The following is a 121,896-nucleotide window of genomic DNA, read 5'->3' on the forward strand; positions in this document are numbered from 1 at the left end:
GTCTGAGTCACCAGGGAAGCCCAAGGTAAATATTAGAGTTGAACTCATTTTATAATTGTAAACTGAGCTAAAAGAAGTAAGCAACTTGCTTATATGTACATAATTCCTTCAAAAAATGTTTTTGTTTAAAAACAGCAGTTTTCAAATACCTATTTTAATGAACTAAATGCTTCTCACTTTTAATTAATATTCTTTTGATCCCTTTCCCTCTCTTTTTCTTTCTCAAAGAGCCAGACCCAAATAAATGCTTTATAAGCATTATCCCACTTAATTCTCATAACAATTTTATAAAGCTTATGTAAGTTATGTAACTTGCCCAAATGATCAAATTGATAGTAAGCTACTAGGATGGATTTGAACTTAAGCCGTCTGAACACAGAGCTTGCATGGATAACAGTCAAATCATGCCATTAAAATCCACCTGTGTGATAAAAACCATAAGCTGATCAGGCAAAGCTCAGGTGGTCTCTCATGAGCTATCATCTTCTCATTTGACTTTTTAGCCTTTCAACAGGTCAGATCTATGTATTTGGCTGGCACTAAAGTGTGAAGATCCATCTGATAAATTCAGTCACTGAACTCAGATAAGCCCCTGAAATCTACTTTTCTATGGCTTCACAGCAGAAATTAACTAAAGCCTGATTTTAGCCTTCAGTTTAATATTGTAAGCTAATCAAATTTACTGAATCTTTGCTTTGAGAACTGGTGAATTGTATATTTGTACTGAAATCTATGGGCTTCCCTGGTGCCTCAGTGGTAGAGAACCCACCTGCAATGCAAGAGAGGTGGGTTTGATCTCTGGGTCAGGAAGATCCCCTAGAGAAGGAAATGGCAACCCACTCCAATATTCTTGCCCGGAGAATTCCATGGACAGAGGAGCCTGGCGAGCTGCAATCCATGGGGTTGCAAAGAGTCAGACACGACTTAGGGAGTAAACAACAAACTCTCTAAGCCTGTTTTCTCTTCCCTTGTCAGTGGGATAATAATGCCTATATTATGGGATTTAGGAAATATTAATAAATATGCATTAAATATATGGTTGATAATCTGGTTAATGTTATGGTTAATAGTGTGGTTCACTTAGTGAACATAAGTGTTCAATTAATGTCAACTCACTATTTAACCTAAATTGTCAAGACAGTTATTTTGACTCTTCTCTTGCCTATGAATTGTACACTGCTAACATAAGCTTTGGAGAAGGCAATGGCACCCCATTCCAGTATTCTTGCCTGGAAAATCCCATGGACCGAGGAGCCTGGTGGGCTGCAGTCCATGGGGTCGCGAAGAGTCGGACACGACTGAGCGACTTCCCTTTCACTTTTCACTTTCATGCATTGGAGAAGGAAATGGCAACCCACTCCAGTGTTCTTGCCTGGAGAATCCCAGGGATGGAGGAGCCTGGTGGGCTGGCGTCTATGGGGTCACACAGAGTCGGACACAACTGAAGTGACTTAGCAGCAGCAGCAACATAAGCTTTGAATGTGAGGGTTCAGTAGGCAGACAAATCTGAAGAATTAAGCCTGCGTTTTTGATCTAGTACTTATTAGGTTTATTATTTATGATTCTTCATACTTTGCTCCATATTAATTCATGTAAAGTTTGAGTTGGCATTCATAACAAGTTCAGTTTGGAACAAAATGCGGCAGATACTTAACGACACACACACAAAACAGAAACTCTTACCTCTATTATTTGCAAATAAAAAGTAAGCAACTGGGACTTCCATGGTGGTCCAGTGGTTAAGAATCTCCCTTGCAATGCAGATAATGTGGGTTTGATCTCTGGACCAGGAACTAAGATCTTGCACATGCCTTGGAGCAGCTAAGCCGCACTCCAGAATTAGAGAGTCTGTGTGTTGCAACAAAAGAACCTGCATGATAGAGAACCCAGAGATAAACCTACACACATATGGGTACCTTATTTTTGACAAAGGAGGCAATAATATACAGTGGGGCAAAGACAGCCTCTTCAATAACTGGTGTTGGGAAAACTGGGCAGCTACGTGCAAAAGAATGAAATTAGAACACTTCCTAACATCATACACAAAGATAAACTCAAAATGGATTAAAGACCTAACTGCAAGACCAGAAACTATAAAACTCTTAGGGGAAAACATAGGCAGAACACTCAATGACCTAAATCAAAGCAAGATCCTCTATGACCCACCTCCTAGAGTAATGGAAATAAAAATGAAAGTAAACAAGTGGGACCTGACTAAACTTAGAAGCTTTTGCACAGCAAAGGAAACTATAAGCAAGGTGAAAAGACAACCCTCAGAATGGGAGAAAATAATAGCAAAGGAAACAACTGACAAAGAATTGCTTTCCAAAATACACAAGCAGCTCATACAACTCAATTACCAGAAAAGCAAACAACCCAATCAAAAAGTGGGAAAGGGACCCGAAGAGACATCTCTCCAAAGAAGACATACAGATGGCTAACAAGCACATGAAAAGATGCTCAACACCACTCATTTTTAGAGAAATGCAAATCAAAACTACAATGAGATACCACCTCACACCAGTGAGAATGGCCACCATCAAAAAGTCTACAAACAATAAACGCTGGAAAAGGTGTGGAGAAAAGGGAACACTCTTGCATTGCTGGTGGGAATGTAAACTGATACAGCCACTATGGAAGACAGTATAGAGATTCCTTAAAAAGCTAGGAATAAAACCCCCATATGACCCAGCAATCCCACTCCTAGGCATATACCCTGAGCAAACAAAAATTGAAAAGGACACATGAATCCCATTGCTCACTGCAGCACTGTTTACAATAGCAACCTAGATGTCCATCAACAGATGAATGGATAAAGAACTATGGTATATATATACAATGGAATACTACTCGGCCATAAAAGGAATGCATTTGAATCCATTCTAATGAGGTGGATGAACCTAGAGTATATTATACAGAGTGAAGTAAGTCAGAAAGAGAAAGATAAATACAGTATACTGACACATATATGTAGAATCTAAAAAGATGGCACTGATGAATTTATTTTCAGGGCCGCAGTGGAGAAAGAGACATAGAGAACAGACTTATGGACATGGAGGAGGAGAGAAGGGAGAAGGGGAGATGGATGGAGAAAGTAACAGAAATTTACAATAGTATATGTAAAATAGATAGCCAACAGGAACTCAAACAAGGGCTCTGTGACTGGGTGAAGGGCAGGTTGGGGAGGGAGATGAGAGGGAGGTCTGGGAGGAGGGGACATGGGTGTACCTATGGCTGATTCTTATTGATGTCTGACAGAAAACCACAAAATTCTGTAAAGCAATTATCCTTCGATTAAAAAAAAAAAAAGAACCCACATGATGCAACAAAGATCCTGTGTGCCGCAACTAAGGCCCAACATAGCCAAATAAATACATTTTTTAAAGTTACTGTTGTTTAGTTACTAAGTCATGTTCAACTCTTTTGCAATCCCCATAGACTATAGCTTAGCAGGCTCCTCTGTCCGGAATTTCCCAGGCAAATATACTGGAGTGGGTTGCCATTTCCTTCTCCAGAAAATCTTCCCAACCCAGGGATCAAACCTGAGTCTTCTGCATACGTAGGCAGATTCTTTACCACTGAGCCACCAGAGAAGCCCTTTTTTAAAAGTAAGCAACCATAAAAATTCTCAACTCCTACAGAGTCACTTAGATTTAGGAATAGTCAAGTTTATAGAATAAGAGTTTCTCTTTGAAATACAGATATGCCTCAACTGCCAACAGATATTCCTCGACTGACCATGGGGTTATATACTGACCATGGGGTAAGTTGAATATATTGCATGTTGAAAATGCATTGAATACACCTAATGTACTGGACATCAGAGCTTCGCCTCATTCACCTTAAACATGCTCAGAACAGTTACATTAGCCTACAGTTGGGAAAAACCATCTACACAAAGTTTAATTTATAATAAAGCACTGAATAGCTCATGTATATGAATATTGTACTGAAAGTCAAAAACAGAATGGCTGTGCGGAGACAGAACGGTTATTAACGTATGTTGGCTGTTTACTGTCATGATCGTGAAGGCGGCTGCTCCTACCGAGTATCATGAGATTGTACCATATAACGCTAGCCTGAAAAAAAGGTCAAGCTTCAAAATCTGAAGTATGATTTCTATTGAATGCATATTGTGCTGCCATTAAGTTAAAAATTCATTAAGTTGAACCTCTGTAAGTCAGGGACCATCTACAGCAGCATTGTTAATACCATATCTTTCTTCTCTAAATATAGCAATGTTGTTAATAACATTTCGTTTTCAACTTTATGACTTCCTGAAATATTGGATCCATTTACTTGTTTTTCCTGAACATAGTATATATTCATTTTTGCTGATTTATATAGAACAATTTCTTTTTCATTCAGTATCTTTCTTAAGATTGTTTAATATCCTGCAACTTCATGAGAACTGTGGTCTAGAGTGTGACATTTATGAAAACTGAAATCACAGCATTCTCCAGTAGTGTGGTTGTGTGAATTCCATGATTGATTTTGCACTTGTATGAGGGGCTTCCCTGGTTGCTCAGATGGTAAAGAATCTGCCTACAATGTGGGAGACCTAGGTTTGATCCCTGGGTTGGGAAGATCCCCTGGAGGAGGGCATGGCAACTGACTCCAGTATTCTTTCTTGGAGAATCCCCATGGACAGAGGAGCCTGGCAGGCTACAGTCCATGGAGTTGCAAAGATTCGGACACAACTGAGCCACTAAGCACATGATTTACTCTGACCACCAAAAACACTTAAAAAAATTGCCGTTGCTCCAAAGTCATCTCCAGATGCTTAAAAATTGTTTGGTCACAGTCCCTCTAGATTTGCTAATCCAATCTATCATCTAGGGGCATCTTTTTTAAAAGAAAATATAATGGGAAGATACATATTTGTAGCAAAATAAAATGTTCTAAATAAAGTCAGTTTCTTTGTTTTTATTAACAGTTTCCATAAAAATTCATTTAACTTGCAGGGAAAACACTTTGCATTTCACTGCCTTCTGTGCATTTAACTCCAGGCAACCATCTCACAAAGGTAAACAACTAACCATCAAGAGAACTAGATAAGAGACTAGAGTCAGTGAAAATATTTATTGAGAAGCTTATACTAAGTAATGAGGATCCAGAAATGGATAAGATCCAGTACCTCACTCAAGAGCTTATATAAGCCCAGCACAAATCCATCCAACCACTTGAGAAAAATTCATTATGAAAAAGACAATATATTTTTAAGTGCTTACTTGGATTCCACTAAATGTGCTCTTTGTGCTTCTTTGTAAATCTTTATCAAACATATTTTGAAAATAAAAGAATATAGAAAATTATGAAGTATAAAATCATAACTTTCAAACACTATTATGTATCACAATCAAGAACCAAAATTATGGCATTATCTATATTCTTAAAACTAATGTTATTGCTCAGATTTTTGTGTTGATTTCCAGTGTTCAAGGATTTTAAAACTCTTCAAGAGATCTATTTCTTAACAGATTTCTTCTTTCTGCCTTCATTATTATATGCCCTGTTGAGCTAGTTAAGTTCCAAAGGTTAATATTATTCAAAGTTATTGTTGAGTCTTTGAAATAATTTACCTAAAACATTTCTGAAGACAAACATTCCACAAGACATAAGCATTACATTAATAGCTGTTCTTTCACAGAACAAAACCTTGTTAGTTAACATTTCTTATTTCAGGTTCCTACATGGAACCCAGAAACATCCATGAAGTTGCCTTTGCTCAGGCTCAGAAGTGAGCTCCAACAGAACTGATACTGTGTGTCTAGTATTATTTTTCTTGTTAACGGACTGACCGTATTTCATTTTTCTAATGACCATGGGATAGCAAAGAACATTTAGTCATATGTAGAGACTTTTAACACTGGATAGAGGTTTTCTAAGCCTTCTAAAAATAAAGACTAGTCTAGAGTAGCATCATATTTTTAATGCCCCGAGTTTATTACACAACTCAGTTATAAATACTGCCAATGAATCTCTGTTTCAAGACTGTTATCTATCTTTCAGTCTCCAAATGAGGGCAAACTGTACTTCACAAGGTAACTGTTTTATGGAAGGGGAAAAAAGAAATTCTTTCTAATTTCAGTTCCACCAGCATATTTTATTTCTAGTTGTTATAGCAGTGTTATGCATGAGTGTGAGCCTTTTTAATGCTTTGGGGTTTTTGGTTTGAGGGTGTGTAGGAAAGCAACAGCAATGTATGAAGCTTAAATGCCTTAGACAAGAAACTTCACTGCATTACAAAATTCTGGGAGTTGTGGTGAATACAATTTAACTGAGAAGTTTTGTGATCTTCTCATCAAATTGTTATTGCTGTTGTTGATCAGTCACTAAGTTGTGTTTGCCTCTTTGCAACTTCATGGACTGTAGCCCACCGGGCCCCTCTGTCCATGGATTTCCCAGGCAAGAATACTGGAGTGGATTGCCATTTTCCTCTCCAGGGGATCTTCCCAACCCAGGGATCAAACCTGCTGTGGCTCCCTGTTTGGCAGGCATATTCTTCACCACTGAGGCAACTGAGAAGCGCTCTCATCAAATTAAACCAGGGCTACTTTTGTTTCATGTTTCTTTTTCTTTATCAGTATCCTACTAGGGACAATCTTACATGTGGTACAATTGCAGGAGGCTGCCTCCTTATCCAAATTCCTGCTCTCCTGGGACTCCGTTCAGGGGATGTGCTACAATTGCAGGAGGCTGCCTCCTTATCCAAATTCCTGCTCTCCTGGGACTCCGTTCAGGGGATGCCTGAAAGCCCATAATTCCTTTGTCCATTCCATGCATTCTTTTGTCCCTGTTACAATGTTAATATCTCCACACTGGTTGATACGTTAAGTCTTATCAGGCAGCTGGTACACTTTGGGAGTCTTTTACTAGGAGTTTGGAGACTTGAATTCATTGATAAAATCTTTTGGGTTTTTTTTTTCCTTGCAAACAGATAAAAAACAAGACTGAGTTAGCTTATAATGTAGAGTGGGAGATAATTCTAGGGATATTAAGACATCTTTGCTTACAGCTGACCCTATGTTTCACTGAAGTGATTGTTTAATTGACAACACACCTCCAAGATATTTAGCTTGGGGAAAATTCATGTAGTCACACTGCAAATAAGTATCTGTCTGTCTGGGACTTCTCTGGTGGTCCAGTGATTAGGAATATGCCTTGCAATGCAGGGTTTGAACCCTGCTTGGGTAACGAAGATCTTATATCCTGCCGGACAACCCGGCCTGTGTGCACAACTAGAGTCCAGGCTCTGCAACAATCTGGCTCAATGTAATAAAGATCCTGCGTGCTGCAACTAAGATCCCATGCAGCCAAATAAATAAATAAGTACTTTATAAATTCCTAATATATATACACATTTCCTTCATAGAACAGTTTTATAGAATGCAGCTATAGTAGCCAATCTCAAAGACAGCCCCCGCCCCGGCCGTCTCCACCCCCTGGAACTCACACCCCTCCTGCACTGTAGCACAGTTAGTTTACTCTAGTTTACTCTGTGAGCAATAGGATATGGCAGAAGTGACAGTATGTCAGTTGTAAGATTAGATCATAAGAATCTTCGTGATTTCTGTCTTGGTCACGCTCACGCTCTTTTGGATCACTGGCCCCGGTGGAAGCCAATGCCTTATTGGGAATGGCCTTATGAGAATTCCCTGTGCTGAGGAACGAAGGCCTCCAGCCAACAGCCTGTGAGTGATCTGGGAAGCAATTCCTCTAGCGCAGCCAGGCCTTCAGATAACTGCAGTCCCATCACCACTTGGACTGCAGCTTCATAAGACATCTTAAGCTGGAAACACCCAGTTCGGCAACTCGCAAATTCCTGACTCCCGGAAACTCTGTGAGATAATAAATGCTTATTGTTTTAAACCACTAAATTGTGGGACAAAACATTGTCATGTCACTGTAGACATTTATCATGTGTCTCCAGAATCCATAGGCTAAAATCTGTGAAATATCATAACTTAGCATGACACTGCTGCCAGATAAAAAAGTATAAACCGGGTGCAGTAAACTCAAATGCTTACAAAGTCCAGGCAGGTAGGACCCATGGTGAATAGAAGACTGTTCCCTAAGTCTAGGATGGAAACAGCCATAGATATTTGTCACTGTGTGGGAACTAGGGTTGTGATAGTGCCAGAGCTTCTCATTTTTTCAATTTGTAGTATACATCAGTTGATCTCTTTCCAAGTTCCTACAAAATTAGTCCAAGCTAATCACAGCTAAGTCTATTCTTTCAGTCAGTGATTGCTGCAGGAACAGGTGTGCACGCATGCTCAGTGGTGTCCGACTCTTTGTGACCCCACGGACTGCAGCCTTCCTGCCTCCTCTGTCCATGGAATTCTCCAGGCAAGAATATTGGAGTGGGTTGCCATTTCCTTCTCCAGGGGATCTTTCTGACCAAGGGATCACACTTGTGCCTCCTGCATCTCTTGCACTGGCAGGTGGATTATTTACCACTGAGCCACCAGGGAAACCATAGGTTCAGGCATGGGGCTCAGGAATGGCCTACAAAGCGCAAGGGGAAATATCCCTGGAAGCCTCTGGGAAAGATTATTTTGCTCCTCAAAAGGGGCACAGAAGGAACAAATCTCTTTTCTTCTTCCGGACATGAACTCTATCTAGATGTAATGTCTTGTTCTTTGTTGGCAGTCTGAAGATGAAGCCAACACTCGGATAGCCACACAGAGAGATAAAGAGCCTGCCACCTCAAAGGCATGGTTAGGCACTGAAGCAATCAACCTGGATTGCTTGGTACTTCCTACTGAATGAGATCATATAATCCTCGAAAATACCTGACTTTAAGCCAGTTTGAGTCGAAGCGTCTTTTACTTGCAGCCAAAAGCTTTCTAACATGCACACACACAAGGCTGGTAACCCATAATTTCATGGATGAGCTACTGGTTTTAAATAACACATACAGTTCAATTATTAAAATAATGCTTCACTAAACAAAATATATCTGGATGGCATGTCCATCTTGGTGGTGGCTAGTTTGTGATCTCTCTTGTAGACACTGTATGATCATATTAGAAAAAAGCATTAAAAGCTCATTTGCATTTTATTTGAGGATCTCATTTGTTCACTGTTCATTGGCTGACATTTTAAGAAACTTGACTTAAAATTTTTAGAGCAGTTTTAGGTTTACAGCAAAACTGAGGGGGAAGGTACACAGATTTCCATATATCCTCTTCATCACTCATGCATAGCTTCCTCCATTATCAACATCCCCCACCAGAGCGACATATTTGCTACAATTGATGAAGCTGCACTGATACATGATAATCACCCAAAGTCCATAGTTTATATTAGAGTTTACTCTTGGTAGTATACATTCCATGGGCTTGGAGAAATGTATAATGACATGCATGCATTATGATAGTATCATATGAAGTATTTTTACTGTCCTAAAAATTCTCCATGCTCTGTCTGTTCGTTCCTGCCCCAACACCTCAACCACTAGCAGCCACTGATCTTTCTACTGTCTCAACAGTTTTGTCTTTTCCAGAATGTCAAATAGTTGAACTCATATAGTATATAGTCTTTCCGGATTGGCTTCTTTCATGCAGTGATATGCTTTTAAGATCCCTCCACACCTTTTCATGCTGAGTAATTCTTTTCAGTGCCGAATAATACTTCATTGCCTATTGGCTTCATTTAAGGACCAATCACTATAGAATGCATAATTCTTTCCATTGGGGATTTTACAATGAAAGCAAGTCTGGAACAATGTGACTGTGACTGTAGCAATCCTGTGTGTATGGCATGCCAGGCTAACCCATATTCCAAGAGCAGAACTTGATTAGGGAAGATTTCATAGTTTGAACAGGGTTTTAATGGCTATGGGGAATTTTGTCAGACAGACAAAAGTTTAAGAGTGAACTCAAATACAAGAGTGACTGTGTTTATTGTATAACGACCACATATTATGCAGCTGTGGAAAAGTTAATGTAATCATAGTGTGGTATATGGAATAAGAGGGACTTTTTTCCCATTGAAATCTGCAATGGGGAAATAATATCTGAGGTACCATTTTTAATTCTGTGAGTTGCCATTTACTGCCGTATTTGTCCTGATAATTGTCTTCACATACTTAAATGATAGTCATGTGCTCACTGTCCAGCCCTTAATATACTGTTTCTAATTCTTATAGCTTTGTAAAATAGAGTTATCTCCATATTGCAGTCAGGGAAACTCTATTTTCAAAGAGGTTAGCAGTGGTTGATGGATGAGCAGGCAGCCAGGACCCCTAAATCCTATCTCTGCTCCCACTCTCTCCCATCCTCAGGCAATGAGTTCCCCAGAGGACGTTTATGCATAGTATACAAGCCGGGCAAATGCAGACTTTTATAATCAGCTGAGGCTTTGATCCCAAACCCCAAAGTAGTTTCCTAGTAGTCGTGGAAGTGTTGGTCGCTTAGTCATATCCAACTCTTTGTGACTTCACAGACTGTAGCCCATCAGGCTCCTCTGTCCATGGAATTCTCCAGGCAGGAATACTGGAGTGGGTTGCCACTGCCTTCTCCAGGAGATCTTCCCGACCCAGAGATCGAACCCAGGTACCCTGCATTGCAGGCAGATTCTTTACCATCTGAGCCACCAGGTAGGCAAACGACCAAACAGCTAAACTGCTTCTCTCCCTCTCTTCCAACCTCAGCCCAAATATCAACTTTATGGTCCCTAAGATTCCAGTGATGAAGTAGGAAAAACAGTAAGCAAAAGGAGGGAAAATAGGACATTGATCATTTATGCTTGTACAGACTTAGACCTCCCACAATAATACTATTAAGGGAGTCCAGTAATGCAAATCAATTGCTGTTCTTGGATCTGCACACTCTAAATCGGGACATCTCTTTCTTGAACGTGAAAGAAGCTGGGGAGAAAGGAGTTTTTAATACTACTCTACCCCTGGAGGCCAGGAAACTAATAAATAATTTAATAGGGATTTGAACCCAGGTCTGCTGGACTCTAAATCAGTAGGAGAGTATAACCAGCATCATAGCTGGGTAAAGTAGGTTTCCACTTGGAGGCAACTTGTGGCTTAGTAGATGGGAAGATTTTCCTAACAATTTGGATTTTCTAGAGATAGAGTGAGCTGGCTTCGAAGTAGAAATTTCCCCCACCCACAGTTTTAAAAAAATACCTGGAAGTCCACTTGTTAGGAAATTCTGGAAAGGTTTTCTGCATTTGACAGAGAGTTGGGGCTCTAAGTCATTTTCAGTGTGGAGATTCTGTGCTTCCCAGATCACAGGCCAACAGTTCTAGCCAGGTTTTTCCTCCTATCTGTTTATTCCTTTTACCAGTGACCACAGCTCGCTTGCAACAGAGAGATTTGAAAACTACTCATTATCCTTAGGCAGACTGCTCAGGAAGAGTTTTAACTCAAAATATCTAGTATTGGGTTGACCAGAAAGTTCATTCGGGTTTGTCTGCAACGACTTGGCTTTCAGGCACCAAACCTGTGGGAGGAGGAGAGAGAAAACCCATCGGACAGGACTAGTGCTCAGGAGAGTGCAGCGAGGGTGGCTTCATGCTTGTTGTCCATCTCAGGGGGGAGATGCTGGGGTGCAGCAAGGGACAGGGGCATGGTAGCGAGGGGATTTTCTGCTTTGTGGAGGCAGGTTTTCACAGAGTGACTTACTCTGAGGAGTTAAGAACTCAAAGGCAGTTACTGAGGCTAACCTACCACATTATAGTTGGCACTTTCTGAGTGCTCTGCTCATCCGTTTATAGGCATTATCTCAGTTACCTCCCCCCATCAGATCTATCTTGGAAACATGATTACTATCCCTTTTTCAAAGATGCTGAGCCTTTGACTTAGGAAACTAAGGGAACTCACTTAAGATATTTTGAGGCCAAATTAACCTTTTTTTCTTGTGGGGGGCTCAGGGGTAAAGAAACCTCCTGCCAATGCAGGAGATGCTGGTTTGACCCCTGGTTCAGGAAGATCTCCTGAAGAGAGAAATGGCAATCCATTCCAGTATTCTTGCCTGGGAAATCCCATGGACAGAGGAGCCCGGTGGGCTACAGTCCACAGGATCACAAAAGCGTCGGACATGACTTAGCAACAAAACAACAATGAAAATCTATATTCCTCATATATCCTATGTATAATTTGAGTAAGCCTGAAAATGAATCCATAGAATTAATTTCCATGTAGGGATTACACCAAGGTTAGATGAGTTTTTTAAAATAAATGGAAACAAGTATTCTGTTTTATAAAATTCTATTTGAAACAATAAGGAAAATAGAGATCAAATGCCTCTTAAAAGCATTATGAATACAATGAGTCAAGCAGAACTTTTCTTTGGCTCTCGGCCACCACATGTAAGGGCAACAGCCCTTACACATGGGTATATAGGGTTAAATATGGAACAGCTGTTGCAATTGTGGGTCCTCAGACATCTTCATGGCAGAGGGCTGGCAAAGAAGAGTGTGACCAATGCAAGCAAGAGGTACAAACCTGACCTCTACTGCCGGAGACTTCTTGCCAACAGAGGCCCTTTGCCCAAACCACTGTGCCATTCATTTCGCAATTCATTACTTGTTTTCTGGATCTTTCATTTCCTAGAACTTTAAACTAAATACTACATGTTCTTTTACTGTATCCACTCCCCTTGACCAAAGGCCTGATAATGTCTTATAACTTTAAATCTTCCACAGTCCCTAGACAGGGACTTATGTTATTGATATTATTTAATATATTTTTGCTTTTATGTGAAAGAACAACGCCCAGTGTTTCTTTTTTAACAATGTTTTTGCACTTGGAATTGTTCAAGTAAATACTGCTTTTAGCTTTTCCAAATATAGGCAGGACCCAAACTGTACACGGAAACTTATCCAAAAGTTATTTGGTGTATTGGTTTTAGAACCCTGTATATTCAGTCCATTAAGTAGGTAAAGCATAATGATCGCCTAAATGACCGTAAAACCAAATGTCCCTGTATAACAGTTGCCACAGTAAAGTGCAGGTATGCACATGGGTTCAGTACTCGCGCCCCGTTCCACCCCCGAGGCTGCAGCTCCTCTCTGCTGTGAGGTGGGCAGGGACACACCCCTCTTCACTTCCCTTGTTAGGTTTTTGGCTGGGAGGCTGGGGACAGTTGAGCTCTTGAGCCTTTGTAACCCAGGTTGCTCGATGGAGCTAGAGGCTGCAAAGGTGACAAGAGAGACTGGGGGACCCCACGGGGCTTTCAAGACTTCTGCTGGGAACGGCCTGCCGAGTGTCATCTGTTTCCTTCTGTTCCTTCTCCTTGCTCCTTTAGTGCTGCTGAAGGGACTGGAAGGCAAAGAAAGAATCCACAGTGGGCTTCTTGCAGCTGTAACCCTTTCCTTCGGCTTTGCTGTGTGTGACAGCGTGAGGAGCGTCTGAGGGGAGAGCAGTGGCTGGGTGGGGCCTCGCCTCTCCGGGGTGGAGGGAGACTTCTCCCCTAGCCCCCAACACAGGTACCGTAATGTGTCAGAGGCAGGAGTGAGAAACGCGTGCCAGGGAATGGGGAATCCACTCCATCGGATGGGGAACTGGAAATCCTAAACATCTGCATGTTGGCAGCAGCCAGGAGGAATGAAAGAAGGAAGGAAGAGATTAGCAGAGGAGGGGAGTAATACGTAAAGAGCAGGTCTGTTTAAGCCATACTTTCCCTGTAACATAGAGGACAAAACCCAAACCGAGGCCCTTGACTTCGCAGTCCAATTACAGACATGCTGGTTTATCAACTCAGAAAGGGTACGCTTTAAAATGGAAGCGATTACATCCAGATGGGGAGTTTTCTGTGGTTAACTCCACTTCGTCTGTGTCAGCTTCATAACCTGTTAAATGTTTAGCGCTAAGTCGCTTCAGTCGTGTCCGACTCTGTAGGACCCCATAGACAGCAGCCCACCGGGCTCCTCCGACCCTGGGATTCTCCAGGCAAAAATGCTAGAGTGGGTTGCCATTTCCTTCTCCAATGCATGAAAGTGAAAAGTGAAAGGGAAGTCGCTCAGTCATGTCTGACTCTTCACGACCCCATGGACTGCAGCCCACCAGGCTCCTCTGTCCATGGATTTTCCAGGCAAGAGTACTGGAGTGGGTTGCCATTGCCTTCTCCAAAATGTTAAGTAGACCTTGGAAAATCTTCAGCTCCTCTTAGGTGTAAAACGAGGTGGAGAATAGGCCACACCAGGGTCCCTCCTCTTTTGAGCTCAGTTCCAACCATCTTCTCTTCTACTCACTTCTTGTTATTTTCCTCTCTCCAAGGTGCATACGTGCTCTGGGACTGGGTCTGCCTTCAGGCTCCCAGGAAGTGTGAAAGCCTGGGTGTAGGAGCCACGCAGAGAAATGAAGGCAGCAGGGTTAAGCGGGCCACTCAGAATCCCCAGGTGAGCCTTTCGTGGACCATCATGTGAGTGGCAGAAGGTGGAGACTCAGTTTTGAAGAAAAAGGGTGATTCCTTTTAGAACTGTCGCCTATTATAGGCAAAGAATCTATGATTTGTCAGAATCTGTGATTCTTCCCTGATGGTCCAGTGGCTCAGACTCCATGCTCCCAATGTAGGGGCCTGGGTTCAATCCCTGGTCAGGGAACTAGATCCCACGTGCTACAACTAAGACCCAGCACAGACCAATAAAGAAAAATGAAGAAGTAATTAAAAAATACAGTGTACAAATCAATGGTTAAATAAAAAAAAGAAAAGAATCTGCGATTGATGAATTCTGCTGACCCCTTCTAAAATAAGTAAATCAACTTCCCCCAAATATGGATTTTAACTTTACTCTTTCTCACCAAGTACAGTTTTAACTATGCTTTTGGAGTCAGAAAAGTGTAAGTTTAAAAAAAATGAAACAGTGGGTAAAAGCATCTTGAGTAAAACATATCAAATAAAGATTTGATACACATTACTGGATGCCTAATATTGTTCATTTGTCCACTTCTCAAAAACGACAGAATGATCTCTGTTCGTTTCCAAGGCAAACCGTTCACTATCAGAGTAATCCAAGTCTATGCCCCAAACAGTAACGCTGGAGAAGCTGAAGTTGAACAGTTCTATGAAGACCTACAAGACCTTCTAGAACTAACACCCCAAAAAGATGTCTTTTTCATTATAGGGGACTGGAATGCAAAAGTAGGAAGTCAAGAAACACCTGGAAAAACAGGCAAATTTGGCCTTGGAATGTGGAATGAAGCAGGGCAAAGAATAATAGAGTTTTGCCAAGAAAACCCACTGGTCATAGCACACACCCTCCTCCAACAACACAAGAGAAGACTCTACACATGGACATCACCAGATGGTCAACACCGAAATCAGACTGACTATATTCTTTGCAGCCAAAGATGGAGAAGCTCTATACAGTCAACAAAAACAAGACCAGGAGCTGACTGTGGCTCAGATCACGAACTCCTTATTACCAAATTCAGACTCAAATTGAAGAAAATAGGGAAAACCACTAGACCATTCAGGTATGACCTAAATCAAATCCCTTATGATTATACAGTGGAAGTGAGAAATAGATTTAAGGGACTAGATCTGATAGATAGAGTGCCTGATGAACTATGGAATGAGGTTCATGACACTGTACAGAGGACAGGGATCCAGGCCATCCCCATGGAAAAGAAATGCAAAAAAGCAAGATGGCTGTCTGGGGAGGCCTTACAAATAGCTGTGAAAAGAAGAGAGGCTAAAAGCAAAGGAGAAAAGGAAAGATATAAGCATCTGAATGCAGAGTTCCAAAGAATAACAAGAAGAGATAAGAAAGCCTACTTCAGCGATCAATGCAAAGAAATAGAGGAAAACAACAGAATGGGAAAGACTAGAGATCTCCTTAAGAAAATTAGAGATACCAAGGGAACATTTCATGCAAAGATGGGCTTCATAAAGGACAGAAATGGTATGGACCTAATAGAAGCAGAAGATATTAAGAAGAGGTGGCAAGAATATACAGAAGAACTGTACAAAAAGATCTTCATGACCCACAGATAATCATGATGGTGTGATCACTCATCTAGAGCCAGACATCCTGGAATGTGAAGTCAAGTGGGCCTTAGAAAGCATCACTACGAACAAAGCTAGTAGAGGTGATGGAATTCCAGCTGAGCTATTTCAAATCCTGAAAGATGATGCTGTGAAAGTGCTGCACTCAATATGCCAGCACATTTGGAAAACTCGGCAGTGGCCACAGGACTGGAAAAAGTCGGTTTTCATTCTAATTCCAAAGAAAGGCAATGCCAAAGAATGCTTCAACTACCGCACAATTGCACTCATCCCACATGCTAGTAAAGTAATGCTCAATTCTCCAAGCCAGGCTTCAGTAATACGTGAACTGTGAACTTCCTGATGTTCAAGCTGGTTTTAGAAAAAGCAGAGGAACCAGAGATCAAATCGCCAACATCCACTGGATCATGGAAAAAGCAAGAGAGTTCCAGAAAAACATCTATTTCTGCTTTATTGACTCTGCCAAAGCCTTTGACTGTGTGGATCACAAGAAACTGTGGAAAATTCTGAAAGAGATGGGAATATCAGACCACCTGACCTGCCTCTTGAGCAATCTGTATGCAGGCCAGGAAGCAGCATTTAGAACTGGACATGGAACAACAGACTGGTTCCAAATAGGAAAAGGAGTACGTCAAGGCTGTATATTGTCACCCTGCTTATTTAACTTCTATGCAGAGTACATCATGAGAAACGCTGGACTGGAAGAAACACAAGCTGGAATCAAGATTGCCAGGAGAAATATCAATAACCTCAGATATGCAGATGACACCACCCTTATGGCAGAAAGTGAAGAGGAACTAAAAAGCCTCTTGATGAAAGTGAAAGTGGAGAGTGAAAAAGTTGGCTTAAAAGTTCATTGACTCAGAAAATGAAGATCATGGCATCTGGTCCCATCACTTCATGGGAAATAGATGGGGAAACAGTGGAAACAGTGTCAGACTTTATTTTTTGGGGCTCCAAAATCACTGCAGATGGTGATTGCAGCCATGAAATTAAAAGACGCTTACTCCTTGGAAGAAAAGTTATGACCAACCTAGATAGCATATTCAAAACCAGAGACGTTACTTTGCCGACTAAGGTCCATCTAGTCAAGGCTATGTTTTTTCCTGTGGTCATGTATGAATGTGAGAGTTGGACTGTGAAGAAGGCTGAGCACTGAAGAATTGATGCTTTTGAACTGTGGTGTTGGAGAAGACTCGAGAGTCCCTTGGACTGCAAAGAGATCCAACCAGTCCATTCTGAAGGAGATCAGCCCTGGGATTTCTTTGAAGGAATGATGCTAAAGCTGAAACTCCAGTACTTTGGCCACCTCATGCGGAGAGTTGACTCACTGGAAAAGACTCTGATGCTGGGAGGGATTGGGGGCAGGAGGAGAAGGGAACAACAGAGGATGAGATGGCTGGATGGCATCACTGATTCGATGGACGTGAGTCTGAGTGAACTCTGGGTGTTGGTGATGGACAGGGAGGCCTGGCGTGCTGTGATTCATGGGGTCGCAAAGAGTCGGACACGACTGCGTGACTGAACTGAACTGAACTAAGTAAAATTCTGATATTTCATTAACAGGAATGAAAAATTAAGAAAACAGTAAGATGATTCAGAATGGTTAAACTAAGATTATTTGAGTTGGGTGTAGGAAATAAACTCAGTTTCTAACTGAACTAGGTTTTAACAATAAACATTTAAGTCATGTTCAAGTTTTCTTCAGAGTACAGTGTACTATGGGATTCCCAGGTGGCTCAGCACTAAAGAAACTGCCTGCAATGCAGGAGACTTGGGTTGGATCCCCGGGTCAGGAAGATCCCCTGGAGAAGAAAAAGGCAACCCGCTCCAGGGTTCTAGCCTGAGAAAACCCATGGACAGAGCAGCCTGGTGGGCTACAAAAGAGTCATGGGGTCATAAAAGAGTCAGACACGACTGAGCGACTAAACAACAGTATACTGTGGGACAGCCGGGCTCCCCTACACTTCAACACGATTATGCCAGGCTGCAAAGCATTAGCTTCTTTATTGGCCTTCCTCTTTTCTTGTTTAACTTCAGTGGCATAGTCAGGAACAACTGAAAGGGGAAATCCCAGCTTCAGGGATTTTTAAAAAGATTCTAAACCAACTTTTTTTTTTTTTTCCTGGCTGCAGAGGTGGGGCGGTGCAAGTCGGGGGAGCTGTTGAAAAGGCTTTGCTAAGGTCGAGCCAACAGCTATAGGGTTGCCGGTGGACAAGGTCCACTGTGGAGAGGCAAAGGAGCAGGCTTAACTCAAGTCCCATGCTCGGCCAAAACGAGGCAGGTGTTAGAGGGATGGGCTTTTTGGATAGGATGGAGACCCGGACGGATGAGGTCTTCTCTGGTTAGAAAGGAAATTTGGTATTAAGAGGGCTTCACTGAATCCCAATAATAACCAAACAACTGGTGTTGTTCAGGGCTCCGGTGGAGAGTGGGTGGCAGGAAGTAAAAGGCTCGACCTGCTTTCCCTGGGTCGGTTCAGGAATTTAATTTCAGCAAATGTTTATTGGAGCCTAATAAGCGCTGCCCACGGTTTTAAGTTTTAAGCACTGCGATACAAAGGGAAACGAAACGTGGTCTTGTCCTTGAGGAGATCACAGCTCAGGAAAATGGCTTCGGCATTCCAAGTGGGCTTTGATAACTTTTACCCCGGGACTTATCAAGGGACTAAACCCATCCACACTTGTAAATATTTCAAAACATAGGAAATGAGGCGCGGCATGGGGGTGGAGGAGAGGTGGGCTGCAGGGGCTGGCGGCAGGTTTGGCAGCCGCCAGACGGAGGGGCTGTGGTGGTGTCGCCTGCTAGCAAGGAGCAGCCAAGACCGTCTCCCGCGTTGGCACCCTCGGATTTGGCTCGGGCACCCCGAGGCCGCCCGGGCGCGCGGACGGCGGGAGCCGGGCAAGGACAGGCGGAGCCCGGCCCCGGGGCGAGACCGCGCGCCTGTGCCCGCCGCCAGGGGGCACAGTGCCCGGGTCCGCGCCTTCTCTCGGCGGGTCCTCTCCACGAGCCAGGGCTCCGCGGAGCGCACCCCTTCCCCGCCCGGGACCGCTCCCGAGCGCGGCGAGCAGGGGCGCGGCCGCGGGCCCCGCGGCGGGAGGCGGTCCGCGCGCGGGAGGGCGGGCGGGGGCAGGCGCGGGGGTTCCGGGGACGCGCAGCGCCGCCCCCGCCTCCCCTTCAGAAGCGGCGGAGCCGGGGAGCATGGACCAGACGCCGCGGCTCCGGCACCATGACACTCCCCCACTTCGCGGTGGCTCTGATTCTCGGGGCGCTCCCCGGAGTGGTCAGCTTTGATTCGGCCCTCGGTTATCCCCTCCACCACCGCCATCACCATGCGCCGTCTCGGGGTCCCCGGGACCCTTATTACCTTACCACCCAGCGGCGGCCACGGAAGACACCGCCGCCCCCGCTCCCGCGCACCCTGCACCCCCCGCCGGCGCTCCGCGCCTCGCGCGCGCACGGCCTCCGCACGCCCCGGCCGCCTCCCGGGGACTGCCCCGCCGGCGCGCCCGGGGCCAACGTGACGGACTCCGGCGCCCCTTGTCTGCGCTGGGCAGACGTGCCGCCGTTCCTCGCGCGGTCGCCCCCGGCGGGCTGGGCGCAGCTGCGAGGGCAGCGCCACAACTTTTGCCGGAGTCCGGACGGCGCGGGCAGACCCTGGTGCTTCTACGGGGCCGCCGGCGGCAAGGCGGACTGGGGCTACTGCGACTGCAGACGCGGTGAGTGGCCGCGGGGCGGCGGCGACCGCGGACCGGTGGGGAGCCCGGCTGGGTGGCTTAGGTGCTCCTGGAGGAGAAAGTGGGAGCGGGTGGGGTTGGGTTTGCCTCGCTCTGTGTGAAGGTGGACGGCCACGGACTTGCCGTCCGAGTACCTTGGCACCGTAACTTTGAGCTAGCGAGGCGCGCTTTGTGTGCGGTTCCCTGGGGTGACGGTCCCTCCGGAAGGTGCTGCCCTCTCGGGCTCCTGGGTGAGGGCGTGGCTGCCGGCCGCGGGCTGGTCTCCGGCCGCTGAGATGTGGTGGGGGGAGGGGAAGGGGGTGTGTGTGCGCGCGCGCGCCCGTGGCGTGGATGTGCCTTTTCTGCATCCGCTTTGCCTTGAGAATGGTACCGTGTTTAAGTGGAAGTGGCAAAGCAAAAGAGAAGTAGTTTCTAATTACCTGTTTTGGCAAGGGAAATATTAAATCTAATATGACAATCAATTACCACCCCCCGCCCCCAATTTCTGCCCGCAGGTGACATGTATTTGAAAAAGTTTTTGCAAACTTTCTGGGCCAAAATGCGACTTGTCAAATGATGTTAATGTTCTGGGGCACAGCGTGGTAAATATCAGTGAGTGAAGAAGAAAGAAAGGGAAAAGATAGGAATAGTAACTATTCTAGGGAAAAAGCAACTTGATACAATAGTCAAGGGCTGTTTTCGAGAATGCCAGTATTCAACTGTATACGTTATTTGTAGAAAACCGAAATTAGTTGGTAGAGAGATAAAGTTGGTAAGATGTTTCACATTAATTAATGTGAAAGGTCACATTAATAGATTTAATGTAAGTGAATCATCTGCCTTTGAACAGTACTTTGTTTTGAATTGGTGGCATTTTGTTTACTGTTATCAGGGTTTTTTTTTCTTTAATATTTGTGGGGAAAAAACCCTAAAGTTCTTCAAAGTTTGGATTTTCCTTAAAAAAAATTTTTGTTTTTTGGCAACTCTCCATCCAAGCTCTGTGGCAGGGGCTTCGTTAATTGTGATTCTGAGATATATTGTACTTCGTACCTTTTGGTGATTTGGAGGTTAAACTTTCACCGGGCCATTCTTTCCCTTCAGAAATTGTTATTTATCTGTGCCTTCAGTTGCATTAATGCATTGAGTTAAAGGGAAGTGATAGGAAGGTTAAGATCCATTATCCTTCATCCTAGAGGATGAAGTCATCCCTATACTTCTTACACAGACAGAATGCCAATGTGGCTATAAAAAATTTGAGGTGATATCAAGCAGAGAGCTCTAGTGCTGTTTCACTCTTTGCTATGAAACTATTTGTAGTAAAAGCTCATGGTTAGCAAACACTGACACTTTGTTCATTTTTGTATTATTATATTTCATATTTCTTGTTGTATATACATATATATGTATAAACAAGTGGAATTCAAAGTTAAAACACTGTAGTGATCTATTGTTCTCTGTTTAACATACAATTTTTAAAATTTTACATTCGGAATAGCTTGGCGGTTCATTCTTCCCACCCTCTTGCGTTGAAAAGAAATTTAAACCTAACATCAGTACAGACTCTTTGGGATGCTTTTATATTGATAGCTAATTCTCACCAGACAAAACTCTGCTGCTGCTGCTGCTGCTGCTAAGTCGCTTCAGTCGTGTCCGACTCTGTGTGACCCCACAGACGGTAGCCCACCAGGCTCCCCTGTCCCTGGGATTCTCCAGACAAAACTCTAAGCACTGCGTAATAGTGTGTACTTCCTGAAATAAAGTGACTGAACACAAGAGAAACAAGAGAAGCACCCCCCCCCCCACAAATGGGAGATAAATACACTCCCCCGCACAAAAAAAGAGAAACAGGAAAACAATCTGTGGGCTATGCAATAACTTAATTACTCTCACAGGCTCAGTGTGCCCTTTACCCCTCACTTTCTGATTGAGCATAGTCATGCCTTAAAATGACTGACATGTTCTGAAACTATGGCTTTCTTGGTTCTACATTTCACTTCGGAGTGTAAACAAAGCTATCTTGGTGTGGTGAAAAGAATATGGAATTGTGCTCTGGAAAACACTGGTGTCCACTTTGGCTCAGCCAGTAGCTATACAGTGTTGAGTAGGACTCTTAACCCCCAGAGCTTTGGTTTCCTTATCTGGAGGAAGGCAGTTTTGGGATAAATCTATTCAAAGGACTTTCCTTGCACTGAGCACCTACCAGCACAGCCCAGCCTTATATATCAGTTTTCTCATTTAATTCTCATAGGAACATTATAAGATAGTGCACGTTTCACTCCACAGCTCATTTTCCTCTTTAATTATATAAACATGTAGAAAGTCTGTGTGCTCAGTTGCTCAATTGTGTCCCACTCTTTGACCTCATGGACTGTAGCCCGCCAGGCTCCTCTGTCCATGGGATTCTCCAGGCAAGAACACTGACTAGAGGGGGTTGCCATTTCCTTCTCCAGGGGATCTTCCCCACCCAGGGAATGAACTCAAATTTCCTGTGTCCCCTGCATTGCTGGTGTATTCTTTACCAGTGAGCCACCTGGGAAGCCTGTAGAAAAGTCTAATGATTCTATAAGCTTAAAGACCAGTTTAAAAGGAGAGAGAAAGGAAACTATGTTTGGCCTAATGCACATGATTTCCAGTCTCTTATGACTTGAAAATATTCAGGGTTTTCGTTCTCTCTTTTTTTTTTAAACAAAAAACAGCTTGAACAAAAGGAAAGATTAATTGTAACGGAATCCCTCCTTTGAAAAATACACTGGAGGCCAGATTTTCATGTCCCTGGTTGCGTGGAGAGAAATGAGGAAGTTGGTGCCTCCAAGGTGGAAGGTTGGTTGAAACCTAGTTGAAAGGGTGGCAGGGGGATCTCAGGTGAGCGGAGCAGGGCGTGGACACTCCAGTGGCTCAAATGTCTGAGAACAAGGAAGATGATGCCTGGGCCCTGGGTGTGTGAAACTTGCAAATTAGTGATAAAAGAATCGTTGGGGGATTGGAATACCCTGAATCAGCCCCGGGAGTTAGTTCTTATAATAAGCATTATAATTGTGGCACGGGAAGAGGGGGGATGGGCTTATTAAAATGCAGATACCTGGGCTCTAGCCTTGAGACCCTGTTTAAGTAATCTCAGGAATCTGGCTGAGGAATGTGCGTGTCTAATGAGCAGTCAAGGTCATTTGGAAACTGAAAACTCATTGCCATGGTCAGGGAAAACCAGGGGAGGGCGTCAGAACCCACCTAAGCTGTGTAGCGGTGGGTGGTCAGGTCAGCTGAATCTGCCATTTTGTGACTTAATCCTGCTAGATTTGGGTGGTACTAACGGTAAAGAACCCTCCTGCCAATGCAGGAGACGTAAGAGATGCAGGTTCGATCCCTGGGTCAAAATGTCCTTGGAGGAGGACATGGCAACCCACTCCTGTATTCTTGCCTGGAGAATCCCACGGACAGCAGAGCCTGGCTGGCTACAGACCGTAGGATCGCAAGGAGAAACAATTTAGCATACGTGCACATATGGCAGGCCTATGGTAACTTTTTGAGTGGTTTTAGAACATGGTATCACACTTTTTATTTGACCAGTATGGGATAGTATCAACTTAGTTCACCAGAATATGATATATTAACTGAATGTGAGCCAGATTAGTTTTTACATTTCTACAGGAAGAATTGACAGGCAACTGATGACCTCCAGTAATGCGTTCAGTTGTGTCTGTCTCTTGGCGGCCTCATGGACTGTAGCCCACCAGGCTACTCTGTCTATGGAATTTTTCAGGCACAAAAACTTGGAGCGGGTTGCCATTTCCTCCTCCAAGGAATCGTCTAGATCAAACCCCCATCTCTTGTGTCTCCTGCATTGGCAGTCAGAGTCTTTACCACTGTGCTACCTGGGAAGCCCCAGTAATTTATGACTTTCTGACTAGAAAGAGAAATCCCTTTTCTAGTCTTAGGTTGGCCCTGGCAGGTGGGGCAACTTGCTTGCACTGTGCTGGGAACTCCTCTTTGTTACAAGCAGCTGAGTGGAACTCAACCTTAAGTGACTGATGGGTAAAATAGATGTAAGAAACAATAGTGCCCTAATAACTGAGATTTTACCAGAAGGAATGATTCACAGATCTGACTTTTTGTCATGTCCTGCTAATCTGTTCGCCCAAATCTGATTTAAATAGAGATAGTGGACTTGTGGGATAAATGATGTTGTTTACAGGCTGTGCTCTTTGGAGTCCATCTGGTGTTTGAAGTGAAGGTTAATTAAAAAGTTGGCTGAAAGCTGTCCCTTTTAAAATTTTTTTAATGCTGCATCTTGATTCTATGTAGCAGGTGCTAAAATCATTTATTAGCAATAACAGATTTGATATATTTCGTAGCTGGATTTTAGATATTGAGCTCAATTTTCTTTACAGGCTAAGGCAGGTATAAAATACTTTGATTTGTAGGCATTATCAGACTCTACTAATGTGAAAAAAGACTTTAAGAAGAAAATTAGATGTTCAGTTACTATTGCCTTTTATGAGTGATTATCCTGGATACACACTGTACACAGATAGACATACACACACTCTCTTACTGCATATATATTTATGAAATATATATTTATTCATATATAAATATGAATATATTTATGAAGCATATATATTTATATTTATGCGGTGTGTGTGTGAAGGTAACCTTTGTAAAAGTAATTGGTTTTATAACTGTGAAGGCAAACCTAAATATGCAGTAATAATGTATTACTCAGAGATCCCTTCTTGGAAGAAAAGTTATGAGCAACCTAGATAGCATATTCAAAAGCAGAGACATTACTTTGCCGACTAAGGTCCGTCTAGTCAAGGCTATGGTTTTTCCTGTGGTCATGTATGGATGTGAGAGTTGGACTGTGAAGAAGGCTGAGCACCAACAATTGATGCTTTTGAACTGTGGTGTTGGAGGACTCTTGAGAGTCCCCTGGACTGCACGGAGATCCAACCAGTCCATTCTGAAGGAGATCAGCCCTGGGATTTCTTTGGAAGGAATGATGCTAAAGCTGAAACTCCAGTACTTTGGCCACCTCACACAGAGAGTTGACTCACTGGAAAAGACTCTGATGCTGGGAGGGATTGGGGGCAGGAGGAGAAGGGGACGACAGAGGATGAGATGGCTGGATGGCATCACGGACTTGATGGATGTGAGTCTGAGTGAACTCCGGGAGTTGGTGATGGACAGGGAGGCCTGGCGTGCTGTGATTCATGGGGTCGCAAAGAGTCGGACACGACTGAGCGACTGGACTGAACTGAACTGTGCAGGTCCTAAGGGCTTCCCAGGTGGCACTAGTGGTAAAGAACCCACCTGCCAATGCAGGGGATGTAGACATGGGTTCAATCCCTGGGTCAGGAAGATCCCCTGAGGAGGGCATGGCAACCCACTCCAGTATTCTTGCCTGGAGAATCCCACGAACAGAGGAGCCTGGTGGGCTGCAGTCCATAGGATCGCAAAGAGTCGGTGTGTGGTGCAGCTCCTAAGTGATAATTGCAAAGATTGTCTATAGAAGATGGAAAAATGCTCATGATAAGGTTGAAGGGAAAAAACTGACACAAAATGTATATACGTTTTTACTAACTGAAAATAAAGATGGCTGTGGAAAGTTTGGGAGAGGAAACAGATGATGATTATGAACTCAGATATGAGTGTGGCTTCAATCAGTTCATGTAATTTTGGTGGCAAAGAATAGAAAACCCAATTCAAAATGACTGAAGAAAAAAGGAGGTTTGTTGTTCATGTTGCAAGTAGTTGGGCTCCAACATAGTACATCTCTGTTTCTCTGCTACTCTCTTGATTCTATTATTTTCAAAGTGTGGCTTTTACCCTTAGACTAATGGTTAGTCCAGATATCATATTGGGATAGAACAACTTGAAGAAGCAAGGTAGGGTGTCCTCTTCATGTATGTCCTGTTGAAAGAGCGAGGAGACCTTCCCAGAACTCCTGCACAGATTTCCTCCTGTATTTCTCTGGTCAGACCTTCCTGGCACTCGCTGGGAAGGAAAATGCAGTTACCATGTGTTGCCGATATTAGTCAGGATTGACCTCTGAACACATGGGGAGGGAGAAGCGGGTAGTTATTCAAGAGAACCAACAGAGTCTGTCAAGAAGCGTGATTGAGGTTTGTCCTGTTGGGCTGCACACCACAAACTTGCAAGCCCTGGTACCTGCCCAGCCTCTTACAGCCATGGTTTGATGGATGCGGGGACCTTATGTCTGCAGCCAGCTCCTGAAGCAGCATGTCACCAGGTGTGGCAGGCGGTGGGTGGGACGTGGCAGTAGGCTTTGCTCTGTGTGTGTGTGTGTAGGGGGTGCGAGGTAGGAGGAATAGGGGAGAGAGTTGGGGCTGGGAGGTGGAGAGGGAGGTTACCAGTTCTAGAGGGAATTGACTTTTCAGGTTGGCTCCCTGGTTACCAGGGAAGCTAGCAGAGAAGCACACCTCTCACCACCCCTTTGACAAGCTGTCATGGTGGAGATGCTCTGCTCTAAGAGTTCACACAGTCCCTAGCTGGAGTTGGGGCAGGTATGTAGGTGTTTACTGATTAGGCTCTGTGATTTAAGAGGGAAGGTCAGTTACATGAGTAGGGTATAGGTAACGCAGGGACTGATGGAGCAGAGGGGTGTGCTGAGAGCAAGGGGACTCCATCTGGCATGGCCTGACCATAGAGTCCTTATACTGGTACCCCCACTTTTTGAAAGTTTGCTTTATGCTGCTTCACTTTTAAGAAAGACCTCCATCAGTACTTGTTTTCGCTAACCGAAAGAAATCCAGAGACAATTTTCACTTTTATGAAAAATGGTGAAAATTGAAAAGTGCTTTCAGCATTTGTTTTGCTGGGGGCCGTTATAAACTCAAGGAGATAGTGGAGGACAGAGGTGCCTGGCCTGCTGCAGTCCCTGGAGTCACAGAACTTAACAGACTTCGCAACTGAACATTATAGAGGCGGCGCACACCCTACTCAGCAGCGAGAGTGTTGCCCCCAAGCGCCTTCTACAGGAACTGCACTGAGTAAATCAGCATCCGGCCGCCGCCAGGCTTTGAGCTGTCTGGGAGCATCTGTGCTTTTTCTGTTTACTTTGTGCATTTCTTAGCAAGATGTTTCCTAAGATTAGTTGCTTCTTTTTTGTTTGTTGTTGTTATTGTAAGGTGTAGGTGTTGTTTTTTCGACAAGTTGTGTCTGACTTTTGCAGCCGCACGGACTGTAGCCCGCCAGGCTCCTCTGTCCATGGAATTTTCCAGGCAAGAATACTGGAGTAGATTGCCATTTCTTTCTCCAGGGGATCGTCCCGGCCCAGGGATCGAACCCACGGCTTCTGCATTGGCAGGGCGAATTCTTCACTGCTGAGCCACCAGAGAAGCCCAGGAACAGAACTTACAAAGATGAATAAGAAATCTCCTAAGTCCTCTGGTTAAGAAAGCCCACTCTCTGGTTGAAATGTCGAGATAATACTAGGCATTTTTTATTACCTTTCCTGTGATATGTACTCTGGGAGACAGATAGACTTACTATTAAGTGTAGTTTAATTTCATCACTTAGAGTTGTACAATAAAATGTTAATACCCACACCATGTGTTTAAGTGTGGACTGAGCTACTGAACTGAACAGTGGATAGTTCAGACACAATTTGTAAAATTTTCTGCTGAAGTTATTTAAATGCGTATATTGTCTTCTTTTGCATAATATTATATAATGTTTTAAACACATGAATAATTGGTAGTGGTGGTGTTCAGTAACTCAGTCGTGTCTGACTCTTTGGGACCGCATGGACTGCAGCACTCCAGGCTTCCTTCCCTGCCCTTCACCATCTCCCAGATGGGCTTATAAATTTATGTAAGCCCAATGTAAATGGGTAGAATTGCTTATTCAAAAGATAAGCTTTCATTTTGAACCTGACAAGTTCATATTTTTCTCAGTACGAAAGGTATCTGCATAAATAATAGATGAACAGTTAATATGAATAATAGATGTGGACTAATGGGGCGAGTATAGTTCAGTTGGATATTTAAGGGGATGCTGACAGGGAGGCCTGGTATGGTATGATTCATGGGGGTCGCAAAGAGTTGGACATGACTGAGCGACTGAACTGAACTGAACTTCCTATGTTAAAAGATGATTTCATTTTGACATGGCATGATTTGAATACAATCTATTATTTCACAGTGCTAAACTGATTTCGGAGAAGGCAATGGCACCCCACTCCAGTGCTCTAGCCGGGAAAATCCCATGGATGGAGGAGCCTGGTGGGCTGCAGTCCGTGGGGTCGCTAAGAGTCGGACACGACTGAGCGACTTCCCTTTCACTTTTCACTTTCATGCATTGGAGAAGGAAATGGCAACCCACTCCAGTGTTCTTGCCTGGAGAATCCCAGGGAATGGGGGAGCCTGGTGGGCTGCCGTCTATGGGGTCGCACAGAGTCGGACACGACTGAAGCGACTTAGCAGCAGCAAACTGATTTCAGTTATGAGTACGTGTAATCATTGATAAAATAGAATACCTGAATACTATCAAATAAGCGGTAGGAAAAAAAACAAAACATAAAAATTAATGTAGCCTCCCCAACTGTACTTGAAAAATTCAACTATTGCTCTATTCACTTGTTTTTAGGCATTGTGATTTTTTTGTGTGTATTTATAATTAAGACCGAAAATGATCATTTAGTATATTTTTCCAGTTTTGCCTTTGGTAGAAGGCATAAGATTATATTTAATTCATTGTCAAATATGTGTACTAAATTGTCCAATCTGTAATGGACTTTTGTTCTGTTTGTTTAATAGTTCATAAACTGAAATTTCTACGTCACTTTCAGCTTTAAGTCTACTCTTTGTCAAAGATCTGAATAATAGATTGATGTCACCAGCATGTATTTCGGATTCCACCAGAACAATAGAGCTGACTAAAATTAATTATTTTGTGCCTCTGTGAAGTTCAGTAATGGATGAGAAAGGATTTGGGTGATGACATTAAATTTCTATTACTCATTTATCAAACTGTGATTTTTACAATTTCAGAAATATTTATTTTTAATTCTGTTCAGAATACTACTGCTGTTTTTCTGTCACATGAGTGAGTGCTATTGTATAAGTATATCTTAAGGAGTTAACTAAACAGGCATAACTTTTCATTTGGCTAATTTTGGAATGAGCTGGATTTAGAGAACAAAGATAACTGACCAGTTTGGTTCCTTTCCTGATATTTCTTTTAGGTCTTGTTGAAGTATGGACGGTGAGAAGGGAGGTTTTGCCAGCTGTCCACGGAGGGATAATACCAGAAGGGGTCTATTAGTTCGCTAGAGCTGCTGTAATGAGTACCACAAACCGAGTGGCTTAAACAAAGAAACTTGTTATTTCACAGTTCTGGGGACTGGAAGTCCAAGATCAGTGTCAGCAGAGCCATACTTCCTCTCAAGACACTAGGGAAGGATCTGGTCCAGGGCTCTCTCCTAGCTTCTGATAGTTCCTTGGCTTGTGAAAATGTAACTGCAACCTCCGGATGGGGTTCTCCCTATGTGTGTCTATCCAAATCTCTCCTTTTTATAAGATCATAGCCATACTGGACTGGAGCCCACTCTAATGACCTCATTTATCTTGATCCTCTGCAAAGACCCTATTTCCAAATAAATTCACACAGTCACTGGAGGTCAGTGCTTCAGCATCTTTTGAGGGGAAAGAATTGAGCCCACTGCAATAGCCTTGAGAACCAATGAAACTTGTGAAGAGAAGTTTAATCCAGTTAGCTCTCTTTCTCTAGACTACCTTGTATTGAGTGAGACTGATAACATGGCAGAGGAGAACCCCTCTGGAATGTCTCTTTGTTTTAGGAATCCTTATTATTATTTTTTTTTAGCTAAGTTATCCATAAAGCCAATTTCTGTAACAAAAATCTTTTACGTTCCTTTTCTTTTATAAAACTGGAGATATGTTTACATAATAAAAGATAGTAGTAAACTAAAACGACAGTGATTTCAACATTTTTAAAAAGTGTATTCATTTTCAATTGGAGGATAATTGCTTTACAATATTGTGTTGGTTTCTGCCATACATCAGCACGAATCAGCCATAGGTATATGTATGTCCCTGCTCTGTTGAACCTCCCTCCCACCCCATCGTACCCCAAGTTCAACATTTTTGGCAGGGAGTTAAGGTAATAGAATTCTGACCATTGTTGTGTATTGGCACATTTTGCCTTTAGGTAGTTGTTAATACCAAGAGGCTGGTACAACTGACAGTTTTCTTTGTGTTTTGCAATAATTCTTTTCATGAACTCTAGGGGCTCCTCTCCATGACATGCCATCATGCATAGCTTTATAGTTCCAGACTTTTTTCTATTACTGGTTTAGTCTGTAAATTAGCAATGACTACTATAGTTGATCTAAAACCTCTGAGACTTCAAATTTTAGATTACGGTGGTTAACACTTTTTAAAATAGGAATATTTAGAATAGAATATTTTCCATCAAACTGGCACATGAGAGACTTTAAGACCATGCAACCCTGGATTCACCTTGGTGTTGCTGAGAGACATAAGCTGAGACTATGAGGAGCATCGCGAAGTGCTGGGCGGAAGTAGGAAAATATGGACCAAGGAAGACATCAATTTTTGGTAATAAGAGGCTGTGACAATGGAGCAATATTAAGCAAAGAATCTGGTTTAGAATTTGTCTGAAGAGTTTTATTGTTAGTAAGGTAGTGATAGAAATGAGTTTACCAGGCTCTGGCCTTTGTGGATTGCTTTATTGTTTTATCCTCTTCTCTCTCTGGTTTTTTTTTTTCATTGAGCTAAGGGTATTTCCTCTTGTAATTTTGTACCTATAAATTTGTGCAAATATATAGTCCTAGAAATTTGTACAGCCCATGGGACAAATCAGCCTCCGCTGGAGGATTAGCCTCAAATATAGAGCACCAGAAAGCCACTTCTCTCGTGTTGTGTAGTATAGAGAAACTCTTAAGACTGTCTTATGGATCTGCCTGGCTAGTTTATTCCCATGTAATGTTTGGTAGATTTGTAATATTTCACCATGCTGGTGAATGCCAACATGGCAGACTGCATAAAGTGGTACCTGAGCTGTTGAAAGGTGCTTATTGCATACCAAGTCTTTGCTCAGGTTCAGAGGCAAGGGACTGGTCGCAAGGGAAGGAATCTGGGAGGCAGTTTGTCATGGCTCTGCAACTGCTCAGTTGATTGGCTCCATAGCTTCCTCATCCATAAATTGCTGCTGCTGCTGCTAAGTTGCTTCAGTCATGTCCAACTCTGTGCAACCCCATAGATGGCAGCCCACCAGGCTCCCCTGTCCCTGGGATTCTCCAGGCAAGAACACTGGAGTGGGTTGCCATTTCCTTCTCCAATGCATGAAAGTGAAAAGTGAAAGTGAAGTCGCTCAGTCGTGTCCAACTCTTCGCGACCCCATGGACTGCAGCCCACCAGGCTCCTCCATCCATGGGATTTTCCCGGCAAGAGTGCTGGAGTGGGGTGCATCCATAAATTAAGGGAAACCAATTACAGTTCAACCGTGTTAAGCATTCTGAGAGAGCTAAGTGAAGCAAGAACGAAGTAAAACCAAAACCAAACAGAAACTACTGCCTGTCTTAAATGTATGTAGTATGAATTGTGTGGTCATGCTTTTATTATCTTAGGCATATTATCATGCTGATATATTTTTTAAAAGTTCTTTCAAAAAATTATTGGAAGTATAAACTTTATGGAATTGCATACCAGTAAGACATACTCACTGAGTTTGAGGTAGATGATTACTCAGATAATTTGGAAATTTTTATGGCGTAAGGAAAGGATAAACTATGTGGAGGGCCACTGCTAGGCAGGTGTGTGCTTTGGGGATGTTGGTGTTGAGAATGGATTCTGCCAGAGAATTTGTTAGTCATTGACATGCAAACTGCCTTTCCAGAATTGCAAGTATTTGTATCCATTTGTTAAAGGAAAATTGGATGAGCACTCCACATTTCTTGCCATATAGCGAATACAGATAAACAAACCCAGGTTTTCAGAGCGTGTTTGGCGCGTGTGAAGAATGATGGTAGACCTGATAGTTGACCTGGAAATTATTTCCAGTGCTATCACTCTTGTTATAGTGATGTTATGGTAACAATCACACATTATGCAGAGTTTTCTCCTCCTCATTTGTAGATGCCTTAATCATTTAGACAATATGCCTGCATCATTTTTTCTTTGAAAGCTTTTTAGTGATTTGGGCAACATTTTGCATTTTATTGTGATTATTTAACATGCATAAGTAGAGTTCCAGTTTGTTTTCATTACTAGAACTTTTGTCCAACCCTTTGACATGAATAATTTGATGGTGGTATTTGTGGCGGTGGTGAGTTAATAAACAGGTAATAGATTAAACGGTTTCCCTGGCAGCTCAGCTGGTAAAGAATATGCCTGCAATGTGGGAGACCTGGGTTCGATCCCTGGGTTGGGATGATCCCTGTGGAGAAGGAGACGGCTACCCACTCCAGTATTCTGGCCTGGAGAATTCCGTAGACTGTATAGTCATGGGGCCACAAAGAGTCAGATACGACTGAGCGACTTTCACTTTCAGATTAAATATCATTTCAAATAACATGTGTTTGAGGTGAACAAATGAATTCTTCGATTTGGAAAAAAATGAAAAGATGTTTTTACTGTGCATGACATTAGTATTATGTGGGTCTCTATGGAAGACATTTTGTGATTATAAAAAATCATTAAAGTTCAGTTAAACTCTTTGGACATATTTCTTTAAAAATATTCTATAGTTCACACTTTTTGTTGCCGGAAAGGGGACCTCTTAAGAGTGGGCTCTTGTCTGACACTGAGAAATGAATTGTCTGAGGAGGCACATGGGCTGACAAAGCAAGAGATTTTATTGGGAAGGGGTGCCTGGGTGGAGAGCAGTAATGTAAGGGAATCCAGGAGAACTGCTCTGCCCCATGGCTGACAGCCTTGGGATCTGTGGTGATGAGATTAGTTTCCCGGTTGTCTCTGGACAATCATTCTGACTCAGGTCCTTCCTGTTGGTACAGGCATTGCTCAGTCAAGATGGATTCCAGTGAGGAGGATTCTGGGAAGTTGGTAGGACATAGGGATTGGTGTCTCCTTTGGAGCTTTCCCAAATTCTTCTGGTTGGTGGTGGCTTGTTAGTTTCATGTTCTTTACCAGGAACTCCTGTCATAAAATAAATCATGCAGAAGGCTACTGTGGTGCCTGGCCAGGGCGAGTGGGTTCAGTTGGTGTTTCCCCCTAACATTTTCACTGAGCTAGACAGGGCTTCCTCTTGCTTGGTCTGAATTAAAGAAGGTTATGACTAACCTAAATAGCATATTAAAAAGCAGAGATGTTACTTTGCCAACAAAGGTCCGTCTAGTCAAGGCTGTGGTTTTTCCAGTGGTCATGTATGGATGTGAGAGTTGGACTATAAAGAAAGCTAAGCGCCAAAGAATTGATGCTTTTGAACTGTGGTGTTGGAGAAGACTCTTGAGAGTCCCTTGGACTGCAAGGAGATCCAACCAGTCCATCCTAAAGGAGATCAGTCCTGGGTGTTCTTTGGAAGGACTGATGCTAAAGCTGAAACTCCAATACTCTGGCCACCTCATGTGAAGAGTTGACTCATTGGAAAGGACCCTGATGCTGGGAGGGATTGGGGGCAGGAGGAGAAGGGGACGACAGAGGATGAGATGGCTGGATGGCATCATCGACTCGATGGACATGAGTTTGGGTAAACTCTGGGAGTTGGTGATGGAGAGGGAGGCCTGGTGTGGTGCGATTCATGGGGTCGCAAAGAGTTGGACACGACTGAGCGACTGAACTGAACTGAACTGAGAATATATATGAATGAGTTTTAGATTATCTGCTGTATGAATGATGCACTCCCACGTTCTCTCTTGAGTAATCGGGATTTGGCAGTGCAACTTTGCCTCCATTTGTTCTTGACTTTTGTTTGAATTAAATGACATGAGAGATAGGATATGTGAGAGATAGGATATGTGTTTCTTAGTTACATTTTTTAAGGATGTATTTATCGTGAGAGATGATATGTGTTTCTTAGTTACATTTTTTAAGGATGATTGTGTGGAAAATAATAGTGATAGATATCTAGGCTAGTGCAAATGAAATGAATGGATGATTTAGAATCTATTATTTTTGAAAAATAATTATAAAGCCATAGATTACGTTGAAATATGTAAAATGTGCCAGAAATTTTTAGTAAGATTTAATTTCTTCTTTACCTATGAAATAAAGGTCATCTTAAGTGACTTTTCACAGACTTTTATGAAATTTTTGAGTTGTCCGAGTTTGATTCTACGTCTGCATATCTCAACTGCAGCCTAAGGACTGACTCTAAAAAGTGCCGGTGAGAAGAGAAATGTAGTCCTTTGATGCACACTTAAAAAAACCTGAAATATATTTGATGTACGCTATTATGTTGGTTTCAGATGTACTGCATGGTGATTGGAATTTGCATATGTTATGAAATAATCACCACAGTAAGCCTAGTAACCACTTTGATCCACAGTTAAGGGATAAGACTTAAAATATTATCTTCCCAGGGATGCTCTAATTTAAATTTTTGACTCTTTTAAGACTGAGAAGAATGACTCAAATTATGGACTGTGGAGCAGCTGCGTGGGGATGCTATGTAAAGAGAAGTGAAGTTCAAGGGCCGTTCAGTTACACCACACCACTCTCCCTAGGGGCAGTTTCCCTAAGCCTAACATTAGACAATAATTCTGACACTTAACACCTTTCTGAAATTTTAGACATTATCTTTAGACTTCTCACAACGACTGGTAGAGGCTAAAAGGGGGAAAACATTTATTCTTCTTTAGTGGAAGAAGAGATAGAAGGAAGATACAACAGCCAATAGCAGGTAACTTATAAACAGCATTGTATTTGTTTCTGCTTTTCTCTTTTTAAAATCTATGACCTCTCATGAAGATGGAAAGTGATATATAAGTGCTAAGAACTTCATATGTGATGTAATCAAATATGTGGAATGCAATATCAGCCATTAGTCAAAGTCTTCCACTTTTTCCCTTGGGACTTCTGTTTGCCTGGGTTAAAAAAGAAAGTATCCTTAGCATTGACATCAGGATGTTAATTTAAAAAAAAAGAGCCTGCTAAATCCTCATTTAAAGAAAGAAGGACTTGCTGTGAACAGTGAAAGCCTGGCTCTCTCAGCATGTTACCCGAGGACTTGTTCAGTATGTTCAAAGGGTTATGTTCTATTCAAGGATGTGGGGATTCTTTTCCGTTTAGGGTCAGTCCGGCTTTGTGGTGGCAAAAGCGCCTTTGAAGGCACAGTAGAAGTCTATGAGAATGGAGTCTGGGGCGTCATTTGTAGCAGCCACTGGGATGACGCTGATGCTTCAGTCGTTTGTCACCAGCTGCAGCTGGGGTGAGTTTGTTCCACCTTGACCGAATCTGTCTGCTGATACCTGAAGGGGGTGCTGGCCCCCTGCCGTTACCTTGGAGAGGTCACCTCCTCCTTCTCCTTCTCTCGCATTCCTCACTGACTTCTTGCAGAAGACTTTTAAAGAAAGGGCCCCCAATGGGAGGAGTGAGTTCCTTTATACACAAATGCACTTCACTTGTTACTACCCCTACTGACTAGGAAATACCTGCCAGAGACGCTCAGAGGGCGCAAACAAACCTTGTGCACACCAGGACCCAGAGACCCCACAGAGACTGAGACAGGCTGTGTTTGACTGTCTCTTGCAGAGGTCCGGGTCAGCAGTGGCCTGCCGCAGGGGCGGGGGCTCTGGGTGCCGCAGCCCTGGATGTGGCATAAGCCCTTTGGGAGGAGGTCACCATTAACCCCACCATAGAGCCGCCAGAACTTCCACAGGACTGGGGAAACAGACTCTTGGAGGGCACAAACAGAACCTTGTGTGCACCAGGACCCAGGAGATAGGAGCAGTGACCCCACAAGACACTGACCCAGACTTGCCCGTGAGTGTCCAGGAGTCTTCAGCAGAGGCGTGGTTGCCAACAAAGGTCCGTCTAGTCAAGGCTATGGTTTTTCCAGTAGTCATGTATGGCTGTGAGAGTTGGACTGTGAAGAAAGCTAAGCACCAAAGAATTGATGCTTTTGAACTGTGGTGTTGGAGAAGACTCTTGAGAGTCCCTTGGACTGCAAGGAGGTCCAACCAGTCCATCCTAAAGGAGATCAGTCCTGGGTGTTCTTTGGAAGGACTGATGCTAAAGCTGAAACTCCAATACTTTGGCCACCTCATGTGCAGAGCTGACTCATTTGAAAGGACCCTGATGTTGGGAAAGATTGAAGGCAGGAGAAGGGGACGACAGAGGATGAGATGCTTAGTTGGCATCACCGACTCAATGGACGTGAGTTTGAGTAAACTCTGGAGGTTGTCAATGGACAGGGAGACCAGGCGCACTACAGTCCACGGGTTTGCGAAGAGTAACGACTAAGCAACTGAGCTGAACTGAATTGACTAGGAAATGGGCAGAAGCTAAGTGGTCCAAAAAGAAAAGCATCTTTTGGTCTTTGATTTAACAATCAGATTCTTCAGTGCCAGGAAACAAAGAATTGGGTCCTAAGATTTTCATTTTCCCAGTAGCCTGTGCAGCCTGTGGTTGCTGTCCTTTGCTTTTGTCTTTCTACCTTGAGCCACCCACAAATTCCACTATTGTGTGTGTGTGTAGGAGGTGAAGTTCATTTGCAGTTTCATCCCATGCTGGGTAAGGTGTGATATCCTGGGACATAGGTTTCTGCACCGAGAAGATTCTGTAAGAAATGGCAACTTCCTCGGCCCAGCAGCACCCGTCATCCTGGGAAGCTGCTGGCCCTTCCTCCCATCCTCAGTTCAGTTGAGTTCAGTCGCTCAGGCGTGTCCGACTCTTTGTCACCCCATGGACTGCTGCACACCAGGCTTCCCTGTCCATCACCAACTCCCGGGGTTTATCCAAACTCATGTCCATTGAGTCAGCGATGCCATCCAACCATCTCATCCTCTCTCACCCTCTCCTCCTCATGCCTTCAGGCTGACCCTAGGCACTCTCCTTAAAATGGACTGGTGTACACTGACTCCCACCATGCCCAGTACCTTTATGCTTTGTTTCAAGGGGTTTCGCAGGAGCAGAAGTTTCCATTTTGGAATGAATGGTTTTGGTTTTGTTGTTATCGTTCTGTTTTTGTGTATCATTTATTTTTTCCAAATATACATGCCCTATATTTTTCTTGACCTTTATCACCAAGGATCTTTAAAAAGCTTGGAAAATATCTTGCTATGAAAAAATAAAGGCCTGAAAGAAAAACTTTCCATTTGCAAATATTTTGGATTAATAATCAATGAGTGGTAATATCTAATGTGATGACACAAATGAAAAGATTAGTCCACTAAGTCAGATCAGTAAGAATTTTAATTTGCGCGTTTCCTGTCTTCTCACTTGGAAGGTGGGAAATTAGTATTTAGTACAGGCTAACCTTGAGGGCTTAAGGGTTAATGTAATACTTAATTGATGCTTTCCAACTGTGGTGTGGAGAATACTCTTGAGAGTCCCTTAGATTCAAGGAGATCATACCAGGCAATCCTAAAGGGAGTCAACCCTGAATATTTATTGGAAGGACTGATGGTGAAGCTGAAGCTCCAGTACTTTGGCTACCTGATGTGAAGAGCTGACTGATTGGAAAAGACCCTGATGCTGGGAAAGATGGAAGGCAGGAGGAGAAGGGGATGATGAGATGATTGGATGGCATCACTGACTCAACGGACATGAGTTTGAGCAAGCTCCTGGAGATGGTGAAGGAAAGGGAAGCCTGGTGTGCTGCAGTCCTTGGGGTCTCAAAGAGTCGGACATGTCTGAGCGACTGAACGACAGCAACAACAATACTTAATTAAGCGTCCCTGGTGTCTTATCAGTAAAGAATCCACCTGCCAGTGCAAGAGATTCAAGTTTTCTCTCTAGGTCAGGAAGAGCCTCTGGAGAAGGAAGTGGCAACCCACTCTGGTTTTCTTGATGGGAAATTCCATGGACAGAGGAACCTGGTGGGCTACAGTCCATGGGATTGCAAAGAGTCACGACTTAGCAACTAAACAACGATTAGTTAACTAAACGATTAGTTTTAAGCAACAACTTCACTAAGTTTTTACAGTGAGGGTTGGAATAAATCAGGGTAAAAGCAAGAGGAAGGGGAGAGCCTACAAAGAGTTATGCTGTTAGCATGTTAATTACTGATTTCATCTCCGGTATTTTGTCTGGCAAACAGTCCTTGGCTGGTGGGCAAGTCACAAAGAATGTTGGCTTGGTGCTTTTTCTTTGACAGCCTGACGGTGTAGCAAATTTGTCGGCTGGTGTCAGTGTCTTCCTTCATGTACCTTTCTCCCCGTGCTTTTATTATCCCTGAAAATCAGGGAAGAATGAAATTTTCTATGAGACTGACATAAGAAAAAACGAAAATGGTACAAATGAACTTATTTACAAAATACAGTTACAGATGTAGAAAACAATCTTATGATTACTAAGGGGGAACAGTAGGGAGGGATAAATTGGAGATTGGGATTCATATATACACACTACTGTTATAAAATAGATAATTAAGAAGTACCTGTTTCATAGCACAGGGAACTCTACTCAGTGCTCTGTGATGACCTATATGGGAAAATAATCTAAAAAGGAATGGATATATGTATATGCATAGCTGATTCACTTCTTTGTACAGCGGAAAGAATGCATATGTGTATATGCATAACTGATTCACTTTGTTGTACAGCAGACACAACATTGTAAATCAACTATGCGCCAATTAAAAACAAGCTCTGTAGCGGAGATGTGAATTACAGAGATTCTCTTGATTGATAAAAGAATGTAAACTACCTTTCTGCAAACATAAACTTCAAATAAGCTGATCTGATTCCTTCTGTCATCTCTTGGTAGTCCATTAATAAAAGAGAATTTCAAATAAGGGCAGAGCAACCTGGCTTTATTGCTGTCAAGAGAGATTCACGTTTTAGACACACCCCAAATATTTATTGTTGGCTTAATGGAAGCTGTCGCATGGAGACAGTTCTAGAGATCATCATGTTATTCAGATAAGCATTTAATCTTTTAAAAATTTAATTTCAGTATTGTACCTATCAGAGGTTAAAAGTATGTAGACTAGATGAGTTATCTTAATTGATTTCAAAGTCTTGCTAGCAAATACTATTATATATACATAAAATTTTTTTAAATGGGAATGGATTGTCTCTCTTGATATTACCTTGCCTAGGTGTGGTAATAATAATTGTTTCAGAAATGACAGCGTAAAATATTGCAGTAGGAAAGACTCTTCAAGCATCCAGACTTCTTTCATGTATCAGAAGGAAGGACTTAGAGACATGTTAGAGTAATTTGCAGCTGACTGGAATCCAAGTCCCCCCTAGATCACAGGACAGACACACTTCTTCCACATAACCATCCAGACTCCTGTTTTATGTCTGTAGTATTTGCCCATTTTCTTGTAAAATCAGCGGTAGATAAAGGCACATGCCTAGCATTAGTTATTCAAGGTTAATTAGAAAGATTGCCATAGGTAATCTTTCTGATCTAATGTTTTGATTTCCTTGAAATTTACATAATCCATTATGTTTGTCTTTTTCTTCCACATCCACCTTTATTGATTTCTTCCATTTTATAAAACCCTAGCGCTTTGATAAAAGTTAGCCTACATTTGATCAACCTAACCTTGAGCATTGTACTTCCAGAGGAAAAGGAGTCGCAAAACAAACCCCATTTTCTGAACTGGGCCTTATTCCCGTTTATTGGAGCAATGTCCGTTGCCGAGGAGATGAAGAAAATATACTGCTTTGTGAAAGAGACATCTGGCAGGGTGGGGCATGTTCTGAGAAGATGGCAGCTGCTGTCCTGTGTAGCTTTTCCCATGGTAAAAAAAAAAAAAAAATTATTCTCTTGCTTTACTTTTATTCTGTTTTCAGCATTCCAGATGAAAAACGTGTCTTACTTAAATGTTTTCCTAAGCTTTTAAATACAGACTTGAGTCTAAATCATCATGGTCTATCAACAATCTAATTAGTCTTCAAAGGAATTCATCTAACAGTTCAATTAACATTTGAAATCAATTTTTTTAAATTTAAATTTATTTATTTTAATTGGAGGCTAATTGCACATTGTATTGGTTTTGTTATACATCAACATGAATCCACCACGGGTGTACACGTGTTCCCAATCCTGAACCACCCTCCCTCCTCCCTCCCTGTACCATCCGTCTGGGTCATCCCAGTGCACCAGCCCCAAGCATCCTGTATCCTGCATTGAACCTGGACTGGCAGTTCGTTTCATATATGATATTATACATGTTTCAATGCCATTCTCCCAAATCATCCCACCCTCTCCCTCCCCCACAGAGTCCAAAAGACTGTTCTATACATCTGTGTCTCTTTTGCTGTCTTGCATACAGGGTTATCGTTACCATCTTTCTAAATTCCATATATATGCATTAGTATACTGTATTGGTGTTTCTCTTTCTGACTTACTTCACTCTGTATAATAGGTTCCAGTTTCATCCACTTCATTAGAACTGATTCAAATGTATTCTTTTTAATGGCTGAGTAATACTCCATTGTGTATATGTATCACAGCTTTCTTATATGTTCATCTGCTGATGGACATCTAGGTTGCTTCCATGTCCTGGCTATTATACACAGTGCTGTGATGAACATTGGGGTACACGTGTCTCTTTCAATTCTGGTTTCTTCAGTGTGTATGCCCAGCAGTGGGATTTCTGGATCATAAGGCAGTTCTATTTCCAGTTTTTAAAGGAATCTCCACACTGTTCTCCATAGTGGCTGTACTAGTTTGCATTCCCACCAACAGTGTAAGAGGGTTCCCTTTTCTCCTCACCCTCTCCAGCATTTATTGCTTATAGACTATTGGATAGCAGCCATTCTGATTGACGTGAAATGGTACCTCATTGTGGTTTTGATTTGCATTTCTCTGATAATGAGTGATGTTGAGCATGTTTTTATGTGTTTGTTAGCCATCTGTATGTCTTCTTTGGAGAAATGTCTATTTAGTTCTTTGGCCCATTTTTTGATTGGGTCTTTTATTTTTCTGGAATTGAGCTGCAGGAGTTGCTTGTATATTTTTGAGATTAGTTGTTTGTCAGTTGCTTAATTTGCTATTATTTTCTCCCATTCCAAAGGCTGTCTTTTCACCTTGCTTATAGTTTCCTTTGTTGTGCAGAAGCTTTTAATTTTAATTAGGTCCCATTTGTTTATTTTTGCTTTTATTTCCAATATTCTGGGAGGTGGATCATAGAGGATCCTGCTATGATGTATGTCGGAGAGTGTTTTGCCTATGTTCTCCTCTAGGAGTTTTATAGTTTCTGGTCTTACGTTCAGATCTTTAATTCATTTTGAGTTTACTTTTGTGTATGGTGTTAGCAAGTTTTCTAGTTTCATTCTTTTACAAGTGGTTGACCAGTTTTCCCAGCACCACTTGTTAAAGAGATTGTCTTTTCTCCATTGTATATTCTTGCCTCCTTTGTCAAAGATAAGGTGTCCATAGGTGTGTGGATTTATCTCTGGGCTTTCTATTTTGTTCCATTGATCTATATTTATGTCTTTGTGCCAGTGCCAGTACCATACTGTCTTGATGACTGTGGCTTTGTAGTAGAGCCTGAAGTTAGGCAGGTTGATTCCTCCAGTTCCATTCTTCTTTCTCAAGATTGCTTCAGCTATTCGAGTTTTTTTGTATTTCCATACAAATTGTGAAATTATTTGTTCTAGTTCTGTGAAAAATACTGTTGGTAGCTTGATAGGGATCACATTGAATCTGTAGATTGCTTTGGGTAGTATACTCATTTTCACTGTATTGATTAAAATTTTTTTGGTTGCACCGAGTCTTTACTGCTGGGCACGGGCTCTCTCTCATTGCAGTCAGTAGGGGCTACTGTCTAGTTGCAGTGCACGGGCTTCTCATTGAGGTGGCTTTTCTTGCTGTGGAGCACAGGCTCTAGAGCATGCAGGCTTTAGTTATTTGTGAAGCTTGGGCCTAACTGTCCCCTAGCATGTGGGATCGTCCCAGACCAGGGATTGAACTGGTGTCCCCTGCATTGCAAGGCAAACTCTTAATCACTGGACTACCTGGGAAGCCCTGACCTCACTTCACATATTTTCTGTTTTAATCTAATTTGTTTATAGAATTGTTCTATACTGTATATGAAACACTTATTTGGGTAATGAAAAATTGTGATGGAATCAAGTTAAAAATCATCTTGAAACCAAAAATAAAATACAGCAACTACAACAAAAGATTTTCACTTTATAGAATAGAATAGAATCATAGTTATTAGTGTTCTAATAACTTTGTTCATAAAACAAATAGGTACCTTGGATAAGGGCTCCTTCTATGCATGATGTCCTAGGCATTCAGTTCAGTTCAGTCGCTCAGTCGTGTTTGACTGTTTGCAACACAATGGACCGTGGCATACCAGGCCTCTCTGTCCATCACCAATTCCCGGAATTTACTCAAACTCATCTCCATTGAGTCAGTGATGCCGTCGAACCATCTCATCTTGTGTCGTCCCCTTCTCCTCTTGCCTTCAGTCTTTCCCAGCATCAGGGTCTTTTCAAATGAGTCAGCACTTCACATCAGGTAGCCAAAGTATTGGACCTTCAGCTTCCACATCAGTCCTTCCAGTGAACACTCAGGACTGATCTCCTTTAGGATGGACTGGTCTAACCTCCTTTCAGTCCAGGGGACTCTCAAGAGTCTTCTCCAACACCACAGTTCTAAAGCATCAATTCTTTGGCACTCAGCTTTCTTTATAGTCCAACTCTCACATCCGTACATGACCAGTGGAAAAACCATAGCCTTGACTAGACAGACCTTTGTTGGCAAAGTAATGTCCCTGGTTTTTAATATGCTATCTAGGTTGGTCATAACTTTCCTTCCAAGGAGGAAACGTCTTTTAATTTCATGGCTGCAGTCACCATCTGCAGCATTGGTGATGAGTATATGGTTTCAGTGTACAGGTATGTGTATGATCATGTGAACAGAAGCAGCGGGAGAAGCTCCCTTTGCTAGTTATTTTTCCTTGTTTGGTATATTCTTTCTAGGCTGTTAGTTTCACAATGGTGGGTGGGTTTTCTGGAGTCCATGGTTGTTTTAACATGTGACCACAACCTGTGGCTATCACACCTTTTTGGATTTTCTTGGAGATAGCAGCGTGATCAGATGTCCCAGGTCTTAGAATGCCAGCACACAGCCGAGGGCAATGGTTTCTGATTGAGTACAAGTATCAGGGAAGGAATTGACATGCTCCCTCTGCAAAACATAGGAAGATCCAAGCTAGGGTGGTTCCTGTGAACTGACTGGAAGACCCAATGGAAATGGCGCAAGATCTCATACAAGGGCGTGCTTGGAGAGCTGCAGTCCTTTTGTGGGTGCAAGGTGCATTCTAAATCTTTTATGTCTTGTAAGTTTTTCCTTTTCTTCCTTTGCCTCTCCACCCCTTGGTAATCCTGCTGCTGCTGCTAAGTTGCTTCAGTCGTGTCTGACTCTTTGCGACCCCATAGACGGCAGCCTGCCAGGCTCCCCCGTCCCTGGGATTCTCCAGGCAAGAACACTGGAGTGGGTTGCCGTTTCCTTCTCTAATGCATGAAAGTGAAAAGTGAAAGGGAAGTCGCAGAGTCCTGTCCAACTCTTTGCGACCCCATGGACTGCAGCCCACCAGGCTCCTCCGTCCATGGGATTTTCCAGGCAAGAGTACTGGAGTGGGGTGCCATTGCTTTCTCCACTTGGTAATCCTACCTTTGGCAAGTACATGTTTACATTTTGCTACATCAGGGATGCTCTGAATCGGGCTCAACGGTACACTGCTTTTTGTAGATATTGCTTGTATTCTGTGTTCAACCTAACTGGTAAAATATGTTAACATTTTTCAAGTAGTGAAAGTAAGTAAAATTTTGAAAACAATCTTTTTTTTCAGGATCTCTGTCTACTCTTTTTTTTAAAAAAAGCTCTCCATTCTCTATAATCTATCCACTTGTTTATACTCTGGCTGCAAAGATAAATTTAAGGTTGGTGTAAGCATATATATATCAAAGGTTGAGATAAAATTAGAAGTGGGAATGAAAAAATATGCTTTTATGGTAAATTAAATGAGAATATGAAAACAAATAGCTCAGAGCAGCAAACACTGAGTCTATCTTAAGGCACAGCAGCAGACCTTTAATATTAACACTTTCTTTTAGTTTCAAATTTACATTTAGCATCTGGGCATGTGGCACTTTTCCAACACTTACAAAGTAGAAGATCGTATCTGCATATTGGACATAGGAAATATCGATATAAATGAAAATGTCTGGGAGTTTTATTTATCCATAAGTTAAGTACAAGTCAACTACTTCACTGAAATGTCTTTCAAATGATTTTTTTTTGTGCATGTATTTGTTGGGAAGATGTGAGATGGTGACTAAATTTTGTCTTTGAGCTTCTTAATATTTTCACAAATGCTTATACAACCAGTGTAAAAACTCCATTTAAAAATAAAGCACAACATTTTAAAAAATGTAAGGTAATTATGCCATAATGTTTCTAGATTGAAGATAATTTTAAATGTCCTCTTAAATTTTTTTGTTTTTCTGTTTTCTCCAAGCTTACCATGGGGGTGGGGAGAGGAGAGGCAGAGAAGGATATAATAATTTAAGAAATTTATGTTGTTTCCATTGGTTTGTTTCTATATTTTCCAAGCTTCTTAAAAGAAAAATAAACATAATAACATGTAAATATAGGTTTCTTATCATAATTGAGCAATCATTAATTATAAGAAGCTGCTATATAATGTTGAGAACAGTTATGTTTATTAAACCTACCTTTATCCTTTTCCAAATTACAAGTGCTAGTTGACTTATATAAAAAAACTGTGTTACAAATATCAGAATATGAGTAGATGTACATGTTCACTAATCTAAATCTCTTCTCTGGTGTGATATTTGAATATAAATATGAATGTCCAAATACCGTTTATTGATAGCTGCTTGTACTGTGGAGGAATTAGAAGCATATTTCATGTGGATAAATGATGAGTATTTGGCAAAAGATAAAACTAAATTTCCTAATAGGGACCCAGCCTGTTCTGAACCTTTGACCATCTCACATTCTTTATTCCAGAAAAATTAGAGGGCCTGTTTCCCAAACACATACAGCTTTGTGCTTCTATGCTTTTGTTCATTCGGTTCATTTTGTCTGAACTGCACATCCCCCATGTCTAACTTATGAAGTCCCATCCATCATCTTGGCCTTATTAGCTACAGCTTCTTTAGAAGAGATGCCCTAATTTCCCCCAGTGGTGGGCAAGCACCTTTTGCACCTGAACCCCTGCAGGGTCTTCCCAGTGGTCTCCCGTCTGTGCTCATGTTGTCCGTATCCCAAGGCAATATACTTCTTAAGGGGAAGCATTTGTGCAGTGCCTCTCTGCCTAATAGCTGTTTAAGAAACAGAATTGAAGGGATGGATATCGATAGTTATTTTTCATTGTTTGGGATATTCTTTCTAGGCTTTTAGTCATTGCTTGCCAATCCAGTCAGTCAACAAATATTACATGCCTTCTACATAGCTGGGTATCTGAAGTACTTGAGTGAAAGGGAAAGGCATTCCCTGTGTCCTCAATTCTAGACTAAGAAAAAGAGAAAAATTAAAAAACTGATGAAACTAGATAAGGGTATTGTAGACTATAGTAGGGAATTTGCATGGGGAAGCCCCTGGTATTCTTCACAGAGAATGAATTGATTTCATACACAAATGAATCTTCAGTATTGTTTTTTTGAAGGTACTGGCTGCGATGTCCACCAGCTTCTTATAATGTAATAATGTAAACTTTGACTTGATCTCTACAAGTGTAAAAATATTTCTATTCTGAAAGCAAGTATGTCATAGATATAAGTGCCATTCTTAATAATTACATGTTGGTAATGCTCAAGTTACTGTAAACAAAAAAAATCAATGCTACCCCCCACAATACCATAAAAATCAAATGGATTTCCAATAACTGCAGTTTTTGAGTGTGTCTTTTCTGGTTTCTGAGGTCCTCGGGGTAAAGTGAATTTAGACTGCTTCCTCTTGACAGCTATTTGTATGAGTGTAATTCAAGTTGGAGGATTTTAATCAGTTGAGATTATCATAAAATATTATTAGACATGCGTGGATATGTCCATATTGCTGAAGTGGCTTATTAAATATAACTTTATGATTGAGAATGGCAAACAAATAGAGTATACCTGATCTTCTACACTGATCTTCTCAGTGTAAATGTGTAGGTTTAATTTGTTAATTTCATATTGCAGGCCCTGCGTTCCCCATCCTGCGCCTTGTTGGGGGGAGCAGTGTGCGTGAGGGCCGAGTGGAGGTCTACCATGCCGGTCAGTGGGGGACAGTCTGTGACGACCAGTGGGATGATGCGGATGCGGAAGTGGTCTGCAGGCAGCTGGGTCTGAGGTTGGTTGTTCTTGTTTTGTTTTGCTTACATTTCTAAGTTTATTACTTCCATACCCAAAGGTAGGTGTGTTTAAATTGCACATTTCTTTGAACAAATACAAAAAGCCACCTTTTTGATCATTGTATTTGGCTGTAGTCTCCTTGAAGAGAATATCTGTATACCTATAGATCTAACCTGTTTGTATCTGAATTCAACTGATTTTGTATCCTTAAGAATCTTAAGCCTTTTACCACTTTTTATCAGGAGCCGACTCCCAGGTAGTAACTAGCACGGTCAACCACAGTTACTTACCAAAGTCGTATGATGAAACTAGTTGTGAGGTTTTAACTGAAGTTCAACTTCTTTCCCCCAAATAGTGTCTAAACTTTTGACCATTGCTTCCTTATTTGTTAGGTTGTGCTTAGAACAAAGAATGTTTATTAATGTTCAAAGGAAATAATTCCTGTGCAGGATATGGCAATGAAGCTTGTGGAATAAAGACAGAAAACCAATATTATATGTTGCTTTAGTTATGGTTACTTTGGAATAAAATGTTATAATTTTGTATCCTCTGATCCTTGTCTTTAGTGATTTTGAACATTGGTATAGCAGGCCTAAAAGTTTCTCTCAAATTATACTGGCAGATCTTCTGTAAGTTGATATTTTACTTGAAATTTGAAAAAAAATTATTTAGCCATGTTGTGGCAGGTAGTGGTGGGTTGATGTGGAGACGTCTCAAAATGAAAACTTCTCAGTTCTTGTTTCACTTTGTCCAGTTAAGCATAGTCTTTGATGCTGGAGCATGAGTTTTGAACCTTGAACCGCAATTTTTTTGCAATTGTTTTTGCAACTGACTCCCCTCCCCCACTTTTTCAAAACTGTAGGTTAATATTAAAGTATTTTAAAACAAAATAATGTTTTTTCAACATTTTACCTCTAAATACTTAAGTGTGCTCCTTTTAAAAATAAGAACATTGTCCTACATAGCCAAATTATCATCACAACTAATGTAAGAGGTAATCATTCTTACATTGTCTGATATCCTGTCATATTCAAATTTCCATAGGTGTTCCCACCATGTCCTTGGCAGATGGTTTCTCTGTAGCAGAACTTAGCCCAGGGCCTTGTGGTGCATCTGAATGTTATATCCCCAGTCTTTTAATCCAGAACATTCTCTTGTTTGTCCTAACACTGACTTGTTGCAGAGACCAAAGAGAACACCAGTTGTTTTGTAGAATATCCTACCTTCTGGATTGGTCTCATTTCTTCCTCCTCGTGTCAGTTAGCTTACTCCTCTGGTTCTTGTAACTTCTGAAATGGGAGGCTAGATCCAAAAGTTTGATTAGATAAACATCACTCAAGTATTTGCTTCCCAGGTGGCGCTACTGGTAAAGAACCCACTTGCTAATGCAGGATACTCAAGAGACGTGGGTTCGATTCCTGGATTGGGAAGATCCCCTGGAGGAGGACATGGTTACCCACTCCAGTATTCTACCCTGGAGAATTCCATGGACAGTGGAGCCTGGCAGGCTATAGTCCATAGGGTCGCGAAGAGTTGAGTACCACTGAGCAACGAACAGTTTCACTTTCATAGCTGTAAAAGTGATTCTAAAAATTCATGTTGTAATGTAGAGTTCTTTCTTGAGAGCCAAGATTTTTTTTTTTCCACTTAGATAAACAGTTCTTAAACAAAGACTGTGTTGACAAACAATAGTCTACTACCTGGAAAGAATGTAGAGATAGAATCACAAGGAAGACTGTATTAATGTTGAACATATGTGTGGGTTGAGTAAAGTGTTTACATCTTTCTCAAGCATTTGCTCATTGCTATCTTTTGTACGAAGAGATTTGTGTTTAGAGAAATGGTGAAAAGGAAAACTATCTTCAAATATTCAAGACAGCAACGATCTTCCACAAGCCTGTGTAATAACCAACAATGTAGCTTGGTGGAGTTTTTTTTATTGTAAGTACCATAGGCTCTGAGCTGATGCTGTTCGTTTGCTTTGTTTTTCTTTCCTTTGATTTTATACTTCTCTCATAAGCTTGCAGTACTGCAGTATTCTGCAACTGCTCTTCCTCTAGAATTTGTTTTGCTCACTTAAAGGCACAGTACTTTCAGATGAAATAATTTTTAATGTTACATGTTTCATCTCAGTGGTACTTGCTTTGTTGAATTCCCAAAGGGAAACTATATTATGCCTCCCTGGAGTACTGGTTACAGTTTCTTTGTGAGATGCTGTCTTTGTGGACCCTCATCTTTTAATGGTGGCTGTAGATTTTGGTAGCTGGCAAGCTTCCTAAAACACAAAAGGAATAACTGTACTTAAGATATTTAAATTTGATTCACCCAGAACTTAGAGAAACATGAGGATCAGGAAAGGAAGCAGCCAAGTGTTAGAAAATTGAACTTGAGAATGCATACATATGCAGTGAAGTTTCAGGTAGAGACATTTTAATTGGGGTTCTTTTTGTGCACTTAACATTGAAGCATTTCCTATGTCTTTCAGAACTCTTAAAAGTGTAGCTGCTCATGGAACTGTGACATCATATTTTATTCTGTGGATATGCCATAATATACATAAGAATTTAAATTTTTGAACAATAGGGTTTTTTTGGCTATAAAATTATCTTACAGAACCATATTATTCAGTGGTCAAAATAAAAATTCTTCTCATACTCTTTTAAAATATTTATTTGTTCTCATTTTATTGCGTATTAATTTAAAAAATATTTTACAAACATTATTCAGTTCAGTTCAGTTCAGTTGCTCAGTTGTGTCCAACTCTTTGCGATCCCGTGAATAGCAGCACGCCAGGCCTCGCTGTCCATCACCAACTCCAGGAGTTCACTCAGACTCACGTCCATCGAGTCCGTGATGCCATCTAGCCATCTCATCCTCTGTCGTCCCCTTCTCCTCCTGCCCCCAATCCCTCCCAGCATCAGAGTCTTTTCCAATGAGTCAACTCTTCGCATGAGGTGGCCAAAGTACTGGAGTTTCAGCTTTAGCATCATTCCTTCCAAAGAAATCCCAGGGTTGATCTCCTCCAGAATGGACTGGTTGGATCTCCTTGCAGTCCAAGGGACTCTCAAGAGTCTTCCCCAACACCATAGTTCAAAAGCATCAATTCTTCAGCGCTCAGCCTTCTTCACAGTCCAGCTCTCACATCCATACATGACCACTGGAAAAACCATAGCCTTGACTAGACGGACCTTAGTCGGCAAAGTAATGTCTCTGCTTTTGAATATACTATCTAGATTGGTCATAACTTTCCTTCCAAGGAGTAAGCGTCTGTTAATTTCATGGCTGCAATCACCATCTGCAGTGATTTTGGAGCCCCAAAAATAAAGTCTGACAGTGTTTCCACTGTTTCCCCATCTATTTCCCGTGAAGTGATGGGACCAGATGCCATGATCTTTGTTTTCTGAATGTTGAGCTTTAAGCCAACTTTTTCACTTTCCTCTTTCACTTTCATCAAGAGGCTTTTGAGTTCCTCTTCACTTTCTGCCATAAGGGTGGTGTCATCTGCATATCTGAGGTTATTGATATTTCTCCCGGCAGTCTTGATTCCAGCTTGTATTTCTTCCAGTCCAGCGTTTCTCATGATGTCCTCTGCATAGAAGTTAAATAAGCAAGGTGACAATATACAGCCTTGACGTAACATTATTGGTGTGTCAAATTATTGAGCAGAAAAGAGGCCTTATTTAACAGATGAGAAAGTTAGGCTCTCTGAGATTGCTCTAAGTCCCCAAGTTATACTGTGAGTAACGACCAGAATCTTGAGATTTATGGCTCCCAGAGTAGGATTTTTCCTTTCATGTTACCCTGTTTGCAAAATAGGCAGGTATTAATAAGAATAAATATGAATTCAGGCTGAAAGAAATAGGGAAGTCAAGAGAGAAAGTTTATTGTAGAAGGAAATTGATGATGAGCATGTTTTAGACAGACTATATATTAATGTGCCATAGACACCTCACTGAAAATGCCCCACGAGACTGAAAGAAAGCACAGTGTTTCAGAGTCTGCTCTAAAGCCAGATACATTTTACCATCTGCTGCTGCTGCTAAGTCGCTTCAGTCGTGTCCGACTCTGTGCGACCCCATAGACAGCAGCCCACCAGGCTCCCCCATCCCTAAGATTCTCCAGGCAAGAACACTTGAGTGGGTTGCCATTTCCAATGCTGGGCAAATTGTTTAACTTCTGCACCTCAGTTTCCTTATCTGTAAACAGTGGATAATAACATCATGGGGTTGTAGGGAGGATTGAAAGAGTTAATACATTTGAAGCTCTTAGACCAGCGTCTGGCATACAGTAATCATTTAGTATACTTCAAAATGTCATTTTTGGAGATAGAGGGGATTGTTTTCCAGAAAGAAATATGGACTATTGACCAGTTAAAATGAGTTTTTCATCCAAATGTTATGTGTCACAAAATGATATTTGCGGTCAAAGAACCAATCTTTTATAACCTAACAAGTAATTCTTTTTATACAATAGAATTGCCTGACTCAATTCTTTGTCTATTCAAGTTCAATTCAGTTCAATCGCTCAGTCGTGTCTGACTCTTTGCGATCCCATGAATCGCAGCATGCCAGGCCTCCCTGTCCATCACCATCTCCCGGAGTTCACTCAGACTCACATCCATCGAGTCCGTGATGCCACCTAGCCATCTCATCCTCGGTCGTCCCCTTCTCCTCCTGCCTCCAATCCCTCCCAGCATCAGAGTCTTTTCCAGTGAGTCAACTCTTCGCATGAGGTGACCAAAGTACTGGAGTTTCAGTTTTAGCATCATTCCTTCCAAAGAAATCCCCAGGGTTGATCTCTAGTAGCTAAATCCAGGGATTGAGTTAGTCAGGTGGTACTTTTTATTTGCTATTTTTCTATGAAAAACAGACAAATTTTATATGAATACAATCAGATTAGCTAAATAGGTTTAGGAATGTTTGGATATGGATCAGACATAGGATCAATTCAGTGTTTATTGGGGATTGCTGCTATGTAGGTCAAACAACTTTGCATAAAATAACCTAATAAATTGATGTATTATATCAGAGAGCCCCTATTCCACAAATTTATTCTGTGGTCAGGTGGTAAGAAAGTAATAAAACTGGGACTCTTACTACAAATGAACTGCCAGGGCTGGTGTGGACATACTTTTCATAATGGAAGGGAAGGGAACACACAATTTTATCAAATTTACATAGCACTTATTCAGTTCAGTTCAGTTCAGTTGCTCAGTTGTGTCTGACTCTTTGCGACCCCATGAATCACAGCACGCCAGGCCTCCCTGTCCATCACCAACTCCAGGAGTTCACTCGGACTCACGTCCATCGAGTCAGTGATGCCATCTAGCCATCTCATCCTCTGTCGTCCCCTTCTCCTCCTGCCCCCAATCCCTCCCAGCATCAGAGTCTTTTCCAATGAGTCAACTCTTCGCATGAGGTGGCCAAAGTACTGGAGTTTCAGCTTTAGCATCATTCCTTCCAAAGAAATCCCAGGGCTGATCTCCTCCAGAATGGACTGGTTGGATCTCCTTGCAGTCCAAGGAACTCTCAAGAGTCTTCTCCAACACCACAGTTCAAAAGCATCAACTCTTCAGTGCTCAGCCTTCTTCACAGTCCAACTCTCACATCCATACATGACTACTGGAAAAACCATAGCCTTGACTAGATGGACCTTAGTCGGCCAAGTAATGTCTCTGCTTTTGAATATGCTATCTAGGTTGGTCATAACTTTTCTTCCAAGGAGCAAGCGTCTTTTAATTTCATGGCTGCAATCACCATCTGCAGTGATTTTGGAGCCCCCAAAAATAAAGTCTTACACTGTGTCCACTGTTTTCCCATCTATTTCCCATGAAGTGATGGGACTGGATGCCATGATTTTCGTTTTCTGAATGTTGAGCTTTAAGCCAACTTTTTCACTCTCCTCTTTCACTTTCATCAAGAGGCTTTTTAGTTCCTCTTCACTTTCTGCCATAAGGGTGATGTTATCTGCATATCTGAGATTATTGATATTTCTCCCGGCAATCATGATTCCAGCTTGTGTTTCTTCCAGTCCAGCGTTTCTCATGGTGTACTCTGCATATAAGTTAAATAATCAGGATGACGATATACAGCCTTGACGTCCTCCTTAGCCTTTAACAAACCATGAGTTTTACGTTGCTCTCCCTGGTATTAGACAGTCTCTTGAAGGGCAGAGTTATCCACTTCTTTGGTATTCCCCTGAAAGCCAGTACATTCCAGGGCACCAGGAAATAGGCTGAAGGACTGTGTGTATTTATAAATATCATGTTAATTTTTAATAAACTCAAAAATTAGCTGGGAAACCTAGTTTGTTTTACATCATGGTTTCCTAGTTAGTGTTTTTTTGTTTTGTTTTGGTTCTTGAATTTATTGCATTAATTTTTCTGATTAGTTTAATTAAAGATTTTTGTGATCATTAAAATATTGGTTGTAAACAATGGAAAATATGGAGGTACATAAGGAAGAAAATAAAACACTCAAATGATGTTTTAAGGCTGCATTGTAACATAGATAATTTTCTCCAGAGTCACTGTCCCGGGCTCCTGATCTCCCATCTATTGTCCTCCCTTAAGGAAGGAACACAGTTTAGAGGCTATTAACTGGGCCTTTTGCTTTTTCATAGAACCTCTACCACATCTTTGACATATTTGAAAGGCAGTGTATTTCATTTACTCTGTCCAGCCTGCCTCAAGTCACTCTCAAGTAATGAGTATTTTACCTTTGTTATTTTTTTCTTGGGAATAGAAAGCCTTTAGTTTTTAATCTTTTAGCCTAGATTTTTAGTGCAAAGGATTTTAAGGACATGTAAAAATGCATTCTTACTGTTTTAATTTCATTATTGTAAGTTGAGCATCTTAGCATATGCTCAGTGGCCATGGGTATTTCTTCTTCTGTAAATAGCTTGTTTCTCTCCATTACCCTATTTTTGATGTTGGTCGTTTTGTCTTTTATTATGATAATAATAAATTATGATTATTTACTTCTAAGAATTTTTTTCCTTTGATTGCTGTTATATTTTACAAATATATCTTTCACCTACTTTGCCTTTTGATCTGATTGTGGTGTATTTTGCTATACAATAGTTCAAATTTATGTGTTTGGTTTATTTATTACATAGTTCAAATTTATAAGTTTAACTTTTTTTTAGTCTTTGTTTTCTGATTTCTCGGTTTTTTATTTTGCTCAGGAAATTCCCTTATTACCAGGGTTACAAGAACTATGTTCTTATTATTTCATTGCATTGTATTAACTTTTTAGTCATCTTGTCTTCCTCTTTCCCTCCTTCCTCCCTTTTTTTTCCTTCTTTCTATTTAGATTTTTAAACCATCTGGAGTTTATTTTTTGTTTCTGAGTTTGGGATCAAATTTTGTTTTCTCTCATATTGGTCCCTGGTTTTATGTTAGCACCTAATCTTGCCTCAAGGAATTATGCTCACTGAAATTGTCTTTAACAGATCTGCTTCTTTTCTAGCAGTTGTCACAGGGCAGAGATCCAAGGAGACGGTTACTCTGCTTTTCTCCAAAGCTTTCCTCTCCGGCTTCCCCGTGACCTGCATTAGTCATCCTGTCTCCTCTGCTTCCATTCTCCAGCCTTCAGTGTTCTCTAAATCAGTTTCCATATTTGCTTTCATTAGTCTCTCCTCTAGAGCAAGGGTCAACAAACATTTTCCGTAAAGGGACACATAGTGAGTACTTTAGACTTTCCAATTACTCCACTGAGCTTTTGTGTAGTGCAAAAGCAGCCACAGACAATAATTTGGAAATGAGTGTGGCTTTGTTCCGATAAAACCTTGTTTCTGGATAGTAAAATTTGAATTACATATATCAAAACTGCATTCCTGTTTTGGTTTTAAATTCTCAAGATAGTTATAATGTAAGGAGAAAAAGGCAACTTAAATAATGGGGAATAGATGCAGTATCTTGGAAAGCAAACTAAAAGTATAAATACTCTAGTCTAAGAATTAAATGGCTGAAAAGGGCTGAAGATGCAATTTCTGAAGTCATTTATCATTTTGGCAGGCAAACATGATCTTCTTCATTGAAATCTGGGGTCTAGAGAATATGATATCACTTTGAATTGTGAGAGAAGTAAATTTAGTCAAATAAATTTGAGTGAAGAGATTTTTGCCCATGAGCAACAGAGAACTGAAAATAACCGTGGCTTAAACAAGACATGAGAAATGTCAGGCTGGATGAGTTACAAGCTGGAATCAAAATAGGCAGGAGAAACATCAACAACCTCAGATATGTGGATGATACCACTTTAATGGCAGAAAGCAAAGAGGAACTAAAGAGCCTCTTGATGAAGGCAAAGGAGGAGAGTGAAAGAGCTGGCTTAAAACTAAATATTAAAAAAGCTAAGATCATGGCATCCAGCCCCATTCTTTCATGGCAAATAGAGGGGGAAATAGTGGAAAGAGTGACAGGTTTCCTCTTCTTGGGCTCCAAAATCACTGTGGACAGTGACTGCAGCCATGAAATCAGTAGATGTTTGCTACTCGGCAGGAAAGCTGTGACAAACCTAGGCAGTGTGTTGAAAAGCAGAGACATTACTCTGCTGACAAAGGTCCATGTGGTCAAGGAGATGGTCTTCCCAGTGGTCATGTCTGGTTGTGAGAACTTGACCGTAAAGAAGGCGGAGCACCAAAGAATTGATGCTTTCAAATTGTGGTCCTGGAGAAAACTCCTGAAAGTCCCTTGGACAGCAAGGTCAAACCAGTCAATCTTAAGGGAAGTCAACCCTGAATACTTGTTGGAAGGACTGATGCTGAAGCTGAAACTCCAGTATTTTGGTCATCTGATGTGAACAGCTGACTCATTGGAAAAATCCCTGATGGTGGTAAAGATTGAGGGCAGAAGAAGAGGGCATCAGAGGATGAGATGGCTGGCCGGCATCATTGATGCAATGCACATGAACTTGGGCAAACTTCGGGAGATGGTGATGGACAGGGAGGCCTGGTGTGCTGCAGTCCATGGGGTCGCAAAGGGTCAGACATGACTGGGTGACTTACAACAACAACAAAGACAAGAGTCTATTTCTCCGGAGACCAGAGAGGACAAGGTTGGTACAGTGGTTCCACAGTCATCAGGGCCCCAGATTCTAGCTGTAGCTCTTTCATTCTTATTTGGTACTTTATGGACCAGGATAGCTACAATGGAGTGAATTGATAAGGAAAATTACAAATTAATTGTAAGTTTACCTTTGCCAGAGGCAAAAGAAGAAACAGGTCAGACTAACCTTTGATCTGACTTATGTTCTTATGTTTGTTCAGTGGCATTGCCAAAGCATGGAATCAGGCGTATTTTGGGGAAGGGTCTGGCCCGGTAATGTTGGATGAGGTACGCTGCACTGGGAATGAGCTTTCTATTGAGCAGTGTCCAAAGAGTTCCTGGGGAGAGCATAACTGTGACCATAAAGAAGATGCTGGAGTGTCCTGTACCGCTCTAACAGGTAGGAACTTCACCCTGTCAACCTAGCCACTCTTGCCTTCGCCCCTATTTGGGCTTAACTTCCCTCCTCAATTTAGCTAATATTACTGAATGAACTTACAAATAAATCCCCCAAATAAGACATAAAAAGAATATATACTGTATATTAAAATGCTATCTCTTTATTTATAGATATTTCTGAGTTTTTCAGTTGAAAGCTACACAATCCTATAAAGTAATTAAGAACATGTGATCTTGTTGCAATATATAGTACCCAGTAGTCAGAATCAGTGTGCAATGATAAATTTAGGATGTTAGCTATTATATATTTAGTCCATTCATTTATTAGCCTGTCTTGACTCTCAGAATGTGTTTATAGCTGGTAAACTATTTTGATGGGATTTTGATTAAAGCACGCTATTAAAGAACCAGGTTAACCTTTGCTGTGTTGAATGTTCAGACTGTTCCAAATCACAACATGCTTGTCAAACTATGTCTTGTGTTGCAAGAAGGACACGTCTGAGTGCAAATGAGTGTATGTGTATGTACTTAAATGTTTGGGGGAAGAAGAGAGAAATGGATGGGCAAGAGAAGTTGGGTCATCACAAATCTGTTGTTTCTACAGCAAAAAGAGCTTGAAGAAAAAAATTAGGGCTTTAATATTTCTTTAAAAAAGTCAAATGAAATACTTCTGAGAGACTGTGAAATGCTGAAGGTCTACTTTTTTAGTTACATAGTTCTGTATACACTGTTGTTTTATTAGAATAACACATTTATACACAAAATAAATAGAAAATTTATACCAGATTGTAAGCCAGAGCACTTCATCTTCTCGAGCCTCCATTTCCTCGTCTTTCAAATGAGAATAGTCTTGTAGCGTTGCTGGGGTGGTCAAATGAGGTAACAGGTGTAACAATGCTTTGCAAACAGTGAAATTTTACATTAATAATGATTCTATTGCTAGGAGACCTTAATTTACTTTGAATGATCCCAGAGATTCATGAAAAGGATGACTTTCCCCCAAGATTATTTATGTATTTCATTTGGGAGGAGGGACAGTGGATTATTTTGGATGGAAATGGCCTTTTATGCTTTTTGGGGAATGAATTTATTATATTGTGTATATGCTTAGAAGCTCTTTACAGGATTTTCTGGGAATTAAGTATTCATTTAATTTCAGAAGATTCAATTTAGATTTGTATTACTGACAGAACAAAGGCAAAACGTGCACCCCAGTTTTTATTCCGTTCTCCAGGAGATCTTCCTGACCCAGGAATCGAACCTGGGTCTCCTGCATTGCAGGTGGATTCTTTACCATCTGAGCCACCAGGGAATCCTTTATGAATGCCTAAGGAATAATAATAAATACTTTGACATGATTGATCACTCTTTAACCAGAATAGCTTATTCTGTCTTCATATTTCAGTAGTTTTTAATTCACAGTTAAATTTTTCAGCTATTTCAAAGTTACTGTGTTTTTATGCTTTTTAAATTTAAATGACAAATATTGCTCATACTTAAGGAGATTAAAGCTGTAAGAAATTTCCCAAGTATTATTTAATCTGGAGAAATCTAAATAATTACTTTGGAATTATATCAGGGTATATTTTTCGACTTAGACACAGGAGTACAAATAAAAGAGAAAGTATTTTGTTAGGACAGATATGTGTTATGACTTTGTTCAAAAACAATCCCATTAATGACCTCAGATCACTGAGCACAGTTCTCTTTGTCTGCTTAGTCGCTTCAGCTGTGAACAACTCTTTGCAACCCTATGGACCGTAATCCGCCAGGCTCCTCTGTCCATGGGATTCTCCAGGCAAGAGTCCTGGAGAGGGGTGCTGTTTCCTTCTCCAGGGGATCTTCCCGACCCAGGGATTGAACCCAGATCTCCAGCATTGGAGGCAGACTCTTTACTGTCCGAGCTACCAAGGACAATTCTAGTAGGAGTTTAAAAAAAGGCCCAGAGGGAGATCTGGGTAGGATGATATTTCTCATGCAATTAAAATGTTGCTCTGCCTTTTCTGGTCATTATTTGCTCAGTCTCCGTGTCTCCTTCTTGTCGCAGATGGCGTCATCAGACTTGCAGGTGGTGAAGGCGGCCACGAGGGTCGCCTGGAGGTGTATCACAGGGGACAGTGGGGAACTGTCTGTAATGACGGCTGGACTGATCTTAATACCTATGTGGTTTGCCGGCAGCTGGGATTTAAGTAAGATCTATTGATACAAGATAGCTAAATGCCAAGCTATATTTTTGAAAGTCTTGTTTTTTACGCTTACTTGTAATGTCTCTAATACTAACAGTATATATTCTCAATCATTATCTACCTGTCTATTCTACCTACCTTCCTACCTCTCTTATCTACCTATCTATATGTGGAAGTTCAGCAATTAAAAAACAATAACATTCTCTTTGATGATAAATAACCATATCTTGCTGTTTATCTCATTTGCCTTTCCTGCCACCACCCCTCTTCTTGAATAACTGGTTGGAGCCATGGATGATTTTTTTTTTTTCCCATGGATGATTTTTAAGTCCCGTTCTGTCTGTTTAAGTAAGACTGTATGCTGTGAATGATCAGTTTTATTCTGATGCATTGCTGCTATTGGATGTTGTTAGTAATAACATCACTGTGTTTAAAATTGCAGAGAAGTTCAGTGTCAAATTCTTTGGTATTACATTATTTCCTTTCTCATAATGTGATGATAATTATCACTTTTATTTGAGAAAAACAGCTTTCTTGTCATGAGATGACCTTTTGAACTCACCCTTGACCTCATTCTCCTAAAAACTGAGTATCACACTTTGAGCAATATATTTCATGTCACACACATAATGCATTCCAGAGTAAAGACCTAAGTTGCTTGAAGTAATTGCAAATGATGCCTTTGAGCTAATATCTGAATGAAGCCTATGAATGCCCATTCTTTCTTATTTTCCCTATTTTTATGTCATACTTGAAGTAATTGTCTGATGTTTAAAAGAAGTAAGCAAAATTATATTATTTCAGCTTTAGATAGAATTAATTGCAAATATTTATTAAAACTTAAAAATATGCTTTCATTCAAGCTAAACATTCAAGCTGTGTTTAAACATATTTTTAAAGTTGTAAAAGTAATATAAAATTTTAGAGATTTGGAAAAAAGAGAAAATAAAAAACTACCCCCAATTTTTCCATTATTAAAACTTGCGTATAACTTTGTAACAGCTCTAGTAGTAGATATATAATTTTACTATTCACTTTTTTCCTTTATATTACTGTAGTCATAATTTTTGATAACATAACTGATGATGTTCATATTATAATTTACTTAAATTAGTTTAAATTTTCCTGTTGTAAGTAATGACATCACAAAGGTATAGATGTATGTGATTGACAAATATTTTGAATTTTCATGAGCAGTGCAATTAATATAATTATGAGGTCAAGGGCTATGACATGCTAGCCAAATAAATATTGACATTTAATTAATAAGAATTACTTTAAAATGCCATTTCATCTGAGTAAATCTCTGTTAGTCTGAGAACTGTATCCCATTTTCGCAAGTTTAGAAAAATTCAAAAATATTATTGTTTACTGTTCTCATATTTTTCCTTATTAGTGAAAACAATTGAATAAATGCTGAGTTTTTTCTCTATTTTTTATTTATTGTGTTTCACAGATACATTCAGTTTTTCTTGCATATACAGAGTATCAGAACTTAATGGTTCTGAAAGTGTTCTCAATATTTGTTAAAATTCTAAATGATTGCATTAGAAGATAGAATAGGCGCCTGCTACATTTACATTTTAGTTTACAGAGGAATTTCTGAAAGAGAAAGCTCTTTTGGAATAAAAAAGATGGTGAACTTTGGGTGAATCCCAAAGTAAAATGGCCTCTTGCTGTCTCTTACATAATTGACATGAAAGGATATAATCAGATTGCTGCATTTTGTGGAAACCTGGTGTAAGTTGAAAGTGATAGCAGTATGGAATTTAGGATAATTACTTTTGTAGCTAAGAATCGATTAGTCAGCAAAATAGAAGTCTTAGAATGACATTGAAAGTTGCATTGTTTTAATTTATTGAAATGTTCATCATATTAAATTTAATAAATAAGTGCATGGGAAAAAATTAGGAAAATTCATCTTTCAGACTGAAAGATCTCTTTATGTTCTTCGTACAGAAATAATAAAATGAAATGGAAGTGACTAACATAAAATTTATGAGTTAGAGTTTAATTATTTATATAGACCAATTGAAAGACACTTCAGATATCTTTTAGCTCAGGGATTTCTGGAGGTTTGTTTGGATTTTACAGAACAAAAGAACCAAACTGGGGCGAAAATGAACGAAGGTAGAGATTGACTTATTTGCTAATTTTTAATTTTGTGGATCTTTCCTATTTCTACAATGTGTATATATATATATTATAATACACTTGGGGTTTTTCAGTAGGGCAGTGTGACGAAGTCAGTTGAAACACAAATATAATTCATGAAAGTTTAAAAAATCAGATTTATGTAACCTTATAAAAAGCACTGTTATTACTCTGATTTTGATGGGTTAAAATCCAGGTTTCATCATGGATTGGAATGATTCTTGAGAAACCACTGAACCAATACATACATTTTGTTTTTATTTTTTGTTTATTTGTTTCCTTTGACTGCGTCATGCAGCTTTCAGTATCTTAGTTCCACTACCAGGAATTGAACCTGCAACCCTTGGCAGGGAAAGTGTGGAGTCCTAACCACTGAACCACCAGGAAATTCCTCACACGGTTTATTTTGGAAGACAGGATAGGAAAGGGGCTCAGAGAGCTAATGAAATCAAATGCACTCAGAAGGCTTTCAGAGGCTGATACAAGAGTTCTCACTTTCTGGTGCACTGTGTTATTTCCACGGTCAGGAATTTGACATTTATCTGTTTGCATTCTCTCTGGATGGTGGGTTAAATTGTAGACAAAACACAAGAATGGTTGGGGGAATAGGATTAATTATCTGCTTGTTACCCATTCAATCAATCAAACATTGTTGCTGCTGCTGCTAAGTCGCTTCAGTCGTGTCCGACTGTGTGTGACCCTATAGACGGCAGCCCACCAGGCTCCCCCATCCCTGGATCATCAAAATATGTGATGTAGTGAACACTGCTGTTAGAACTGAGTTCTCAGGATAGGAGATAAAGCAAATAGTTACCCTCTGAAGTCATGACACTTAATGAGGTTGCTTGTTTTATGGTTTGTGGTTCCTTGAAACAAGAGACAGCAGTTGTGTGCATGTTTGTTTTATTGCCACAGATATGGCAAACAAGCCTCTGCAAACCACTTTGAAGAGAGCATGGGACCCATATGGCTGGAAGGCGTCAGTTGCTCAGGAAAGGAAGCCAGTTTCCTTCAGTGTTCGCGGGGACCCTGGGGAAGGCATGACTGCAGCCATCGGGAAGATGTTGGCATCTCCTGCTACCCCGGCGGGAATGGATTCAGAGTATCCCTGGGTGAGGTCCTGCCGCAGCTCTTGACTGTTCATATTCCAGTAGCCACTGCACGTCTAGCCACTGGTCTCTGGCTTTTCAAAAAGTCTATTTTCCCAGATGCTCTAATTTTTAGTAATTTTATTTCAGAGAAAAATAGTCTTTTGAGTCAATGTTACAAAATTTTACTCCTAATTTTCTCTACCCATGAGCCTACGTTTCTCATGTATCTGAAAGACAGAAGAAAGAAACTGCAATGTCCATTCCCCAACTGATTGTTACCTATTCTGCCTCTCATTTACCTTGAATTCTAATGAACTATTTGAGAAAGGATTGAAAATAAATCAGAACAAAACAGGAGGTCTCTTTCCCACCCTCCATGATTCATTTGTCTTTAGGCCTGAGGCCTTGTCAATCATTGCTTGCCAGGCAGCCGTTGCTGTGTCCCAACATAGATCTTTCATAGATCTTTCTCACTGGACCCCAAGATGGATTCATTGGAGTAAACAGCCCACCTATCTTTCTAAGATATCCTGTTACTAAAAACCCATCAGCATCACTTATTATCCCCTCATTCCAAATTTCTTCAGACTCATAGTCAGATAAAAGGTACTTAGCTCATCTAACAGTCTGAAATATTTGTGTGTAGTATTAATCACTCAGTGTCCAACTTGTTTGACCCCATGGACTGTAGCCTGTCAGGCTCCTCTGTCCCAGGCAAGAATACTGGAGTGGGTTGCCATTTCCTTTTCCAGGGGATCTTCCTGACCCAAGGGTCCGACCTGGGTCTCCTGCATTGCAGGCAGATTCTTTACCATTTGAGCTACAGAGAAGACCTTAAATATTCTTAGATGAAGGTCCTTTTGTGAGCGGAGAGCAACTACTATATACCTTTGACAGACTTAACATCTGATGAGGAGGCCAGAATAAATATGAATGAAAAGTGTAGAGGGAGATATTCAGAAGACTTGCCAGGACTCTACCATAGCTCTGTTTGTATGTATACATGCATTTTTGGGTACATAAATGTTGAAATAACCACTGGTGGTCCTTAAGTCTCACCTCAGGCTTGAGTCAGCCCCTTTTGTATCCTCCTGTTTTGAGAGTATTATAAAATAATGGGATGTATTGAATCCCACAGTATTAACTATTCCCTGGTGGCACAGTGGTAAAGAATCTGCCTGCCAGTGCAGGAGATGGGGGCTTCATCCCTGGGTTGGGAAGGAAATGGAGAAGGAAATGGCAACCCACTCCAGTAACCTTGCCTGGAAAATTCCACAGATAGAGGAGCCTGGCAGACTGCAGTCTATGGGGTCACAGAGTGCGACACGACTGAGCATGCAGTTAAGCACACATACTTTAATTTGTCAAAGTGTATGTTGATTCCCCATTGCACTCTGACCTGTGAGATCATAGTGACGTACTCCACTAATCTAGCACTAATGATACCAGGTAGAAATACAGCATTTTACCGTGTCCCTCATAGGTCATATTTTAAATTGTTTCTGTTTGGTCTCCTCCCTTGCTACTTTCTTCCTATAAAGGATTTATGACCCTGCTAGGATTATGTGATGGGTAATTACATGTGGTTGGGAGAGATAGAGCCTGTTTGCTAGAAATGGAACCTCTTAGCCCCCGATAGCAGGTATTTGGATCATGGAGTGATCTATTCAGGCATATTCCATCAGTACTCCATGTGATGAAGTATTATAAATACTATGCATGTGTTCTAAGCCACTTCAGTCATGTCTGACTTTTTGCAACCCTTTGGACTATAGCCTGCCAGGCTTCTCTGTCCATGGGGCTCTCCAAGCAAGAATACTGGAGTGGGGTGCCATGCCCTCCTCCAGGGGATCTTCCCAACCCAGGATCACCTGGGTCATCACCCCTCAACCCTCCGCCCTGTCTCTTTTCTCTCTTGCATTGGCAGGTGGGTTCTTTACTACTAGTACCACCTGGGAAGCATACCAAATACTACAGTCTCAGTTCTCTGAAGACCTGTGTGGTTAAATATACACATACAGTTAGGACAACTAATCCTCTCAATTTCCTTAAAATCTTTAACTTTCTGAGATTATATTGATAGATATATTTTTTAAAAATTTAAAAAGTTGAGGGTGATAATTATTAATAAAATATGAGATCATTATTATGAATCCTTTGGTCCTAATTTTGGTAATATATTAACCATTTGTGCAAAGAACATTATATCTGAACCAAATTATTCTATTGCAATAGAATCAGATTACCATTTATTCATCCAAAGAGATCATTACTTTCCCACTTATGAAAAAGGACTGCAAAGAGATCATGGAATGGTGCAGTTTAAAAACAATTTAGTTTTTTCACTTCTTTGGTGCTATGATAAGAGCTGTTAGACTATTAGAGTATTCAACTGTTTGAAGGCAACTCATTGACTGTAACTTTAATTGTGAATGAAACTTTTCTCAAAATTAGTGGTAGTTCAGTAGACACTTCCTAATTTTAGGTGTGTGGTAGATGGAATGCTCAAAAACAATATTCTAGGTCAGTAAAGGTGATTTAGTACAAATGTAGTTAGTTAATGCCTATGTTAGTTGGCGGAAATTTGTGGGATGGTAAATATGTAGATTTCTTATTTTAATACTGCATTCTTTTTAAAAAATTTAAATAAATAAATTAATTATCACATTTTCCACATCCTATCTCATCCTATCTCTTACTTGCCCTGATTGCCCTAAGACTACTCTCCACTAATACTGCATTAATTCTAAAGTTCAGAGTATTAACTCTTAACAGAGATATCTTTCACACTTCATTGTTTCTGAATTTTACAGTGTAAAGATTTTATCTTTCTTTTAGGAAAAATATTATTTTCTTAAAAATAATGTATTAAATCAGTTTTATAGGAAAATTGAAATAAAGAAAACTCTGTTGTAATCAGAGTTTGTGATATATAATGAAAGATACTATATACTCTGTTTAGTTTTCCCAAGCATTTTAAGATTTTAGAAATAAATCATGTATGTTATTATTGCTATAACAAAAAGAACTTAGTGAGGTGGTATTAATAGAATGGTTTCTGTCATTCAGTTTCCCTTCAAGCATCAACAATCCAGTGATTTAATAAATTGAATGGCTAAAATTAGGTTCAGAAATATTGTATATATTATTTTTACAAAGTATGCAACTTAGGCTTTAAAAGTACTTTATCATTTTTATTTTTATGGAATGTGAAAAACTGCCCATAAAACAACTAGGATGGAATGTGGAGATCTAATTCCATGTGTGTATGATTTCTTAATTTTGCACCAAAGATCTAAAAAGTGTAAAAATCGAAAACTTGGAGATTTTCATCTCTTTAAATTTTTTCTTTAAGAATCACTTTCCCCCTTGCTCCTCTTGCAAAGAATCCCTAAATTTCAGATACCAATAATAAGAAATGTAAAGTTTTAAATATATTGTGTTTTGTTAACACGCCTATTACAAAAGTTTTTTAGCTAATGTAAACAACGCATAGAGAAGGTTGTTATTTTGACTTTGCTGTATTGATTCCACTATGATGCCTGTTCCATGAAGTGGGTATGATCAGAGATTAGAGAGCCAGCAACTCTGGGGCAACAAAGAGTTCGAGGAATCAAAGTAGGATGTGTCTATCTTGCCAGTGTGTTTCCTTTCAGTTAAAAAATGTCATCTAGTTATTACAAACATGGGGTTGAACACAGATTGAATGATACTTGGTTTGTTAGCTGATTACATCACCTCCTTGCTGCTGCTGCTGCTAAGTCACTTCAGTCGTGTCCAACTCTGTGTGACTCCATAGACGGCAGCCCACCAGGCTCTCCCGTCCCTGGGATTCTCCAGGCAAGAACACTGGAGTGGGTTGCCATTTCCATCTCCAGTGCATGAAAGTGAAAGGTGAAAGTGAAGCCGTTCAGTTGTGTCCGACTCTTAGTGACCCCATGGACTGCAGCCTACCAGGCTCCTCCATCCATGGGATTTTCCAGGCAAGAGTACTGGAGTGGGGTGCCATTGCCTTCTCCAACATCACCTCCTTAGGTTCTGATAATTTCACCATGTTGGATGGTATTCTTTGAATCCTTATCAATCTTAGAGGTGCAAGCTGGAGACCCTTCAAGTAGATAAGGTAAAGAAAGTGTATTAGTTTGCTTGGACTACTGTAACAGATCACACACTGGGTGGCTTAAACAACAGGTATTTATTGTCTCACACTTCTGGAATCTGGAAGTCCAAAATCAAGGTGTACTCTATAATGCCAAGCACTGTGTCAAGTGCTGGGAATATAAAGTTGAGCAAGATAAGCACTCTGACCTCAAGGCTTCAAAAGATACTGCAAAAGTGGATACAGTTTTGTTTTTTTTTTCCTAAATCAGTATGTCCTCTCTCTCACTGTCCATCTAATATTTAGCTCATTTTAAAAGCAAATACTATTTTATAAAGTCTCTGATGCTTCAACATCAGTTTGGTTGTTTTGGCTCTTATAAAAGTAACAATGAGTATTACTTTTAACGCGTGACTTAGGTTTTCCAATCAGACTGATGGATGGAGAAAATAAGAAGGAAGGACGAGTGGAGGTTTTTATCAACGGCCAGTGGGGAACAGTTTGTGATGATGGGTGGACTGATAATGATGCCAGTGTGATCTGTCGACAGCTTGGCTACAAGTAAGAAAACCTAATTATATGGGATGGTTCCTTGACAGAATGTATGCTTTATTTACTCTTGTTCTTGTATAAAATTAGTATTTATGATTCCATTGAAAATACTGGCAGCATGCTGCCTTGATTCAGAATGGTAAAGAAATACGAAGTAGAGTCTGTTTAAATTTTTCTATACTGTTATAAGACATATACGTTATGTTACTTAAGAAATGTAGCTTTTATCTAATAACAAATAGTCCAATAACTCTTGATTATTCATAACACTGGAGAAGGAAATGGCAACCCACTCCAGTATTCTTACCTGGGAAATCTCATGGACAGAGGAGCCTGGCCCGCTACAGTCCATGGGATCGCAAAAGGGTCGGACAGAACTTAGCGACTAAACAAAAACAACAACATTCATAACAATGCTTCTGTCAGCCAAACGTATTAACCTTTTCTCTGTGATTTATGTCGCAACACAGTAGCCTTATAAGGGATTCTGCTGTTACTGAAATTACAGTTGGTTCTTGTTATTTGTAAAGTCACTGTGAACTTTAAGTTAGGAAGTACTGAGCCATTGCTTCTAGAGCTGAGGTCAAACCAAGTGATGGTCTGCCTTCTTGTTTTAACTCTCATGCTTGCAAGCAGTTGCCCTTTCTGTAGTCTACTAATGCCTTCCCCTCCCCCGCATTTCTGCACCTTTCTGTTGATGATCTCTGTTTAAAATGCCCCTAAGCATTTTGCTGCAGTGCTGTCTAGCATTCCTGAATGAAGAAGGCTGTGATGTGCCTCATGAAGGAAATGGTGTTAGGCGTCATTCAGGCATGAGTTATAGCATGAAAAACGTGGCACTAAGTGAGATGGGAAACAGACACTTATTTCCAGTTTGAGGTGAACTAAAATAAGGTAGTTTATCTCCTGTGAGACCTCAACTGGGAAACTTAAAATTGTTGGAGACTTTAGGCATGTCCCCAAATGACGGTGAAGAGTCTGATTGATTTTGGAGTTGCAAATATATGTGGAATATGTTACAATTTAGAGGGCTATGAAATTTAAGCTAATAAACATAATTTGCCTGGCTTATTTTGGATTGCTAATAGTGGTGTGAATTTTAAAATATATCCTTAATTACACATCTATGTGTATCTTAAATATTGATAAACTTAACTGGTTATTCCCATGCAGAATATACTTTTATTTTTAAAACTATTTCTATTTTGATAAAAATTCAATTTTTTCCCTGAAGCTTTAACCCAAAGTTTATTTTCAACTACTTAGATCCTACTTCAATGTACTGCTCAGTTTTGGTCCTAGTTGCCATTCCAATTGCTCTGTAGTCAGTGGGTTCATTATTTTTAATATAGATTTTTCAGTATTCAAAATCGGTGGTATGTGATATTTTTGACTTTCAAAATATAGGGTAATAGAATAAGGGAGGAAGAATCTACATTAGATGAATTTAGTCAACAATTTAAGTTTCCTTTGCTCACTACATTTCTAACATTTGTTTTTCCCTTAAAAAATATATATATATATATATATACACACATATTGTTCTTAGATTACATTCTCAATGAATTTATCTAAAATCAGCCATTAAAGTGTATTGCTGCTTGAGACTAATTTTTTGGCTTACTTTTATTTTTTTGGTAGAGATAATCCAGGAAACCTAGTGTTACCTTTGGAAGTATGAAGGAAAATGTGAAAGAAAAGGTCAAATATGATCCTTGAATTGTGTGTCTAAGTCACATTTAAGGAGCAAAAAAATTGTACAGATATCCATCAATGCATTTTCACTTTGCTTTCCTGCTACATCTTTCCTTGCTTTTTGCTTATCATTCAGTCCATTTTGCATTCGACTCAAATGGTGAATGTAGGTGAGAACAATCTAGATTAAGTGAACAAAGTTTGTAGAAATCTTGAACAATATTTCTGTAGCAATTATCAAGAAACGCATTAAAAGAAGATCCTACTTTATGCTGGGTTTTATTTTTAAAAGTATTTATTTATGTATTTTTGGCTGTGCTGGGTCTTTGTGGTGCAGACTTTCCCTAGCTGCGGCGAGCTGGGTTGCTCTCCAGGAGTGGTATGCGGGCTTCTCGTGGTGGTGGCTTCTCCTGTCGCAGAGCACGGGCTCTAGAGTGCATCGACTTCCGTAGCTGCAGCATGTGGCCTCAGTCGTGTGGCTCCTGGGTTCCAGAACGCAGGCTCCGTAGTTGTGGCTCAGGGGCTTATTTGCTCCTTGGCATGTAGAATCTTCCGGGATCAGGGATCGAACCCGTGTCTCCTGCATTGTCAGGCAGACTCTTTACCACTAAACCACCAGGGAAGCCCCTTAGTTCATAATTGTTTCTAAAATAAATCTTAATACATAAATCAGTAATTTAATGTTACTATGACAAAGTGGATGGTCATCTTCTAGTGTACAAGCTACAATTTGCCATCAAATTGTATTTAGAAGAGAAACATTTAGCTTTTGATCAGTCTACATGTATTTGAACATATACTTGTTTTTATAATTTCCTACTGAGAGGAGATAGAATTTCATATAAGTACTTATAAGTAAGTATGTGATTAGAATAGGGGATTTTTTCCCCATGTCTGTTTTGAATTATTAAAAATCTTTAATACAGCATTTATTTGTAGAAATCAATCCAGAAAGCTTTGAAGATGTCAGAAGACTTGAGGTTTCTTAATAAGAATACCAGAGAACTGTCCCCCACCACCTATATTGCACTTGAGGTTAGTACTTGGAAACACCGAGAATCAAAATAGCGTTAGCTTTTTCATAATGTAGGAAACAGAAATGAAGTAATAAAAATCAGGAACCTGAGTGGTAACTAATACAGGTGCACTTAGAATGAAGGTAAAAGACACCCTTTAATGGTGTGTTACATAATGTCTGACAGTCTAGCATATGAGCACATCGTTTTTAGAGGGTTGAGAGAGAATGTGTTGCTATCAGCTAACCTTGTTAGGACTGAATAACCATGATGGAGAGTCCATTCTTTTCGAACTCTGTGTGATTCCATTAGTGCATGCTTCGATATGACATTGTTCTTGCACTCTGTGTTTATTAGAGTTATATCCCTTAAAAGAGTTTTCAAAGGGTGTATCCTCATTGCTTTGCCTGTGTGCTCCGTCGTTTCAGTCGTGCCCAACTCTTTGCAACCCTATGGACTGTAGCCCACCATGTGCCTCAGTCCATGACAGCAATACCATGCCTCTCTCCAGACAGGAATGTTGGAGTGGGTTGCCGTGTCCTCCTCCAGGGGATCTTCTCCACCCAGGGATTGAACCTGCATCTCTTACGTTTCCTAGCACTGGCAGGTAGCTTCTTTACCACTAACATTACCTGGGAAGCCCATCCCTATTGCCTTAATAGAGACCTAAAACTAACTATATCTAATTTTTAATCTTATGTTTAAATAGCTGCAAAGTTTAATTTCTGCCATATTTGTATATGACATTTAAAAGTTGAAGTTACATTATTCTTTTAATTATATCCAGTAAAACATAAATATAGTGTTTTGATACTGTCATTTAAAAAATACATGAATATGTTCTTCTTTGACCTTCACAAATTTTACATAGTTCCTTTTTCTCCTTGAAATTTTAGTTTAAATTTTCTTTCCCCGTAGAATCCTAATGTTATTTTATTTTAAAAACTGTGTGTGTGTACACATGCAGAGAGTGAGATAGAGAAATTAAATTCTTCTAACATGTTGCTATCAGGATTTTATGATTTCTGGTACACAACTAATTAAAAACAACAAATTTGATAAATGGTTTTTCAACGTAAGAAAGAAAAGTTGACAAAAGCTCCCATTTCCTAGACCGATGGGTTGGGGTTTGGGTCCTTGGATAACAGGAGGCTTCATTGCTATCGTTTGTTTTGAACTGTTCTTTTGGCCACTTCAGAGGCTTTTAAATCTTGGAGCAATGAACTGTGGTTGGATTGGCTGAGTGAAAGGCATGCCTTTTTTTAGTGTAGTGGGAAAAGGGAAATTTTGAAGAGAAGTTGATCTTGACTTAGCAAGACCAGTTTGAGGAGAGAATACACATGGATTTTGATGATCTACATATCAGTTCCCATATCTCTTGGAAAATCATCATCTACTTCCAGGAGGACTTGATACTCAGTTGAAGTGAAGTGAAGTGAAGTGAAGTGAAAGTCGCTCAGTCGTGTCCAACTCTTTGTGACCCCATGGACTGTCTGTGGAATTCTCCAGGCCAGAATACTGAAGTGGGTAGCCTTTCCCTTCTCCAGGGGATCTTCCTAACCTAGGGACCAAACCCAGGTCTCAGTTTAAAGCGTTGTGTATTAGAGCCTATTGTCTCACTGAAATTATCAGCTATGAATTACTTCATGCTTGTAACCCAGAAGTCCCTATAGGTGACACAGTCTTTAATTATTTCTTTTAAAGTCAAAGAAAAATGTATTAGATTTCACTATATCTTTGAGAATGTCTTTAATTATGTACTTTTATTAGTTAAAATATTCTCTAATTCTACTTGCTGATATATCTAAAATGGTACATTCTCTTTAGTTTGTTCATTGATTGGTAAATTGCTAAGAAATTATCCTTTTGGTTTATTTAATGAGTCTAATTTTATTTTCAACATGTTTACTTCCATCTGTCATCTACTTTTATGCTATCTATCATGCTTTATTTTTGGTTCTTTTATGACCTTCTGGCTTTTGATTCACAGGCAATCTAATATTCTTTCTTTGCTATCTCTAGTTGTCTGAAATTTCAGCATTCTTGTTTTACTAAAAATTCTCTTTAAATTTTTAGCAAAGATTTTCAGATATTTTCTTACCAATTTCAGAAATTATCCGTAATTTCCCCTTCTTGAAAAATATCAAGACATTTAGCTTAGTGTTATTTGCTTTCTACCTTTGCTCATCCTCACACCCCAAACTGATGGGAATCATCTTGGATATTAGTTTCAGGATGTTATTAATTTTCAGTTTTCTTCAAATTATGGCTATTTGAATTTCAAATTGCTCTTCATTACACAGGCACTTATCAGCAATTATTTCCATTTTTTAAAAAAGATTAATGAGATAATAATTTCTGGCAATTCTGATTAAGAAAGAGAGAATATAAGTAAACATTCAGTTCAGTTCAGTTCAGTCGATCAGTCCTATCTGACTCTTTGCGACCCCATGAATTGCAGCATGGCAGGCCTCCCTGTCCATCACCAACTCCCGGGATTCACCCAGATTCATGTCCATCGAGTCAGTGATGCCATCCAGCCATCTCATCCTCTGCCGTCCCCTTCTCCTCCTGCCCCCAATCCCTCCCAGTATCAGAGTCTTTTCCAATGAGTCAGCTCTTCACATGAGGTGGCTAAAGTACTGGAGTTTCAGCTTTAGCATCATTCCTTCCAAAGAAATCCCAGGGCTGATCTCCTTCAGAATGGACTGGTTGGATCTCCTTGCAGTCCAAGGAACTCTCTAGAGTTTTCTCCAACACCACAGTTCAAAAGCATTAATTCTTTGGCGCTCAGCCTTCTTCTCAGTCCAACTCTCACATCCATACATGACTACTGGAAAAACCATAGCCTTGACTAGACAGACCTTAGTCGGCAAAGTAATGTCTCTAGTTTTGAATATGCTATCTAGGTTGGTCATAACTTTTCTTCCAAGGAGTAAGCATCTTTTAATTTCATGGCTGCAGTCACCATCTGATTTTGGAGCCCCAAAAATAAAGTCTGACACTGTTTCCACTGTTTCCCCATCTATTTCCCATGAAGTGATGGGACCAGATGCCATGATCTTTGTTTTCTGAATGTTGAGCTTTAAGCCAACTTTTTCACTCTCCTCTTTCACTTTCATCAAGAGGCTTTTGAGTTCCTCTTCACTTTCTGCCATAAGGGTGGTGTCATCTGCATATGTGAGGTTATTGATATTTCTCCTGGCAGTCTTGATTCCAGCTTGTGTTTCTTCCAGTCCAGCGTTTCTCATGATGTACTCTGCATGTAAGTTAAATAAGCAGAGTGACAATATACAGCCTTGACGTACACCTTTTCCTATTTGGAACCAGTCTGTTGTTCCATGTCCAGGTCTAACTGTTGCTTCCTGACCTGCATACAGATTTCTCAAGAGGCAGGTCAGATGGTCTGGTATTCCCATCTCTTTCAGAATTTTCCACAGTTTCTTGTGATCCACACAGTCAAAGGCTTTGGCATAGTCAATAAAGCAGAAATAGAGGTTTTTCTGGAACTCTCTTGCTTTTTCCATGATCCAGTGGATGTTGGCAATTCTCTGGTTCCTCTGCCTTTTCTGAAACCAGCTTGAACATCTGGAAGTTCACGGTTCATGTATTGCTGAAGCCTGGCTTGGAGAATTTTGAGCATTACTTTACTAGCATGTGAGATGAGTGCAATTGTGTGGTAGTTTGAGCATTCTTTGGCATTGCCTTTCTTTGGGATTGGAATGAAAACTGACCTTTTCAAGTCCTGTGGCCACTGCTGAGTTTTCCAAATTTGTTGGCATATTGAGTGCAGCACTTTCACAGCATCATCTTTCAGGATTTGAAATAGCTCAACTGGAATTCCATCACCTCCACTCAGCTTTGTTCGTAGTGATGATTTCTAAGGCCCACTTGACTTCACATTCCAGGATGTCTGGCTGTAGATGAGTGATCACACCATCGTGATTATATGGGTCATGCAGATCTTTTTTGTACAGTTCTTCTGTGTATTCTTGCCACCTCTTCTTAATATCTTCTGCTTATATAAGGTCCATACCATTTCTGTCCTTTATCGAGCCCATCTTTGCATGAAATGTTCCCTTGGTATCTCTAATTTTCTTGAAGAGATCTCTAGTGTTTCCCATTCTGTTCTTTTCCTCTATTTCTATGCACTGATTGCTAAAGAAGGCTTTCTTATCTCTTTTTCCTATTCTCTGGAACTCTGCATTCAGATGCTTATATCTTTCCTTTTCTCCTTTGCTTTTAGCTTCTCTTCTTTTCACAGCTATTTGTAAGGCCTCCCCAGATAGCCATTTTGCTTTTTTGCATTTCTTTTCCATGGGGATGGTCTGAATCCCTGTCTCCTGTACAATGTCATGAACTTCATTGCATAGTTCATCAGGCACTCTATCTATCAGATCTAGCCCCTTAAATCTATTTTCACTTCCACTGTATAATCATAGGAGATTTGATTTAGGTCATACCTGAATGGTCTAGCGGTTTTCCCTACTTTCTTCAATTTAGGTCTGAATTTGGTAATAAGGAGTTCATGATCTGAGCCACAGTCAGCTCCTGGTCTTGTTTTTGTTGACTGTATAGAGCTTCTCCATCTTTGGCTACAAAGAATATAATCAATCTGACTTCAGTGTTGGCCATCTGGTGATGTCCATGTGTAGAGTCTTCTCTTGTGTTCTTGGAAGAGGGTGTTTGTTATGACTAGTGCATTTTCTTGGCAAAACTCTATTAGTCTTTGCCCTGCTTCATTCCGCATTGCAAGGCCAAATTTGCCTGTTACTCCAGGTGTTTCTTGACTTCCTACTTTTGCATTCCAGTCCCCTCTAATGAAAAGGACATCTTTTTTAGGTGTTAGTTCTAGAAGGTCTTGTAGGTCTTCATAGAACCGTTCAACTTCAGCTTCTTCAGCGTTACTGGTTGGGGCATAGACTTGGATAAGTGTGATATTGAATGGTTTGCCTTGGAGACTAACAGAGATCATTTTGTTGTTTCTGAGATTGCATCCAGGTACTGCATTTTGGATTCTCTTGTTGATCATGATGGCTACTGCATTTCTTCTGAGGGATTCCTGCCGGCAGTAGTAGATATAATGGTCTCTGAGTTAAGTTCACCCATTCCAGTTCATTTTAGTTCGCTAATTCCTAGAATGTTGACATTCACTATTGCCATCTCTTGTTTGACCACTTCCAATTTGCCTTGATTCATGGACCTGACATTCTAGGTTCCTATGCAAAAAGTAAACATTAGTGAAAAGAAACATAAGCACAGATACAGAGGGTTAAAAATTGTAGAATACTATAAACTTACTTTTAGCCAATGAATTTGCACCTCTGGATGAAATGAACAATTATCTAGGAAAGTGTACATTTCAACAAAAAATATAATTATCAAGAGGATTCCCTGGCAGTCCAGTGGTTTGGCCTTGGTGTTTTCACTGTGGGGGCCCAGGTTCAAACCCTGTTTGGGTAACTAAGATACTGCAAGCCATGTAGCATAGCCAAAAAAAAAAAAAAAAAAAAGAAGAAGAAAAAAAAACCCTAAAAACTCAAACCAAAAAAAAATTTTTTACAGTTGATACAAAAGATAAAAAACCCAAATAAATTAAATAAATTACTAATGACAGGAGAACTGACTCTTGACTTTTGCTGAAGAGTTTTGACCAGTCTTTAAGACACAGATGGCTCCTGAGTTCTTAATATAAAAGTACAGCAAAAAAAAAGAAATCTTTCCATTCACTATGAAGTTAATATAACTTAATTTTAAGTCTAGACAAGGATTCATACCCAAAAGAAAACTCATTAATCTATATTAAAAATTCTAAACAAAATATTAATGAATTTATCGGCAGTATATTAAAAGAACAATATCACTCAAATTTTCTGTAAGAATATGAGAGTAGTTCAGCTGAAGCATTCAATTTAATGTATTTTGGTGTGTTGTCTATAAATGAAAACATATATGATTATCATAATAATGTTGATAAGTTACATGATAAAAATCAGTATTCCTGTCTCATATCTCTTAGGATGGTGAGAATAGAATAAAACTACCTTAACTCTATTATCACAAACAAGCATGAAATAGGAACAAATAAGTGTGCCTGTTTTTACTGCAATGACTCAGTTTTATCTGGAGTTTCCACTAATCATTAAGAGCTGAGGTATTGGAATTTTTAAGAAGCCAGAATTTTATATGAATAATGCAGTGTCCACCTAGAAAACCCAGGAGGATCATCTGAAAAGACACTAGACTAGTGTTTATTAATGTAACAATATGAAATATAAATTTTTTTAAAAAGCAATAATGTTCCTATATGCTAAGTAGAAAATTTTTTTAAATGTCATTTATAAAAGGTACAAAACTCAAAAAAATTCAAGGAATAAACTTCACAAATATTGAGGTCTGTGCGAAAAAAAAACTATTAGTAAATCTTTACAGAAGCTGTGAGACTTCATTATACTCCACAACTCTGAATGGGAAGACAAAATAGAAATTAATCTGTACCTTAAATGCTCTCCTCATCGAAGTCTTTGTTTTTCTTGGTGTGTATGATGGTTGGGGAGAAGGGCTTCACTTCCAGATTCATCTGAAATCAAGTCTATGTGAAATTGGCACAGGAATAGGCAAAGAGGTCAGTGATGGTTAACAGCCTTGGTTGTGCCTGGAAATCACTTTGGGACATAAAAATATTACCCAGGCCTGGCCCCACTCCCTCTTTACTTAACATCTTAGTTCTACTTTAATTGACATCCAGTGGGGTTCAGATTGTGCTGCATTTTACAGGTACCCAAAGGTAATTTTAATGTGTAGAATTATTGAACTTACAGACCGAGAAGTGGCTTGTGTACTCACAAGCATGATAAATAAGTAAATAAAAATGCCCTTTAGGTCAGCAGGAAGAGTTATTAGGACAGTTACTTTAGGGACTGAAATAAAGCTAGATCCCTCACTAATATTAACAAAAATAAATTCCAGACAGATTAGAACTGTGATGTACGAAGTAAATCAGAAAAATACCTTTCCTTTAAATAGTTATATTTTATTATACATATTTCAAATGCGTAATTTGCTTTCCAAAGACTTGTCCTATATGAAACAATGTATATATCCAGAATCTTAAGACATGTTTATATCTGTTGAATAAAAAATTTCACTTCTGGGAAGAAATTTAAGCTGCCCATAAAGATTAATATATCAGGATGTGTATACTTGTAAAACCTATAAAAATTTTAAAATAAACATGCAATAGTAAGGAAATAAATTCTTTTTTTTTTCCTACACTGAAATTTGATGCAGAACCACCTTCGTAAGAATCGTCCACTTAGTTTGAGATCCACTAGTTTGTACAATGAGTTTTTGTTTAACAATTAAAAATCAGTTAATATTTTCCCCATAAATGTGTGCGAAATGCTAGCAGTGTGTAGTTGTGCTTTTTAATATTTTTATTTTGCAAACTTGATACAATGAGCATTTTTTACTTATACAACTATTGAAAGTTTTATATGTAGAAAGAATTAAAGAGTAACTTTAAAGTTGCCTGTTTGATCTTCCATGACTATAGGTATTTCTAATGGGTTAAATCTTATTTTTATTTGTAATTTATGTCAGAGTAGCCATCACTAATACAGAAGAAATTTTAGGGTACATTTTTGAAATGAGTGTACTGCCAGCTACAAGCCTGTGAGGCCAGGTCTCATAGCTGAAAGGGGATTATTCAAGCAAATTCCTCAGATAATCCATATCAATAAACTACTTTGCCTGAGTTCCTTGCATAACTATAAGGAAAGTATAATAACCTTATGCTAACTAAGTAGAAAGTATTTTAATATTAGCAATCTGGTCTATATTGTCATTTTTAATAAGACAGTTTCTTTTGATTTAAAACTCTCCTGCTTTTCTACTGGTTGCTGGTTTTTTATTTTATAGATGAAATTTGAGTTATTTGTATATTGTATGCATTTCTCTCTGTTAGAGAATGCATTCATCAACACACACACACATATTTATAGTATACATACTCATCAACTTTAAAATTATCTTTTCACTTTCCTTTGGTGGTTTTTAGTGAAGTGGCATTTTAAAATTTTTGTTGAGCTTATCAGTCTTTTAATTTAAGGTATACCATGTATGCTTTTTTTTTTTTTTTAAATAAATCTTTCCCTAACTTGAAGTTACAAGGATAATTTTCCTATAATTCAAACATTAAAACTTGGCTATTCATAATCATGTCATTAATTTAACAGGAACTGAGTTTTGAATATGGTGTTAGTTTGAAATGCTTCACTGAAAATTTTGTATTTGGATATTTAATAAGAAATAATATATTATTAAAAAAAGAGGGAAACCAAAGAAAAGTGATATACCTAAAGTAATTTTGCCTTCTTAACTATGGTTCCTGGTTTTCTCTTTCCCAGTTGAAATTTGTGTGTTTTTGCTTCTAAAGCGGGCTTTAAAAATTCTTAGCTCCTTAGGTAATTATTTAATTCTCAAATTTTCTTGGAAGCTGATTTTAAGAGAGTATTATGCTCTGGAAGAGAGTAGATATTTTTGAGAAGATTTTTTTTTCCTCCTTAAACTAGAGTTTAAGACTATCATAAATTTTTGATATGCGACTTTCTTATTAGAAATTAAGATGTAATCAAGAAGGTGTGGAATATGATAACAAAGAATGTATAGTTATTATCTCTCAAGCTTTTTTTTTGATAGTCATAAAATAATTTTTAGCATGCTGCTAAGTCGCTTCAGTCGTGTCCGACTCCTCCGTCCCTGAGATTCTCCAGGCAAGAACACTGGAGTGGGTTGCCATTTCCGTCTCCAATGAATCAAAGTGAAAAGGGAAAGTGAAGTTGCTCAGTCGTGCCCGACTCTCAGCGACCCCATGGACTATAGCCCGCCAGGCTCCTCTGTCCATGGGATTTTCCAGGCAAGAGTACTGGAGTGGGGTGCCATTGCCTTCTCCGAATTTTTTTTTTTTTAGCATATATAGATGCTAATATTAATATATGAAAGTTAAGAAATATTCTTGGATGAGAGTATATGTTGTGATTTATTCAAATGTATGATTGACTGACTCTCCACATCCTCAAGAAGGCTCTGTTTCCAGGGGCCCAGCCAGAGCAAGGAGCATGGCGTATTTTGGGGAAGGGGAGGGACCCATCCATATGGATAACGTGAAGTGCACAGGAAACGAACGGTCCCTGGCCGACTGTGTCAGACAAGACATCGGAGACCACGACTGCCGCCACAGTGAAGACGCAGGAGTTATTTGTGATTATCTTGGGAAAAAAGCACCAGGAAACAGTAGTAAAGGTATGTCACCTTCTGGGACGTTTCTGTGAAGGTCAAAGAATACTCATCCCCTTGTTATTGTTTTGAGCAGTACTTGGGTAATGAACTCCCTTCCGTAAGAATATATTCAATCCCTTGTTCCTTCTGCTAGTATTTAGAGGCAGTGGTTCTTCACCAACTTTCCTGTGTGGGAGTCCCAGAGAGAGCAGAGTTCAGGGACAGGAGTGGGTTTAGAGGATTTTGTAATCTCTGAGATTGTCCCCCTTTGACATTCTTAGCCATTTATAACCATTCCTTCTTTCAATGTACTAAAACTGTCAAACTTGCTGGTATCCTTGAAGGTTTAAAAATGATATTTGCTTCATAAAAGCAGGAAAGAAATGAAAATTTAAAGGTGAATCAGAGAAGGGCACTTCCTCCACTCTTATTAATATCTTAACAGGGATAGCTTTTTAAATTAATTGCAAAAAGAAAATTATCTTTTGTAGATTCTACTTTCTGAAATTTAAGAATGTAAGGAGAAGGCAATGGCACCCCACTCCAGTACTCTTGCCTGGAAAATCCCATGGACAGAGGAGCCTGGTAGGCTGTAGTCCATGGGGTTGCTAGAGTTGGACACGACTCAGTGACTTCACTTTCCCTTTTCACTTTGATTCATTGGAGAAGGAAATGGCAACCCACTCCAGTGTTCTTGCCTGGAGAATCCCAGGGATGGTGGAGCCTGCCGTCTATGGGGTCACACAGAGTCGGACACGACTGAAGCAACTTAGCAGCAGCAAGGAAAATAAGAAGTAATCTTTCAGTATAATACAGTGATGGATAGTTCATACTTAGATAAATAGACGAGTTCATAGAAACTGAGTTTAATTTTTATGAAACAAATACTGCTTTAAGTGAAGAAGGGGAAAAACTAGCTCTTTTGGAGGAAACTATGGTTATGTTTTATGAAAAGAACAGTCATTTATTTATGTAGATTAAAAATTCATGGTTTTGATACTTAAGATTTTCTTAAAATCAGGTGTATCTATACTTGAGTATCCTCTTTTTCTAGCATCTTTTAATAACCATTAAAGAAATCCAATAAATTGGATATTGTTAATATGATTCTTCATTATCTGAGAGTCTTTTGAGTGTGAAGAATATTTGCAACCCTTTATGTTTTGTTTTATATATATGTATTACATGAAATAAACATCATTTGGTAAGCCAATTTTTCCTAACTATAGACTGTAACTTAATTAAATTCCCTTCAGTAATTTAAATACAGTTACAAAGTGAAATACCATATTTATTTCATCATTATTAATACATTTGCTTTAATGCCTTCCAAAGGTGTAGCAGTGCTCATTTTGATACCTTTCCATGGTCCCCATGCTACCATATCTGAAATAAAAAGATTTTATCTTAGACCAACTGGATTACTGAATCTGACTTATTAACTTGTTTATTTTGTGTTGAGGTTCAAGACCTATTAACTTCTATAAGGTGATTAAAACTCAAGCCATCAGTTTTTGATCATCTAATGGGATCCTTTCATAAATGGATTTCATTTTACTTTATAACTTTTTTATAATAGTGAATTTTATGGCTTTCAATAAATTCTACTTTTTTGCAGTCTGGTACTTTGCCCCAGAATGATGTAAACTTTCGGTTTTGCTTGCTTAATATCACATCATTCTTTGTGTTGGCATTATATGCATTGACCTGACTTGGAACATTATTGGAAACTTGTGTTTTTCTGGTATCTTCTACCTCACAGTGTCATGTAGAGGACTCATATCATAAGAGATGAGGATTAAGGTTTGACGGCATGTCTCTGAGCTCATTTGATAAATTAGTGGCCCTGGTACACATTGCTGAACCTCTTTCTCCATGAAGAAATATCTAGTGCTGATATCCTGTTTGGCTCCCTTTTACCTGGTTATTATGGGAGAATATTAATGCTGACTAGACTTCATGGTCTTGGCACAATTCCTACCCTTTCTTCCTACTCTGATAGAAAAACAGTATATACTGTATTTTACACTTACATACTTAACCATCCCTGGGTTGGGAAGACCCCTTGGAAGAAGAAACGGCAACCTACTCCAGTATTCTTGCCTGGGAAATCCCATGGACAGAGGAACCTGGCAGGCTCCGGTCCACAGGGTCACAAGGAGTTGGACGTGACTGAAGCAACTTAGCACACACACACACTTTCTAAAATTATTTTTAAAACTAGTCGCACCTTATTTACTCTTCTTTTATATACCACCTTTTCATATATTTTCAATTTAACTCTTTTTTTAATACTCTTGACAGAAATCTGTTATTTTGAGATGTTTGACTGCATAGCCTTAAATCCAATTTGCCACTTAAAGTGGCTTCGTAAATCCTTTGCATATATTAATATGCTATTTGAATAAATGTAAATTTGTGTCAGAATTTCTTCCTGGGAATGTGCTTTGCTTCTCTGAGTTACATGTGTATATGTGGCTTGGAAGAGTGTTGTCTGTGACAATTAAATAATTCAGATCATCATTATTTTTTGTAGTCCTCTTGTTTAGTATTTCTGAACTCCTGAATAGTCGCCACAGTCAGCAGAGAGTAGGTGTGGGTACCATAAGGATGATGCACTAGATAGGGCCAGACCATTCCACAGTCCATGAAACCTCAGCTGACTGTGGGAAACCTCATAAAGTTCCATGGCTGCTTGTGAATTATTGTTGCCTTTGTTAATTGAGAAAACAACGTTCAATTTTTATTATAAGAGAGTGAAATGAAGTGAAGTAGCTCAGTCGTGTCTGACTATTTGCTACCCCGTGGAGTATAGTCCACCAGGCTCCTCTGTCCATGGGATTTTCCAGGCAAGAATACTGGAGTGGGTTGCCATTTCCTTCTCCAGGGGATCTTCCCAACCCAGGGATCGAACCCAGGTCTCCCACATTGCAGGCAGATGCTTTAACCTCTGAGCCACCAGGGAAGCCCATTATAAGAAAAATAGCCTATAATTTGAAGAGAAAAGGCACTTTAAAATAGAGGAAGCAGCTGCAGGGAAATGTGTCACTTGTATCTCTTCCCCAGTATCAGCAATGTGGTAGTTTAATTAAAAACCTCATTCTGCTTCAGAGTCCCTCTCATCTGTTTGTGGTTTGAGATTATTGCCCCGTCGGCAGAAGCGGATCATTGGTGGGAAGAATTCTTTAAGGTAAAAGTTTCTTCAGAAGTGATTTTCCATATTACAGAATTATTTATACAGAGAGAGAGGGGATTACAAATTGGGACATTTTCTACTATTATATAGTGGATTTGTCTTATTTTCTAAACTAAATACAGATTACACCGATAATTTCACTGCCCTTTGACCTATATTTATTTATATAGACCATGTTCCTCAAATCAGTATCCCCTGATATATGAGATAGATGGGTTGCAGAAACAAACTGATTTACCAGGAAATCCGAAAAATTGTATAACTACACATTTATTTAATTTAGAATATATTTGTTTTGGACTTGACTCATTCTTAATATAATTTTGTTGCTTATTGAATTTACAAATGGAAAACCAGTGCTTTGCTTAGTAGATATTTCTTCAGGGGAATTCCCTGGACCTGGCGGGCTACAGCCCATGGGGTCACAAAGAGTCAGACATGACTGAAGCAACTTAGCATGCATGCCAATGGTTAGGACTCTGCGCTTTCCCTGCCATGGCTCAAGTTCAATCCCTCATTGGGCAACTGAGATCCCGCAAGCCATGTGGCATGACCAACAGAAAAAAAAAAAGAAAAGCCAGCTTCTTTAGGGTGTTTAGGTGAGGGAGAAAATACGCTTCAAATCATGAAATATAAAGAGGACACAAATTGTTTCCAAGGATGTCAGAGTTAGGGGCTATGCACACAGATGTTTTAGGCAAATCTTCAGGGTGTTCTGCTCAAAGATGTGGGAATATCATTCTCAAAGTAGGAAAGGAGTTCACATTCTCAAGTCTCTTTTATACTCCTTTTCTCCTACCTGCACGCCTAAGTCATTGTTTTACTGGATGATGTGCCTTGCTTTTCTGATGAGTGGCTTACTTTCTTCTTAGGGGTGGTTGGCCTTGGCAAGTATCCCTCCGGCTGAAGTCATCCCATGGAAACGGTAGGCTCCTTTGTGGGGCCACGCTCCTGAGTAGCTGCTGGGTCCTTACAGCAGCACACTGCTTCAAGAGGTATGTGTGTACCTTTCCAGATAATGCAGTTTGGCCCTTGCTTACCAGTTCTTCCAACCCCTTCCTGCTCTACAGCATACTGGACACTTGGAGTGTCAGAGACAGGTACAGGCATTCCTCGTCTCCTCCAGTGGTGTCGTGGAAGCAAGGGGGTAACATTAGGAGCAAAGAGAGCTCTCAGGAAGTCACTTGCTAACCCTGGTATTAAAGCAAACTCTAGGTTTAGGGAGAAGAGAAGATGGGTCTTTGGAGGGGAGGCAGCTGTATTATTGCTTCTCCAAGAACATGTCTGAGGATGAAATCATGTGCCCACAGAGCTGGAAGAGACCTCAAATTATTTGCTTCTGAGCTAAGGAATAGGGAGTCCACGTTTAGTGTTTTGATTTGAATTTTAGAACCTTCGAGTCTGCTTGGTGTTTTGTGTCTTCTAGAGAAAGACTTCTCTATGTCTGTGTGTACCTGTCAGTTTGCATCCTGGTTATTTCCTGTTGTCTCAGACATTTTGGGGTTCCCTGGTGGCTCAATCGGTAAAGGATCCGCTTGCAGCGCTGGAGACATGGGTTAAATCCCTGTGTTGGGAAGGTCTCCCAAAGAAAGAAAGGGCAAACCACTCCAGTATTCTTGCCTGGGAAATCCATGGGCAGAGGGGCCTGGCGGGCTGCAATCCATGAGGTTGCAAAGAGTTGGACCCGACGTAGCGACTAAACCACCACCAGGCATTTTATCAGCCCAATCTGAAGTCTTTCCAGTTCAGAATGGAAGCCCTGCAGAGGAATTCAGTGTGCCAGAGTCACACTGCTCATGGTGGCGGCACCTGCAGGACCTGGTGGTCCTTTCTCCATGTCCTGTGCTCTTTAGTGGCCCTGGATAATGGCCATTTCCTCAGCATGAATTTTAGTGTTTAAAAATGTGTACCATTGCTTGGCAAATATTAATGATGACTGAAGCAAGGTGATGAATACAGGGGGTTTCACTATTCTAATTTTGTATATTTAAAAATACTCAAAAAATGTTTTAAATAGAACGTTTCCATAGTGTTAAAGTATTCTTACAACCAAAAATTCGTTCTGTATTTTTTCATTTGAGAGATTATGTGGCTTCATTGTGTATTTACAATCCATCCATGTAGATTTTGTTTAACTGCCATATGAGTGTGTTAAGTCCTATTGTAAGATGCAGCCAACCACAGTGTATTTATTCTCCTACTGGTGGATAGTTAGGTGGCTTCCATTCTATCATTACTGAAAAAGAGTGCTGCGGTAGCTGTATGGGTCTCATTGGTCCATACCTGTGGGCGCATTGTTCTGGGTCCAGGAGTGTGGGTGTCACTCATACTTTCTAGGCACTACTGATTTATGTTCTGAGTAACTGCATCAGTTTATATCACAGCAGTTTGTAAGTTCCTGTTTCCTCACATCCCTGTCTCAATTTGCTACCAACAACATTTTCAGTTTTTGCCAGCCTTAAAGAGTTTTTGGGTTTCTTCTTAATTCTATTCTTCTGATTTTGTGTCTTCTTCTTTTGTGAATTATTTGTTTATATCCTTTGCTTATTTTTCTATTCAATTGTCTTTTATAATTGATTTTAACATTTTTTGGATATACTTTGTACAGAGTCTTTGTTATTATGTGTTACAAATACCTTTTACCAATCTGGGGCATGTCCTTTCACTAGCTTAAAGTCTTTTTCTTATGAAGATATTTCAATTTTAATATTTTTAAGTGTGTCAGTTTCTGAAGTCTTATAAAAGCTTTGTATATCTTATTTTTAAAATCCTTCTTTAGCCCCATAAGAAGATACTATCCTAGTTTTTTACAAAAAATTTTACAGTTTTGCTTTTCCTGTTTAGATGTTTAATCTGTTTACAGCTGTGTGTGTGTGTGTGTGTGTGTGTGTGTGTGGGTGTGGGTGTGGGTGTGGGTGTGGGTGTATGGTGTATGGTGTATGGTATATGGTATAAGGAAGGGAGCTAATGTTATATTTTTCCTTATGGATAGCTAGTTTATCCAGTACTTTTAAAAATTAAACATTCCATTCTTTACCCACTGATAACGTCAATTGTGTTGTTAAGTTCTCATATATCTTTGTTTCTAGAATCTCTATTCGTTTCCTCTTACCTATTTTGATAAATACTTATGGACTAATGTTCCATGTTCAAAGTGCTGCAAAAGACACAAATCTGTACTTTACATATTTTCTGTCATTCATGGCTAATAGTTGAGTTTGAGAGTTCACCTATATACTGGTAGGTTTATTATATTCATGTGTTACATGAGTGGTACAGGCAATAAAGATTCATTTATTAACTTAACAAAAAATTACTGAGCCTATAATATTCCCAGAAATGTGCCATGCACTAGAAATGTCTTGGAGAATAAGACAGATAGCACCCTTGTTAGCATGAGGTTTTATTGCAGTTATAGGAACCCAGAGGAGGGAGACATATAGGATGAAAAAAAGTAAAAAGTGTCATTTTTAAAATGAGGTCTTCTCTCCATAATATTATTTAGATACATTCAGCTTATTAAAAACCCCCATTCCTGAGCCACTATCCTAGATCTTCTGAATCTTTGGAGCTAAGACCCAGGAGTTTGCATTCTTGTCAAGCATCTTTGATGATTCTTATGGACATTAAAAGTTAAGACCCTCTTGCTCCTGGATAGAGTAGCATATGGTCTGGACATTTGAAGAAAGATGAGAAGGAATATAATGGAGCTAACAGGATACTTATCCTTGCCCTATTCAACATATTCATAGCTAAGCTGAAAAAGGACACTGATGGCAAGTTAATTATGTTTTTTGATGCCAGGAGATTGGTAGGGACACATAACAGGTTGGAAGATAGGATCCATGGTGGCAAAGGATCTTGATAAGCTGGTTCTAACAAGCGATGTGGAATAAAGAATAAAATGCTGCCTTCAGTTCGGGAACCATGACTTAAATGCAGCGCAAGTGAAAAAGACCTTATGGGTTTTAGCATCCTGCAGCCTCAGGGGTAAAGAATCTACCTGCCAAGGCAGGAGACATAAGAGAGGCAGTTTCCATCCCCGTGTTGGGAAGATTCCCTGGAGGAGACAGTGGCAACCCACTGCAGTATTGGGATAATCCCATGGACAGAGACGCCTGGTGAGCTTCCATGGGGTCGCAAAGAGTCGGACATGACTAAGAGTGACTGAGCACGCGTGAAACCTTAATAGGGTCAGTGAGGTAGCACGGTTGCCACAAAGTTAATCAGCCTTGGGCAGCCCTGCCAGAACAGCACCAACACAAAGCAGCGAAGCGCCTTGCTCTTCTGTCCTGCTGTGCTCAAGCCGTTGTCGGGGGCAAAAACGGAGAGAACTGTGCTCAGTTCTGAGTGACATCCTACGAGAAAGCGACATGGTGCACCAGGGAAGGCAAGCAGAAAGGGGCGATTGCCAGGAATCAGATTAAATTTACTATGTGTTGCTTACATACCACAGATGGTAATGGGAGGTAATTTTCATTTTAGCATAGGAAAGAGGTCTGTTGTTGGGACAGGTCCAAGCTGGAGTGGGATGTATGTGGGAGGAAGAGTGAGTTCTGTTATGGAGTCTGTTCAAGCAGAGACGCTGAATTCATGTAATCGTAGAGGCTGGAGGCAGAGAAGGTCTAATGTTGAGAACACAGTGGTGAGAAAGGATAAAGCATATTTGAAGGATGGCAGTTACTAGGATCACGGATCCAGAATGTGTATAGTGGAGTTACAGTAAAGAAGCAGGAATGGTCTGGGATGTCAGGGTAGTGAATCTCTGTTCCATTTACTTGGTAGTGCAAAATCACTAAAGGTTTTTGAGCCTTGAAATGTGATCAAAGAGGAGTTTTAGGAGATATGTCATTAGAGATATATGGGATAGATCTGAGGGGGAAAAGCAAAGTTATTACTCTAGGAGTCTGTGAACAAGCTTCATATTATATGAAAAATATTTGCATACGTGCTTCTATCCTTTTTTCTAGAGTGATTCAAATTGGCCCATGTTACCAAGTGATTAAACCCACTGTGGTAGGAACTTAAGGGAGACTGGTTGAAAGGCTACTATAATAAAGGTAGAAGGTTGCAAAGGAGAGGAGGGAGAGAAGGTAGAGACCCCGAGAGAAATCAATAGAACTTGGTACTGGGTAACCAGAGAATGAGATCTGGCCATTAAGACCAAGGTTAGTATGGCCCAGCAAGTGTTCATGACTGGGCCCCCAGGAGTTGGAAAAACAACACTGATCTAGAAAGCCACTGAAGTTTTAAAGTCCTCTGGTGTGCCTGTTGACGAGGGTTCGATGTTGTCACTTTGTCTGGCATCCGGGGACTTTTATCCAGGATTGGGTCAGAGCTGCCCCCTGGAAAGCGTGAGTAGGGCAGTACGCAGTGGGTCTCACGTCCTTTGAGGAGCGGCGCTCCCAGTCTTGAGAAATAGATCAAGCCCTGAGCCTTGGAGTGGGAGCACTGACTCCAAGACCCTAGACTACCAGAGAACTAACCCTGCTGCTGCTGCTGCTGCTAAGTCGCTTCAGTCGTGTCCGACTCTGTGCGACCCCATAGACGGCAGCCCACCAGGTTCCCCCATCCCTGGGATTCTCCAGGCAAGAACACTGGAGTGGGTTGCCATTTCCTTCTCCAGTGCATGAAAGGAAAAGTGAAAGTGAAGTCGCTCAGTCGTGTCCGACTCTTAGCGACCCCATGGACTGCAGCCTACCAGGCTCCTTCGTCCATGGGGTTTTCCAGGCAAGAGTACTGGAGTAGGTTGCCATTGCCTTCTCTGACCAGAGAACTAACCCTAGGGAGTATCAAATAGTGAAAACTCACACAAAGAAACCATTAGAATATAAGACCTGGCATTATCCAACCAGCACCCTGTGCAAGACATGTCATCTAAACAACAAAACAAAAATACAAATCCTATCATCAGCAGACAGGATTACCACCTCACTCAGCCTTGCCCATCAGAGGAAAAATAAAAAACAAACAAACAAAAACTCACCCTATAGGAACTTATACAAACAACTGGACCAACTTTAGGAAGGCAGAAACCAAAGGGAAGAAAGAATTCAACCTTTAAGCCTGGGAAAAGGAGAGCTTAAGGCTCAGACAGTCAAGCGTCTGTATACAATGCAGAAGACCTGGGTTTGATCCCTGGGTCGGGAAGATTCCTTGAAGAAGGAAACGGCAACCCACTCCAGTACTCTTGCCTAGAAAATCCCATGGATGGAGGAGCTTGGTGCAGGCATGGGGTCGCAAAGAGTCAGGCACGACTGAGCTACTTCACTTCACAAACACAATACTTAAAAAAAAAAAAAAAAAAGACAAGGCAGAGAAATACTACACAAATGAAGGAACAAACTAGAAACACAGACGTCCAAATAAATGAAGAGGAAACAGGCAAACTACCTGAAAAAGAATTCAGAATGATAGTAAAGATGATCAAAAACCTTGAAAAGAGAGTGGAGAAAATGCAAGAATCAATTAACAAAGACCTAGAAGAATTAAAGAATAAACATACAAAGACAAACAACACAATTACTGATATTAAAAATACTCTGGAAGGAATCAGTAGCAGAATATCTGAAGCAGAAGAACGATCAGTGAGCTGGAAGATAAAATGGTGGAAATAGCTTCTGAAGAGCAGAATAAAGTAAAAAGAAGGAAGAGAACAGGATAGTCTGAGAGACCTCTGGGACCTAAATGTAAGACCAGAAACTATAAAACTCTTAGAGGAAAACATAGGCAGAACACTCAATGACCTAAATCAAAGCAAGATCCTCTATGACCCACCTCCTAGAGTAATGGAAATAAAAACAAAGTAAACAAGTGGGACCTGATTAAACTTAAAAGCTTTTGCACAGCAAAGGAAACTATAAGCAAGGTGAAAAGACAACCCTCAGAATGGGAGAAAATAATAGCAAATGAAACACTGGAAAAGGATTAATTTCCAAAATATACAGGCAGCTCATACAACTCAATACCAGAAAAACAGCCAACCCAATCAAAAAGTGGGGAAAAGACCTTAACAGACATTTCTTCAAAGAAGACAGATGGCTAACAAACACATGAAAAGATGCAAATCAAAACTACAATGAGATATCACCTCACACTGGTCAGAATGACCATCATCAAAAAGTCTACAAAGAATAAATGCTGGAGAGGGTGTGGAGAAAGGGAACGCTCTTGCATTGTTGGTGGGAATGTAAATTGATACAGCTACTATGTAAGACAGTATTGAGATTCCTTAAAAAACTAGAAATAAAACCACCACATGACCCAGTAATCCCACTCCTAGGCATATACCTTGAGGAAACCGAAATTGAAAAAGACACATGTATCCCATTGCTCACTGCAGCACTTTTTACAGTGGCTGGAAAATGGAAGCAAGCTAGATGTTCATCAAGAGATGAATGGACAAAGAAGCTGTGGTACACAACGGAATACTCAGTCAGTTCAGTCGCTCAGTCATGTCTGACTCTTTGCGACCCCATGAATTGCTGCACGCCAGGCCTCCCTGTCCATCACCAACTCCCAGAATTCACTTAGACTCACGTCCATCGAGTCAGTGATGCTGTCCAGCCATCTCATCCTCTGTCGTCCCCTTCTCCTCCTGCCCCCAATCCCTCTCAGCATCAAAGTCTTTTCCAATTAGACAACTCGTCGCATGAGGTGGCCAAAGTACTGGAGTTTCAGATTTAGCATCATTCCTTCCAAAGAAATCCCAGGGCTGATCTCCTTCAGAATGGACTGGTTGGATCTCCTTGCAGTCCAAGGGACTCTCAAGAGTCTTCTCCAACACCACAGTTCAAAAGCATCAATTCTTCGGTGCTCAGCCTTCTTCACAGTCCAACTCTCACATCCATACATGACCTTTGGAAAAACCATAGCCTTGACTAGACGGACCTTAGTCGGCAAAGTAGTGTCTCTACTTTTGAATATGCTATCTAGGTTGATCATAACTTTTCTTCCAAGGAGTAAGTGTCTTTTAATTTCATGGCTGCAATCACCATCTGCAGTGATTTTGGAGCCTAAAAAAATAAAGTCTGACACTATTTCCACTGTTTCCCCATCTATTTCCCATGAAGTGATGGGACCAGGTGCCATGATCCTCGTTTTCTGAATGTTGAGCTTTAAGCCAACTTTTTCACTTTCCTCTTTCACTTTCATCAAGAGGCTTTTGAGTTCCTCTTCACTTTCTGCCATAAGGGTGGTGTCATCTGCGTATCTGAGGTTATTGATATTACTCCCGGCAATCTTGATTCCAGCTTGTGTTTCTTCCAGTCCAGCGTTTCTCATGATGTACTCTGCATGTAAGTTAAATAAGCAGGGTGACAATATACAGCCTTGACGTACTCCTTTTCCTATTTGGAACCAGTCTGTTGTTCCATGTCCAGTTCTAACTGTTGCTTCCTGACCTGCATACAGATTTCTCAAGAGGCAGGTTAGGTGGTCTGGTATTCCCATCTCTTTCAGAATTTTCCAGTTTATTGTGATCCACACAGTCAAAGGCTTTGGCATAGTCAATGAAGCAGAAATAGATGTTTTTCTGGAACTCTCTTGCTTTTTCCATGATCCAGTGGATGTTGGCGATTTGATCTCTGGTTCCTCTGCCTTTTCTGAAACCAGCTTGAACATCTGGAAGTTCATGATTCACGTATTGCTGAAGCCTGGCTTGGAGAATTTTGAGCATTACTTTACTAGCATGTGAAATGAATGCAATTGTGCTGTAGTTTGAGCATTCTTTGGCATTGCCTTTCTTTGGGATTGGAATGAAAACTGACCTTTTCCAGTCCTGTGGCCCCTCCTGAGTTTTCCAAATGTGCTGGCATATTGAGTGCAGCACTTTCACAGCATCATCTTTCAGGATTTGAAATAGCTCCACTGGAATTCCATCACCTCCACTAGCTTTGTTCGCAGTGATGCTTTCTAAGGTCCGCTTGACTTCATATTCCAGGATGTCTGGCTGTAGATGAGTGATCACACCATCGTGATTATCCGGGTTGTGAAGATCTTTTTTGTACAGTTCTTCTGTGTATTCTTGCCACCTCTTCTTAATATCTTCTGCTTCTGTTAGGTCCATACCATTTCTGTCCTTGATTGAGCCCATCTTTGCATGAAGTGTTCCCTTGGTATCTCTAATTTTCTTGAAGAGATCTCTAGTGTTTCCCATTCTGTTGTTTTCCTCTATTTCTTTGCATTGATCGCTGAAGTAGGCTTTCTTATCTCTTTTTGCTATTCTTTGGAATTCTGCATTCAGATAATTATATCTTTCCTTTTCTCCTTTGCTTTTAGCCTCTCTTCTTTTCACAGCTATTTGTAAGGCCTCCCCAGACAGCCATTTTGCTTTTTTGCATTTCTTTTCCATGAGGCTGGTCTGGATCTCTGTCTCCTGTACGATGTCACAAACCTCATTCCATAGTTCATCAGGCACTCTTATCTATCAGATCTAGGCCCTTAAATCTATTTCTCACTTCCACTGAATAATCATAAGGAATTTGATTTAGGTCATACCTGAATCGTCTAGTGGTTTTCCCCACTTTCTTCAATTTAAGTCTGAATTTGGCAATAAGGAGTTCATGATCTGAGCCACAGTCAGCTCCCAGTCTTGTTTTTGCTGACTGTATAGAGCTTCTCCATCTTTGGCTGCAAAGAATATAATCAGTCTGATTTCAGTGTTGACCATCTGGTGATGTCCATGTGTAGAGTCTTCTCTTGTGTTGTTGGAAGAGGGTGTTTGCTATGACCAGTGCATTTTCTTGGCAAAACTCTATTAGTCTTTGCCCTGCTTCATTCCGCATTGCAAGGCCAAATTTGCCTGTTACTCCAGGTGTTTCTTGACTTCCTACTTTTGCATTCCAGTCCCCTAGAATGAAAAGGACATCTTTTTTAGGTGTTAGTTCTAGAAGGTCTTGTAGGTCTTCATAGAACCATTAACTTCAGCTTCTTCAGTGTTACTGGTTAGGTCATAGACTTGTATTACTGTGATATTGAATGGTTTGCCTTGGAAATGAACAGAGATCGTTCTGTCCTTTTTGAGATTGCATCCAAGTACTGCATTTTGAACTCTTTTGTTGACCATGATGGCTACTCCATTTCTTCTGAGGGATTCCTGTCCGCAGTAGTAGGTATAATGGTCATCTGAGTTAAATTCACCCATTCCAGTCCATTTTAGTTCGCTGATTCCTAGAATGTCGACGTTCACTCTTGCCATCTCCTGTTTGACTACTTCCAATTTGCCTTGATTCATGGACCTGATATTCCAGGTTCCTATGCAATATTGCTCTTTACAGCATCGGACTTTGCTTCTATCACCAGTCACATCCACAGCTGGATATTGATTTTGCTTTGGCTCCATCCCTTCATTCTTTCTGGAGTTATTTCTCCACTGATCTCCAGTAGCATATTGGGCACCTACTGACCTGGGGAATTCCTCTTTCAGTATCCTATCATTTTGCCTTTTCATACTGTTCATGGGGTTCTCAAGGCAAGAATACTGAAGTGGGTTGCCATTCCCTTCTCCAGTGGACTACATATTACTCAGTCATATAAAGAAACGCCTTTGAGTCAGTTCTAATGAAGTGGATGAACCTAGAACCTATTATACAGAGTGAAATAAGTCAGAAAGAGAAAGATAAATATCTTATACTAATGCATATATATGGAATCTAGAAAAATGGTACTGAAGAATTTATTTACAGGGCAGCAACTGGAGAAGGCAATGGCACCCCACTCCAGTACTCTTGCCTGGAAAATCCCATGGGCAGCGGAGCCTGGTAGGCTGCAGTCCATGGGGTCGCTAAGAGTCGGGCACGACTGAGCGACTTCACTTTCACTTTTCACTTTAATGCATTGGAGAAGGAAGTGGCAATCCACTCCAGTGTTCTTGCCTGGAGAATCGGGGGAGCCTGGTGGGCTGCCGTCTATGGGGTCGCACAGAGTCGGACACGACTGAAGTGACTTAGCAGTGGAGAAACAGACATAGACTTGTGAACATGGGGAGAGGGGAGGAGAGGGTGAGATGCATGGAAAGAATAACGTGGAAACTTACATTATCATGTGTAAAATAGACAGCCAACCGGAATTTGCTGTATGGCTCAGGAAACTCAAACAGGGGCTCTGTATCAAACTAGTGGGATGGGGCAGGAGATGGGAGGGAGGTTCCAAAGGGAGGGGATATATGTATACCTATGGCTTATTCATGTTGATGTTTGACAGAAAACAACAAACTTCTGTAAAGCAATTTTCCTTCAATAATAGAAAAATACATTAAAAAAAAATAAATGGCAACCTTAATACCACCAGTAAAAAAGAAAAAAAGACCAAAGTTACAGTTCCAGCTCCTCCAACTTGTCATTGTTGCACTTTGTGGAGACTATTTTAGTAATTTAATAAGTAATTTTATTATAATTAAATAATTATTTATAATTATAAATAATAAATATAATTAAAAATAATTTAATAAACAGCAGCCTCAGTTTTCTCATCTGTAAAATGAAGGCAATAATGTTCCACAGCAAGGAACAAATGATCTACAAATATGTAAAGGTTTTTAATATCTGTAAAGTTAAGAACAAATATTGGTTGTTATGGGAGGGTTCAAAAACAGGAATCAAATATTATTATTAACAAAAATAGAGAATTCAGGATGGTTTTATCCCACTGACTATTGGAGAAAAAGGTAGGAAACTGCAGAGAAACTGGATTCTTGGGCTACGATTTTAAGCAAAATAATTCAGTATGTTCAGTTTACATTTTCCTCCTCTTGCTCAAGACTCCTTGTCTTTCAAGTTGATCTCTCTCTGCTAAAAGTTATAGACCTTGGGGTTCAAGGCTTAGAGTATTAAAGTAGGGAAATTGTCCAAAAATTCCACTTGAGGTTGAAAACTTTGATCTGAATTTTGAGTTTCCTCAAAGGTTTTTCTTTTTTAAGGTACATGTTTGGGTTTGTTTGTTTAAAGTTCATTATTCCTCTCTTGGCTTGCTCCTTCTAGATTATTGCTTCAAGTCAGTAATCATCTCATTTGTGTTTATTAACTAAGTGTCTAATATATTACTTGGCACAAACAGACCCCCTAAATGATCGTTACATGATGAAAGTGGGGGATCAGTTGCCAGACAGTGGATATATTTAAGAATGTTGGACTCTTTAGAAGATGGTGGTATTTTAAACCTAGATCAATGGATAATTCCTTCCATATGTCATTCTGAATTTCTTCCCATTATCTGCACAGTATAAAATAAAGACAGTTGATTTAAAAGCATAGGGGCAGTTGATGATATGCAGCATTCTGACTTGCTTTGAATAGAATGCAAGGCTCTTCATGTTAATAGGGAGAAATCTGTTTTGCTAAGGTGTTACGCATCCATCCGACTTGGTCTGTTGTTTTGAAGTGCCCAAGGAGGCTACAACTCACATCTTTATTACAGTAAGGTTTTTGAAAGCCAGTGATTAGAGGACAATGACCAGTGATTAGAACAAACTCCAAATTTTGTCTTCTGGGTTCAGGGACTTTGGATTAAAACAACCTTCTTTTAATCATCCAAAACTTAGAAATGTGCAAAAATAGAGAATTTTCCTCTGGAATTGTAGACACTGTAGTGTAGAAAGGGCTTCCCAGTTGGTGCAGTGGTAAAGAATCTGCCTGCTGATGCAGGAGATGAAAGAGACATGGGTTCAGTCCTTGGGTTGGGAAGATCCCCTGGAGGGGGAAATGGAAACCCACTCCAGTATTCCTTTTTTTTTTTTTTTAAATATACATATTTTTATTTATTTGGCTGCACTGGGTCTTGGTTGTGATACGTGGGATCTAGTTCCTCGGCCAGGGATTGAACCCAGGCCTCCTGCATTGGGAGTGTGGCGTCTTAGCCATTGGACCAGCAGGAAAGTCCCCCACTCCTGTATTCTTGCCTGGAAAATTCCATGGACAGAGGAGCTGTCGGGCTACAGCTCATGGGGTCACAAAGAGTCAGACACGACTGAGCAGCTGAGCACACACGCAGCACACTGTAGTGCAGAAGCAATGTGCTGAGCTTCTGAGACGTTCTCTTCCTCCAAGGGCTTCCCTGTGGCTCCGCTGGTAAAGAATCCGCCTGCAATGTTGGGAGACCTGGGTTGATCCCTGGGTTGGGAAAACCCCCGGAGAAGGGACAGGCTACCCACTCCAGCATTCTGGCCTGGAGAATTCCATAGACTGTATAGTCCATGGGGTCGCAAAGAGTCGGACACGACTGAGCGGCTTTCACTTCACTTTCACTTCCTTTTAAATTCTTGGGAGTCTAACTTAAGGCCCAGTGGGAGGGGACCTAGATTTCGTATTTTGAAATTAGCTCTCTCACACCCTTTTCCTTTCCATTTGTACTTCTACTGCTTTAACTATCAGTGAAGTGTTAGTCACTCAGTTGTGCCCGACTCTTTGCGACCCCATGGACTCAGCCCACCAGGCTTCTCTGTCCATGGGATTTTCCAGGCAAGCATACTGGAGTGGGTTGCCGTTTCCTTTTCCAGGGGATCTTCTGGACTGTGAGATCAAACACTGGTCTCTTGCACTGCAGGCAGATTCTTTACTTACTGATCTATGAGGGAAGCCCAAAAGCCAAATTTTCTTTTCTTCAAAATCGCTCAGTCATGTCCAACTCTTTGTGACCCCATGAACTATATATACAGTCCATGGATTCTCTAGGTCATAATAATGGAGTGGGTAGCCTTTCCCTTCGCCAGGGGATCTTCCCAACCCAGGGATTGAACCCAGGTCTCCCGCATTGTGGGTGGATTCTTTACCAGCTGAGCCACAAGGGAAGCCCTAACTATAGTTTCTTACTCATGGGGCCTTTTTTGGTGCCTAATTCTTGCAGTGATAATATGGGCTAGTGCTCTTGAACAGCCATTCTGAACAATATAGCATAGATTGCTCTCACCATCTGTGTTATTTTATGCTATAGGATGACAGTTTCTTAACTGTTTATTTTTTTGGCTCTGTAGAATATTCACTCTTTTATGTAATCCTCATATCAGAATAATCGAAGAATGATGGCCTGAGGATGATGAGATCAGAACACGATTACTCATATCCACCATCCTGTTATACTCATTTCCTATAGTGTCTCTATATGATAAAGGTACTTTATTGGCAGGCTGACAAAATTTTAGTAATCCAGCTCTATGATCATAGCTTTCACATATTATGAGGTGTCCAAAACATTCTTTTATGCTGACAGGGGTAACTGAGGTAGTTAGTGAATCACTGTTTAAAGGCCTTCTATCCCATTTTTCACATTTTTCCTAGTGTTAATAGGAATGCAACATCCCACTGGCAGTTTGAAGCAGAAACCTGGATAAATAAAGTGTTTGTTTTGCAATTACCCTGTGAATTTTACACAGTACAAATTGCTTGCTTTTGCTGTTTCTTGTTTTAAATAATTATTCAAATACAATAAAATGACCCTCTCTCTGTGGTAGTATGGGAATATAATAGAAAAATTCCTGACTGTTAAACTAATTTCTTTTAATTGCTTGTTCTGATAACAAACACCATTTTGGAGGAAAGAATGTACTTCAATAAAAGGATTCTTTTATTTCTGTAGTTCTGCAAAAAATTTGATTTTATCAAGAATTATAGCTTGACCTGATTTTATCTTTTTGACTGTTTGCCTAGAGACACTATAGCAGCTGGAAATTGTCAGAGACTAGTGCTCTGAAAATCAGAAATATCTCGATTATTAGAGATTATAATTATAAAGATGAGGCACAGAAGTAATGGGACTCACTTTTTAAAAACAAAATGTGTCCTGTACTTAAACCTGTGTTCCAGCATGACCTGGAACATGGTACAATTCTTTAAGAATGAGGTCTTTGGTGATGTACACAATAGCATCAATCATGCTAAAATCATTTCCTGAACACACACCACATGTGTATAAGGGGCCGTGAAAGATTTTACAGAGAAGGTCACTTCTCCATGAGCAATTGGAATCATCTACCCAAGCAACTCAGCCACTTTTTGATGTTCAGACAGCAGAGAAGGACAGATTCTAGTAGTAGCAGATGTGTGCAGGCTGATGTAAAATGCTGTCTTTTCGAACAGATAAATCTATAGAGAGAACACACATAAAATGACCCTGCCCCCTGAATTAACTCTTCTCTTTTTAATTCTAGGAATTTTAAATTGTTAATTCTAGAATCTCAGAAAAATTGAAATGGAGGATCTGCCCTGTCTTAGATCCTCTTTTGCTCAAACTTGTCCAGGAATTTCATCCAGTTTTTATTCGAGGGGGAGTGGAAGGCATTTCAGCAAAGCAAACAACTGAATAGCGTGTCAGCCAAAAGCTGAAATGTTTGTTTTAGAAGCAATTTTGAAAATAATCTATCAAAATAACAAAAGTTCAACTAGAAATACCTTAAAATACACTGAAAAAGAGAATTCCTTGATAAGTTTTCTTGAGAAGTCTAGAACCATAGAAAATGCTTTCTAAGCCCAAAACTACACTGGTAACCTCAGCCAAAGTGTTATCTGTGAAGTATATAATCATAGCCACCAGGAGAGGTGACACCGGAGACAAATATTTGGCTAGCAAACTAATCCAGTCTTATGTCAGATGATTTTCAAATTCCAAGCATAAATCTATTCTAAGAATAACTGGAGTGAAAGGAGTGTGGGAATCACTTCTTGGGTTTAGCTGGTCCATTTCTTAAATGAGGATTATAAAAGTATACATACTAATAAAGAACTTCATTTTAACAAGAGTGGTGCATTTTTTCCTTCTTGTCAGGTAAATATTTTGTTTTTATTCTCAGTTTAATATCAACTCCTGATTGGTGAGCATATTAACTTGGTGGTATACTCAAAAATGGGCTTCCCTGGTGGCTAGGCATTAAAAGAAGCCACCTGCCAATGCAGGAGACATAAGTTCTATCCCTGCGTCGGGAAGATCCCCTGGAGAAGGAAATGGCAACTCAGCCCAGTATTCTTGTCTGGAGAATTCCACGGACAGAGGCAGGCTACAGTCCGTGGGATTGTAAGAGTTGGACACGACTTAGCGACTAAACAGGAAAATACATGCTAAAATCTCCCTGGTCTGAGGACAGTGTCTGTGTATGGAATGTGTACATGTTCATGTGATTGCAATCTGTTAGCCATCTTTTAGGAGGCTCACTTCATTTCAGTGAAATTCCAGGCATGAAGGGATGGGAGTTAAGCCGGTGCCTCTCAGTCTTTGTTTCGGTGGTTCTCTAGTCCTGCTGTGAATTTGGATCACCTGTGGTCCTACATCAGCTCTGTTGATTTCATGTTCTCAGAGTTTGTGTGGCCTGGACATTTGTAGTCTTAAAAGTGGTACAGGTGGTTCTCATGAACAACCAGCATTTATGAGAACAGTAGATCTTTGTGAGGACCTTTGTTTATTTTTCCAAAGAAATAAAAACTTCTGTGATGGTGTTGTTACAACATAGCAATTGGTGAGATGTCTCTCACTTCATGAATTTAGGGATGAGAGTATATGTATCTTCCAAAATAAGCCATTTAGCATATATTTGTTAAGAGCTTTCTCTGTGCCGACTTCCTTGCTCACAAATGTGAGCATCACATGGTCTTACACTAGGGGAGCCTTTAACAGGGTAGACCTGACATCTTAACAAGTCCTAGTGTGTGTGTGTGTGCATGCTGTCACCTCAGGTGTGTCTGATTCTTTGTAACTGCATGGACTGTAGCCCACCAGGCTCCTCTGTCCATGGGATTCCCCAGGCAAGAATAAGCCATGCCCTCCTCCAGGGGATCTTCCCAACCCAGGGATCGAACCTGTGTCTCCTGCATTGCAGACGGATTCTTTACCACTAGCCAACAAGTCCTAGAAGCTGTTGTAAATGCTCTGACAGTGCTGTTGGGAGTGTTCAAAGGAAGGACTGGGCAGCTCTCTGGGAGGGCAGGAAGAGTGTCCTAGATCTTGAGACTTAAAAGTTAAAATCAGTTTTTGCCATCTTAGGGTGAAGGAGGGGGGAATGATACTGCAAATAGTTTGAATAAAGATAGGTTCGTCAGACTCTTCTTCAAGCCACTAAAATAACTGGCACAGAAGCGGTATCAGAATGGTGGACAAGGGCCATTCTTGGACGGATTTGTGTATTACTGGAGGAATTTGAACTTTATTGTGTAGACAGTCGGGACCCCTTGAAGGGTATGCAGAAGAGTAGTTACATTACCAGATATTTCTATCTGACTATTTCTATTTCACTCTGGCTGCAACGTGAAGGATGGCTTGAAAAGTTAAAACTTGAAATAGTGATGCAAGGATTATTTTAGCTAAGTGTCAAAGCCCTCTTTTGAAGAACAGAAAATACTGTTGCAGTAAAAAAGTCTGGCAACAATATTTTCTGTTCTTCAAAAGAGGGCTTTGACACTTAGATAAAATAATCCTTGCATCTAAGAAACCTACATAAATATGTCCTACGTTATCTAAAAATTTAGCCAGTGAACAAAGAAACAGGACATGGAAATTTATTTTTTAAATATCCCAGTCTTAAAGTCTTGGATAATCTTGCCTTCATGTGTCACTTCATGCCTGGATTACTGTAACAGTCTGCCAAATGGCCTCACTACTTCAAGTAGGTTGTGAGCCACAAATACAAATTGTATATGTAACTTTAAATTTTCTGGTAGCCACTTTAAACGATTGAAAAACTAAATGGGTGAAGTTAATTTTAATGATATAGTTCATATAACTTAGTGTATCCAAAATATTATATAAAAATTGAGATATTTTATCTTCCTATTATCTGTAGAAACAATATATTTTAATTTCTTTTTCATACTAAATGTTTGAAATCCTGTGCACATTTTTACTTTTTTATAGTAAATATTCACCACTGTATTTTTTTTAAAAATTATTTAATTGGAGGCTAATTACAATATTGTGATGGGTTTTGCCATACATTGACATGAATCAGCCATGATGCACATGTGTCCCCCCATCCTGAACCTCCCTCCCACCTCCCTCCCCATTCCATCCCTATGGGTTGTCCCAGAGGACCGGCTTTGAGTGCCCTGCTTCATGCATTGAACTTGCACTGGTCGTCTATTTCACATATGGTAATACACATGTTTCAATGCTATTCTCTCAAATCATCCCAGCCCCACCTTCTCCCACAGAGTCCAAAAGTCTGTTCTTTACATCTGTGTCTCTTTTGCTGCCTTGCATATAGGGTCATCGTTACCATCTTTCTAAATCCCATATATATGCGTTAGTATACTGCACTGGTGTTTCTCTGACTTACTTCACTCTGTATAATAAGCTCCAGTTTCATCCACTTCACATCTCATTGTGGACCATCCACATTTCAAGTGCTCTGAGAGCACATGTGGCCACTGCCTCCTGAGCTGGACAGTGAAGCTTGAGATTAATTTCTTAAATTCCACTCCAGAGATACAGGCAACCTTTCAGCAGCACTTTTAAGGATGCAGTGACAGTTGATCACCTGGGATTTTTCTTTAAAAACCTGTATATTAATGAGACATACTGAATTTTATAATACAATAATATCAATACACAGAAAGTAGAAATTAGTTATTTAAATATCTGATTATTCTTCATGACTGTTGCTTTTTACAGTTTCAGGATGAGAAATAGTCCTAAACTATTGAAGTGGAACCTGCAAGAAGTCTAAACACAATATATGAAAAGCCTTCTGTACTTTAAAGATATGTGATAATTTAAGGTTCAAAATGGAGAATTTCAAGGAATCGCAGGAAATTGTTAGTTTTATACATCACCAGTAGGTGATCATCTTTGTTGCACTGCTCAGGTTTTTGAGTAGACATAGTTACGAAAACCACTTTGTATATTGAAGTGTTGTCAGAGCCCTACTTAGGGCTATTAGAGTCTTTGAACGACTTTTAACTCCGTTGCTGCGTGGGCTTGTCTCTAGTCGCAGTGGGCTGGGGCCACTCTCTAGTAGTGGTGTGTGGCTTCTTGCGGTGGTGGCCTCTCTTGTTGCGGAGCACGGGCGCTCGAGCGGGCTTCATGATCGTGGCCCTGGGGCCCCAGGGCACAGGCTCAGCAGTCCAGGCGCACCGGCTTGGCTGCCCCCAGCACGTGGGGATGTCCGTCTTCCTGGACTAGGGGTTGAACCCCTGTCTCCTGGGTTGGTAGGTAATTTCTTTGCCACTGAGCCACCAGGGGAAGTCCTGTTGAGAATGTTTTAAGTAGCCACAGAGGAGAAGTGGGGGCTTCCTAGGTGGGGCTAGTGGTAAAGAACCCACCTGCCAATGCAGGAGATTTAAGAGACACGGGTCTGATCCCTGGGTTGGGAAGATCTCCGGGAGGAGGGCATGGCATCCCACTCCAGCATTCTTGCCCGAGAATCCCACGGACAGAAGAGCCTGGTGGGCTACAGTCCATAGTGTCACAAAGAGTCTGACACGACTGAGGTGACTTAGCACACACGCACAGAGGGGAGTGAACAAGGGTCTGTACTCTTCAGTGAGAAAGAGGAAGTGATCAGGAGGTGGACTGGATCTTGTATTGTAGGTTGGTGGTTCTCAGTGGGGGGCCGTTTGCACCATAGGGAATATTTGGCAATGTCTGGAGACATTTTTGGTTGTCAAACTTGGGTGCATGTATGTGAGTGTGTGTGCAACTGACATCTAGTGAACAGAGAGGCTAGGGATGCTTCTAAACATCCTACAATGCACAAGACCCCCCTTTACATTAAAGAATAATCTGGTCCCTAATGTCAGTAGTGCTGAGCTTGAGAAACTGCTTTAGGTAGATGTATCAGAATCAAGGTATGTTGGCTGAAAGACAGGCTGAGACCTGTCAATCAAGTAAATATTATGCTTATTTTTTATGTGAGTAGTTCCTATGGAAAAAAGACATTTCATTAAAAATCTGCATCTGTTCATTAAATCAACCAATGTATGCTGCATTTCTACTTAACTGGCATTGCTGTACTAGATGTGTGAGATTCATCAGTGAACACAGATAAAAGGTCCCTGCCCTTAAGTACCTTTTGTTTAAGCAGGGCGAGACAGAGAATAATAAATATGATAAGTAAACTAGATAGTTTGTTAGAAAGTAGAGTTTTTAAAAAAGGAAAAAGTAGAGCAGGTAAGGATAGTGGGAGTGCTGGGGGAATGGAATGACAGACAAGGGTGGGCTATAATTTCAAATGAGCATCAAAGTAGGTCTCACTCTGAACAAAGATTTAAGAGATGAGAGCGTATAGTGCATATATGTTGCCTGAAGATAACAGTTTTGGTTTACATTCAGTTCCCAGGAAAGGGGAGTGAAGTGGATTGTGCTACTTAAGTGATCTGGGAGATACAGAGTTAGACCAGACATGGTTTCTGCCCTCATGCAACTTCATGCGAAAGTCACCATCTTGGAAATGACAGAAAAATGATGACAGCAAAGGCAGGATTGTAATTTTGCCCTATTCCATTCGCTCCTGTTTTGATCCTTTTTCATGGTGGGAAAATGACTGGTTAGTGATTACTTTCCATTCATCCTCCGCATTTGATCCTTCTCAGAAAACAGACAGTAACCTGGGTTAAACAGGGAAATGAATGAAGGAAAAACATGAGTAGGAGATGAGTAGGAGACAGAGAGCAGTGGGGTCAGAGAAATGGAAGGAAAGGTGAAACTTACAAAAGGAGTTAATGATTTGGAAGAAAGGGTTACAAGTATCTCTATTAAGCTTCCTGGTAGGCAGTGACCAGTTTACAGTGTTTGAAACAAGCCTCCCATTAGCTCTCTCTGCCTCTCAGGTACGGTAACAGTACTAGGAACTACGTGGTTCGGGTTGGGGATTATCATACGCTGGTGCCGGAGGAGTTCGAAGAAGAGATCAGAGTTGAGGAGATCGTAACCCACCGGCTGTACCGCCCGCACAGCAATGACTATGACATCGCCCTGGTTAGGTTACAAGGACCAGAGGAGCAGTGTGCCAGACTCAGCAGCCACGTTCTGCCGGCCTGCTTGCCACGCTGGAAAGAGAGGCTACAGAAGAGAGCCCACAACTGCTATGTAACAGGATGGGGAGACACAGGTAACAGAAACCCAAAGAAACAATGACGATACGGCCCCATCCTTGTGTCTGGATTTCCCATTTGGGTGTGCAGTGGGTTGTTGTTCAGTCAGTAAGTCATGTCATTCTTTCCGACCCCGTGGACTGCAGCATGCCAGGCTTCCCTATTCTTCACCGTCTCCTGGAGTTTGCTTAAACTCATGTCCGTTGAGTCGGTGATACCATCCAACTGTCTTGTCCTTTTGCCCCCTTCTCCTCCCACCTTCAGTCTTTCCCAGCACCGGGGTCATTTCCAGTGAGTTGGCTCTTTGCATCAGTGGCCAAAGTATTGGAGCTTCAGTTTCAGCATCATTACCCCATTCAGTACAGTGGGTAGCAAAATCTTAAAAGGGGGTTCAAGCTTACTTGTTTGGAAATTCTGCCTAGTGTGAGATGCTTGCATGCAACTTGGATTCCTATCCTGAGGGTACTATGGTTTCCATTAGGACGTAGACGCTACCTTAGGACTTGGGCCTGGCTATCTCTGTTTGAAAGTTTTCCCAAATGACTTTGATGTAGCTACCCCAGCAAATGGAGAAGGAAATGACAAACCACTCCAGTATTCTTGCCTGGAGAATCCCATGGACAAAGGAGCCTGGTGGGCCACAGTCCATGGGGTCGCAAAGAGTCCGGCACTACTGGGTGACTAACACGCACACAACCCAGAAAGGGCTTTGGTATTAGGGTTTTTTTTGGTAATAGAGCCCTTTATCAAACTAAATCTTATGGAGATTTTTAAATAAAGAACAGCCAAAATATAAAACAAAGCTGCTGAGTTTCAAGAGGAGGGATCCACCCTACTTGGGTTTCTCCTTCACCACTCTCCCCTTCCTATTCTTCCCACAGATAGTGTTCAGCTTATGCTCTTCTCAGGCAAACAGCTTTCTGTATTGTCTTGCTAGAGTTAACATCAGCACAGAGTCGGACATGACTTAAGTGACTTAGCAGCAGCAGCAGTGCTTTCTCAGGAGCTCAGGGGTAAAGAATCCCCCTGCCAATGCAGGAGATGTGGGTTTGATTCCTGGGTCAGGAATATCCCCTGGAGAAGGAAATGGCAACCCACTCCAGTGTTCTTGCCTGGAGAATCCCAGGGACGGGGGAGCCTGGTGGGCTGCCGTCTATGGGGTCGCACAGAGTCAGACATGACTGAAGTGACTTAGCAGCAGCAGCAGCAGCAGCAGTAGCAGCAGTGCTTTCTCAGGAGCTCAGGGATAAAGAATCCCCCTGCCAATGCAGATGTGGGTTTGATTCCTGGGTCAGGAATATCCCCTGGAGAAGGAAATGGCAACCCACTCCAGTGTTCTTGCCTGGAGAATCCCATGGACAGATGCACCTGGTGGGCTACGGTCCATGGAGTCACAAAAAATTGGACATGACGTCCTAAACAACAACAGTGTTTGCTCAGGATAGTCTGAAACAGAACTAAGTCTCGCCTGGATCAGGTACTCGATTCACAAATGACTGTTGAATAAGGAGAAAGGATTGGGCTGACTACTCTGCATTAAAAATAATGAACACTGTTAACTGTACTCTTGAAAACAGCATCCAATACGTATTTCTATAGGTGACGATTTCAATAAGGTTTTACCTAGTAAATTTATTATATTTCAGTGTTCATTTTATCCGTTAAATCTTGGCTTTAGACTGGGAGTCCATGGGGTCGCAAAGAGTCAGTTAAGACTTAGCAACTAACACTTTCACTTCCTTTAGATTCAACACTATTTCATAGCAGCAAAATGTAGAAACACCTGTAGCAGATACAGAATATTGGGACCAATCCTGAGAGAAACCATAAAAAATGGAAACATTTCCTGGATGATGTAATAAAATCAGGTCAGAGTAAATGCTTTCTCAAGGAAACACTATGCTGAGCTGTGAGGCAAATTGACGATTAAAGTGTAGGTATTAAAATTACTTCTTCAGGGAAGTTCAGTCATCTTCCTTAAGGCACTACATCTGAACAGAGGTAACACAGGAAGTAAATTCACCAAATGATTTTATTATGAATGAATCACTGCAGTTGAATATACTGGACAATAATGGTGGAATTTAGATGCAAGTAAAGGCTGTCATGGAGAACCTACCAATTACACATTTTAGCCACTAAACAAAGAATGAGTGGCTTACTAGTAAATATAGTATCTTAACATCAAGAGGTTAAACTTGAGGCTGTCTGTATATAAAGTTGTTTCTGAATCATCTTCATGAAATATTGAGGATAGTAATTGCCAGTTGACGTAGATGAGTTTTAGAGCAATGGACATGCCAATACAGAACTAGCATGACTGCACTCTCAGCATTTTAATACAGAGAATTTAAATTCTAAAGCCTACACAAACGAGCTTTCCGTAGGTTACCCTTTTCTAGCAGGCAAATCCATAAATGTTACTCAAAGTGAAAGTGAAGTCGCTCAGTTGTGTCCAACTCTTTGCGACCCCATGGACTGTAGTCTACCAGGCTCCTCTGTCCATGGGATTTTCCAGGCAATAGTACTCGAGTGGATTGCCATTTCCTTCTCCAGGGGATCTTCCCAACCCAGGGATCGAACCCGGGCCTCCCACATTGTAGACAGACTCTTTACCATCTGAGCCACCAGGGAAGTCAAATGTTACTCAACTATTCTTCAAAAACTTCAGTACTGAGAAACAGATCAGTGAAGGATTAGAGTATGTTTAACTGCTCACTCCAGTACTTGTGCCTGGAAAATTCCATGGATGGAGGAGCATGGTGGGCTACAGTCCATGGGTTCGCAGAGTCAGATACGACTGAGCGACTTCACTTCAACTGCAAACACTGAAGAAAAAAATCATTTATAGTTATCACTCATTTAAACTACACTAATGCCACAATAGGGCTTTTATCTTCAAGACTCTTAAATGTTCATGTAACTGTTAAATATAGCTCTAAGATCTTTAGCTGGAATCTAATCCAGTTGTTTGGCCCGCATAGGACCAGCCTACTCAAGAACTCTACAACAAGCAGCCATCCCCTTACTTCCCAAGAGGTTTTGTGAACATCGTTATAAGGGTCTGTTTACACGAAGGATGCTCTGTGCTGGAAACCTCCATGAACACAAACGTGTGGACAGTTGCCAAGGAGACAGCGGAGGACCACTCGTGTGTGAACGACCGGGAGAGCGCTGGGTTGTGTATGGGGTGACCTCCTGGGGATACGGCTGTGGAGCCAAGGATTCCCCTGGTGTTTATACCAAAGTCTCAGCCTTTGTACCTTGGATAAAAAGGGTCACCAAACTGTAATCCTTCATGGAAATGTCAAGAAGATAGTATTTAAAGAATATGTTGGAAAATTTCCAACATTGGCATTTAGCCAGAGATGCCAACTAATGGGAGCGGAGATCTTTTTGTGTTCTGTGTTGATAAAAGTGATGTACCTCTTTGCTGCTGGAGAATGATGTGATCATTCTGGTTACAGATACCTCAGTGTAGTAATGACTATTCTTATTTAGCACTGTTGCCTACCCAAATTAGTTTTACAGGAGACTACATTCGTTATTCTGTCTTGTCTCAATTTCTCAGCATTCTCCAGAGATTATTGTATATTGATTGTGCAATAAGGCTGTTTTTACATGTATTTGGATTGAGAACTCCTTTGTAACTCTATCAGTACGGTCTATATTCATATTAAGAGCCTACCCCAGACATAAAAAAATACCCTTTACTATACTTAAAATACACGTGGCAGTGTTTTCTGTTCATGTAATTTTTAAGCTGATTTTTTTCCCTGAAGGTTGATAAGCAGTCTCCACAGATGAATCTTTCTGGCCTTTCACGAGAAAAGCATAAAAGCCAAAAAGGTAAAGCAATCCTATTATAAACAGACTGGACTAGGAGTATTATGTCACAATACATTTCTGAATGAAGCCTTTATACCAAGTCACTATGGCAACTAGAGAAAAACATTCTAGCTACCTTGTATATTGCTAGCACAATTTGGCTGATGACATTAAGAATACCTTCAAATGGTTTAATACATAACCTGATTCATCCACCATGTACTTGCCAACATTTATCTGATTACTTTGAATGACTTCAAATTTGCTGCTTGGTGAAACAAAAATTTTCTTCTTTAGCAGCATGCTCTTTTCTAGACCGTGGTGTAAGAGTACCACCTATTGAAACTTTCTGGTAACTAACTGAAACCTGCAGATTTCCTGAGGCTGTCCTGATAGGTAAGTGGAAGTTGATCAGTTGTGCTGACTCTTTGTGATCGCATTGAGTGTAGCCTACAGGCTTCTCCGTTCATGGCATTTTCCAGGGGAGAGTACTGGAGTGGGTTGCCATTTCCTTCTCCAGGGGATCTTCCTGACCCAGGTCTCCCGTGTTGCAAGCTTTATCCTCTGAGCCACCAGGGAAGCCTGCCATCCTGATACAGCCCTGTCTAATAAAGATTTTGTTGAGTTGCTGTGTCCTACTCTTTCAAACTCCAGGGACTGTAGCATGCCATGCTCCTGGTCCTCTCACTCACTCAAATTCATGTCCATTGTGGCAGTGATGCTTACCCATCTCATTCTCTTCCTAATAAAAATACACAATTAAGAATGCTTTCCTGTCTGTAGTGTGGGAAGCTCTAAAACAACTGCAATATTTAACCCATATGCCAATTATATATCAAGTGACTACACACCTCATTGACAGCTTATAAAAGGCAGTAAAGATTTTTATAGTATCCAAATGGGTTAACAAGCAGAGGCCAATGAGACACTTGTAGGGTTTTCAGTCCAAACTCCAGGAGAGTCACAATGAAGACAAGGGAGTCTCTTTCCACCTAGTTTTGTTTCTCAAAGGAGTAACAGATAGCTGCTTACTTTGCAGCCTTACTGGAGAAGGAAATGGCAACCCACTCCAGGGTCCTTGTCTGGAGAATCCCGTGGACAGTGGAGCCTGTCAGGCTACAGTCCATGGGGTCGAGTTGGACACGACCTGGTGCTGTCTCTTTCTATGCAGCCTTAAAGGGCACAAAAAACCTGTCCCAATACGTAGTTTAAAGAATTGTGTATAGAAGGGATAGATGCATGAAGACAGGTGAGTGCAAAACTACAGAATTAAGAATGCTAAGTAATCCTTTTAAATGGCTGATGGTGAAGGGACCTTTTTATCCCCTTTCTCTTCTGCATACTACTGTGTCCTTTTGTAAAGGGAGCTATGTAAAAACAGGTGCTTTATAATTTACTACTTTGCAGAATTGCAATGCCAAGCCATTATAACATTTTTCAAAGCACATTTGATAAAGGAATAACTGCACAAGCATTTAGAGATGACAGAACTCTAGTGCACACACGCATGACAGCCTGGGAAAAACATACAGTACAGGTGAGGAAAATCCTCATAGGCCATCCTTGTCATTAAACTGCAGTGCTGGTGCAAACATTCATAGTGGAATTTTAACTATGTTACTGTTACTGAGTCCAGCCTCGCTCTGCCACATGCATCCAAAATGAGGTGTTGAGGCAAGGAAGAGACTTAAACGGGGAGCCAGCAGACCGAGATGGCAGGCTAGAACCTCAAAGTAACCATCTTACTGGGGTCTGGATGCCAGGTTCTTTAATAGATCAGAGAAGGAAGCAATAGTCAAAAGGCAGAACAGCGAGGGAGATAAAGTGAGGAAGTGAAAAGGTCTCCAGTCTTGCAAAACATCTCCAAGGAATATCCAGGCTTCAGAACTGTGTTAATCTCTTCTATTCACAGGTGGGCAAGGACCTCCAGGCAAGCCATTGGGTATGATTGTAATAAAAGCCAAGCCAAATAAAATTTCCAACATAAGAGTCATAATTGGCTTCCTCCTTGCAACAACTAGACCAGAGACTGGTTTAATTAAAAGGTGAGGTAGAATGTTCCTTCATAAAATATAACTTTTTTCTTGTTAAATGACTTTTGAAGATCCAAGTGTCAACTGCACATACTAGGTGCTCCCTAAATACCATATACACTAACTCATGTGACCACTCCCGGAGCTCCGAACAGTAGAACAGGCCGCCTCTTGTTCTCTGTAGTTATCTATGCACTCATCAGACCTCAGTTTGATCCCTAGATGTGAAGATCCCCTGGAGAATCCCATGGACAGAGGAGCCTGGCAGGCTGCAGTCCATGGGGGTCTCAAAAGAGCTGGACATGACTTAGGGGCTAAACCATTCCCATTGTACTCACGAATCATTCACTCCTGGAACACTGTATGTACAAATCAAGCATTTTATTATATAAATAAAAGCACACTTTTATTTTCTATTTAAATACCATACACGAGATTTAAAATCACATTTGGCAGTGTACTGCAGGATGCTCAGACTTCACTCACATCACTTTGGATTTCTTGGTATATCTGCAAGAGAAGAAGCTCAGCTCAACAAGACTGATTGTGTACATAGTGTTGAGATTTTAGCAGCTAAGCAGTTACAGTCTATTCAGTTGGCTATTTAAATAACAAAACGCCAACACAATGTGCCAATTCTGGCCTTCCAAATCCTTAGCGCTAAGAGTTTGAGATGCATAAAATAGGAACGTACCTCGTTATGCTTTCCTTCGTCCACTGGAACAATTAGCTCAGCTTCCTAGAAACATTTGAACAGCAGTTTAATGTTTGCCAAATAACCCAGCACACTGCAAGTTTTTAAAGTGAATGTTACTTGTGCAAGTCAGAATCTGATACCAATTAAATGGTGACAGCTTTGCCAATAAACAAGAATATGCTCTTCCATGGCTAGGAAGGGAGACTGCCACAGCCGACAGGTCCCAAAGATACATGGAGATTCATAATCCCAGCAAAGACCAGCAAAGACAACTACAGACACTACTCACCACCTGGATAAAACTGGCGGGTCGTCAGGATGCGGTGTTACTCTTCAGAGTCGCAGAGCAACAGATTCAAGATGGCCACATGGCACCGACAGTACAACGGATGACCTTCACCCGAGTCATCAGCGGTATTTAACGTCTGCCCGAGTGCCCACGACCCACGCGCGACTGGCTTCCGACTGAGCGCCCGGGGCTGCACGTGGCCGCCCCGCTAACGAACGAACATGAAGTTCACTCAAGCTTCTGAACCTAGACGTTTTCAAAGCTAACGTCGATCTACTACTACAAGACCGCTGCATCTCCTGCATCTTAAACTAGGCCGAAAGGACGTGTTCCTTGTACTTTACCTCACAAAACCACCACAACAGACCGCCTCATCCTAAACCCGACGCTTACCGGACGAAAAAGGCCGGACTCGCCCGCACAAGCTCTCTTATAGCGCTGATGACCCCATTCCGGGGAGGAGCCGCGAGGGGCGAGGCCTACGCGCTTGCTCCCTCCGCCCCGCCCTCCCAGCCCCGCCGCAGCTCCGCCCGCTCCGTTGGCCACCGGCTCCCTGGATGGCCCCGCCCCTTCCTCAGTGTTCCATCTTCCTCGCGCGTCTTATAGATCTGCCCCGCTAACGCGGCGTCTGACTTTGACGCATGCGCATGCAGGCCCCGCCCCTTCCTCAGTGGTCCGCCTTCTCGCGCGCCTTCTAGATCAGCCCTGCTAGCGCGGCGTCTGAGTGACGCATGCGCATACAGAGTTCTCGCCCGACCGGGAATCAGCTATCGCGGGTCCGCTGAGGAAGAGTGTGTTGTTTCTTGTATACTTAGCACGGTTACCTTAGAAGTCGCTGTTGTTGCCAAAACGCCAGGTTCGATAGTTCTCTTATTCTTAACCTTTTGGTAGGTTGATTTCTGTGGAACTATCTTTTTATTTTTTTTCTCTGCCTAAAAAATTTCGTATCTCCCGTAAGCTAGTCTCTCAGTCGTGCCCGACTCTGCGGCCCCATGGACTGCAGTCCTCCAGGCTCCTGTGTCCATGAGATTTTCCAGGCAAGGATACTGGAGTCGGTTAGCCATTTCCTTCTCCACGGGATCTTCCGCAACCCAGGGATCGAACCCGGGTCTCCTATACTGTAGGCAGATTCTTGACCGACTGAGCTGCAAGGGAAGCCCATAGCTTCCGTTATTCCACTGAAATTAGTTTCTGAAGCACAGGTGTCAGTGGGCTACCATCAGTTATTTTGTTTTTCGAGAGTTTGATTTCTTAGGAGTACTTGTACACATTGTCGAAAGCCTTGCCACACGAATTTGTACACAGATTAGGAGAAGGAAACAGGAGCGTGCGGGAGACGCTTTTTCGTGCGTGTGTGAACATTTCCTCTGTTGCCCGCTCGCCCACAGTTAGCGTCTCCAGAGCTGCTGTTGACTCTTGAAAGAGCGCACCTGGGTCTTAACATCCGTGGCTTACGTTTCTTTAAGGGTGAAAGTGAAGCATAGATCTATTTTTTGTAAAAGGAAATTAAAGATATTTAGGAATACTTTTAGTCCTAGGCATGTGCAGGGAGTAGGAAGTGGCAACCCACTCTAGTGTTCTTGCCTGGAAAATTTCATGGACCCAGGAGTCTGGCTGGCTGCAGTCCGTGGGATCCCGAAGAGTCAGCAGGACTGAGTGAGCACTTGTGCTTGTTAAATGCCACTGAAATTTATTTTCTGTTTTCCCGTTTAGTTTTCACCGGATGTGAAACAAAAAGGAGGATCTAGGTGAAGCTTTTACTTAGTACCCGACAAGTTGGAGCACTATGTGGCAGCAGTTGGCAGGCATACTGCTGTCAAGAGGTCTGAACTTTCCAGGTGGCTCAGTGGTAAAGAATCATCCTGCCAGTGTAAGAGAGGCAGGTTCAGTCCCTTGATTGAGAAGATCCCTTGGAGAAGGAAGTGGCAACCTACTCCAGTATTCTTGCCTGGGAAATCGGATGGCCAGGAACCTGGTGGTCTACAGCCCATGGAGTCGCAAAGAGAGAAACAGGACTAAGTGACTAAATAACAACAATACCTGGCGAGTAAAGTGCTACAAAAGAGATCCCTGAAGCTTCTTGAAATTGGTAAAATTAGAGTAAAATGTCTTGTTATGGTTAAGGTTGGGAATGGACAAGTTTATAAGGGCATTATAAATTTTTAATTTGAAAGAGCTAAAGCTGTTCCTAAGGCTCACCTTATATCACTTTTTTCATCTTTACTCTTCATGTCACTATTGAATAGAAAGAGCTGTTGAATGACAATGCTTAAATTAGAAATCAGAGAGGGGAATTTTGCCAAAATGGGTGTGATTTTTAGAATCTGTAACTGAGCATCTGTGTTATTTTGCTAAGGCTGATATGACAAAATACCACAGATTGGGTGGCTTAAACAACGGAAATTGCTTTCTCACAGTTCTAGAGACAAGAAGTCAGATCAAGGTGTCCATAGGTTTGTTTCTTCAGAGAACTCTCCTTGGCTTTAGATGACCCTGTTTCTTCACATCCTGTTCTCTCTGTGCCTATATCATTTTTTAAACTATTTATTTTTAATTGGAGGCTAATTACAATATTGTAGTGGTTTTTGCTATACACTGACATGAATCAGCCATGGGTGTACATGTGTCCACCCCCACACTGCCAGCCCGAACCCCTCTCCCACCTCTCCCCATCCCATCTCTCTGGGTTGTCCCAGTGGACCGGCTTGAGTGCCCTGTTTCATGCATGGAACTTGGACTGGTCATCTGTTTCACATATGATAATATACATGGCTCAATGCTGTTCTCTCGAATCATCCCACCCTTGCCTTCTCCCACAGAGTCCAAAACTCTGTTCTTTATATCTGTGTCTTTTTTGCTGTCTTGCATATAGGGTCGTCATTACCACCTTTATAAATTCCATGTATATGCATTAATGTACTGTATTGGTGTTTTTCTTTCTGACTTACTTCACCCTGTATAATAGGGTCCCGTTTCATACACCTCTTTAGAACTGACTCAAATGCATTCTTTTTAATAGCTGAGTAATATTCCATTGTGTATATGTACCACAACTTTCTTATCCATTCATCTGCTGATGGACATCTAGGTTACTTCCATGTTCTGGCTATTGTAAACAGTGCTGTGATGAACATTGGGGTACACGTGTCTTTTTCAATCCTGGTTTCCTTGGTGTGTGTGCCCAGCAGTGGGATTGTTGGGTTGTACGGCAGTTCTATTTCCAGTTTTTTAAGGAATCTCCACACTGTTCTCCATAGTGGCTGTACTAGTCTGCATTCCCACCAAGAGTGTAAGAGGGTTCCCTTTTCTCCACACACTCTCCAGCATATATTGTCTGTAGAATTTGATAGCAGCCATTCTGACTGGCATGAAATGGTACCTCATTGTGGTTTTGGTTTGCGTTTCTTTGATAATGAGTGATGTGGAGTGTTTCTTAGCCATCTGTATGTCTTCTCTGGAGAAATGTCTGTTTAGTTCTTTGGCCCATTTTTTAATTAGGGTGTTTATTTTTCTGGTATTGATGAGCTGCTTGTATATTTTTGAGATTAATTCTTTGTTAGTTGCTTTGATTGCTATTATTTGTTCCCATTCTGAAGGCGGTCTTTTTTTATCTTGCTTATAGTTTCCTTCGTCGTGCAAAAGCTTTTAAGTTTAATTAAGTCCCATTTGCTTTATTTTTTGCTTTTATTTCCATTACTCTGGGAGGTGGGTCCTAGAGGATCTTGCTTGATTTCTGTCAGAGTGTACTGCCTATGTTTTCCTCTAGGAGTTTTATAGTTTCTGCTCTGATATTTAAATCTTTAATCCGTTTTGAGTTTATTTCTGTGTATGGTGTTAGAAAGTGTTCTAGTTTCATTCTTTTACAGGTGGTTTTCCCAGCACCACTTGTTAAAGAGATTGTCTTTTCTCCATTGTATATTCTTGCCTCCTTTGTCAAAGATAAGGTGTCCATAGGTGTGTGGATTTATCTCTGTCTGGGCTTTCTATTTTGTTCCATTGATCTATAGTTCTGTCTTTGTTCTGTGCCTATATCTTTATAGCTTCTTAGAAGGACTCTAGTCATACTGGATTAGGGTCTGTCCTAATGACTTCTTTTAATCTTAATTACCTTTTTAAAGATCTTATCTCCAAATATAGTCATATTCTGGGGTACCAAAGGTTAGGACATCAACATAATGAATTTTGGGGAGACTAAGCACCACCCATTTATGCTAAGCTATGGAAATTTACTGAAGATCTTAAAATGAATGTTTCCATCGGGTTACAGTGCAAAAACACTGAATGAATGAGAGAGTGCTCTTATATTTTGTTTATGCTCTTTTCTCCATCTTGGATGTCTTTCCATCTAGTTTTTTTTTTTTCCCTTCCTGCAGTTGGCATATTAGTTTCAGTTGTACAACATAATAATCTGATATTTGTGTATATTGTGAAATCATCACTACAGTAAGTCTGGTTAATCTTCATCCTCATACACAGTTATAAAATTGTTTTTTTTTTCCTTGTGGTGAGAAATTTTTAAAGATTTATTCTCTTAGTACCTTTCAAATATGCAGTACAGTATTATTAACTATAGTCACTGTGTTGTACATTACATCCCCAGGACTTGCTTCGTAACTGGCAGTTTATAGTATGAATCTGTTGTTTTTTCTATTCCATACATCAGTGGGATCATGCAATGTTTATCTTTCCCCAATGTATTGCATCTAGCATGATACCTTTAAGATCATCTATGTTGTCACAAATGGAAAGATTTCATTCTTGTTTATAGCTTAGTATTCCCATGTGTGTGTATACACCACATCTTTCTTCATTCATACTAATACATCAGTGGACACTTGGATTGTTTCTATATTTTGGCTATTGAAAATAATGCTGAAATGAACATGTATCTTTTTGAGTACATGTATCATATACATGTACATATATCTTTTTGAGTTCATGGTTTTGTTTACTCTGAGTAAATACCAAGGAGTGGAATTGCTGGATCACACTCTATATTTTTAATTTTTTTGAGGAATTCCCATGTAGTTTTCCATAGTGGCTACACCAGTTGCATTCCCACCAATAGTGCATGACAGCTCTTTTTTCTCCACATTCTTACCAACACTTGTTATTTCTTATCTTTTTTGATAATGGCCATTCTAATGTGTGATGTGATACCTCATTATATTTTTGATTTGCATTTTCTGATATTAGTGATATTGACCATCTTTTAAGGTGTCTCTGGGCTGTTTGTGTCTTCTTTGGAAAAATATCTATTGAGGTATTCTGCTCATTTTTTAATTGGATTTTTTTTCAATTGAGTTCTATGAGTTTTTATATATTTTGGATATTACCTCCTTATCAGGTCATATGATTTTCAAGTATTTCTTCCTGTTCCATAAACTATCATTTCATTTTCTTGATGGTTTCCTTTCCAAACTTATTAGTTTGATGTGGTCCAACTTGCCTGTTTTTGCTTTTGTTGCCTTTACTTTGGGGATCAGGTTCAAAAAATCATCACCAAGACTGGTGTCTGGGAGCTTGCCACCTATTTTTTCTCCTAGCAGTTTTATGGTTTCAGGTCTTACATTCAAGTCTTTAATCCATTTTGAGTTCATCTTTGTGTATGGTGTAAGATAGTGGCCCACTTTTGATCTTTTGCACATGGTTTTCCAGTTTTCTCAAAATCATTATTGAAGAAAACTGTTCTTTCCTATTGTATAATCTTGGCTTCTTTGTCATAAATTAACTGTGTATATGTGGGGTTATTTCTGAGATCTCTGTTCTGTTGAATCTGTAGATTGCTTTGCATAGTATGGACATTAGAACAATATTCTTCCACTCCATGAGCATGGACAATCTTTTCACTTATTTGTGTCTTCAGTTTCTTTCATCAATGTATTATAGTTTTCGGTGTACAAGTCTTTAACCTCTTTGGTTGAATTTATCCCTAGATATTTTATTCTTTTTGATGCAGTTGTAAATGGGATTGTTTTCTTAATTTCTCTTTCTGATACTTTATTATTAATGTATAGAAATGTAACAGATTTTTGTTTGTTGATTTTGTATTCTGCAATTTTACTGAGTTCATTTATTCTAACAATTTTTGGTGCAATATTTGGGTTTTCTGTATATGAAGTCATGTCTTCTAAAATAGTGACAGTTTTACTACTTTTTTTTTCCAATTTGAATACTTTTTATTTCTTTTCTTTGCCAAATTGCTCTGACTAGGACTTCCAATACTATGTTAATAAAAGTGGTGAGAGTGGACATCCTTGTCTTATTCCTGATATTAGAAGGAAAATTTTCAGTTTTTCACTGTATGCTATTAGGTGTGGGATTGATATATATGGCTTTTATTATGTTGAAGTACATTCTCTTTATGTCCACTGTTGAGAGTTTAAAATTATAAATGGATGTGAATTTCCATCTGTTTTCATCTGTCAATATTATATTCAGCTTTACTGTGCTTAAATATTTTTTGTTCTGTGAAACTTTTCATTACTTCATTACTCCAACTGGATTTTATTTTTTCCCTTTTTGTAACACTGTAGTACTTAACCAGCATGTTTCTTGTGGTATCCTAACTACATTATAAACTCCTGTGTCTTAACGCTTATTTGAAATGCCTAGCATAGTGACTCATGTTAAATGGGCACTTAATTGCATTATCAGGTGCTTTGAGGTACTCAATATGTATTTCAGAAATTGAGTAAATTTTACATTTATTCTAAAAAGTCACTTATCTCCAGGAGATGGAATTTAGTTTCCCATCCCTACCCCAATACCATCTTGAATATGGGCTGTGCTTAGCAACTTGCTTTCAAAAGGTTCAGTTCAGTTCAGTTCAGTCGCTCAGTTGTGTCCAACTCTTTGCGACCTCATGAATCTCAGCACGCCAGGCCTCCCTGTCCATCACCAACTCCTGGAGTTCACTCAAACTCATGTCCATTGAGTGGGCGATGCCATCCAGCCATCTCATCCTCTGTTGTCCCCTTCTCCTCCTGCCCCCAACCTCTCCCAGCATCAGAGTCTTTTTCAATGCGTCAGCTCTTCACATGAGGTGGCCAAAGTATTGGAGTTTCAGCTTCAGCATCAGTCCTTCCAATGAACACCCAGGACTGATCTCCTTTAGGAGATCCAGGGGTTGGATCTCCTTGCAGTCCAAAGGACTCTCAAGAGTCTTCTCCAACACCACAGTTCAAAAGCATCAGTTCTTTGACACTCAGCTTTCTTCACAGTCCAACTCTCACATCCATACATGACTACTGGAAAAACTATAGCCTTGACTAGACAGGCCTTTGTTGGCAAAGAAATGTCTCTGCTTTTGAATATGCTATCTAGGTTGGTCATAACTTTCCTTCCAAGGAGTAAGTGTCTTTTAATTTCATGGCTGCAGTCACCATCTGCCGTGAGTTTGGAGCCCAAAGAATAAAGTCTGACATTGTTTTCACTCTTCTACTCTCGGTCCCATCTATTTCCCATGAAGTGATGGGACCAGATGCCATGATCTTTGTTTTCTGAATGTTAAGCTTTAAGCCAACTTTTTCACTGTCCTCTTTCACTTCCATCAAGAGGCTTTTTAGTTCCTCTTCACTTTCTGCCATAAAGGTGGTATCATCTGCATATCTGAGGTTATTGATATTTCTCCTTGCAACCTTGATTCCAGCTTGTGCTTCTTCTAGCCCAGCGTTTCTCATGATGTACTCTGCATATAAGTTAAATAAGCAGGGTGACAATATACAGCCTTGATGTACTCCTTTTCCTATTTGGAACCAGTCTGTTGTTCCATGTCCAGTTCTAACTGTTGCTTCCTGACCTGCATATAGGTTTCTAAAGAGGCAGGTCAGGTGGTCCGGTATTCCCATCTCTTTCAGAATTTTCCACAGTTTATTGTGATCCACAGAGTCAAAGGCTTTGACATAGTCAATAAAGCAGAAATAGATGTTTTTCTGGAACTCTCTTGCTTTTTTGATGATCCAGTGGATGTTGGCAATTTGATCTCTGGTTCCTCTGCCTTTTCTACAACCAGCTTGAACTTTACAGTAGAGAAATCTGGTAAATACTATCTAAGCCAGGTAAGCAATATTGATAAGACTGATAAGTCATATTGATAGTGCGAACCCTCTAAGATATGGTGACAACACTTTACCTCCTTCTGTGTTTTTCTTCCTGAAAGCCCTAACCTCAGTCTATCCATGAGAAAAGCATCAGCCAAAATAAAATTGATGGGTGTCTTCCTCCTGACTGGGCTGTGTGGTTTCTCTCTGAGAACTGCCGATAGCAATATGTCTTCAGGAAATGTGAAAATTGGACATCCTGCTCCCCAGTTCAAAGCAACAACCATTATGCCAGATGGTCAGTTCAAAGGTATCAGTCTGTCTGACCACAAAGGAAGATACATTGTGTTCTTCTTTTACCCTCTTGACCTCGCCTTTGCCTGCCTCATGGAGCTCCTTGCTTTCAGTGATAGGGCAGAAGAATTTAAGAAACTCAACTGCCAAGTAACTGGTGCTTCTGTGGGTTCTCACTTCTGTTGCCTGGCGTGGATCAACATACCCAAGAAACAAGAAAGACTGGGGGCCATGCACATTCACTTGATATCAGAGCCCGAGCACACCGTTGCTCAGTACTGTGGGGTCTTAAAGGCTGATGAAGGCTTCTCATTCAGGAACCTCTTTACTACTGACGATAAAGGTATCTTTCCACAGATTACCGTAAATGACCTTCCTGTTGGCTGCTTTGTGGATGAGACACTGAGACTAGTTCAGGCCTTTCCAGTTCACTGACACACATGGGGACATGGGCCTGCTGGCTGGAAGCCTCGTGGTGATACCAAGAAGCCTGATGCCCAGAGCAAAGAATATTTCTCTAAGCAGAAGTGAGTGCGGGGCCATTTTAGGGCCAGGCTGCAGTAGGTGGCCTTGAGAACAAAACCTCTTTTGTATTGTTGTCATGAAAACACACCTTACTCTCGGTCCAGATGTGTGGGATACCACTGGCCTTTCCTGCAGGGGCTGGGAGGCCAGCCTTTCTTCCTCTGAAGAAGGCCTGAGCTGTGTTATGGAGCAGGCTAGCTGATGTGTGCCAGAGAAGCGATGGCACCCCACTCCAGTACTCTTGCCTGGAAAATCCCATGGATGGAGGAGCCTGGTGGGCTGCAGTCCATGGGGTCGCTACGAGTCGGGCACGACTGAGTGACTTCCCTTTCACTTTTCACTTGCATGCATTGGAGAAGGAAATGGCAACCCACTCCAGTGTTCTTGCCTGGAGAATCCCAGGGATGAGGGAGCCTGGTGGGCTGCCATTTATGGGGTCGCATAGAGTCGGACACGACTGAAGCGACTTAGCAGCAGCTGATGTGTGCAGTAGTAGGGTATCACTTTTGATCTTTTGTAGTTTTATTAAACTTGAACTGAGAAAAAACATCAAATTGATGGACATACTTTAGGATTCCCTAAACTGTGCTCAAAGCTATCATGCTCATGAAAAACAAAGTATGGAAAACACCAGAGGAGATGAGACGTAATGACTAAAGGCAATGTGGGATCCTCAAGCCAAATAGGACATTAATGGAAAACTAGTGAAACTTAAGTGTGGGCTTTAGTTAATAGTAATGTGCCATTCAGATGGCTCAGTGGCCAGGAATCTGCCTGCCAATGCAGGAGACACAGGAGATGCAGGTTTAAGCCCTGGGTCAGGAATATCAACCCACTCCAGTATTCTTGCCTGGGAAATCCCATGGACAGAGGACCTGGTGGGCTACAGTTCATGGGATTGCAGAGAGTTGGACAGGGCTTAGTGACTGAGCCTGCAGGCATACATGCTATTATAAGATATTAACAATAGGGGTTATTGGATGAGGGTTGTCTGGGAACTCCATGTACCATTTTTGTAACTTTTTCTGTAAATCTGAAACTTTTTACAATAAAGCTTGATAAAAGTCTTGATTTTTATTTTATTTTCATTTTAAGACATGGCACATTTGTGATGATTTCTCTCCTCTGTGTGAAATTTGTGGCTAAGATGGCAATATTTCTACATTTTATTTGAGGGGATTCAAGATCACATCTAATGAATTTAGCTGCTGTTCAATCTTTGAGGCTTAGAGTGAATTCTCAGGAGAGAGAATGTGGTAATAGAGGAATTAAAAATTGATTATAAATAAAGTTTAGTTTAAGGATTTTAAAGGTAGAGTGGAGGTGGAGCCGTTAGACTGGTAAAATGATTGTTGGAAAATACTTAAATTCTGCATTGGCTACATGAACTGTATTCTATACATTTGTTATAGAATACTCATTCTTCAACTATCCTACTCCCTTTTTAGGGTTTTAGTGTAGAAACTTTGGTAATCATCAGGGAAACAAAATTTACGTAACTGTACATCTCTCATATGAATGTTGAGATAAGTGGGAGAAAATATAGTCAGGAAATGGCCCGTGAGTCTATTTTCACGTTAAAATACTTAGGAAACTTAAACTTGCAATTGGTGTGTACTAGCAGTGTGATCAGAGAAGGCAATGGCACCCCACTCCAGTACTCTTGCCTGGAAAATCTCATGGATGGACGAGCCTGGTGGGCTACAGTCCATGGGGTTGATGAGTTGGATACGACTGAGTGACTTCACTTTCACTTTTCACTTTCATGCACTCTCTTTACTGGAGAAGGAAATGGCAACCTACTCCAGTGTTCTTGCCTGGAGAATCCCAGGGACGGCGGAGCCTGGTGGGCTGCCATCTGTGGTGTCGCACAGAGTCAGACACAACTGAAGCGACTTAGCAGCAGCAGCAGCAGTGTGATACTACTGGTAACAAAACTGTAACAGAAGTGCAGTATCTAGACAAGAGGAGATGAAAAAGGTTTTCTTCCAGAACATCCCTTAGTCTCTCCCTTTTCTTGCCACCCTTAATGTTTACTCTTGGTGCCTTATATTTTTAAAAATTGTTCATCAGTAAATGCGTAATGAATTCCCTCTCTGTTATCTTTACTGAAATACTGGTTTCGGTTCTGGGCATTTGTTTTTTTTCAGTCGGGCTCCTCTGTCCGTGAGATTCTCCAGGCAAGAATACCGGAGTGGGCTGCTGTGCCCTCCTCCAGGAGATCTTCAGACCCAGGGATCAAACCTGCGTCTCTCATGGCTCCTGCATTGACAGGCGAGTTCTTTACAGGTAGCGCCACCTGCTGCTGCTGCTAAGTCGCTTCAGTCGTGTCCGACTCTGTGCGACCCCATAGAGGGCAGCCCACCAGGCTCCCCCATCCCTGGGATTCTCTAGGCAAGAACGCTGGAGTGGGTTGCCATTTCCTTCTCCAATGCATGAAAGTGAAAAGTGAAAGTGAAGTTGCTCAGTCATGTCCGACTCTTTGCTACCCCGTGGACTGCAGCCCACCAGGCTCCTCCGTCCATGGGATTCTCCAGGCAAGAGTACTGGAGTGGGGTGCCATTGTCTGTAAGACTCCAGCAAATGTTTGTTAATCAAACATGTTCCTTGCCTCAAAACTACAATGAAATTGAGTAACTTATAGTCAGTGATAATCACAATTTTCTCAAATTATTCCAAGCTCAAAGCCTTGGAGTTATCTTTATTTTTTTTCCACTTTATTTTTTTTTTTTAATTGAAAGATAATTGCTTTACAGAATTTTGCGGTTTTCTGTCAAACATCAACCAGAATCAGCCATAGGTACACACATGTCCCCTCCCTCCCAAACCATCCTCTTATTTTCCTCCCCATCCCACCCTTGTAGTTTGTCACAGAGCCTCTGTTTCTATCCTCCATTTTCAATTTCTAGTGTGTTTCTATATCATTCAACATATTTGTTATCTATTGCTGAGTCTCAGCCTAAAGCATGGTGGATTAAGACACTGAGTTTTTTATCATCTCATGCAACTTCTGTAGAAGTTGCAGTCAGTATGTTGCTGGGGCTGTGGGATTCCCTTGGATCCTCTTCCAAGCTCACTCCCAGTTTGGCAAGTGAATGCTAATAGTTGGCAGGAGGACTCAAACCCTCAGCATGTGGATCTCCTTAGGGCTGCTGGAGCGTCCTCAAGTTACAGCAGTTCAGTTCTCCCCAAGGTGAATGATCTGAGAGACAAAAAGTCCCAATGTTTTTTTTATGAGCTAGTCTGAGAAGTTGAGCACTATCACTTGTTAAAAAGGGCTTGGCCAGGTGGCGCTAGTGATAAAGAACCCACCTGCCAGTGCAGGAGACAAGAGACTCAGGTTTGATCCCTGGGTTGGGAAGATCCCCTGAAGGAGGGCACGGTAACCCATTCCAGCATTCTTGCCTGGAGAATCCCAAGAGCCTGGTGGGCTATAGTCCATAGCGTCGCAAAGAGCCAGACATGACTGAAGCTACTTGGCACGCACAAGCATGCACTTGTTAGAATTGAGTTATTAACTTCAGCTCATACAAAAAGGGAGTGAAATTAAGCTTCATCTCTTAAAGAGGGAAATGTAAGTGCTTGTCAACCTAAGTTAAAGCTGCCACAATCTGAATGGGTGAGGCTGTGTTACAGTTACAAACAGTCCAAAGTCTCAGTGGCTTAAAATCAGAAAGGTTTGTTTCTCGCCATGCTCTTGGCCATTTAGGGACTCAGACCAGTGAGACTTTCCCTTTTGTAATGTTTCTAGGCAACATGAAAGGAGAAGGGAAGGCAGAGAATCACACTTATTATTAAAGGCTTCCATTTTGAAGTGGGCCTTGTCACATCGCTTCATATTTCTGGGACCAAAGCAAGTTGCGTGGCCATGCATAACTGCAAAAGGGTGGGGAAATGGAACCATGCTATGTGTTTAGAAGGAGAATCGGATATGTCAACAAACCACTAATGATTTATACAGTTATAAAGTTATAACCTGTTTTCTTACAGTTTCACGTCTACCTTTTTTCTCTATTGTCATACTGCTAATCTAAGACAACATATCTGTGTTGTCTCCCTACTTTTCTAATTCCCCCTTGCCAGTCGAGTATATTCCTGAAAGGTTAAATTTAATGAAATTATGTTTTTTCCACGTTAGTCACTTGCTACAGAGACTGTAATGGCTTACCCAGGTCACATTCCTCATCCCTGGACAACATACAATGTATGTTACACTTAGCATGCTCCTCTCTATTTTTTTCATGCTATTTCATACTGTAGATGATATTTCCTTCCTATCCATCTTTTAAGACACATTTCAATTTTTATTTTTCACAGGAGCTTTTCTT

General features: G+C 40.7%; 2 protein-coding genes, 1 long non-coding RNA gene and 1 other non-coding gene across 4 annotated transcripts; 2 read left to right on the plus strand and 2 right to left on the minus strand.

Annotated features, from left to right (window-relative positions):
- Positions 1-19,200: 19,200 nt before the first annotated feature.
- On the plus strand, positions 19,201-105,152 carry PRSS12 (serine protease 12). The gene is made up of 13 exons (XM_052642404.1): positions 19,201-19,690; positions 34,936-35,074; positions 39,384-39,562; positions 45,987-46,137; positions 55,410-55,588; positions 57,635-57,776; positions 60,843-61,039; positions 65,537-65,678; positions 77,478-77,683; positions 80,771-80,849; positions 81,728-81,850; positions 101,597-101,877; positions 104,845-105,152. The coding sequence occupies exons 1-13, from the start codon at positions 19,201-19,203 to the stop codon at positions 105,150-105,152; spliced, it is 2,616 nt and encodes an 871-aa protein (XP_052498364.1).
- A 2,940-nt stretch (positions 105,153-108,092) lies between these two features.
- Positions 108,093-109,116, minus strand: LOC128050095 (uncharacterized). Its single transcript, XR_008199611.1, has 3 exons — positions 108,708-109,116; positions 108,416-108,460; positions 108,093-108,231 (listed from the first exon to the last, which is right to left on the minus strand). It is a non-coding gene; the product is annotated as an uncharacterized LOC128050095 (long non-coding RNA).
- LOC128050112 (small nucleolar RNA SNORA24) lies at positions 108,527-108,657 on the minus strand. The gene has a single exon (XR_008199624.1). It is a non-coding gene; the product is annotated as a small nucleolar RNA SNORA24 (small nucleolar RNA).
- Positions 109,117-116,977: 7,861 nt separating the features above from the next.
- LOC128050093 (peroxiredoxin-1-like) lies at positions 116,978-117,478 on the plus strand. The gene has a single exon (XM_052642406.1). It carries the CDS (start codon positions 116,978-116,980, stop codon positions 117,476-117,478), a length of 501 nt encoding a protein of 166 aa, XP_052498366.1.
- Positions 117,479-121,896: the final 4,418 nt, after the last annotated feature.

The sequence above is a fragment of the Budorcas taxicolor genome, chromosome 6, assembly GCF_023091745.1.
Source record: "Budorcas taxicolor isolate Tak-1 chromosome 6, Takin1.1, whole genome shotgun sequence".
Classification (NCBI taxonomy): domain Eukaryota; kingdom Metazoa; phylum Chordata; class Mammalia; order Artiodactyla; family Bovidae; genus Budorcas; species Budorcas taxicolor.

Bases quoted from the DNA above. Each gene is read 5' to 3' on its own strand.
- PRSS12 (XM_052642404.1), top strand. From the start codon at position 19,201: ATGACACTCCCCCACTTCGCGGTGGCTCTGATTCTCGGGGCGCTCCCC. The intron at 39,563-45,986 runs GTAAAAAAAAAA...TTCATATTGCAG, and splicing joins CCTGTGTAGCTTTTCCCATG to GCCCTGCGTTCCCCATCCTG. The intron at 101,878-104,844 runs GTAACAGAAACC...TGGCCCGCATAG, and splicing joins AACAGGATGGGGAGACACAG to GACCAGCCTACTCAAGAACT.
- LOC128050093 (XM_052642406.1), top strand. From the start codon at position 116,978: ATGTCTTCAGGAAATGTGAAAATTGGACATCCTGCTCCCCAGTTCAAA.